Source organism: Natator depressus, chromosome 7, assembly GCF_965152275.1.
Source record: "Natator depressus isolate rNatDep1 chromosome 7, rNatDep2.hap1, whole genome shotgun sequence".
Classification (NCBI taxonomy): domain Eukaryota; kingdom Metazoa; phylum Chordata; order Testudines; family Cheloniidae; genus Natator; species Natator depressus.
The window spans coordinates 85077452-85221630 of NC_134240.1; the positions used below are offsets into that span (position 1 = coordinate 85077452).

At 40.8% G+C, this 144179-nt stretch overlaps 1 protein-coding gene across 1 annotated transcript; it reads left to right on the top strand.

Moving 5' to 3' along the window:
* The first annotated feature begins 13197 nt into the window (after positions 1-13197).
* Positions 13198-93179, top strand: IPMK (inositol polyphosphate multikinase). The gene is made up of 6 exons (XM_074958997.1): positions 13198-13364; positions 25365-25450; positions 60000-60096; positions 68511-68683; positions 85824-85905; positions 87097-93179. The coding sequence occupies exons 1-6, from the start codon at positions 13343-13345 to the stop codon at positions 87729-87731; spliced, it is 1095 nt and encodes a 364-aa protein (XP_074815098.1). The 5' UTR covers positions 13198-13342; the 3' UTR covers positions 87732-93179.
* The last annotated feature ends 51000 nt before the right edge of the window (positions 93180-144179 follow it).

The following is a 144179-nucleotide window of genomic DNA, read 5'->3' on the forward strand; positions in this document are numbered from 1 at the left end:
GATAGACAAACCATAAAATAAGTTTAGTGCATATTCATCCCCACTTACACAGATATGCGCAAAGCATTTCCGAAAACAAAAGTCCAAGATTTGGATTAGAGGAGGGGATAGGGGACAACTTCATATTAGACCCAGCTCTCATAACTCAGTGAAGCGTGTTGTGCAACTTTACATGCTATGCAACCCTGATTTACCAATGTCCAGAAAGGGGGTGACTACTGGAGATAGGGAAATCTGCCCAGCGCTGTTCAATAGGACAGAATTTTAACCAAGGTCCTGTATGTACCCTCCGTCAAGATCCACTGAAGTGGATCTTTTAGAGTGGGGGTGATGAGTGCTTATCTTCTCTGAGACACAAAGTAGCAACATGCTGCTAAGACTGGAACTTTGGGACAGGGTGTCATAGAAAAACTGCAATAGCCAGTGGGCCAAATTCTGCACTCCCTTCGACCTTGCTGACCTCCACAGAGACTGAAAGGAAAGAACTTAGCCCAGAGTGAGAGGTGATTTATGATTTCAGCAGAGGTGGAGTTGAAGCAAATTAACTAATTTGCTATCTGAGACTACTAGGTGAAGCTGTGATTAAATGTTTCCACCTTTTTTTCCTGTTTTGCCAAGTAAAGGTGTCAGACACTGTCATAAATATAAAGGGAAGGGTAACCACCTTTCTGTATACAGTGCTATAAAATCCCTCCTGGCCAGAGGAATCCTCCTGTTACCTGTAAAAGGGTTAAGAAGTTCAGCTAACTGGGCTGGCACCTGACCCAAAGGACCAATAAGGGGACAAGATACTTTCAAATCTTGGGGGGGGGAGGAAGGCTTTTGTTTGTGCTCTTTGTTTACATGGTGGCTCTCTCTTGGGACTGAGAGAGGCCAGACAGAAATCCATCTCCTCCAACCCATCCTAATCCAAGTCTCCAATATTGCAACCAGTATAGGTAAGCCAGCCAAGGCGAATTAGTTCATCTTTCGTTTTATGTGAATTTTCCCTGTGTTAAGAGGGAGGTTTATTCCTGTTTTCTGTAACTTTAAGGTTTTGCCCAAAAAGGAATCCTCTGGGTTTTGAATCTGAATACCCTGTAAAGTATTTTCCATCCTGATTTTACAGAGATGATTCTTTTACCTTTTCTTTAATTAAAATTCTTCTTTTAAGAACCTGATTGATTTTTCATTGTTAAGATCCAAGGGTTTGGGTCTGTGTTCACCTGTACAAATTGGTAAGGATTATTATCAAGCCTTCGCCAGGAAAGGGGGTGTAGGGCTTGGGGGGGGATATTTTCGGGGAAGATGTCTCCAAGTGGGCTCTTTCCCTGTTCTTTGTTTAAAACGCTTGGTGTTGGCAGCATACAGTTCAAGGACAAGGCAAAGTTTTTAATGTAAGGTGGTAAGAATAAGCTTAGGGGGTCTTTCATGCGGGTCCCCACATCTGTACCCTAGAGTTCAGAGAGGGGAAGGAACCCTGACAGAGAGACACACACAGAGTAAAAGTACCAGCAAGGTAAAAAAAAATTCCACAAAACATCCAAAAGAGGAGGAGTTAGCTTTAATGAAAGTATGTCAGTGCAGAATTAAGTTTCTTTCTTTCTCAAATACACAGTAGGACTGACAGTGATTATCTGCCTAGTTGACAATACAGGTGTTGCACTCTACTTTTTTCTAAAAGAAAGTTACTTTATAGGTACACTTGTACACAAAAGATTACTGTCACTAAAAACTTGTGTGCATGTCAGGTAGCGTGGAAAGAAATAACAGAATTAAAAGCTATATTTGACTGCCACTGAACAAATAAAATGCCACTGGATGTTTTATAGACTGTTTCAGTAATTCAAGTTCAAAAGTTTCAAGATGAGTCCCCTAGTTGTAAATTGCTTCCTGAAGTCTATCAGTAAAATATTTCCTTTTGTTTTAGGGTAAGGGGAGTTCATTTAGTGAAAAGCTTCTTGGGAAGATTGGCTAAGCCAAATTCTATGCTGCTTTACATCCTGTGCATTTCTATTGAAAATAGAGCAGTTTGAAGAAATGCCATGTTTGTTTAACTTTGCCATAAAATGATTAAATTAGTACTTCTGTAGTTTGATGCTAACTTCTTAATGTGCTTGCCACCAGATGTTCCTTCTGAGGTTCTTTTGAACTTGGTAATGAAAAGAAAACTTAATGAACTTATTTGCTGGCTATCCTGACAAACAGAAGTGAAAAACAGTGTATATATAAACTATGGTAACTTTTTTTTAATCAGGAAACTGTCTGAATGCTTCCCTCCTGTGTACTGTATTTGCTTTTGAATCTGTTTTTTGACATTCTGCTCACATAACTGAGGATTAGAAGTGAACTGTGGCTCTAAAAACTAACATGTTTAGTGGCCATAAAGAATGTAAACAGGGCTACTGTAAAGTTTTGAGAAATTATATTGTAAAAGAGTAGTTTTCATACCCAGTCAAAAGTCAGGTCTGTCATGTATAACTTTCAGACTTGTGGCATGGAGAGCACTTCTTTTGAGGTTAAATTTAGTTTAACTTCCATATTTGATAACTTTCTACATCTTCCCCTTTTTGGAAAGAAAGCACCACAAATTAAAGTACCAATCCTGTAACAATTTATATGCATGAGTACCCACTCACCAGAATAATTGTCACATATTTAAATGTTTACAGGATCAAGATATTAGGGAAATGTGACTTCACTACAATCCTCTTGCTAACACTGTCTCTAGTACTCATCAATTGAAATAGATAAAAGTTAGTTTTCTAAATTAAGCTACCTCATGATACCCTAGTTCAGAATCTTAAAACCACTGTAGATGAAACAAGCTATTGAAACTTAATTTTTCAAGGGTTTATAACTCCATTATTTAAAAGTTCATTGATTTAAAACTTAGTATATAAGATAACCACAAGAAGTAGAGCTATCAAACCTAAACTCAGTTTTAGACAGGAAATGTGGAGCGGGACCCTGGATCCCAGCATCTCCCATTGAGATATTGTGATAAGCACGATCTTCCCGTGCAAACTTCTTGAGTGGGTGAATAGTCAGTCACTGCTGTTTTGACATCTACTGTATTGCTCAAAATATGCAGTTAATGTATGATAAAGCTCAGAACAAAGATACAGAACATGTAAAGGTTTGCATAAATGGAAATTAAATGAAGAATACTCCAGGACCAGAGTGAAATAAGAGGAAACCAGAAAAAGAAGTTATGGAGTACAATTTATACATCATGATCTACAAAACGTTGTCATCTGTATCTGAGGTCTTTACCTGGGCAAATTCTAAAGGAATTCTGTCAAAACGACAGAATAAGGATTGTAGGATTTGATCCTATGTTACTTTTAATTTAATTTCAGGCAGCTAGTAGAGGAGTTTAGAGCTCTATACAAGCCTGCCATCACTACGATGTTTAAATAAAACTATACACATCAATTTTGGGTGAATGAGATGATATATTCAAAGTCATGAATAAGTTTTCAGGTGATGGAATCCTTCTGGACAGTTATTTTTTTACTTTTACAACCTATCTAGGGTTCAAAATGTTAGCTTCCTCTAAGAACTGCGTGTATATGATAGAGGCGAGCAATAAGTCACTTTTTAGAGAAGCGAATTCTCATAGTTCTAGTGTTCCATACTGGCCCTAGATGTAAGGTTTCCAGTATACGATTTAAGCATTGGTGCAGACTGAATTCACAAGAGCTATGAAAGTTTAGAGTTGAAGGAAAAACTGCAGTAATTGGTGGTACTGTAATTATTTACTAGATAAGAAAATGTTTTAAAATGAATGAACAAATCATTGTTTAGAAATAACCTAACTGGGCATGGTCTCACAGAGCTATTGCTAAAAATGGCATCATCTACTATTTGAATAGAGGGGAAAATTGAGACTTTAACCATTGGTATTTATTTACTTACACCTTGGGGAAAACCGGGGGGGGGAAGGAAGCAAGGCTCCCTCCCATCTGTAGGGCCCTGTTCTCAGGTAACTACCTAGGAACTATTCTGAGCATGGGGTCCTTAGCACTGGTAAGGGGAGTCTGATGGGGGTTCCATGGCCGGGGGTGGCACTCTTTGTCTGTTCAGGCCGATGTACCAGGTATCGGGGGGCGGGAGGGAGTTACCCACCCAGGATCTGATGTCGATCCCATGTCAGCCTCTAATAAAATGTTTCCTGAGGCAGAGAGTCTGGTTCTCCTGATTATGGGCAGGAAAGGAGAGACAGATACTGCATGTAGACGCGATGTGGGCTTCCTCCAAGCAGTACAAACAGTACTGGTGCCTGTCGCTGATGGAAAATGAGTGAGGGCAGGAAGCACAGGTTTTGAACCCGTGTCTTCAGCATAATTCATTACCCATGACTGGGTACTGGAGGTGGGGCGGGATCTGTGTGTAAAGTTTAGCCAGAAACCCCACCAAAGCAGCGCCCCAACTCCTAAATCTGGTACGAAACTACACATCGAACAGAAAACAAAAAAATAAATGCAGAACTAGGAAATCTAAACTATGAACAGTACTAAGGATTTTTTTTTGAAAAATGCATCACAAGGATGATAGGAGAATAGAAGCTCTGACTCGGATCATGCAGCGGTGAGAAGGAATTGGAGATACCTATGGCTCGCTGTGCCCTTTAGTTGCCTTGGGCAAGACCGTTACGTGGCACAGGGCGTATATGCAGCCTGCCAAACAGTACTATTTTCAAAAGCTCCAGCTCTGGCCACATGGTGCATGCGCCTAACTCTCAGTGGAATACAGATAGGGACCACACATCTTGAAGAACATTCTGTTGCAGGTAAGTAACCTCATTTTCTTCTCATGAGGAAGCACTAGTGTGGTAAAAACAGCACCATTACATGACCACTGCGATGCCTGTGTAACACTTTCCGATGGGGGCAAGAGGCTAGACACAGCACTGAGCATAAAGAAGAGAAGGAAGAGGAAAAGAGAGAGACATGATAAGAGTGGAGAGGGGGGGAAAAGCTACAGAAGATTTTACCCATACCATTTTTAGGGGGTTGCAGGAAGGATTAAGCTAAAGTGCAAGAAATTATTTCTATTCTGTATACATTCTATTTCATTCTGTCTCTATAGTATGTACCTTAATTTGTATAAAATATTAACTGTGGATGGCATGCGGCTCTTCCTTCAACTTTTGAGTCTTGGGCAACTTAAAATTATATTTAGCAGCCCAGAGTCTTATCTCAGCTGTGTCATTGTAAATTTCTATTACACCCATTAAAGTTGGTGAAATTAGTCCAGATTTATATCACTGAAGGTGAAAGCAGCATCTGACCCATCTTTCTCATTCATTGTATATGACAGACTATTGAAAAGGTTGATTCATCCAGGGTATCAAGGAAATCTGCACTTCGATATAGCAGGGAAAAATATGAAAAACACTGAGGGTTATTTCTTGAGATTAGCCCTTCTTAATACCTTGAATAATTAACTATACCCTCTTTCTGATGTGACCTTGGACTGTTCTTGGTCTGGTATTTTTCATTTTTGTCGTGCAAACTACAGCTTTCCTTCTGCAACTCCAATGAATTATAAAAAAACAATGCTGCCTCTTCAGCAATCACAGAAAAGGAATCAAAGAAAACAGAAGTTTCATGAAAGCTACAGAAGTGGTACCATAAATGTGCAAAGTTTTAAAAACTCAGCATATTGCAAGAATCAGTACAGTAGCTGAAATGTTTTTGCAGTTCCGTAAGCAGGCAAAAGAAGCTGAATAAGAATAATTTCACTTGCTACATGACTTTTCTCAAATAGTTTTCTGTATCTGGCAAATATTACCTTACATGGATAAAACTCACTATAACACACTGTCTGTTTGCTCCTGCAAAGCTTGTAAAAAGCTCCAGCCTTTGGGCCCACTCAGACTTTCACTGCAATCACTGTTAAAACTATTTTTGTTTTCAAAGGGAGCAGGATCATGCCCTGTGAGTCTTACTCTTGACTCCAACAGCTGTGTAAAGTTAGTTCCCTGAAAGTTAAATGGTATTTTAAGGATTAACATTCTATCACTTTCTATGCAAAAGCATCTCTATAAAACCCTGAGTACTTTCAGCTTTGTTTATACCAGGTATCTGCCTTTTCAGACAGCTGAACTTTCTATTTAGTTTTACTCTGAACTGACCCAACGAAACTGACGTTTGCAAACAGACAGCTAGAGAGCTTCTTTAACAACTTCTTGATATAGTAGGCCTTGATCATTTTAAGTCAATGCTGGGTTGCTAGTGATTATTACCTTAGGTAATGCTAAACCAGCAGGATATGACTTTGAACATATAGTCATACAAATGTAAACACAAAACTGTTACACCCGCCACAGTGAATGCCTTTAGCACTCATTGCAAGGCAGTGATAGAGAAATGAGGCTGTACTTCAGAGATAGATGGGTTAAGAACGTCATTTAGAAATTCAAAGGAACATTTTGTAGTAGTTTGTAGCTAGCTCTAATATTTCAACATGGAAGTCAAGATGAGGAGTGCCTTAAGGTCATTATAATGTACATGTTTGAAAAAGAAATATAGAATAGTGAAAATATCTTTCATTAGGGAATCAATGTTACAAAACTTTTATTGCCATGTTTTGGAGTTTGAGACAATTTAAAAAAAGAAATAAAAAATTAAAGCGTTTTAACATATATTTGTAGAAGGGTTTAATTTTGAGGCATTTGGATTCTACACTAGACAAATTATGGCTTAATTCCTTATAGTGGACTAATCAATCAGTGCTATTTGCTGACATTTGCCTTTTAGGCCCTGATCCTGCAAACACTTACACATATACTTAACTCTACTCCCTTGAGTTAAAGTGGACAACTCACAATAGTAAAGTTAAATGTGTATGTTTGCAGGATTGCCTGGGGCCTTACTCAAACACCAAAAGTGTCAAAAGAATTTGAAGAGCAGAATAATGTTCAGAATACTCTTCTACTTAGGTATGTGCTTCTTTGCTTCCTATCCTAAATTATCATGAAATCTTAGACTTGGTGCTTATTTATGTCACCTGAAAGTGAGACAAGCATTCACATGGCATTGTAATGTATTTATGTGCCAGATATGCTAAACATCCGTATGCCCCTTCATGCTTTGACCACCATTCCAGAGGACATGCTTCCATTCTGATGATGGGTCCTGATTGATAATGATCCAAAGCAGTGCAGACTGGCACACGTTCATTTTCATCATCTGAGTGAGATGCAACCAACAGAAGGTTGATTTTCTTTTTTGGTGGGTCGGGTTCTATAGTTTCTGCATCTGAGTGTTGCTCTTTTAAGACTTCTGAAAGCATGCTCCATACCTCATCCCTCTCAGCTTTTAGAAGGCACTTAAACCTTCTTGTCGAGTGCTGTAGCTCTCTTTAGAAATCTCACATCGGTACCTTCTTTGCATTTTGTCAAATCTGCAGTGAAAGTGTTCTTAAATTGAACAACATGTAATGGGTCATCATCAGAGACTGCCGTAACACAAAATATATGGCAGAATGCGGGTAAAACTACAGAGCAGGAAACAAATCTCCCCCCAGGAGTTCAGTCACAGATTTAATTAATGCATTATTTTTTTAACAAGCATCATCAGCATGGAAGAATGTCCTCTGGAACGGTGGCTGAAGTATTAAGGGCCATATGAATGCTTAGCCCAGTGGTTCTCAAACTTTTTTTTCATTGACCACTTAAAAATCGCTAAGGGTCTCAGCGGACCACTTAATGATCTTTCCAAATGTTGTCTGTACTGTTAGCTAACTATTGTAAAGTGCTTTGGATAAAAGCGCTGTGACGGTGTCCCCCGTAAGGCTTTATGGAAATATGCTTATGAATGTATATAGGACATAACTAGAATATGTAACATATGTGTAAATATGTAACATATCTATGTAAAGGTTATGATCTACTGAATCTATTAATCCTATTTGTATCCTATCATTTTTGTATTCGAAGTTATGAATATTGGCCATGTACTGGTTTGATTTCTAAATAACCTTAGTAGAGCATTTGGTCAGTTCCTGGAGAAAGGAATTTGCAAAGTTAAGTGTCCAATCAAGAAGCACTTAAGGAACAATGCATCTTGGAATGCTCCAATCCACATAAGAAGTCTTCCTGGAGACATTCAAGATGCCATGTCAGCAATGGCTTCTGCCTGTAAAAACTGTGAGTCATGCATGGACATGTGACTTGCCCAGGTGACTCCAAAACTCCATCTTGGAGCTGGACTTTGCATAGGAGAGAGGAGGGGGTCTCCACCCACAAGAGAAAGTCTATTTAAGCCTGTGGGAGACCCCTCCATTTTGTCTTCAGCTGGCTAAGGAGATAGCCTCTCCACGCCCAAGGATACCTGAAAGAAACTGGAACAAAGGACAATAACTACAGGGGGTGTGAGTGATTGCTGGACCCAGACTAGAAAGAGACTAGTCTGTAAAAGAGAGCTTACTGGAACTGGTGAGGATTTTATCTGTATTCAGTTTGATTAGACATAGACTTGCGTGTTTTGTTTTATTTTGCTTGGTAATTCACTTTGTTCTGACTGTTACTACTTGGAACCACTTAAATCCTACTTTCTGTATTTTATAAAATCACTTTTTACTTATTAATTAACCCAGAGTATGTATTAATAATTGGGGGCAGGGGGAAACAGCTGTGCATCTCTATCAGTGTTATAGAGGGCGAACAATTTATGAGTTTACCCTTTATAAGCTTTATGGTAAAATGGATTTATTTAGGGTTTGGACCCCATTGGGAGTTGGGCATCTGAGTATTAAAGGCAGGCACACTTCTGTAAACTGCTTTCCGTTAAGCCTACATCTGTTAGGGGATGTGGTTCAGGCCTGAGTCTGGGTCTGTAGCAGGCTAGCGGGTCTGGCTCAGACCAGGCAGGGCACTGAAGTCCTAAGCTGCCAGGGCTGGAAAGCAGGGGCAGAAATAGTCTGGACACATCAGGTGGCAGCTCCCAGGGGGTTTCTGTGATCGAACCTGTCACAAGCGCAATATAAAAAACAAACAATAATAATTAACGTTTTTTTGCTCTACAAATAAAAGCACACAACTCAAATTTTAATATCAGTAGTCTTACCTTTCTAATGTGATGGATGTGCCCTCTCTCCCAGCCGCAGCAGCCCCCTAGGCTGGGGCTGAGAAGGAGCGGGGTCTCTCCCTCTCTTCCCCCACTGCAGCAGCCCCTGAACTGAGGCTGGGAAGGAGGGGGGTCTCTCCCCGGCAGCCGCAGCCCTAGAGCTGGGGAAAGTCGCCTCTTTCTCTGGCCACCGCAGCCCTGCAGATCTCAAATTTCCCCCTCCCTCTCTTCTCACCCCACTGCCCCCTCCCACCTACCCCCTATTCCCCCCAAGCCCACCACCTCACCTTACATGTGTGTCTTCTCCAGGGTCCAGGCACCTAATTAGTGGAGCCATGCCTGCATGGCTCCACTAATTAGGTGGTTGTCCCTTCATTCTCTTGTGTGCAGCCGCCCAGGTGTGTACCTTAGAGGGAACTATCCGTGGACCACAGTTTGAGAACCTCTGGTTTAGCCTATTTGGCATGTAAATACCTTGCAATGCTGGCTATAAAAGTGCCCTGTGAACACCTGTTCTCACTTTCAGGTGACATTGTAAATAAGAAGTGGGCAGCATTATCTCTTGTAAATGTAAACAAACCTGTTTGTCTTAGCGATTGGCTGAACAAGTAGTAGGACTGATTGGACCTAAAGTTTTACATTGGCTCTAAAGTTTTACAATGTTTTGTTTTTGAGTGCAGTTATGTAACAACAACAAAAGATCTACATTTGTAAGTTGCAATTCGATGATAAGGAGATTGCACTACAGTACTTGTATGAGCTGAATTGAAAAATACTATTTATTTTGTTTGTTTTTTTACAGAGCAAATATTTGTAATCAAAATAATAACCTAAAGTGAGCACTGTACACTTTGTATTGTAACTGAAATAAATATATTTGAAAATAGAGAAGAATATCCAAAAATATTTATAATACATTTCAATTGGTATTCTATTTTTTAACAGTGCAATTAATTTTTTAAATTGAGTTAATTAGTTTTGAGTTAATTGCTTGAGTTAACTGCGATTGACAGCCTTAGTTCCTAGTCTTAAAATTCCTTATCAGCATCATTCTGGAAGAAATCTAGATGGCTTTTATTGTGCTTGGAGGAAGGGAGCAGCTAACTTTCACAACTATCCTGCTGCCCAAAATCTTGAAGTTGAGCACAGGAGATTGATTGGATGTACAGTGGGAAGGGATGGACCTTTTCAAGGGAGATGAGCAGTCTTTTCAGTCTAGGATTGGTCCTGCTGAACTTTTATTGCTATACTCTCTATACTAAGCAATTAGGGGTCTGAAAAGAAAAAAAAAAAAGACCTTAATCAAGGTTCAAATTGAGCTGCTATTTACCATTACTTTTCACTGGAATAAGGTACTTGTCACTATGCCCTAGTAGGTATTCTATCCCTTGCAATAACTCCCTGTTCTCTTGCACTGTTCGGATTCCCCTGGGTTTCCTTCCTTTTCTACTCTCTTACTGAACCAATGCCCCAGCATGATGTTACGTGACATATTTTTTCTCCAGGAGGTGCCAACTGTCATGTGAGAGACATAATACAACTGACTTGATTACTTATCTAATTACAACCAGGTAAGCTGCTGTGGCAAAGTGCAGATCTGGTGGTTGCAAATGCAGGAGGTAATAAATCTTACGAAGGAAGAGAAATGGGGACAAGAAACTGCAGTCATTACAGCATGACAGGAAGAGCTGATAATTCCCTTGGGGGAGGAGAGAAGAAAGTGAGGGTCTGCACACTGAGGTACCACAGTGATGTAGCGGCAGCCTTTCCCTTGAAGACATGGCCATAGTCAATCTACATGTAGAAACAATAGATAGCAGGCTTTGTTTACCATAAGGAATTTTAGAGAGAAGAAAAATCCCATCCGTGTGCTACCACTGAATTTAGCTGGCAGCCTGAGTCTGGTTTTTCAACGCTCAATTCAATCTGTAGAAGAGCAGATTTATTTAAATTCGTATTAGAAACAGGTCTGTCCCCTGTCCACAAGAGCTTTGTTTACCATCGGGCTCCTCTGGAAGCCAGTGGTAGCACCAGTGGTATCTTCTCCCTCACCCACCTAAAACTGCCTAGTTTGGAGGAAGCCTGAGAGCTCTTGTGACAGCTCTAATCCTGCCAACACTCTGTGGGTGCTTGAGGGGGTCAACCAGGGTGTGGGCCAAGGGGATAGTGGATAACATGTACTTAGATTTTCAGAAAGCCTTCAACAAGGTCTCTCACCACAGGCTCTTACGCAAAGTAAACTGCCATGGGATAAGAGGAAAGGTGCTCTCATGGATTGGTAACTGGTTAAAAGATATGAAACAAAGGGTAGGTATCAATGGTCAGTTTTCAGAATAGAGAGAGATAAATAGTGGTGTCCCCCAGGGATCTGTTCTGGGACCAGTCCTATTCAACATATTCATAAATAATCTGGAAAAAGGGGCAAACAGTGAGGTGGCAAAATTTGCAGATGATGCAAAATTACTAAAGATAGTTAAGACCCAGGCAGACTGCAAACAGCGACAAAAGGAGCTCTCAAAACTGGGTGACTGGGCAACAACATGGCAGATGAAATTTAATGTTGATAAATGCAAAGTAATGCACATTGGAAAGAATAATCCCAACTTTACATATAAAATGATGGGTCTAAATTAGCTGTTACCACTCAAGAAAGAGATCTTGGAGTCATTGTGAATAGTTCTCTTAAAACATCCACTCAATGTACAGCAGCAGTCAAAAAAGCTAACAGAATGTTGGGAATAATTAAGAAAGGGATAAATAATAGGACAGAAAATATCATGTTGACTCTATATAAATCCATGGTACACCCACATCTTGAATAGTGTGCAGATGTGGTTGCCCCATCTCAAAAAAGATATATTGGAATTAGAAAAGGTTTAGAAAAGGGCAACAAAAATGATTAGGGGTATGGAACAGCTTCTATATGAGGAGAGATGAATAAGACTGGGACTTTTCAGCTTGGAAAAGAGACAGCTAACGGGAGATATGATTGAGGTCTATAAAATTATGACCAGTGTAGAAAAAGTAGATAAGGAAGTGTTGTTTGCTACTTCTCATAACACAAGAACTAGGGGTCAACAAATGAAATTAATATGCAGCAGGTTTAAAACAAATAAAAGGAACTATTTCTTCACACAACACAGTCAACCTGTGGAACTCCTTGCCAGAGGATGTTGTGAAGGCCAAGACCATATCACGGTTCAAAAAAGAACAAGATAAATTCACAAAGGATAGGTCCATCAATGCCTATTAGCAGGATGGGCAGGAATGGTGTCTAGCCTCTGTTGCCAGAAGCTGGGAATGAGCAACAGGGGATGGATCACTCGATGATTACCTGTTCCGCTCATTCCCTCTGGAGCACCTGGCACTAGCCACTGTCGGAAGACAGGAGACTGGGCTAGATGGACCTTTGGTCTGACCCAATAGGACCATTCTTATGTTCAACTTGGGGCGCACAGGCCCCGTGGTCATAATGCTCAGCTCAGGCGTGTTTCGAGGATGCTACCCCTGCAGGCCTGGCCTTGGCGCCGCGGGAGGTTTTCTCTGCAATCCGAAAAGCTCGCACAGCTTTTGCAGAACCTGGGTGCTGGGTAACACCTGCCTCGGAGCGAGCAACTGCACTGCAGAGCCCGGGCCAGCCTACGAGCCGCAAGGGAGCCGGCAGAAAATGCCCCCCTTGGAGAAGGGCTGCAGCAGGCTGCGTTTCGTCCGTACGGTTCAACGCGTGGGGCCCCTGCAGCCTCGGGACAGGCAACGCAAAGCGACTGCGGACTCCGGCCGCTACGCCCGGCCCCGGAGCTTGGCTTTACGCTCGCCGCCACGGGCCCCGGCCAGTTCCTGCACGCAGGGGGCCGGGCCAGCGCCGAGCGGGGGCGCTGGCGGAGGAGGAGCCCGGCCGGAGCGGGGAAGTATCGCGGTGCTGCCGCCGCCAGTCGCTCTCCGAGCGCGGAGGGAGGGAGCTGGGCTCCCGAGCGGTGCGCGGGGCGATGGGGTCGCGGGCCCGCCCCACTCCTCCCTGGGCAGCCGGCAGCTGGTGAAGCGCGCAGGGCGCAGACCCGGAGCCCGCGCTCTCCCTCCGGGACATGGCAACCGAGCCCCCGCGCCGAGCGCCGCCTCCGCCTACGGGGCGCCCGGAGAGCGGGCAGCGCCGCGCTGGGGACGGGGAGGAGGCCGAGCCGCTGCGGGGCTCCGCGCGCGAACCGTCCAGCGCCTCAGTCGCGGTAGGCGGGGGCAGGCGGGGGCTGCTGAACGGCTGCGTCCCGCTCTCCCACCAAGTGGCCGGGCACATGTACGGCAAGGATAAAGGGGGTGAGTGCGGCCGAGGGCAGCGAGCAGGGCGTGGAGCCCGCCCCTACCTAGTCGGGGAGCTGACCCTGGGGTGAGGGGAACACACCGGGCTCTGGCTGGCTTCCTTCTTCTCACTTGGAAGGTGGGGTCTTGTTTTCTCTTCTACGCCGTCCCCGGTGTGATTTGAACTTGGGTCCCGTGTTTCGACTGGGTCGTGCCCATCCCTCCCGCGCCCCATTACGTTTAATACTCCTTTTAATTTCCTTTGGGGGTGCGGGAGTGGATTTGCTGTTCTTTGCTTTGCTATGATCTGAGCCTCCCCTGTGTGGTGTCTCTGTGCTCCCCTTTTGCCTGTTGGGGTGTGTGAACCCTATGTGGCGTATGGAGCTATTTTCTAGTCATATATATGGATTCCTACTAAGGAAGAAGTTGTGCGAAAGGGGTAAAACCTACATTACCACCCAAGGGACCAACACATGTCAGTTTCTCAGTAGAGGTTGTTCTTAACTAGAGGTTGTACAAAATTACAGGAGCCCCATTGCGTTGGGATTCTCTAGAGTGAAGGGCTTGAGTGTTGGAGATTTTTTCCCAATACAGGTTTCACTGCGATGACTGAATAAGAGTTATAAGGAAAACATCAGAGTGAGATGTAGCTGAATATAATGATGGTATTCATTATGAATGACTAAAGAGAGGTTTAGTTACCATGCAAAAAGTATCTTTGTCATTTGGAAAAATCTGGGGGGGGGGCAGGAGTACCCGTACTCTGAGTAAAAGAGGGAATAGTCAAATCTCAACAACCAAGGTTTTAATCACATTCATCATGCTACTTTAAACAAGCATCTTTAAACAAATCACCCTTTTGGTGGTATGTTGGGAATATTTCTGGGTTAGGCAATACAACTTGTCTCTGAGGTAATATTAATAGACCCAGCTCAGTAGGTACAAAAGGGTCTGTGGGAAATGTCAGTCATACATGATTACCTAAATGGAAATACAAATGACTGCAGAGCCTTCCAGATATTAATTTTTTTTTTTTAGCTGTTAACTGAGAGGAAATGCCCACTTTTTTGAATGGATGTACATTTTAATGGATCCTTAAAATTCTGATAGCCTCTTTTTAATTGTCCTTCTGGTTTCTGAGATACTTTTGGTGAATACTTTCCTCCCACAGTGTGTGTAGTACTACAGCATTGAAGTTTTAGGTTGCTGGTTAGGAAAATATATTAGTTGAACCAAAAAAAATATATGCAGTCAATTGTCTCATAAACTAGATATTAATCTATTCAGAAAAAGAAAAGGAGTACTTGTGACACCTTAGAGACTAACCAACTTATTTGAGCATAAGCTTTCATGAGCTACAGCTCACTTCATCAGGTAGTACTCCTTTTCTTTTTGAGAATACAGACTAACACGGCTGTTACTCTGAAACCAATCTATTCAGAGAAATTGGTAGTTCAACTGAAGATGTTTTGTCTGTCCACTTAAAAGTAGGTTTCATTTAAATAAAATCTGTTTCTCTGCAATGAGCCTCTCTATAATACAGTTAAATACCTTGTCCATCATAGCAAGGTTAAGTTTGTTGGTGTGTTTTCTGCAGCGTCCCTCCCCCCAAATATGCAAGCATATAAAAACAGTAGCTACTAGAGAGAAATTGGATAACTATTAAGTTTTTTTTTCCTCTCATATCTACATACAGAAGCAGCCCACAAATTTATGTTGGATAGATAAACATACATCTGGACCACAAACCTTACACATTAGACACACTAATACAGACAGTCCATGTCTAATATCTTAACCATGGTCTTTCTAAATAACATTACATAAGCAACTGCAACATTATGTGGTATGGTTCTACTCCAGTTTAAAATACTCATAACTTCTTCTTGTCCTCCGAATATCTGTCCTTCCTCTTTCAGAGGAAATGCTTCCCCAAAAAGAGACTTAGGCCCAAGTCCACAAAAGTATTGAGAAGCCTAGCTTTTATTAGTGCCAAGTATTAATAATGTCCATCCTTGTAAAGAACACAGAGAATATTTTCTAACTGTTTTCTGACGTACGTGTGTGTGTGTGTGTTTAAAGGGAAAATTGGGGGCATGGTCTTTTTTTTTTTTTTTTTTTTTTTAAACACTTGCTGTATGATAGATGGGAGTGGTTGACAAGTCTTATCTGGTAGTGAGCACAAAGTTATGAACAACTATAATGGCATTATGACTGTAAATATAAAATTTAATTTGTATATTAATTTTGCAGCCTCTCAGCATGAGTCTTTCTTTTCCATGAATGCAGTGAGCATTACATTGACCTTGTGAGTCTATCTGAAATTGTCCCTGCTAAAAATGTTTTGTGTGGTAAGAAAAGGTATGTTCCACGATCCAGCACGTATGATGATTGTTTTCAGTAGCATCTGGCAATAAAAATATCTGGCATTTCTGTTTGAGTGTAAGGGGATGAGTGATTAGTTGATATCAGAGGGAACATATTAGTGATCTATCAGTCAGGATGAAAATGGAGTCCTCAAGCTCCTTGTTGGAGTCCAGGGAGATTGTAGTTTGAAGAATGTTTGTAGACATCTGTTGGTCTCCCTTATTCATGACAGATTGATGGGACTAATCTGATGACAAGTTTCAAAGTGGGAAAAGAATTTGTCACCCTATTTTCAGAAGTGATAGTGGGCTATGTTCCTGTTCCATCTTTGTAAAGTACTTTGAGATTCTTTCAAAGGATCATGTTTCAGAGTAGCAGCCGTGTTAGTCTGTATCTGTAAAAAGAAACCGATGCAACCGATGAAGTGAGCTGTAGCTCACGAAAGCTTATGCTCTAATAAATTTGTTAGTCTCTAAGGTGCCACAACTACTCCTTTTCTTTCAAAGGATCATGTCTTTGTTTTTCTACTGAAGAAATAAGCAAAAGGAGGTGTCTTCTAAAATAAATGTTCAGACTATTTATGTGAAAAATTGGTTTATTTATAATCCCATCAAGGGTACGTATTGGATGTAATGTGAGAATATTTGTGCAATAACCAAATAAAGTAACTTTCTTGTTTTGGTCATCCGAGCATGCATAAAGGTGCACACACAGTGAGAAAGTTCCATTGTGTTTTCTGTTGGTGGAAGTCAGCTTTTTGACTGCCAACCTGCTTTACTAATTGTTTATAAATGCATTGAGTTGTAGATCTTTATTGCGCATGAAACTAAATTAAACCAAACCCACTGTGATGTTCCCCTCTGATGTTATCTGGACTGGTGATCTGCTAGGTCACGTCAATCCTTGACTCTGGGAGCCGGCCTTACCGTGCTCTGCTGTGAGTACCCCCATTCCTGGGCTAGTCACGCACAGGAATGTAAGCTGCTCCTTGGATTGTGCAACCGAATGACACTACCCAATATTTCAGGTCCCAAACACAACCCTAGGAACCTCCGTCTTGCAGTGTCCAGTTATGTCTGCTGGACACTGCAAGCTTATATGGGTTCCTCAGTTTAACAAAGAAATTGATATGTACCAGGCTTGTTATCCCAAGGGGAGTCTGGGACACACTTCAAACCAAACACACTGCTTCAGGTAGAATAAACAAACATATTTATTAACGACAAAGATAAATTTTAAGTGATTATAAGTCAAAGCATAACAAGTCAGATTGGATCAAATGAAATAAAAGCAAAAAGCACTGTAAGCTGCTCTTAACACTTTCAGTGCCCTTACAAACTTAGATGCTTCTCACCGCTGGCTGGTTGCTCTACAGCCAGGCTCTCCCCTTTGATCAGTGCTTCAGTCGCTTGGTGTGGTGTCTGTAGATGTAGGTGGAAGAGAGTGGAAGAGCAAAAGTCTCTCCCTTTTATCATGTTCTTTCTTCCCTCTTGGCTTTGCCCCCCCCCGATCCCCCCTTCAGAGTCAGGTGAGCGTTACCACATCACAGTCCCAAACTGACCAAAGGAAGGGGGGTGACTCACTCGAGAGTCCAACAGATCCTTTGTTGTTGCCTAAGCCAGTGTCCTTTGTTCCTGTGACGTTGAGCTGGGTTTGTCCCATACATGTCCTGATGAGGTGTGAACTGCCCTTCTGCTTCTGGCGAGTTTTTGCCTGGGCTTGCTTTAAGCTATGAGGACACATTTTCAAGCCTCGTAACTGTACACATGAAATTACAACCTGTAACATTACCATAAGAGTGCTTAGTACATCATGAGCCTTCTGAAGACATGACAAACTTTGCATTAGATACCCCCCCCAATCATATTATAAGGATGAACATGGGGGTGCTGGGTGTTCCCCCAAGGTACAGAACGTCCCACCCACAGACTCCCAAACTACATTAATATGATTCTCAATTGGTGGTGGTGGTGGTTTTGTTTTAGGTGGGTGGGAAGGAGAAAGAATCTTGTCCTTGTGAAAAGTGCTAGGTCTGGAAACTAACTAGACCTCCCCTTGCTATTTGTTAGTAGATTTTAACACTTGAAGTGTTCTGTATTTTTAAGAATGATTGTACTAAACTCTTCAAGTAATAAACTTTATCATAATCCAGTGTCACATATCAGAGGTAGGTAGCTGTTTAAAAGAACAAACAAACAAAACCCCAAAACAAACCAGCCAAACACTTGTATAACAGTTTGTCCTCAAAGTTCAATATTCATCACATTTCATTTTGTTAATTCAGTATTACGTGGGTTTTATTTTGAGAAGTATTTGCCTGGCTTTGTATGTTGTCTAATCTTGATGATGCAGTGGCAGAATGTAAGCTCTAGGTTAACTGAAGTTCTGTATGTGGCCTTTTAACATTGAGATTGTTAGTAATTCAAACATTTGTCAGTAGAGTACCATGTTCACCTGAGGGTGTGCTTTCCACCATGTCTACACACAAATATATGTGTAAAAGGGCTGTTTTTCAAAGATGTGTTATGTTGATCCTAGTGAGTTATGAGGCCCGTATTCACTTTGTCTGTGGCAGTTCATAATTGTGGAATGTGTTCAAAACCCAGTCTTAGCAAACAGCTTGATTTCAGTCTTAAATTTATACCGCTTAAAAAAAGCCTGTTACTAATGATGCAGCCAACTTATAGACTGTGAGCTAATTTTTGACTGAGTGTCCTTGTAGCTGTGCCTTTAGAGAGAGGGGCACATAATTCATATGCCAATATCTAAATAAAGGACAAAAATTAAGGACTCTAGAAAACTATATTCAGCTCTTAGCACACATTTTAAACTGTTGTTAAGCGACTGCCAAGACTTCTTTACCTCATTTATAGCACCTGCTACGTTGCATAGGCCACGTAAGTAACTCCATTCCCTATATAGTTGCGTGTGTAAATAGAAATTACAGAAAAATATAAAACCAGGCTTATTTTAAAAAAAAAAAGCCATAGAAGAAGCAACCATTTCCAAGACTGACCAAAGAAACCCAAACAAATGTAATTATTCCCAGAAAATCACCATTTTTAGTAGCAATAAGAATTCTACCATCCACTGATGTCAGGGGCCACCCAGCTTTTTTTGTTCGTTTACCACAGGGGTGGGCAAACTTTTTGGGCTGAGGGCTACATCTGGGTGGGGAAATTGTATGCGTGGCAAGGGGTTGGGGTGCGGGAGGGGGTGTGGTGTGCAGGAAAGGGCTCGGGGCAAGGGATTGGGGCAGAGGAGGGTGCAGGATGTATGAGGGGGCTCAGAGAAGGGGGTTGGGGTGCAGGAGGGGTGTGGAGTGCAGGAGGGGGCTCAGGGCAGGGGGTTGGGGTGTGATGGGGGCTTGGCAGGGAGTAGGGGTGCGAGGTGCAGGCAGAGGGCTTATGGCAGGGAGTTGGGGGGTGGGGTGCAGGAGGGGTTCGGGCTCTGGCCCAGTGCCGCTTACCTAAAGTGGCTCCGGGGTGGCAGCAGCGTGCACTAGGGCCAGGGCAAGCTCCATGCCTGCCTGTCCTGGCCCCATGCTGCGCCGCTCCGAGAAGTGGCCAGAACCATGTCCCTGCGCGGCCCCTGATGGGGGCACCGGCACAGGGCTCTGTGTGCTGCCCTTGCCACACCTCCAGGTACCTCCCCTGAAGCTCCCATTGGCCGTGGTTCCCCGTTCCTGGCCAATGGGAGCTGTGGGGGGCGGTGCCTGGAGGCAAGGACAATGCACGGAGCCTCCCCCTCCCCCGGGGCCCCAGGGACGTGGTGCTGGCTGCTTCTGAGAACGGCACGGGGCCTGTGGCACCGTGGGGGGCAATCCCGCAGGCCAGATCTAAAGCCCTCACAGGCCAGATCCAGCCCGCGGGCCGTAATTTGCCCACCCCTGGTTTACCATGTCTCATAAACTTTGAAAAGCTAAACTTCAGAGTCAGAACTTATTCTAGGTACTTTTTTTTTTTTTTTTTAAAACCAACAGCATATTGGTACTTCTGATAACTGTCACTCTATAGTTTCTTCTTTTTTGTATACAAGAATTTATCTGAAAAGTTAGGAATGAATAAATCATAGAAAGAAGCTTGTCATCACAAAGTGGAATTTTTCTTTTTGATCAGAATGACACTCTTCAGTTTCTGTTCTCTATTAACAAAAATTTAGTAGTGGAGGGGTAGAAATCTCCTTAAAGGCACAATGTTGTCCTGCCCTGTTTCTTGTGATGAGGACAGTTTAATGCAGGCAGTACTAGCTCTTGGTGAGCTGCAGTCACTCTGAGTCTCTCCCTTCTTTTTCCGTCTTCTGCCCAACCATATATTTTGACTATGTGCCAAAACAATTAATTTAAGTAAATGTAAGATGACTGAGCTGAGAGATTCAGTTAATTTCTTACACTGTTACTTTGCAACATTGCTATCAGCTAAGCCATAAGGCTGATTTTAGCAAAATAATGCATATGCAGGAAAAAATGACTAAGCCTTTTAAAACCTACATTGCCTATTAATTTTTGTTGTTATGGGCATTTGTTGGCTCTTGTTATAGTAGAGTTAAATAGCATGGAAACTTTTTCAGGGATAACCCCAATTCTCCATTTGTGTGTTCATAACTTGCTGAAACCTGAACATACTCTTCACTAAATGAAAATAGAATTATTTTTGTCTGGCTTAACTCTTACCAGGAATTGAATAGCTTTGAAAAATAACATAATATCAGTCACCCTATAAAAAGGAGAGTAGTTTTGTTCTTGTTGTTATATGCTGTTCGATTCCATATAGGTTTTTATACCAGGGTGTTCACCATTGTATCTGAGTGTGGTGTTTTTCTCTCATTCTCTCCTCAGAGGGAGAAGTGAGTGGATGTTATGTTTTGCTAGCTGTTTTGTTAAATATACTTCTTGCTATGTTCATGTTAGAGAAGTGAGGTCAAAGAAATGCACCTTGACCTTAGAATGGAAAGTGGTGAGGTTTGTGGTACTTCTTAGTTCCTGGGGGAATTCATGCCACAGTCTTGGTCCACCCCTTGAGAAGGTTGTCTCTAGCGGTGATGAGATTTACTCTTGTTGTTCAAGAGTTTAATTGTGCCAAAGGAGTGAATGCTGCTTGTAGAAGCAATGTTATCTAGTAAACAAGTAGGTTTCTGACCAGGCCACAGCTGAACTGACCAATCATGAGTCTTAACAAACACACACTGAGGTGAGAGTCCAGCGAAAACTCAAAGATTGGGGCAGCTTTCTTAGACTGATCTGCCTGTGCCACCATACGGGTGAACAGTCTTCTGAAAGCCAGCAAAATTATCGCATGATAATTATCCCAGGATAAATTATCCCATGATAAAATTTTTCCAAGAAGTTTTGACCAATCGCAGGCTTTGCACTTTCCTTGGTGACTAGGTCAACAGAGTATGCACTCTCAACAATTGCCTATCACAGGATTCAGTGCTAGCACCGATGTCGTTTAATATGTACACCACTGACCTTCCCCAAACATCATGGAAATCTCTTTGCTTTGACTACACAGGCACAGGATTTACCTACTGTAGAACAAGTCCTAACCAAGAACCTTAAAAGCATGGAACAATATTTCTTATATTGGCAGCTAAAACCAAACCCCATTAAGACTGTAATGTCAGCGTTTCATCTAAACAGTTGAGAGGCTAGGATGAAATTGCATGTGGACTTCTGTGGCTAGCAGATAACACATGATACCACCCTGAATGATCTTGGAGTGCCATTTGACTGAATTATCACATACCACCAGTACCTGAAAAACACCCATGACAAAGTAAAGATGCATGTAAATCTCCTCTAGAAACTGTCAGGAATGACTGGAGAAGTGGATGCAAAAAGCTCTTTGGGCCTCTTCACTAGCCCTTGTCTGCTCTACCACAGAATACTGCTCGTCTGTCCGGATTGATGGCTCTCACACATCACTTGTCAACACTCAACATCACCATGTGGATCTCTATGGACACAGCATAATCAATTCCATAACCATGGCTTCCTGTACTGGTACACATCAACCCAGCCCAAATTTGTCGCAACATGAGAATCCTTCTGGAGTCTCATCATGTTTGAGGGAACAAGGGTCTTCCAATACATGAAGACTTAAATAACATACTGAGATTTCTAATTCAATCCCAGAAAACCTTTTTGGCTTGGAGTGCAAGAGCTTGAAGACTCAGCATTTTGCTGTCCAAGATTAATGACGAGCAAGGTGGGAGGACACCAACATTCTGAACAAACATCTCATCTAGGATCCAACTGGGGAACCCAGTGGCTTTTCACTCCCATGGAAAATATGGTCCACTTTGAACTGCATATGTATATCATGTGGCAGATGTGTCTATTTCCTCTGTACATGGAGGCTGAGCCATGATCCTATTTGTGACTGTGGAAACGGACATCAGCCTATGGGACACTTGAACCAGTGTTCCAAATGATCATATCCTGGTGCTATCTCTGCCATCTACTCCACGTCACCTAAGGCAGTCAATTGAATTGCCAACCTAAACTTTAATATTTATGTTTTTAAGCCATATGAAGGAAGAAGAGGTGCAAAGTTGTTGGCGAGTCTCTTTCCTGGAGCTTTAAACAGCCTTTTTGGTATCCTGGGCCCAAAATGTTGGCTTCAGTTAGATGAGCTTGTAGTTGGCCTTTGGCTAGATTTCTCAGGAATGACAGGTTTGACAGTGGGTGATGGTTGGCTAAGACTGAAGTATCTAGGGTGGGTCTCTTTACTGTTTGAAAGAAAAAGGGAAGTTTTTCTTTTTTGAATGGGGCACTGGCTGTTCTGGTCATGAGTAGCGCTTGTTGTTCATTTCTCTCTTTCACAAGCTAAGAAGGACCTGGGTTGGATTTATATATTGGGTTGGGTCTCCTTTAAGGTGTCTGGAACTACTTGATGAGTGAATACATTGAACTCAGGGAATGCAAGTTGGCTGTTGGATCCACTATGCCTGCATCCCCCAACCAGGTTGTTTGAGAAGGCATCCTGAATGTGCATGATCTTTTCAGTAAAGTAGGATGATAGCACCTTGATGCAGTTGTAGACACTCAGGCCATGGCTACACTACCAGCTAAATTGGCACAGTTGCGATCAATGCAGCAGTGTCGATCTAGCAGGTCTGGTGAAGACCTGCTAAGTGAGTGGCAGAGTGCTCTCCCATCGACTTCTGTACTCCACCTTCCTGAGAGTAAGTCAACCTAAGTTATGTCGACTTCAGTTGCTGGCGTAACTTAGATCAACTTGGGCCATGTCTACATTACCCGCCGGATCGGCTGGTAGTGATCAATCTATTGGGGATTGATTTATCGCGTCTAGTGTAGACATGATAAATCGATCCCCGATCGCTCTGCCGTCCACTCTGGAACTCCACCACGGCGAGAGGCAGAAGTGGAGTCAACGGGGGAGCGGCCGCCATCAATCCCATGCCGCAAGGACGCGAAGTAAGTGATTCTAAGTCGATCTAAGATACGTCGACTTCAGCTACGCTATTCTCATAGCTGAAATTGCGTATCTTAGATCGATACACCCCCCAGTGTAGACCAGGCCTTAGAATGTTAGTATAGACCAGCCCACAGAATTAAATGATTTACCACTTTGGATAGCTTCTTGGGGTGGGATTTGGCAACCTCAATGGAGGCTGATAGAAAGGTTCTCTTGGCCTATAATACAGCCTCAGGATAGACTTTGAGGAATTTTTGTTTTGCTCTGTCTGAATCAGCCTTTGTTTTCTGTCCTCTGCACTTAAGTTTCTGCTCATCTCTCTCCATCCAACAGAGGGTGTCAGAAAACAAAGGAGATCTGTGTGGGGCAATGGGATGGAAGGAGCTGTTTTTTGGGGTAGCGTGCCAATGGCTGAGGCCAGTATAAGATGGTAATGATTCACCAGGTCCTCGACTTCTTGTCCTGTGGGTGGAGTACTGTTGTTCTTTAGCGGGCTGTAGAATTTGTTTGGAACACCAAATTCAAGAGAGACTCACACTGCTGATGTATTTTTTTTTTTTTTTTAACCAGTATTTTAACTAACTTGTCAAGCCACAGTCCTGTAATGTTCCTTGGCAAAAGAGAACCAAAAAAACCCCTAAGTAGGTAGAAATTATAAATCCAATATTTTCCTCTCAAAAGCCTTAAATTTTTCCATAAAGTTTTAGATGGAGCTGGGATAAACAATTATATTTGTGAATGATTCATTCCGGCATGATGCATCAGTATGTATTGCTTAAACAAATCTCTTTGATCTAAAGTGTGCTCTTGTTTTCTTGTGTTAGTGACAAAGTAAGTGTTTGGGACTTAGCTCAGAAATCATAGGGGTCAGAAATTTGAGAAGTGTTAACTTGTTAAAGACCTATTCAGAGAATGGAAAAAATGAAGTTAGATTTCTTTTTGATTAGTAAAGGTGAGAGGGTTAAAATAGAACTTGCAAAGGGGTTTGTTTATAACTCATCAGATTGTCTGTCTGTTTTCAATATTATGCTGATTGCAGGATTCATATCTTTTAGCGTCACTGCCAGTTGGATAACAATAATTAGTACAAAATGTTGATGTTTTGTCATAAAACAAAAATCCCTTTATAAATTTGAAAACTCTTTTGATTAGCAAATATATAACAGTGCATTCTAATTAGTCCTATATGGTTATCAAAATGTCCCATAATTAAATATAATTTCTGCTTTCGTTTGTAATTTTTTTTTTTAAAGCGGTTTAGCTGATATGCTTACAAGTATCAGGGTATGGTAAAATATACTGTACAAGCTAGAATGCCTTTAGTGAAAACTTTATACATAGTGGAACAAACTTGTTCTTAAAACTCTCATTACAGTGAGAAAATACTTCTTGTATGCCATAAAGGGCCCAATCTGGTCGCATTCCACATGCATAATAAACATTGTCTTCAGATTTTCCTGTGCAGAACAACTATGGGATCAGTAGGTTCCTGTAAAAGTCACAGGAACAATAAAACTATTTTGTTTCAGAAATATTTTGTCTACAAAAGGACCAGTACTCCTGGCATGCTGTTTAAAAAAAAAAAAATCGCTTTCTAAAAGAATCATTTTTTATGATTAATGCCGGAGCACTACATAGTGTATCAGTTAAAGTTGCTACACACACAATATACCTAACAAAACTTCATAAGACAGGAAATGAAAAAAATAAGGCATTACTACTCTCAGCACATCAGCACTAGTGAAGTCAAGGGAGTACAACCTCAACTTTGCCCTAGTCTTCCAGACCCTTTTTCTCAAGGTTCTTCTCACTGGACCACCTTCTTCTGACCAGACCTTTTTGCCTCTTTTTCCTTCCAGCACAGTACTATAAAATCACTTGTGGGAGTGGTGGAAGGAAAGCGGCAGAAAGGTCTTCCATCCCTACTTGTGTAGAGTTAAGATTTCAAATATTTTCGTATAAAAATAATTATAACTTAACACACTTTCTACAAGAACTCTTCTCTTCTTCTCTCCTTTTCCCTAATCCCTGCTAAGAGTTTGGTGATTGGGGCTGTGTTTGCTAGGTTCCTCTGTTCTTTGTAAAGAACAGTAGGAGTAGTTTACACTGAGCAGCTGGGCTACCTCTTGTTTAATATTTGCTAGCTTTAAAAGACCGGATGGTTGCATTCTTTAGAATTAAACTATAAATGAACTGTTTGTTTTTCTAGGCATACTGCAGCATCCAGATGGCACAGTCTTGAAGCAATTGCAGCCACCTCCTCGAGGTCCCAGAGAACAAGAGTTCTACAACAAGGTAAGAGTTGTTCAGTAAGGAAGTGGCCTGTCTTTTTGAAGGGAGAATGTTGTGTCTGATTCACTTAATGTTTCCTACCCATCACTGACTGAAAAAGTTACAGTGCAGTGTCAAGGTTTAAGTGGTAAGTAATGCACCATCCATATACAATATAGAGACTAGGATTCAAATCCTGCTTTCCCGGTGTTGCAGGTTTGAGTGTTTGTTGCATTGGCAGAGTTGTCAGGACATTTGCGTGTTGCCTAGATCTTGCTGTTAGTAGAGTTTCTGCTGTCTGAGTCATAGAATCATAGTAGCATAGAATATCAGAGTCGGAAGGGACCTCTGGAGGTCATCTAGTCCAACCCCCTGCCCAGAGCAGGACCAATCCCAACTAAATCATCCCAGCCAGGGCTTTGTCAAGCCTGACCTTAAAAACTTCTAAGGAAGGGGATTCCACCACCTCCCTAGGTAACACATTCCAGTGTTTCACCACCCTCCTAGTGAAAAAGTTTTTCCTAATACCCATCCTAAATCTCCCCCACTGCAACTTGAGACCATTACTCCTTGTCCTGTCATCTGCTATCACTGAGAATAGTCTAGATCCATCCTCTTTGGATCCACCTTTCAGGTAGTTGAAAGCAGCTATCAAATCCCCCCTCATTCTTCTCTTCTGTAGACTAAACAATCCCAGTTCCCTCAGGCTCTCCTCATAAGTCATGTGTTCCAGACCCCTAATCATTTTTGTTGTCCTTCACTGGACTCTCTCCAATTTTTCCACATCCGTCTTGTAGTATGGGGCCCAAAACTGGACACAGTACTCCAGATGAGGCCTCATCAATGTCGAATAGAGGGGAACGATCACGTCCCTCGATCTGCTGGCAATGTCCCTACTTAAACATCCCAAAATGCCATTGGCCTTCTTGGCAACAAGGGCACACTGTTGACTCATATCCAGCTTCTCATCCACTGTCACCCCTTGGTCCTTCTCTGCAGAACTGCTGCCTAGCCATTCTGCCTAGCCCTAGTCTGTAGCGGTGCATTGGATTCTTCCGTCCTAAGTGCAGGACTCTGCACTTGTCCTTGTTGAACCTCACCAGATTTCTTTTGGCCCAATCCTCCAATTTGTTTAGGTCCCTCTGTATCCTATCCCTACCCTCCAGCGTATCTACCACTCCTCCCAGTTTAGTGTCATCCGCGAACTTGCTGAGGGTGCAATCCACACCATCCTCCAGATCATTTATGAAGATATTGAACAAAACCAGCCCCAGGACCGACCCTTGGGGCACTCCTCTTGATGCCGGCTGCCAACTAGACATGGAGCCATTGTTCACTACCTGTTGAGCCTGATGATCTAGCCAGCTTTCTACCCACCTTGTAGTGCATCCATCCAGCCCATACTTCTTTAACTTGCTGACAAGAATACTGTGGGAGACCGTGTCAAAAGCTTTGCTAAAGTCAAGGAATAACACGTCCACTGCTTTCCCTTCATCCACAGAATCAGTTATCTCATCATAGAAGGCAATTAGATTAGTCAGGCATGACTTTCCCTTGGTGAATCCATGCTGACTGTTCCTGATCACTTTCCTCTTGTCTAAGTGCTTCAGAATTGGGTCCTTGAGGACCTGCTCCATGATTTTTTCGGGGACTGAGGTGAGGCTGACTGGCCTGTAGTTCCCAGGATCCTCCTTCTTCCCTTTTTTAAAGATGGGCACTACATTAGCCTTTTTCCAGTCTTCCGAGACTTCCCTGGATCGCCATGAGTTTTCAAAGATAATGGCCAATGGCTCTGCAATCACATCCGCCAATTCCTTTAGCACTCTCAGATGCAACGCATCTGGCCCCATGGACTTGTGCACGTCCAGCTTTTCTAAATAGTCCTGAACCACTTCTTTCTTCACAGAGGGCTGGCCACCTCCTCCCCATGCTGTGCTGCCCGGTGCATAGTCTGGGAGCTGACCTTGTTCATGAAGACAGAGGCAAAAAAAGCATTGAGTACATTAGCTTTTTCCACATCCTCTGTCACTAGATTGCCTCCCTCATTCAGTAAGGGGCCCACACTTTCCTTGGCTTTCTTCTTGTTGCCAACATACCTGAAGAAACCCTTCTTGTTACTCTTAACATCTCTCGCAAGCTGCAACTCCAGGTGTGATTTAGCCTTCCTGATTTCACTCCTACATGTCCGAGCAATATTTTTATACTCACCCCTGGTCATTTGTCCAATCTTCCACTTCTTGTAAGCCTCTTTTCTGTGTTTAAGATCAGCAAGGATTTCACTGTTAATGCACTGTCCAGGTAGGGCTTTGGGATCATGCACCTGTTCCATGGGCAACAATTCCGCGTATAACACTTGAAAAACAAACAAAAAAAGAAAAACCGACCACCACCACACATCTATTTTCTTTCATTGCAAAACCACTATGTGTACTTCAGCTTCTTATTCCACCCCAGTTTTCTATATGTCTCAAAATCCTATGTTTAGAAATGTAGTATATATGGCCTATCCCTCCAGTTTTGGTTCATTATTGAGAGAATAATTGCATTCTCCACTCTATTAACAAACCAGATCCATTAATTTAAAACAAACAAACAAAACTTCCCTTCTAACTGGGTGAAATTCCCAGTCTGTTCTGAATGGACCATGATGAAATTTATATACAGTCTAAATTTATTGCCTTCTTGGATTTGCTTTATTGGTACCTGAGATAATTGTAACAAACATAGGCTGATGTTTAAGTCTCCTTGCCAAGGTTTTGCTGTTTCTAGGGTTTTCCCTGGAAGACTTCTTCTTCACCTTGTTCTCTCTACCTCAGCGAGTTGCTCCAATCCTAACATGCATAGGTTGGAGCAAATTGGACAAGAGAACATGGAAATCTTCATATGGGATCAAACCGGTAGTCCATCTAGTCCAGTATCCTGTTTTTCAAAGTGGCCAATACCATAAATTTTGGAGAAGGTTCAAGAAACCCTGTAGTGGACACCTTGCTATTAACCTTTTCCATGTTGAAATAAACCATTTATTCCTAGTGTGACAGGTTGGACCCCCCCCCCCCTTTCCGGGGCGCCACCTGCTGTGCTGGGGTCCCACTGAGCCCAACTGTCCCACCATGGGTCCCCCCAATTGTGTGCTGCTGTGTCAGGCTCTCCAGCCCCTGTCCAGCACACACACAGGTAGCGACACACCCAGCTGCAGAATCACATAGAGTGCAATTAGCTCTCTGTGGGAGGACTGAGCTAGGGGAATGCCCAGCTTTCCTGTGCGCGCACACTCTGGAGCGTAAACCCAAAATTATATTGTCTTACGCTGCACAGAGAGATCTGTACAGCGTAAGCTCGTAAAAATTGCCCCCTTCCTGAATGTGGAGGGAGATATGCACAGCTTTGTGCCCCCAAGCTATGAATTGCACAAACTGGGTTTTGAAATAAACAAAAAATAAGTTTTTATTAACTACAAAAGGTAAATTTTAAGTGATTCTAAGGGATAGCAAACAGAACAAAGCAGATTACCGAGCAAATAAAACAAAATACGCAACCTAAGCTTAATTCACTAAAGAAACATGAAAGCTTATGCCCAAATAAATTTGTTAGCCTCTAAGGTGCCACAAGTACTCCTCGTTCACATTACAAATAGTAATTTCTCACCCTAAACGTTGTTTTAGGCAGGTTACAGTTTCAGCAGCTTAGAGTTTATTTCTCTTCACAGGCTAGACCCCTGTCTCAGTCTAGACTCGGTCCTTGCTTTTCCCCAGCTTAGTTCCTTTGTTTCTTCAGGTTCTTTCAGCAGTGTTCCTTCTTGGGGGGGAGGCAATGGAGAATAAGAAGCTTGATTGACTCACTTCCTAGCCTTAAATGGGATTTACGTAAGGCGGGAATCCTTTGTTTCCAGTGAAAAAATACCAGCAGTGTCCAAGGTGGTACTCTGTACCAGCTGACATCCTCACATGATGCTGCAGTGTCAAAGCAACATCCCAGGAAGCTTCTCAGGAAGGTGGGAGATTATTATCTTCAAAGTTCTATTGTCCTTCTTAAATGGCCCATTCAGGCTGATTGCCTACTGTCTGGGGGGCATTCCCCCAAGTACATGCACAGTTGTAATTGTTACATAGTCAATATTTCGAACTTCAGATACAGAAATGATACATGTATACAAATTGGATAATCACATTCAGCAAATCATAACCAATGATACCTTACATGACCCATCTTGCATAAAATGTATCTTAGTTATGCCATATTCATATAACGATATTTCTATGAAGAGTATGGGGTATAACGTCACACTTAGTACCATATTTTCAGTCTGTTGGCCAGTTTCCTGTAGTACTATAAAATATTTTTGGGGTTTGTAGGAAAATTTTTAATTTGCATCTTAATAAATATTCATTTTCTTCTATAAACATTATAAATAGAAATAAGATATTAAATATTTGAACTGCTTAGATTTTAGATTCACTTTGCAGGTGTACAGGGATTTATGTAGAGTCTTTAATTGTTAGTACAAGACATAATTTGTAGTGTGCATGCCTACAAAGCAGGCATTAATGTTATGTGACTGTATTTATGTGGCATAATCAGTCTTTTCTAGCAGAATAAGATGAATACAACCAGTTTGCCAAATGACCTGAGAATAACCATGTTCATACCACACCGATTATTTTCTTATACATGCTCTGTAGTGATCACCAACGATAATATGGGTTTTATAAAAAAAAAAGTTGTTTGGAGTGAAATGTTTGGTCTATATGTGTTTTCAAATGGCACAATCCAGAAACTGGGGTGTGTGTGTGTGTGTGTTTTTAAGAAGTCCATGGTCAAATCTGTAGATTAGTAAGAAATATTATTGAATACTTGTTGCTGAGATTTTTGTGTCCTTAACTCTTTCTATGTTTTGGACTTTAAAGTTAAAGATTTCTCTAAACGAGTGAGGTCACCAGAATATTTTCTGTTTTGGGATTGTGTGTGTTGATACCAAATTGATTGCAGTAAACAAGTGAAAACACTATTTACTTATTAATGTAACTTGATAATTGATGTTATGAGACAGTTAAACAAAATCACAACTCTTCGGTTACAAGAGGCTCAGCAGCAGCCATCTAAACCTAAAAGTAAATATTTCCCTGAAGTTTTCAGGATGGCTACAAAGGACATAATCCAGGCTAAGTGGTAGTTCCCCAGCAAGAATAGGAGGCTGAATACAGGTGTTTTTGAAGAATGATAAAATAAAGGATAAACTCTGCTGGGCAAGTTCCTAGACCCTGATAGAGATATGCCATCACCACCCAAACTGTCAATTCTTCCTTGAAAATCCAGGGAATGGAAACTTTCAGATATCTGAGGAAAAACTTTAAAGTATTAACTTCCATCATGCAGGATTTGTCTGTCTGTCTATTTTCATAAACCCATGTGAAAGAAGCTTGAGGACTAAACTAAGGAGATCACTTTGTGATGCCACCATGGATGGAGTTGCTCTTTCAGGGAATTCCATTGCTACTAGGGTGGTGGCCAGAAGTCAGTTTTAATTAAGAACTCCAGGAAGAGGATTCATCTGCTTAACAAATCCTGGTATTGACCAAGATTTGGGGGAGCAAGCTATTTGGGAGAAACCTTGGAAGAAGCACTAATTGAAAAGGAAAAGCATGTGTTACTAGTCTCCAACTACTCAAGCTAAAAGTAGAGCATGGATAGTGTTCTAGATAGAATAAATTCTTTTGTTTGTGTGGGCAGAGTCACTATAGGAGAGAGCAAGAATATAGCAAGAACAGACAATGGAGTGGGAGGAAGTAGGGGAGGGATTTTCAGATACAATGACTTGAATGCCACCTTCATCTTAATTTGTCCATTAACATACCACCAGGTGTGTTGTGCTCCCTATTCCTCCAAATGAAATCATCTGGCTCTCCTGAAATTGAAGGACTTAATTTCTGTTGGCAGTTGTCTGAAAATGACAGATAATATGGCAACTGTTGTCTCTTTCAGTAGGACAGCAGAAGCTCCCTTAATGGCTAATGTCCATTGAGCAGAGAGCCAAGTGCCACTGATACAGGGTAATCACAAAATAGGAGTCTTACAGTAAACAGCAAGGCAGACTTGCTTAGTGAGACAATATTGAATCAATTAAAGTGGAGCCTGCACCAAACAACAAATTTAATAGCAATAATGACCCAGAAGGGGAAATCACAGTTGAATGTCTTCAGAAGCAGATGATAAATCCAAAAGGCCAAGATAATTTTCAGGAATCAGTGAAAATGTAAAACCTCTTTAGTCAACTCTCTTCAACTTCTGCCTAAATATGGATAACTAGGTTGAATTTTTTTCTTTGATTGTTTTCCTGGGAGACCTAAATTTGGCCAGGGAGCGAGACATTTTCAATCCAACAATCCTCTAGTTAACAAAGTAAAACTTGGCTTGCTTGCTTATTTGTTTTTTATGAGATTATTTCATTGGGTAAATCATATTTTGCTTTACTCTACCACAGGGGTGAGCAAACTTTTTGGCCCGACGGCCACATCTGGGTGGGGGAATGGTGTGCAGGACCATGAATGTAGGGCTGGGGCAGGGGGTTGGGGTGCAGGAGGGAGTGCGAGGTGTGGAAGGGGGTGCGATATGCAGGAAGGGGCTATGGGTAAGGAGTTGGGGTGCAGGAGTGGTGCAGGGTGCAGCATGGGGCTCAGGGCAGGGGGTTGGGATGCAGGATGTGGTGCAGAGTGTGGCAGGGGGCTCAGGGCAGGGGTTTAGAGGGCTCAGCGGGCTCAGGGCAGGGGTTTAGAGGGCTCAGCGGGCTCAGGGCAGGGGTGCGGGGTGCAGGAGGGGTTGGGCTCTTGCCCGGCGCCACTTACCTCGAGTGGCTGTGTGGAGGAGGCAGCAGCGTTAAGGCATGCTCCATACCTGCCCTGGCCCTCGCCCTGGCCCTGCGCCGCTCCCAGAAGTGGCCAGCATGTCTGGCAGTGGCTTCTGGAGGTGGGGTGGGGCAGGCGGCTCCACTGTACGCTGCCTTTGCCTGTGGGTGCGACCCCCAGAGCTCCCATTGGATGCAGTTCCCCGTTCCCAGCTAATGGGAACTGCAGGGGGTGAGGGCAGTACATGGAGCCCTCTTCTCCCCACCCTGCCCCTGGGGGGGGGGGGGGGAGGCAGGGAGCTTGCCTTAGCCCCGCTGCCCCATGGGGCTGGCAATCCCACAGGCCAGATTGAAAGCCCTGACAAGCCAGATCTGGCCCTTGGATTGTAGTTTGCCTTCCCCTGCTCTACAAGAATGTGTGGCAATCTACACTGATGGGAAATGACAAATAGTGATTATCTCTGTTAGTAGGGAGGGGAAAAAATAAACTGTAACAGGAGACTGCAGGACAAATACTGAAACTGTCCCCTATAAAATGCAATTTACTAACAGATTAACGATCAGTAACTTTAGTTAATGACTTACTAGACATTGCTTAAATTGATAGCTTTAAAGAATGTATGTACCAATTTTAAGATAGTAGTGTTAACTTTGTCATGTGCTATGAATATGTGGCTAGGATCTGCTGTGAAAACTGCAGAGAACCCCTTCCTCTTTCAAATAAATTATTTTCCCTCAGGCTCTTGTCCTCATTTTCAGGCACATACTCTGGAGGCTGCATAAAGAAGTGGCCCATATCTTACTGAATAGGGGTGTAGAACTATCCAGAAAGTAGTACCACTTCATTTCTAATGGCTCTACCTAGTTAAGACTGAGGATTCTCTTGCTGTTCATTGGCTGCAATTCATTTCAGCAGACTTCCAAATCCATGAGCAGGGAGAAGAGAAAACATGTCCTTCGTGGGTTTTTCCGTTTTTGAGAATTTCTTACACTGCAACAGATTGTGATAACTCACTTGCGCATTGCAGCCTAATGGAAACGTGTAGTTGGAGCCAGTGGGAGACTACAGAGGAATTGCAAGACAAGAGGGAGATTAGTGTTTTTTGGGGGGTGTGATTGTAATATGGCAGCTCTTCTGTCTTTCCCACTTGTGATCTTTTTTTTCTCTTGTTTCTGGGGAAACTGCTTTCTCCTGCTGCCAGCTAATGTAATCTTGTAGCTCAAATAGTAGCAGTCATTACTGTAAGTTTAGGGTTCAAACCTTGTTGATTGATGATGTGGCTGTGAGGAAGCTATTTGTTTCTCATACCAGAAGTTGGCTTTTACATTTTTCTTTACTTTAAATTTAAAACTCATAAACTAAGACAGTGCATACATGAAATCCCATTTAAAAACATTAGTTAGGCTGCCAAGTCAAGCACTTGTTCACTAGGAAAAAAGATTTATGGTTTACCATGCAACCTTAATTCTGTACCTCTGTGCATATACCTTATACCGTAGTCTTAAAGACATAACTTGGTGTTTTTTTCCCCAAAGTCGGGGTGAAAGTAAGTTAGAGGATTTACCAGTATGCCGGAGTCCTGAGCAGGGGGCGTGGCCTTAACCGGAAGAGGCAGGGCCTTAAATCCCCGGGCCCTTAAAATCTTGATTTAAAGGGCCTGGGGCTCCAGCTGCAGTAGTGGTGGCTGGGAGCCTAGGGCCCTTTAAATCACCCCCGAGCTACCAGCTGCAGAGGCGGCTGGGAGCACCGGGGCTTGGGGGTGATTTAAAGGGCCCAGGGCTGCAGCTGCCACTACCGCAGCGGAGCCCTGGGCCCTTTAAATCACTGAGGAGCCCTGGGGGCTCCCAGCTGCTACTGCTACCCTGGGGTTCTGGGCTCTGGCAGAGCTTTAAAGGGCCTGGGGCTCCGCTGTGGTAGCGGCTGCCGGAGCCCTGAGCCCTGCTGCCCGAGCCCTGTGGTAGTGGTGCTCGAGTTTCGTCGGGGATTTAAAGGGCCCCGGGGCTCCAGTCGCCGCTACCACCCCGGCCCTTTAAATTCCCCCTGGAGCCCCGCCGCCACTACCCCAGGGCTTCGGCAGCAGGGCTCCAGCAGGGATTTAAAGGCCCGGGGCGGTAGCGGCGGCTGTAGCTCCAGGGCCCTTTAAATCCCTGCCAGAGCCCCGCTGCCGCTACCCCAAGGCTCGGGCAGCAGGGCTCAGGCTGGGATTTAAAGGGCCCCGGGGCAGAAGCAGCGGCTGGAGCTCTGGTGCCCCTTAAATCCCTGCTGGAGCCCCACTGCCACTACCCCAGGGCTTTAAATTGCTGTCTGGGAAAGCCGGTCCCAGTACGGCGCACTGGCTCTTACCGGTACGCTGTACCGGGGCGTACTGGCTTACTTTCACCTCTGCCCAAAGGACACTTGTTTCATTCACTATACAGGCTGGCTGTACAAGAAAGCAGAATTGACTGTTGCCCAGGCAACCCTAATATGCCATTCTTTTCTTTAGTGTGCTTGTATTTGAAATTAAATATCACTCATTTAATGTATGTATATTAGTATAGGTGCAACAGATACATTTTTCACTTGAAGCCTGATCCTGAATTCCTTGTGCTCCCCTTTGTTCTATGGAGCCACTGTGACTTTGAGTGTATGGGCAACATTGGATAGGGGTCATGGGCACTGGACCAGGGCGGCCATGGCCCCATCACTTTTTACGGGCCGTAAGGACAAGTGATGTGGGAGGGAGGAAGTGGAGAGGAGCGAGTGGGGGTGGGGCTTTGGGGGAAGGGGTGGCATGGGGGCAGAGCCTGGGGAAGGGGTGGCGTTGGAGCACGGTTCAGGTGCTGGTGGGGGGGCCCCCACACTTTTAGGGAGCTTCTGCCACTCCTGCTTGCAGTCCTAAGTGATCATCTTCCCTCTCTCTCTCTTTCCCCTTCCCCTCCATCCTAGTAAAGCAGCAGCTTGCTTCAGTCCTAGAGGATTTTTTGCTTTGCTTCTTCCAATTATAATTAGGATTCCAGTGACTTGAGGCAGCTCAAAAGAATTCTGATGGTTCACCCTCCCCGTCAATTGCAAAAAGTCGGCCCACTATTTGAGGGAGGTGTCTGGGTTGGAAGATTTCTAATAGAACTGTAACAACTAACAAGGTTCAGCCTATGTAGGGCAAAGCATGATAAGGCAGCCTGTGTTCCATAAACTATTCTTTTGCTGGTTATAGAAAATGAAGTAGATCAGGGAGGCAAGGCATCTTTTGCTGCAGGTTGAATTACAGTATTTAATAAACCCAGTTAATCATTTTTACAGTCTTAGTTCAGATAACTATGCTTCCCTAAAAAAGAAATGAACAGGAGCTCTGTCACTCCATCACTGTACTAATGTACTTTTGCCCCTCTGCAATGTTATATAGAAGAAACAGTTTCAAACAATAGAATTCAAATAATTTTCTTATCCCTTAGGATTTTATCTGGGGGATCTTGTCTTGCATAAGGTGTATATTAAGTTGAACCACACTGTATTAAACATACCTTAAAAAGACCTGTCCATTTTAAACAAATTTCTAGCTAAGTTGTTTGTTTATTATAATTAAATAGTTAAAAGTAACTAAGATTATAAACTTAATTAGAATATTTATTCTGTGTTCAGATTGATTACTTCGCATTTGTACGCTGAGAGTTTCATTGTTTCGTCTGAATATTCTGTTTTTCTTTTTGTGTGGGGCTTTCATGCAGTACAAGGGGATAGAAAAAGACTTAAAAAAAAATGTAACTTGCAACACCTTAAAATGTCCCGGGGAAACAAGGGCATGCATTTCCTTAAACTACTTTTTCTTAAATGACTAGATTTTAAGGTGGCAATATCTGTTTAAAAGTCCCTTCTCTCTTACTCTATCCCAAAAGCAGTGGCTAGAAAACTAGCAGATCTCTGGGAGAGATCTGAGTAAACTGAGGATCTTTCAGGGCACAATGCAAAGTTAGAGGTTGGGGAGAGCCAACTTCATTTGCATATTTTCAGTAAGAGGGTGTCTTGCCACCAGTTCTTCAACCTCACTGCCTTATGAGGTTTTGCACAGGTAAACCTGAAGGCAGCATTTGCACCTGCAGGTGGAAAAAGAAATGTATTTTGTACCTATCATCCACTGAGGCAGTATGTAAAGCTACTACTTAAAGCTTTTCTAGATAGGCTATCAACTGACGTTAAAAAGTCTTTTCTAAAATACTTGAAAATCTTGAAAACAAAATCTCATCCATAGTCTAAAGAGTGTCGTTTCAGCCTGTTTGTGGAATTCAGTCATGTGTCCAGGTCATCATCTTGATCTGTGTATAACCGGAGTTGCTCTTAAGGGATATGAATGTGATTGGTTAAGAAAGAAAGCTATAGTTGAATTTGGGGTATTTGATTCTTAACGTTCATGACCTTCTTTTCTTGTCTGGCTTGTTAGATGTAGCCCTTTGTAGAATTTCAATTGTCTAGTCTTCATGTTCAATGCTGTGTTTACAGAGAGACCATATTTTGCCAGTTTCAAAGGAGCCTCAAGTTGGCCTCCCCCCATTTTAAATTATTTTTATTTATTTTGCATGCTCAAACATGCGTCCCAACACCTGCATGCTACTGTGTGTGTGCAGTGGTGTTAGTGCTTGAAAAGTATGTGGAGAGGTACACACGCATGGATGCCACTTCTTGAAAATTTGGCCCCTGGTCCTTTATTCTCCATAAACAGTACAAAATTTGTTTGAAAACATGGTAAATAAATTTTAAAACAGTCCACTCATGCTGTTGGTGCCATCACATTTTGCTGATGACATGGCATATGCCACTGTGAACAATTTAACTTTCTCCACTTAGTTCAGGCAATTGTATACAGTATTTAGTTAGAACCATCAGACCAAACAGCAGTATTGACAATACAATAAGAAAACCCTATACACCACAACATAACAGAAGAAACCGATATTTCAATTAGTTTGCTAGATAACTTAAAATGGCACGAGTGAGAAAAAGTAGCAGATAAAAGTTCTCTAACGGGGAAAATAGATCAATACAAGCTGTTTTTAATTAAACTATTTACATTATTATTAATAATGTGGGCCCAACAGTGTGCAGTGCCCATATATCCATGATATAGTTATACAAACATGCTCAAATTACAATCCAGATCACTGCTAATTTATTCCCACAGTACAGTAGGGTTTGTTTAATCTTGTAAAGTCGGGAGTTTTAGTTTGGCAACAGAACACTGGAGCTCAGGCTAAAATACAGATTTTGAAGGATAATTTTCTGTGCTGTAGTAACTTGGAGTATAATATGAGTATAGCTATGGAAAGACAGTTACACTATAGTTAATTTTTCTGCATCATTTTAGAATGTAAACATAAGACTACATGAACCATAGTTAGTGTTTAGTACTAACGCCTTATTATAATAGGCCGTAGTTCAGTTAAGGCAGCACTTCATTTCCTGTTGTTGCTTTATTTATCACATGATCTCGGTAGACTGTTAATAGATTATTGAGAAAAGCGTGGGTTGACTTAACACCACCCCTCCCTCGAATCTGATCTCACTATTGAAAATATGAGGCTTCAATGGTTTTTTTGTTAAATATGTAAAACGTTAAAATATTTCTAGGTTTGATCTATGCTTGCTATAGTATAATGAACTCTTTTTTGTTTAATGTGGGAGCTCTGTTCTGTACTGAGCTTCTTATTGACAAATGTTTTGGGGATTACATATTATTATGACTTGCTTTTTAACTCCTGTAACTTCAATAAGTAGCTGAATTTTGGAAGCAATTTGCTAATAATTAGAGGTAAAATCTTTGTTTACAAACATAGGTCTGTTAGATGACATGGCAAAACAAAGAGTTTACTAACTAGATCAGCTTGAGTGTAACTAAATCCAGTTACCCCCATTTTTTTTTCTGACTTGCATCAGACTCTGACCAAAGTCTTGGTATCATTTTCTTTCTTTCTTCCTTCCAATGCTTGCCAATAGGATAGCACAGTTTTCTTCCTCGTCTGCAGAAGATGCCCCCAGCATGGCTATGTTGGTAAAAGCCCTATTGTAGTTGCAGTTAGATCGGTCAAAAGTGTTTATATTGGTATAGCTTATGCTGGTAGAGTTAAACTGGCAAAACCCTCCTAGGATAGACTAGTCCTAATGCAAAACACGCATTCTGGTCCACCTAAAATGTTTTGACATAGCTACATCTAACGCTAAAATGATTCTGGAGTAACCAGTTCTATATATATTAGAATGGTTAAACAATTGCTACCAACATATGTATAACTTCTCATACCAGTAAAATTATCTAAATTGTATGATGCACAAAAATAGAGAGGCAAGACTACTTTAAAATTAATTTCAAAATAAACACATATCTAAATATTTGAGAAGCTCTCATCTTAAGGTAATGTTATTGTATACCTTCTCTGTGTGAGTTGCCTCCTGTATTAAAAACATAATTGCTGAAACTTGTCTCCCTTTCTGTCTATTTGAAGTATAGTTTAAAATTTTGTTAAAGTATAGTGTTTTCTCCACTGCCCCCCCATCTACCCAAGCCTTTTAATTTGAGAGAGAGAGAGAGAGAGAGAGAGAGAGAGTGTGTGTGAAATATTTTATATAATTTATTTATTTATTTGAATTGCTGTGGAAGTTTACTCTGAGCAGTGTAAGTGTGGAAGGGGGGTCAATTTTTATGAATGTGAGGTACCAGCTGGCTTTAAAAGGTGAAATCTGACACATTACATTTGCCAATTAATATTATGGCTAATATTAGAATAGACTCTAATAGAATAACCCCTTTTTATTGAGTCCAGAGAGTGTTAGTTCACTAACTTAATGCAAGGTTCTTTTTAGGTCAATTTTTAATTTGAATAGTATTTCTCAAATCAGGACACTTGGTTACTCTTAACCAGTGAACAATTTTTTAATTCACCCAGAGCCATGTCAATATACAGTCTCAGTGGTGAACTGTTGGTTGTACATAAATCAAGTGTAGCGACGTGTTCTAGGTATGTACTGCGCACACCAATACAGTCTTGCAAGCAGATGTCAAAGACTAAGGTTAAAGCTCAGCATTTACACTAAGGAACAATGCAGATCACCAAGATTTCTTATTACCAAGATTTTGTGAGATAATAAATTCCTTAGTACCTAGCAATATGTCACTTTTCCAGTATTTCTCCAAGGAGTAAGGATGTACTTACTTGTCTTTAAAGCATTTTTAAGAGTGTGGTCCGTGCTGTTGGCATTGATTGGTCCAAAAGGGACAAGTTTAGGATTTCAAAAGCAATTGCTTAAAGCTATGGTTCAAATCTCTCTTAGGCCAGTTTGCTTGGACCTCTAAAGGAGGGCATACATATAGCATTAGTTAAAATTTGGTTACTCGAGGCCTCACTAGAGACTGCAGATTTAGCAAGATAACCTTCAGTTATTTGTATTTCTCCTTCTATTCTTTAATATCTTTTGAAATGAAGTCTCACCATTTCTTATCCTCATAACCCTGGGATGCGGGGAGAGTTCTTTCCACGTAGCTGGTCTGGGTACCCATCATGCTGTGGAGTCTGCAGTTTCCTTGTGGGTTTGGTCAGCCTGAGGGGTCTTATATGGCAATCTGTTTTATATATATTTCTCCTGATTTCAGGGCTCATTGGAGACAGCTACCCTATGACTTCTTTTTAACGTGTGCCAACTGAACATATGCTGCTGGTTTTGCAGCTGTTTCCATAGATATCCAGTATATGGTATTTGTGTATAACAGACTTCTTCAATCCTTTCTTATCAGTGGGGTTTTTTGGGGGGCGGGGGCGGGAGGAAAAGGTTTTAGCAATGTACAAATTATGAGAGATTCTTGCCTAGTTTATTGATCTCATTTAGTCATTTTAATTTCTATTTTGGGGGAGTAGAACTTTCAGTTTGGCTGATCTGTGGGTCTCTAAACAAGGTTTCTCATATGAGAGAAACCATTTTCTTCTTGCCTTGACTTCCTAGGTGGATCCTGTTTTGGGATGAACAGAAGTGGATGGCTATATATTTTTAGTCCAGGAGAAATTAATAATTCAAGGGTTATCTGTTCTCTGTAACCTTTACAGCAGAAAGTTCTCATAAAGGGATTCTGCCCATCCCAGGAGATAACTTACTTTTACCGTGTTTTGTTTAAATTGCTGTGGACAATGTAAAGGACTTCTGATGTTTCATGTAGGCCAGGTTATACTCCCAGTTACTATGTCACAAATGAAACTGGGAACTGGTGTGGGGAAAAGATGAGTGGCCAAGTTGTTGAGAGAGAGAGTGGTGGGGAAGAGGATTTACTGTATTTTTTTAATTGTGGGGCAGAGGGGAAGGAAAAGAATAGCTCAGGAGAAGATGTTTTTTAATCTCTATTAGATTGTATGCTCTTTGGGACAGGGACTGAATGTAGATTCCCCCCCACCCACCCTTCTCCTAGCATGTTTTGGGTACTACTGCAATCTAAATAGTAGATACTAATAATTTAACATACTAGATGAGTTAAAAGTAGCTCCAGGTATTATACTTGCCTCTAATACCTTGCTCCATGCTAATAAGTAATAGACTAACTTACAGATAGTTTGAGAGTGTTTGGCCAGAATGCAGACATGCTTGAAGGACCCTGACAAGAGATCCATCCACTTTGTAAGCTGTGTGTCAGATGATTTTTTTTTCAGATGTGTCCTAACTAAAAATCAGTTGTCTGATGATATACTTGCCCCATGCTAATGTTTATGGTTTTATGATCACATTTTCTTGTCTTTTGCTCAAATCACTTTTCTCTCCCCTTTGCGCTGTGAATTATTTTGTTTAATCTTTCTCTTACAGTGATCTTAGTTGTTACTTGTAACAATAGTAATTTTTTTTAAAGAACTCTTGTTAAAGTGGGCTGTCTCTTTCTTTTTAATGCAATTTGTCCATAACATGGACTGGCTTCTCTGAAAATTACTTGCAGTGTTGAGTCTTCTTAAAGAAATGTGAATGGGTTTAATCTGTTTGTATGTTCGGGTTGCTTTGGTCAGAGCTTGGAAAAAATCCTTTCCCTTACCCTCTCTGGGTGACTGGCACATCCATGTGGCTGAATAGGCAAAGAATCGACCTAAGTGTCTGTCTATATTTCTAATGTGACAAGGATTAAGTCTGTTGAAGTTCATAGCGGCAACACCAGGTTAGCACTATTTCTGCTCCTTCTCCCAGCCAGAGCCGGCACCTGACCACCATGGAATGCGTCATGAAGAACAACAAAAACAACCCAAAACAAAACCAGAAAAGGCCCCAGCCTACCAAACCAAAATGCTACATTGCACACTTTTCTCTCTCTCAGGGAAAGAGAACTAACCACATGTGACAGATGTCATTTAATGCGGTTCTTGCAAGTTCTTGGATGAGAGTAGTGTAAGAACCTGTATGGAATAGAGCTCTGAACTCTTATGTAGTTTCTGTTAAAATAATGTGTTGGTGACTGTGACAGGTTTCAGTCAGTCCTCCGAGCCCCTAGGGGGCGATGGAGAGCTATGGTCCCACTGGCAGGCCTTACTCACATCTTTCGGGCGCTGAGGAATTAGCGGGGAAAGTGTGCCGGCACGAGTCTGCAGCACGCCCCAAAAGGCAGGGGAGCGCCGGCACGAGTCTGCAGCACACCCCTCAGTCTGCACCCCACCCAACTCCACTGCGTTCCAGCCCAGGGCCCGGTCAGTGGCGGAAGGCGAAGGTCCTGCCACTGGGTCAGCGGCGCCATCCACGCCTGCTGACCAAACACACCCACCCCATGGTGCAGTTCTGCCCCTGGGCTTCTTCCTACCCGGTCTCTCAAGCGGGTCTCTCCGGTCCCTCCAGCTCGTCTGGGTATTCTGCTGCTGGCAGCTCCAGCTCCCCCTCTGTGTCGGACTCACGCTGGCCCGGGCTACAGCCAGGCCCCTCCAGTATTCAGCGGCTGGCAGCCCTGGTTGCCACAGGCCTTCCTCCCGGTCAGGTTCCTCCTTGCTCAGGGCCTCACCTGGGTCAGCAGCAGGATCGCAAGGGAGCAGCCTGTGTCTGTCTCCCTCCCTGGTGCTCCCTTCACTGGGCAAAGGGCCCCGCTCTTTGTACTTCCTGTCCCACCCCTCCCCTTCTGGGGATTGGCGTAAGCTTGGTCTGGCCCCGCCCACTCAGGCTAAGAGGGTGGCTCTTTACCCTCTGGTTCGGAGGGGAGCCACCCTGGCTCCCTACAGTGACTATGGGGTAAAAACTTTTTACAAAGGTTTGCCTACTTAGCATGGACAGACTTGTATCTTTTGACATGTGTTGGATGTTTTAAGGAGAACAGAAGATCAGCCTGAAATTGGTGGTATTGAGGGATCTTTAAAAGACAGTAAGTTTGAATGAAGGGTGCGGAAGGGGAAGGGACTCATTGTTCCAACATGCTGGTTGGTGGAAGGAAAAAAAAAATAATGCCAAACTGGATTGGCAAGTGATATAGTACTGCCAAATGTTAGTTTAGAACTGGACATGTAAACCAATTCTGGGTTTGTTGTTGTTTTTTTAAAAAGGGGGGAGGGGCACAGGTTATGGCTGACAAAGAACGAATTCTTGCTGCTGTTTGGAATACACACACTCTGGAGATGATGTGATCCCAGGCAGACAGTTTGAGTGTGTCTGGCCAGAATACAGACATGCTTGAAGGACCCTGACAACAGACCCACTTTTTAAGCTGTTGGTCAAATTATTTTTTTTTTTTTGGATATGTCTTAAGTAAAAATCTGTGGTTGGTTGCAAAATTTATTAATCTCCTTAGTAGTACCAATATTAGTGTGAGGTATGCTGTGTATAATATAATGGATTTCTTCAAGAAAATGTAGGTTTTTCTTTTGTTTTGTTTTAAAATAAAAAGCCTGCTTGTTTACTTGGCGGGGGAAGGTGGTTAAGCTGTACCGGATGTTCTCGAAGGAAGGAAAAATGACGGCTGCTTCCTTAGATCTTAAGATCAGCAGTTAAATAGAGAGAGAGCTTTCGTACAGAATCAGAATTGAAGATACCCTGGTGACATCTCTATAGGATGCTGTGATGATGGCTGCATAGGCTGTTGTGGGCCAGGGAAGGTATAAGGGCCTGAAGAAGTTTACTTTGGTAACAAAGGATTTGCTGTGAGAAGATGCTGCCTCTAATTCCAATGATAATGGAAAGCAGGACTCTGAAACAAGCTACTTCATTTGTGCTGAGTAGGATGGCTTGTACCAGTGAGATAGTATTTTTATTTTGTGTTAACTCATTGTCTCCTTTTTAATCTTGCACCAACCAAGAAACTCAAACCAGCCAAAGATTGGACTGGACTCTGATCTGATCTGATTGTGTTTCTACTTATAAGATAAAGACTGTTAATCTGTTATAGGAACATGAGTGTTGCGAGGCTTTTCCTCTGCAGTCTTACAACCCCATTGCGTGGGAAGCAAGAGGTGGAGAATAGTAAGGTCAACTATGTGCGCGTAGACTGTCGGTCCTTCATCAGTTGAGACTGAGCCGATCACAACACGTCTTCCAATCTTCTCTCGCTCTGGCCATCCTTCGCCATGCTTGTCCATATCTCCTTGTTAGGAAATCATCCCACTCTTTGGAGGCTGACCGCGTGGCCGTTTCTGTTCTCGCAGATACCACTTGGATATAGCTGTGGTCCATCTGTTGTCACTGAGTCGGGCCACATGTCCCACCCACCGCATTTTGCTGAGCCTGCTTTCAACAACATCTCGCACTCCAGACTGCTGCCTAATTATTTTCATTGGGGATGTGATCGCGGAGTGAAATGCCCAAAAATGTTTGTTCCATTGCCCTCTGTGTGACAGACAGTTGATGTTCTTCAATCTTTGTCACTGACAATGTTTTGCTGCCATATAACATTGCTGGAAGCACGGTCGAGTTAAAAAGATTTGCACAAGTTGTTTTGCTGATCTTTCTTTGGAGGATGTCCTTGATATCATTGAATGAGCACCATCCAGCTTTTTTTCTGCAAGACAGTTCGTCTTTCTGATCGTGGCACATGTTGACTTCCTGGCCCAAATAAACATATTTATCAACCTCTTGGATCTGCTCTCTTCCAAGAGTTATTTGCGTTCTTGGCAGAACATCTGATCTCATGTGTTTCATTTTTGACCGGTTCATTTTTAATCTGACTTGACTACTTTTCCCATTCAGTTCTTTAAGCATTCTCTCAAGCCGGGCTGTATTTTCGGCTAACAGCACTATATCATCTGCGAACCTGAGATGGTTTAGCCCCTTGCCGTTTATATTAATCCCGCCTTTCAAGTCTGCTCGTTGAAAAACCAATTCAAGACAGGCTGTGAATAATTTTGGTGAAACTGTATCTCCTTGTTTCACACCTCGATGGGGTTCGGAGGGAGTATTGAACAGCGATCTGTCTGTGCTGCAGCCAGAGTTCGCTTCCTTTAGTAATGTGATATATTTCACACTGATGCCCTGTTCTGAAAGAGCTTCAAGAATGGCGTTAGTCTCTACGCTGTCGAACGCCTTCTCATAGTCCACAAAGGCAATGCACAAAGGGAACTTGTATTCCCTTGAATGCTCTAGTAGTTGGTTTAGAGTGAAGATGTGGTCTATTGTGCTGTAATTCCTTTGAAAGCTGGCCTGCTCTCTAGGTGCTGTTCATCCAGGTTTTGCAACAGTCGATTTGTTATTATTTTAGTGAACAACTTATAGATATGCGAAAGCAGGTAGATTGGGCGATAGTTCTTTACATTTTCTCGATCGCCTTTCTTATGCAGCAAGATGGTATTGGACTCTTTCCAACTGGACGGTATCTTCTGGATTTCCAGGTAGCGGCTGAACCTTTGGGCGAGAGCTTTTCAAAGTTCCTGACTTCCCGCCTTAAACACTTCTGCTGTCAGACAGTCCTCGCCTGGATTCTTCCCCTCTTTCATTTGATGGACTGCATGATGGACTTCGCTGATGAGAACCGGGAGTATGTGGTCATCGGTTTGTTGAAGTGATGGCATTGGGACGTCTATATGGGATGCAAACAGCTGGGTATAGAAATCCCTGCTGATTGTCTCCATCTCTGTTCGATCAGTTACTGATTCTCCGTCCCTGTTCTTCAAAGCTGATAACGATGACTTGTACAACACCAGTTTCCTTTTGCATTTTTTGAGACTTTTATGATCTTCAGCAGCCTTTAGGAGCTTTTCGGTTCGAAATTTTCTCAGTCTTCCTTCAACTTCATTCATATGAGTTTGCAGAGAAGGGAGTACTCAAGCCTGTCGCTGCCATTTCTTTTCATTTTCCTCCTCTTCTCCAATAAAGTCTTCATATTCTCTGAGATTCTTCTGGTAGCTCTTCTTGGTCTTTCATGCTCAGTAGATTTCACACACCGTTTCAGTCTCTTACCGAAGTTCTCATAATCGTCATCACAGTCTTCCAGGAGGCTCCAATCTTCCCTAGAAATGTTTTCCTGCAGGATTGCCTCGTCAAAAGCTACCGGTTGGTGCCTTCTGTTCGCCATACACAGCACCTTTTTCTCCACATTCACAATGAACGTGAGTCTGGCTCTCAGTAGGCGATGATCACTACCGATATTGAATGATGGCACTACTGAAATATCCTGCACGATGCGTCATCTATCGATCAGAAAGTAATCAATTTCATTTTTTGTCTTCGCGTTTGGTGCGATCCAGGTCCATCTTCTGTTGCCCTTCTTTCGGAACCAGGTGTTACCAATGAACATTCTCCTCGTCTCTGCCAATATAGCTAGTCGTTCTCGCACATTTCGTTCTCTGATACCGTACCTTCCTATGAACTTTTCACCTTCTCTCCCTCTTCCATCCTTGGCGTTAAAATCTCCTATCACAATTGTATATGTGGAACTCTGAGTGAGGGTTTCCTCCAGTTCCTGATAGAATCTTTCCATATCATCATCTTCTCATGCACTTGTGGGAGCATAGATCTGGATGATTTTGAGGGTACTATTTTTTGGTTCAGTCGGAGGTAAAGCACCCCAATACACAATGACTTCAAATGGCATGAGACAATTTTTGAAGACCATTCCTTGTTTATGATGAATCTGACTCCTCCAACTGTCATCGTGCCTTCTCCTTTTCCTAGAATGACCATGCTTCCATCCCTCCAGTTGACCTCCATCTCCTTCTTTCATTGTGTTGCGCAAACACCCAGCACATCGCAGGCTGTTTTTGCCTTTTTTTCCTCCATGAGATGGTTTATCGGTTCCTCCCTCATCAGTGTTCTGCAATTATAAGTGCACACTGAGAGAGTTGTCCGGTTTCCTTTTGGCGACCTGGCATCTGAGATTCTTTGCAGCCTCTCGTCGTTCGAATGCCTCACTGCCTCCGGAGTCGGGATCGAGGAACATGCATAGAACTGAGACTTGGTTTTCCATGTTGTTTTAGCCATTGTTTTCAGCCACCTGCTGGCTGGGCTGTCAGTGGCACATTTACCTCCTCAACTTAGCTAGCTTACAGCCTCAGAAAGAGGGATTATACGCCCCTCCACAGAGGAAGAAACCCCCTCACTGGGCTGACAGTCCGACACCTCGATAGCATGGTTAGACCTGCCGGAGAATGCACTCCGCTACCATCGCTGTCAAACAGCCAGGGTCACCGCTGCGCCATGTTGAGGTAGGATTTGCAGCAGGTCAACTATTTGTGTATATCTTGCCGGACTGTCACCTTCACTTCTAGCTCCACAGAGAAGATCCTTTTCTCAGTATTGCCGTTCTTGGCTTCCTGGTAACTTCATGTTAATGTTTGGATATGCTGAAGAGTTTTAGTATAAGGCATCTTAAACAACCCTACATCAATGTTTGGCATGCCTCTTGGAACCTCAGGCTGTTGCTAAATGCTATTTCATTGTTCCCTGAGGCTGCAAGTCCTGTGAAGTGTTGCTTAATTTTCATTATGCATAACTTAAACAAATTTGAAATGTAACTTGGGGTATGTCTACACCGGCAGAGTTACAGCGCCGGCAGTTACAGTGCTGCTCAGAAAGTGCTGAAGGGAAACCTCTGTGTGTTCACACTGTCAGCTGCCTGCACAATAGTGTTTTCACACTTATGGCACTTGCAGCGGTATTCGGAGCGGTGTACTCTGGGCAGCTATCCCACAGAGCATCTCTTCCTCTTCTGCTGCTAAGAGTTGTGGGAAGGTGGAGGGGGTTGCGGGGCATCGTGGGTCCTGTCCCAATGCCCCGGGATGCATTGCTTTGTGTCCCAGCAATCCCTGTACTTCTGTCCACATTTGGTGCCATCTTTCAACGGTTTATGTACTGCGTGCTCTGCCTCTTTGATCTGCAGGAATGGATCCCAAACTGTGGAACAGTATGCTACTTGCTCTGATCAACACGTCACGAGTGGCAGTGGAGTTATTTCTTAAACTACAAAGGCAAGAGGAGTGCAACATTGATCTCGCCACATGTAGTAGCTACAGCACGAGGTTGTTTGTGGCATTCATGGAGGTGCTGATCACAGTGGAATGCTGCTTTTGGGCTTGGAAAACAAGCACTGAGTGGTGGGATCACATTGTCATGCCCATCTGGGATGATGAGCAGTGGCTGCAGAACTTCCGGATGAGGAAAGCCACATTCATGGGACTCTGAGCTCGCCCCAGCCCTGCGGTGCAAGGACACGAGAATGAGAGCTGCCCTGCTGTTGGAGAAGCAAGTGGTGATTGCACTGTGGAAGCTGGCTACTCCAGACTGATACCGATGGGTCGCTAAACAGTTTGGAGTGGGGAAAGTCAACCGTTGGACTCGTGTAGATGGAAGTGTGCAGGGCCATTAATCCCATCCTGCTCCGAAAGACCGTGACTCTGGGCAATGTGTGTGACGTGGATGGCTTTGCACAACTGGGCTTTCCTAACTGCGGAGGGGCGATAGATGGCACACATATTCCAGTTCTGGCACCAGACCACTTAGTCACCGAGCATATTAATCGGAAGGGGTATTTCTGAACGGTTCTCCAGGCGCTTGTGGATCACCAGACGCATTTCATGGACATTAACGCAGGCTGGTCCAGAAAGGTGCATGACGGATGCATGTTTCGGAATGCTAGCCTGTTCAGGAAGCTGCAAGCAGGGACTTTATTTCTAGACCAGAAGATCACAGTAGGGGAAGTTGAAATGCCCACTGTGATCCTGGGAGACCCCACCTATCCCATAATGCCATGGCTTATGAAGCCATACACTGGACACCTTGACAGCACCAAGGAGTGGTTCAACAACAGGCTGAGCAAGTGCAGAATGACTGTTGAGTGCGCTTTTGGCCGTTTAAAGGACGACTGGTGCTGCCTATATGGGAGGCTGGACCTGGCTGATGACGATATTCCTATGCTTATAGCCGTGTGCTGTATGCTCCATAATATTTGTGAAGGGAAGGGTGAAAGCTTCACTCAGAGGTGGAACGCTGAGGCTCAGCGCCTGGAGGCTGAGTTTGAACAGCCAGAGACCAGGGCTATTAGAGGGGCGCAGTGCGGGGCCATAAGGATCAGGGATGCCTCGAGGCAGCAATTTGAAGCTGAAAGCCACTAATATTTGTTGCTATGCTCAGGAGTGCAGTGCTTGTAATGCAAGAAGGTGATTGTGATTGGTGCAGATGATGCACTATGAAGATGTAAGAAAATTGCCTGTTCCTTTGCAGGCCTCTGTTTGCTTTCAGTTAATGGAATAAAGATTGCTTTCAAACCAAAACAATTATTTTATTAAAAAACAACAACCAGAGGGGGGAGAGAAAAAAAACACATCAGCATTGAAGGGTATGGGGGAAGGGAGGGTACCAGGAGGAGGTATGGTCCCAGGATGGATAAAGATTCCTGTATGTCTAGGTATGCTATCTAACCTTTTCCTTCGGAGTACAGTGCAGCGGGTACTGTACTTCAGCAAGGCTAAACTGCAAAGGGTTGGGTGTTGAGTTCAGTGGGTACTGGGGGTCTGCAGGGCTGGACTGTGACGGGGCAGGAGTGGAATGCAGCAGGTACAGACTGGAGCCAGGAGGTTGATAAGTGTGTTGGCAGTATCTGGGGGGCATATGGCAAAGAGTTTTGTAACAGCTGCTGCAGAGGACGACGGGCATAGAGCTGCTCGGTTTGCAGTGCTGGTAGCTCCTGGAGTGTGTCCCCTTGGCGCTCCATAATGTTTGAGTCGCTCCGTGGCTTAGTTCTGGTGCACTCTGTTCTTTTGGTCCCTCTTCTTGCTATCCCTCCACTCCTTCAATTCCTGTTTCTCGGCCGCGGAGTGCATCATGACGTTATGCAGAAAGTCCTCTTTAGTTCTTCGTGGCCACCTTCTAATTCTGTGCAGCCGTTCAGCCGCCGATAACAAAGAGGGAGGCTGGGCTTCCGAAGTCATATCTGTGAAGCCAAAATGCAACATTTTACAGAAGCAGTATTGTTTGCAACACACAGACCACTGATTGATTTAAAAAACAGCCACTCTTCACATACCTGTCACTAAGCACACATGAGCCACCAGCCCCCCAAAATGGTCAGTAACTGTAGGGGAAATCAGCGTTCCAGGACTGTACTGTACACTGGGCACGTGGCTCTTGGGGAGAGCCAGCACTGTAGCGGGGGCTTATAATCATTCCTGTCCCCATATTTTCCACGGGCTGTGTTAATTATTGAAGATATCTTGCTGCTGAGGGCGAGCAGGGAATCAAGGGGGGGTCTTCTCCAAGACTGGCTTCCGTCCTGACCCTTATGTGGCTCTCCTGTGTGCAGCAATGGTCCCCCACCCCTCCAAGGGATGGCACAGTGGCGCGGGAAAGTTACCCTTAATGGGGCAAGAAACAAAGCAGCTCTGCCAAAGAACCTGCGGCAGTGGGTTGCCTAGTATCTCCTTGAGGGTTTCCTGGAGATCTCTGAGGCAGATTCCTGTGAAGTGAGGGAGTCGATCAACACCCTGTTCTGCCGCTCAGACTAGGCAAGTGGTGGTACACGCATCATACAGACACAAGCCTGCTTTCTGCAACCCTCCTGCCCAACAACTCGCTTCAGCAATTCCCAAAGCCACTTACCAGGGGCCTCCTCTCCTGTTTGTGCTTCGTCAAGATCCGACAGGTGTGACTGGCTAGCCTCTTCCGGGGTACAGAAAAGCTCCGGGCTACATGCATCTCTGACCTCTGAGTCGTCCTCTGCCTCTGGGTCCCCCTCCCCCTCCACATCCTCGCCCAAGATTTCCTCCTCCTGGCTCGGTCTGCTCTCGACTGGCATGTGAGCCACCGAAGTATCCACAGTGGCCTTCGCAGTGGGAGTGGGATCGCCACTGAGTATCGTGTCCAGCTCTTCGCAGAACCGGCAGCTCGTGGGCACAGCACCGGAGTGGCAGTTTGCCTCCCGTGCCTTGTGGTAGGCGTTTCGCAGCTTCTTCACTTTGACCCTGCACTACAGTGTGTCCCGGTCATGGCCTCTTTCTGTCAAGCATCATGAAATCTGTCCATAGGTATCATAATTTCTACGGCTGGAGCACAGCTGGGACTGGACAGCCTCCTCTCCCCAAATGCTGATGAAGTCCAGCAGCTCGGCATTGCTCCAAGTGGGGGATCGCCTGGTGCGTGGAGCAGGCATGGCCACCTGGAAAGATGCGCTGAGACCACTGCACACATCACCGAGCAAACAGGAAGGGGACTTCCAAATCCCAAAGGAATTTATGGGGTGGGGATGATGGTTGGTCACCTGAGGGCAGGGCAGTAGAGTTCAAACCGATGACCAGAGAGGCGAGAACAGGCATTACGGGACACCTCCCAGAGGCCAATCACAACGCTGTAATTGTCCAGGGTGTCTACACAGGCACCGCAGTGCTGTACCCCCGGCGCAGAAAGCTGTATGCCTCTCATCGGGGTTGGGGTTTTGTTTTGTTTTGTTTTGTTTTTTTTGTTTGTTTTTTTTGTTTTTTTGTTTTTTTTACAGTGCTGCAACTGCTCAGTTTTTGCACACTAACCGACTTGGTAGTGTGTACACCTTGGGAGTTAAACGCAGAAAGCTGCTTTACTGTGCAGAAACTTGCCAGTGTAGACAAAGCTTTGGTATTTTGTTGGTTAGAAAATTGACTGAATTGTCTTTATATAAAGTCATGTTCTTCCTGTCTGTTATCAAACTGAAACTTCTATCTAGTTTAATAGGCACCACCAAAGCAATACATCTTTAAGAAAAATGAGAGTTTGGAAGTATTAGAGACTTTCTGAAATCCACTTCCAGAAGATGTTTTACAAAGTAAACTGTGAAAATTTCAAATAGCAGCTGTTGAATTTAGTAGAAAAACTATGGAAATGGCCCTCCTTGATGATCACTTTAGATAAGCTGTTACGAGCAGGACAGTGGGGTGGGAGGAAGTTTTGTTTCATGGTCTCTGTGTGTATATAATGTCTTCTGCAGTTTCCACAATATGCTATGCATCCGATGAAGTGAGCTGTAGCTCACGAAAGCTCATGCTCAAATAAACTGGTTAGTCTCTAAGGTGCCACAAGTACTCCTTTTCTTTTTTCTTTTTACGAATACAGACTAACACGGCTGTTACTCTGAAACCTATTGCTTTATTGCAACTTATAGTATAGCTGTCTTTGTCAGAAGAGTAATTTTTATAATGTTTACAAGGCACAGTTTTGCCCAGCAAAAAGATTTTACACAATTGTGGGAATGAGGAATATTCTGAGACATTGGGTGCAATTTCCCTATAGTCTCAGAGACGGGTATCTTTTGCTAGAGTTTGACTGTTTACATACAACTGTATTTTTGATATTTTAAAATAATTGTTTCATAATTCTTTATAAATATTTATGAACTATAAGTTTTGTAATTGTTAACCACCGCAGTAGTTGAATGACTATTCTGACATTTGTTTACTGAGGTGTGCTAAGAAATATTAGAATAGTTGGCTAAAGGGAAACCTTGTCTGACTTTTGACTTGTGACATGAATATATTTCCACATTATCTTGTGACCGTCACATGATACTACTTAAGAAGTTGTGAAGTCAAACACTTAAAAGTTAGGTAATTTTAGATTTACGGTTGCTGTTACAACCTTCATTCTCCCGCACCCCACTCATTTGTGCTTGCATCTCATGCACTACATGAGGCCATGGTCCTGTGGGAAAGATAAAGCATGATCGTATAACTAAAGGCTATATCATAATGCATTTGCACAAAGAGGCAGAATTAAAGCTGCATAGCAAGTCATAAATCTGGCATTTTCTAGCTTCCTAAATGCTTGACTTTACAACCTAATGTTCTTTAAAAAAATTTATTTACAACTGTAACAACATCCCATCGTGCATTATCAGAAGTGTCTGAACCCTGAACCTTCAGAACTGTAGGTCAGATTTCAGCCACTTAATTTATAGGACAAACTACAATAGCTGGCAGCAGAGAAGTTTGAGGGGAGTGGTCTTGGTGAGTCTGGTCTTATTCTTTCTCCTTGTCTCATTCCCTGCACATGTGTCTTTGTTCTTAGTGTTGCTAAAAAGTACTTTAAAAACTATATCAATTGCACTGCTCATGTTCATAATGCAGTTTTAAAACATTTGAGATTCTGTCAAATGGCTAGTTTCACCAGAACCATTTAAAGGCACTGTTCTATAGTAAAAACTAGTTTTCCTTCTAAAATTCAGTGTTTTCTTTGCCCCAAGTCACTTAAATGCATTAAGCGGTTTATAAAAATACTTGGAATTTTTAATAGGTACGAATATTCCCTGCCCCACCCACACCCTCTCTTTGTCAAAAACAGATGAGTTGTTTGGGCTCAAACTCCCTCCCACCCATTCTCCCCAAAAAAGGTACTTTGGGGCAGAGACCAAACATCCAATTTATAGCTTTAAATCCGGACTACTATTAGATTGGATAGCTTCCATTTGTGCTATCTGAAAAATGTAGCTCATGGTATGTGACATCCATACCTACGCCAGTATGAACTGGCATAAGTTGTTGTGCAATTCTTGATTTATTATATGAAGATTTTACAAAAATAAGTGTGTTTGACTTTGTGCTACTAATGGGCATATTTTCCACATTTGCATGCGTGTATTACACAGAGTGGTGGTAACTTGAAAAAATTAAAAATTAGTGCTTTAAAAATTGGATTTTATGAATGTGACATTACGCAGGGTACAGTCTGGACTGAACAGCTGTCCCCCCTCAATTCTCTAACCTAGGGTGCCTTTTTTACACTGCTTTACTGTGAGAGCAACCACTCCTGGTCTGCTCATACACAGTCTCTAGCATGTAAATTACTTCCAGCTGTATTGTATGAGTGCTATGGCCAGGCGCTCTTAAATTACACTGCAGAGGAACACAGCAAATTCCCAGTCCCAGGCTTTCCCCCAGAAATGTGTATCGTGTAGTGCCCAGCCCTCTCGAGGACAACACAAGCTTATATAAAGTCCATCATTTTATTAATAGAAAATGATATGCACAAATCCTGCTATCTCAAATGGAGTTTCTCAGACACTTCAATCCCAAGCACAATGGTTTAGATAAAACAATAAAACAAGTTTATTAACGACAGAGAGATTTTAAGGGACTACAAGTAATGAGGCATAGTTGGTTAGGAGTAAATAAAAAGTAAAACGCAACTAATATCTAACTTAAGAAGCTACAGTGAATTCAAAGCAAAGGTCTTTCTCATCATATGTTCTAGCAGTCTTACTGGTTGAATTTCTTTCTGCCAGGATCTCTCCCCAGTCCAATGATGCTTCTTTTGTCCATTAAGTGTTGTGAATGCTGTGAAGAGAGATATTTTTGGGGGATCTGTTTCCCTTTCTTCTTTCTTTTTCTCTTTGAAAATCCTCTCCAGCTGAGCTTCAGGAGACTGAAAGTCTGTTTCGACAGGAACCTCCAGCTGTTTCTTTGCCAAGATGTAAAATTCTCACTCACCCTTTTTTTCTGCCAAAGAGTGGCCACTTGACCAGTCATAATCCATTGATCTTGTTGACACCTGGCTGAGGGGTCTGTTTGCCTTCTGTTTCTGAGGAATTGGTTTGTGGCTGTTTTTGCAAACCTGGAACGTCTCTCTAATATTCTACAGTAGAATCTTTTATCTGTATATAGCATGTTGCCACACACATTGTACCAGGATAGTAATGATTAGCTAGTTAGAGTTTTCAAATGATACCTCACAAGGCATGCTTTGTACAACATTTATCATAGTCTTATAAAAGGAGTGAACATAAGGTGTAGACTGTGACAGTGAATGAGTGATGTACTTGCTCAAGATTGTTTGTTTGGAATAAGCAGTAACCTTTGGGTTCCAGGCAAGGCTTATTGATGGTCCATGTTTCCAACTTTTGTAGTTATCGTGCGCATAGCATGTATTGCTTAATGTAGTGTTAACTGTAATGCTGTTGTATGAGCCCAAGTTACCATTGTTGTAGGTATCGTAACTGAATTTGTTGATTCCTGTACTTGTGAAATTTAGTTGCATATCCTTGGGTGTCGTAAAACAAACTAGACAATGCAATTTCATATTAATATGCAAGATACTTTATTCAGTTCATATTCAGCATTCTGGACTGTGTGTCTGATTACAGCGTACTTACTGGAGTACATGCATTAAAAGGAGAAGATGTCCATTAGCTGCTGATTATTACTACTGAGCTCTTTCTTTGTGGACAGGCATTACTCTCTTTTATGCATGAGAATGAACAATGCTTCCTGAACAATTTTTTGCAGTTAACCAAATACAGTACATGTTCTTAGTTGATACACTTCTCCCCCACACCCTTCCAAAAAAAAAAAAAAGTAATCATGCAAACTGATACTGAGATCTGTATTTAAAGAAAAACAAGCGATCTGGATATCTAGGGAGGGATAGCTCAGTGGTTTGAGCTTTGGCCTGCTAAACCCAGGGTTGTGAGTTCAATCCTTGAGGGGGCCATTTGGGATCTGGGGCAAAAATTGGGGATTCGTCCTGCTTTGAGCAGGGGGTTGGACTAGATGACCTCCTGAGGTCCCTTCCAACCGTGGTATTCTATGATTAAGTGAAATTAGTCTAGATTTAAAAAAAAAAAATTGAATTGCTTTTGGGATCAAGACAACTTTGTAGGAGGCTGATTAACATAATGCTCTTAATTCCATTTCATTGGTGTTGAAGCAGTAACTCATCCTTTAACATGACAGTAAGATCTTTTTTCCATTTTAAAACACAGCTGTTTTACATCTGCTCTTCTTCACAGGGTAGTAGACTATTTAAGAAACCTTCCTTATTCTTGGAGTGATTAAGCCCTGTTTTTTATATGATCTTGACGTTGGGATATCCTACTGCATTAGTGTTCTAAATCTACAGAAGTGTATTTTTGGTACCTTCCCAAGTCCATGGACATTAATATTACTATCATAAAAGTAAGTCCGACTATGATTCTGATGTTAAAAATTGTAGAAATGGCATCTTTTAACTCAACATGCTGTTCCCCTGTGTCTGTTCGGAATCATATCTGTTTATTTTATTGGCTAAAATATTTATTAGTACCATAAAACCAAAGCAGGACAAGTAACTGAACTTTTTTTTTTTTTCTGGTTCATGTGTCAACAGAATTATCTACTCAGTGTGATTTGTAGAATATTTACCATCAATGTGAGCTAAGAGAACCCAGGTCCAGGTTGACAATGAGGAAAGCAGTCTCATTACATGTAAACTGAACAGATTTGTTTTGGAAGTCACTAAGGCAACAAACATAAAACTTCCCAATGCTGTTATGTAGGAGTTTTGTTTTTCAGAGTAGAACCCTGTTTAAAGACTTGTTTGCATGGTGTGGCAAAGTGCATATGTTAACATTAAAAAGTACCTAGTTCGAGTTCTGCTCTGGGCAGTTAAAGTGCAACACATTAGGGTGCTTTACAAATCATGCCCCTCTGGCACACATTGCTGCACAGTGTAGACAAGCCCTTTATCTTCATTAGAGATTTCACTCGTAAATTAGGGGTTTTCTTGTTAATGTGCTCAGTCATTAACATCCTCATCAACACCCTGAGTGACACCATACCATGGGGCAACCATCATGCCTTGAGAGGTAGAGCAAACCATGAGTGAGCTTGTCTTGCTTTTTACCAATTCAGGGTATCCGCAAGGAGACTATGCAGCTGGAGTTGCATAAGGAGTTCACCAGGTGATCAGAACAACAGTATGGAACAGCTTGGGTGCTGGCAGGAGGACCTAGGGAAGGCCGAAAAGCAAAGAAAGAAGCAATTCCAAGCTGAAAGGGAAATGCTGGTGGAGTATTTTCTTTATGATCAGGAGATAAGGGAGTGAGACGTGCCATTTCAGAGGGATGTGATTGAGATGTTCGAGGATCATGAGCCATTCAGCCCAAAGCTGTCCTGCCCAAATAATCTGCTTAGCCATGTCCAGTCCCATAATTTTGTCTCCATTGTATCATGTCCTCCAACCTATGGACAACTCTCTTGTTGTGGGCGAAGCCAGTCAGCAGTTATCTGCTGCATTTTCTTCCAGTTTTAATATGGATGAAGTGAACACATCCGGACATGCAGTTCCTTTCATATATAACATGGCACAAGATTTTCAGTTTATTTTGCTGTCAGATGTTTTGAGTGTGTGTTGCACTGTTATGCTCTTGCATGCCATTGTTGCTGTTTTGCACTTGTTTCTTTCATTTTGTACATCCTTTCCACTTTGTCGTGGGATCTGGATGCCTAAATATGCTGACATTTAATAAAGCTTTGCTTAGGCACATACTGAGTTCTGGAGTTCCAGTGGATAAATACATCAAACAGAAATAACAGGTCCACCATATTTATTTCATAAAAAAATATTGCAAGACCACATTTCACTCCCCTGGCCCACATTCTGGCATCAGCACCCGTATACTTCCCACACAGCTCAAATGGGGGTGCACAAGGCATCCCATGTGGCTATTGTTGTAATGGACCATGTGCCAGCATCAAGAGGTGCACTAGGTAGCTATTTATAAGAAGACTCCAAAAAATGGGTGTCCTTAATCCATTCTACTGCCAGATATTCCCCCTTGTATTGTGGAGCACACGTGTCTCTGTGCCATGTACGGCATTATATATACTACAGTCCAAATGAGTCTGTAAGTAGCACCATCTTCCTTTCTGTCAAAAGCACATTCTGCCACCTTCCTTTTCCCTGCTTGGTGTGTAATTGTACTCTCTCTTGCCAGGGCAGTGGAAATCATAAATCTTCATTACCCAGGGTATCGGAGGGTAGGTAGGATTGGCTGAAATGAGAATGAACGTGGACATCCCACTGATCATTTTCACTTGGTCTGAATCCAGTATTACCTACACTGAAGCAGACCAGGCCTCCAGAACACCCTCACCTTGTGTACTCTACCATGTGTATCCTATGTAGGTGCCCATGAATCTGACACAGTAGTCCTGCATAATGACGAAGTAGTAGCCCTTCCTGTTAATGTACTTGCTTGAGTTGGTGGGCATATAAGTATAGCATGTCATCAATTGCACCTGCACAGTTTGGGAGTGCCATCTGTTCAAACCCCATAGTTATTTCTGAATAACCCCCCTACGTTGCTGTAGAGCAATACTTGCTTTCAGATTTCTGCGACTACTGTGCCAAATATGGATTTGCCAATCCCAAAATGATTACAATAGAGCTGTATGGAGTTGCTGGGTTCCACGGGTCAATAGCAACATACTTCTGGGCCATTACTGCCTCTCGTCTGAGTGTTTTGGTGCTCCAGGGTCCAGGCGAATTTTTATTTTTTTCCCCACATCTCCAGGGATCTTGCTTTCCTCGTACAAAAGTTCTGGGCCTACTGCTGCTTGTATATTTCCATCACCATATAGTCCCACCACTCTGTGCTCTGGTCCTGGGAGTGGGGTGATGGTGTGTTTGCTGTGAAAGAGAACATCAGCTGGGTCCATGCCTCCATAGCTGCATGGTACTGATCTCTTCTTGGTGTGCTTTTAACAGCAAGCCCCACCGCTGCCTTCTCTGGGGAAACCGACTTTATTAAATGTCTGCTGGCGTCTCTTGGTGGCAGCTTTCACAGAGGCATGCCAAAGAAACGTTGCCTTCACAAAAACTAGTAGTTGTTGGTCCTAGTTGTTGGAATGAGCAGGCTGCATATCTGAGAGCACAACCAGGTAAAAGCACAACAGCTTGCGTCCTGCCAGGCAATGGATCTCCTGAGCCTAGAACGTTTCTGTCCACAATTCCCAGAGGGGACGGACTGTTTTCTCACAGCGCCCTGTGAACACACATGTCAAGTGGTGCATTGAGCTGTGGTGGTATGGACCATGGGATATGCACCCAGAAATCTCTCTCAACTGGATACAGTGCCAGTGCAGACATTGGGCATGATAGCAGCTGTGTGGAACTTGACCACTGTTCTGCAGTGTAATTGTGCTCTGTCAAGTTAGACTAAATCAAGATGACTAACTTGTGAGTACTCAACTCAAGGTTAGACTGAAGGTAAGACAAAGCCTAAGACAAAAATGCTTAAACCAGCTTTAACATTATCCTGCTGCTTGATGCTCCAATGTACCTGAATTGACATAAATAGTCACAATTGAGGTTTGCCTTGATGTTTGTGGAATTGTAACTAGATATTTTTGTTCACCTTCATCCTAAAGCCATTGTGGTATCATTTAGTTCAGTCTACCATGTAACATCTTCAGTTTTGAGGAGGAGATTCAATTATAAGAAGGAAATCTCCTTCCATGGCTATATGGGTTAGTTTTGCACATAAATGGGCTCTGTTTGTTTGGGAGTTGCATTTAAGAAGCTTTGTAAACAGTTTGGAAATGCAGTTAAAACATTGCAGTTTGGTCTGTTGCAGAATGAAAATGTGTTAGTATTTGTAGGTAACTACTACACTGTGTCTAGGGGTCTTCCAGCACGGTTGCTACTGCGTAGATAGGAACTGACCCACATCTGCAATGGCTTTGGGGCCTTGCTGTCTACAAGTGTATAGACTTGGTGTTTAACAGTGGTCTGTATCCTTTCTCAGTGTGGACATGCTTTTTTTGGGGGTGGGGGGTGTCTAAAACTTATGCTAGTAAAACTGCTCTAAGTTATCTGCTGTGTTGCTGGCAGCTATGTTCTCTGACAAAAAATTCTATTCCACACTGGACAGGGAAATGTTTTTTAGAACCCTGCTCGCAACAATAGCATTTAAAAGTGGTTGTAGTTATAGGACAGTCTCTAAATTCCAGTTTATGTGAATGACAAATTAATACTGCAGAAATGTAATAAAGAGCAGCTACTATTCCCAAACAATTTTTTCCAACTGTTTCTTGCCAAATGCTAGAAAAAAACAAAAGCGGAGGAAAACAAATGCATCTGAATAACGTGTTATGCCTGTGTAATTATTCAAAGGATGTACTGAGGGGTTTTGGGGGGGGGCGGCGAAGTGGGGGGGGGAATCAGAACTGAATCTGTATTCTAAGCTTGATACAATTGGCTAAAATGTATAGTAATCCTTCAAAATCCAGGATTTCGGATAGAAGAATGAACTCAGTCTGTACTATACTGGCTTTTTAATACCAACAATTACAACTTAAAGTTTGATGAGAAAAGATTAACTATTTTTTTTTTTTTGTTGTTCAAGTTAGCTAATACAGTATGCCATGGGTAGTAAAAATCAATGTATGTTCTGCATGTTGGAAGATTACACATCTTGAATTTCTCATATATACTTTACATGTAAAAACCTACAAGAGACGATAAAGTGGTTGTAAATGTTCTAGAATACAGGCTATTATAGGTAGTAGTTGGTTCTTGAAAATATAAAATGCATAATTTAAAGTTATATTTCCCCTCTTGTGTTTCAGGTTTATGCTGCTGACTGTTGTGACAGTGTTCTTCTAGAGCTGCGGAAATATTTGCCAAAATATTTTGGCAGCTGGTCACCACCTACTGCACCTAACGGTATTGTTTTTTAATTTTATGCTAGCTGTCCAAACTGGATGAGAAATTTTCTGGGAAATTAGTTTGGCAATACCAACCTTTGTAACTATTTTATAGCATAATCGTATTCCCTATAATATCACATACAGTATAACAGTCATTTAAATAGGTACCCTGTTTAAGAAGAACTTTTAATGTAGGAAAAATATTTTGTCCTACAGATATTCCTGAGTCTGAGTGAGACCAAGATCTGACACCTTAAAACTTTATTTGAATAACACTGTAAATATGTTGCACTTTTTTCTCTGATCTTTCTGGTGCGTAACTGGAAACAAAGATACAAATTTCTGCTTTATATTTAAGAAATGAACTAGTGTCCCCACTTTCTTATCTATTGTCCACGTGGGCAGATAGAACCTCTGGAACAGGACACTATAAAGCCCATCTAAATCTTTGACCACCTTTTAATTAGCAGTTGCACTCTTTTTGTATAACTTTATTAGGTGTTGCTTATGCTCCCTGTGGATAACTTGTTTTCCATTAACAATTATGAATTATTCTGTGTAAAGTAATTCTACTGTAATTCCTTTAGTGCCTGGTACCTCCTTGGTTCACATTAATGCCTTCTTGCTTTTGTTTTTGGCAGTATCTCAAAGAGCTTTGTTACAGTACCTATCCTTTTTATCCTTCATTCTTTGGTATGGAGTCAGCCCTTCTGCAGCTGTCCAGGGTCCTTCTGCTGCAGCACATGGCTTGTCTCCTCAGTCATGGAGCCCCCTGCTCCCCTTCTTCAGCATGTCCATCTCTTTTCCTCACTTCTGCTGAAATGCTCCTATGAGTCCCTCAAGTTTGTGTCTTGCTATGAACACCTGGTTCTCTTTTCCTGCTGCCAATAACTTTCCACTCTCTCTAAACATGAGCCCCTTTGTTGAGGGACTGGAGAATGCAGGTTTTCCTGGGCTTGAGCTAGCCCATTGTCCTCGGGTGTTTCTACCTGAATAGCTGACTGTAAAGGTCTAACAACTGGCTATCGTTCCTACTCTGGCAGAAATGAGAGAGAGCCCTGTCAGCCCCAGGTGGAATCCATATACACATAGAGATATTCAAAAATGAAGAAATTTTCAGAACAACAACTAGATGATATCAACCAGAATTTATAAACTGTACAGAGAGAGTGCCAAAATCATCACTACCTCTAGGAATGTTCTATTGGAAAAGGAGTGGTGGGTAGGAGAGAAGATTGATCAAGACACGCTGCTGGGAATGATAGACTTGCAGTGGGAAAGAGAAGGACTGTTAAGAATTGAGATTGTTGACAATACCTGGGAGGGACAGAAAAACGTTATTGTGAGGGCCATGAATTAAGCAGGCACAGTTGATAGCCAAGAGGGAGGATAGGGTAACTTATTTCACAGGGAAAGGGTGGAAATGAGAAGTCTAAGGCTAATCATTAATATTTGGGTGAAATGGGAGAAGATGCCAGCTAGATTAGATAAAATCTATTACTAATTAGAACAAAATAAAACTAGAAAACATTGACTGATGTTCATAAACACACTTATTAACATTCATATATTTCCATACTGGTGGAGCAGGTGTTCTACTCTATTTAAATATAATGTTCCATCAAAGATTGAAGGGAAAGTCTGTTTAGGCCTTCCCAATCATGATTTAACATGAGTCAACAAGCTGGTGTGTGTGAGCCATAGAGTTAAAGGATATGGACAAGTTGTCTTCTCTCAATCCCCACCCCCAATAAATTGCTGTAAAATTGGAGCAAGACAAATTTGATTTGAACTTAGATTTCATGGAGTGTGGGAAATTGAAGATTATTAGTAATATACAAAAACATGATTCTAAAGGCATGCATAAGCCAAAATATCCATTTTAAATTATCTGCTGAAAGTTTTAGGGATCTGGCCATTGCTGTCTGGCTGTTTCTCTTGTTTACTTTTCAGTACTTTATTACTATTCAGTGCATTTTCCATTTGGGATCTGATTTTCGTCACCTGGACTAAGAACAGGGCAGATCAATATGAATTATCTTCAAAATTTTCCTCCTTTGTTGCTGATAGCAACTTAGGTTCCCTCCTGCTTCATTCATTTATTTCAAAATATGTCTTTGTAAGTTATGAAAAACAAATCAGATGCCTCAACTAATTTTTCCACTACTTCTTCCAGCAACGACTGAATGCTTAAGCAAGTTCATACTAATGCATCTGTGGGCGAATCTTGCTAAAAGCACCAGCTGAAAACAATGTATTCAGTTTGTATACCTCTTAAAAATATCTAAAGGAATTAACTTTTATTATAGAAATGTATCCTTCATAATATCAGTGCACATGTACAAAAATTATGCAAGTCTAAACATTTAGAAATCCTCTTCTCCACATGGGTTTTTGATTTAAGGTATCAAAGTCCCTTCATGTTTTCTTTTGATATTTGTTTAGATATAGATTTGAGCTATAGATATTTTTAATATATATTCTCTTTTTGTGTACGTCTATATGTATAATTTGAAGAAACACTTGGGAGTAACTGATTTACACAACATTTTTTAGAAAATTTGTGTTTTTAAATATGCAATACATGCTATGGTTTGCTTTGTTGTTTTGAAAATTTGCTTTCTAAACTATTCAAAAATATGCATAGCTTTTTTTTTTTAAATAGGACAGGAAGGATGATCCAGTGGCTAGGGCACTAATGTGGGACTTGAGACCTAGGTTTAGTTCTCTGCTCTGGTACAGACTTGCTATATGACCTTGGGGAAGTCACTTTGTCTCTGTGCCTCGCTTCCTCTTTTCCCCAAGGAGAAAGAGATGCTGTGAGATATGATGATATTCATGTACATTGAAGGTTGTGAGGTGCTCAGATGCTATGGTTATGGGGACCATATGAGTAGATATATTGTAAAGGTCTGACATATTAAGGTGTTGAAGAGGATACAGATAAAAATTAAACATTTCAGAAAGAAAACACATAAACAGATGAGCATCAAATTTTGTGAGAGTATAACATGGAGAGAGGATTTAAGCTTGGATTGCAGTACCAGTAAAAGCATAAAAAGCCTGATTTTTGGCAATAGGAGAGTTCTGCTGGACAAGAGCAACATGAGCTAAATCTGGGAAGTCTGAGCTACCAAGTAGTAAGGATACAGGCTTCAAGAACAATTCAGCATCCAAGGGGGAGTATAGAAATGACCAGGGCCAAATTAGCTCTGTGCCTCTAATCTCATTAATGTCTTTCAGAGGCCCCCCTTTTGTGAACGTGGTATTAATAAAAGAAAAAAAGTACTTGGTTTGTGGCAATCAACAAGTCATGTATATTACTGAATAAACACGGAAAGAAATCAAGGACAATAAACAGGTTATAGAGTGCCTGGATAAACATAAAAACATAAAACACTAAGTCAGATGAACTGCTGTGTTTAAACTGGCATCTTGTGAGCTTAATCCTAATGACACGGTTGCTTGAGTCTGTTCTGGAAGTCAGTAAGAGCTTTGTCCAAAGCTGACTGAAGTTAATGGAAAGACTCTGCACAGCTTTCTAAGACAGTTTCTGGGTTTTTTTCCTCCTCATTGGACAAACAACTATTAAATGCATTTTTTCCTGAATGTTTGTGTCACTTTCAAAGTTTTAAGCCACTTTTTATTTTCTTTCATGTTCTGGTGCTGTGCCCCATTGTCTTTAGATTATTTGAGAAATAATGCAGCTTGTCTACATTTTAGTTAGCAGCAACTTTCGCTAGTAGTAAAAGTTCAGCAGTTGGAATGTAGTTAACAATTCCTCTTAATGAATAAGCTAGAATTTAACCAGCTTGCTCTCCTCTAGCAGGGCTGATTCTGTAGTGCTAATAGAAATTAAAAGTAATAAAAGCTGTCAGTGAATCAGGTTTATGAAAGTCTATGCACAAAGAGATCAGATCTCTTGAGTGAGAATGCACTTTTGATACATTTTCTTGAGCACAACTGCACTTCAAAAAGCGTTCATTATTATCCTGACAATATTTTAAGTCCCCTTTATAGGTCTCAAGGTTAAGTAAGTTTCAAATTGATACACATGTACTTTGGAGATAAAGTGTTCTACTCACAGTTATTTTATGGTATGAAAATATAGAATACTAAATAAGACCTATTCCCCAGCATTTATAAGTACTGTTCATGTAACTGAAAGATCTGGAGGAAAGAGACTTCTGATCAGGAAGTTAAGAATTGGGTATTATTACTGGTTCCCATTTTCCTGACAATAGCTCTGTTTTCATTGTGTCTATAACTTATCAAATCAAGACTTTCTTCTTCTCTTTACTCTTAACTGATTTCAACTGTGGAAGTTATCTGTAGCTTTTCTATAGCTTACTTTATGCTTTGGGGTTTTTATATATTTTCATATTTCTCTAGGCCCAATTAAACACCCAACACAAAGTAATGCAATTGTCAAATAGGTTATATTTGAAAAAAGCAAAATTTTTAGGAGGGAGAAGTGTTGTGTGAGATTTGTGAATTGTTTACAGAAGGCTATGGTTGTTAGAAATGGATGTGTGAAGAACATTGGAATTATCTGTTAATTTTGTGAATGTGAGGTAAATACAGAAGTTGTGTGTGTGTGTGTGTGTGTGTGTGTGTGTTTGTGGGCTTGCTGGTTGTTGAGTGGTTAGCTCTCTGGAACACTAAGGGTTAATTCCAGCTGGAGCTCTCCCCAGGTATTCAGGACCCTGGCAATGACTGTAATGCAGTTGCCTGCTTCTCATATGGAGGTGGTTGGAGGATTTCTCCTCTGGAGAAATGCATAAACCAGTTTGTCCTTGTTCAGGAGCCCTGCTCAAAACCTCAGGAGCACTTTGTGTGGGAACTTCTTAATAAAGGAACTTTGAAATGGGTAAAAGAGAGCCTGTGACTGGAGAGAGATTCCTACTGTCATAGAGGCAGAAGTTGCATGGGTGCCGCCTGTCTTGTTCAGCCCTAGTTGCTGTGTGTATCTGCGTCAAGTGGGACTTACTTAAGCTGGCAAGGAAAGACTTGGTTTAGAGAAGACAATATGCATTTGGGGTATTGTTATTTTAACCCTCTTATCTCTGCTTGTGATGTTCCTATGGATAAATAAATCATACTTGGTTTTGAACAAGCTGTTCCCTGTCACTGTGCTTACCAGCTGGTTCACAGTTCCTGGAGAGAAGCCTAAAGCAGGCTTCTCATTTGTACCTGTTGAGGTAATAAGATTGGTACATGGGAGGATGCTGTAACTTGCTGATCCAGTCAAAAGTGGGGTGAATTTCAGGATTCCACCCCGAGAGAAGTGCTGGTATAGGCCTGTCACTTGATGGAAGTGCCCCACAGAGGAAGTGAAAGAGAGGCCAAAGGTAAAGTTCATCCTGGAACTGTAACAGGACGTTTCTCCTTTAATTCATTGAGTGCAGATAGTGGGGCTCAAACCTGTCCCTACACAGAACATGTAGTCCCTGCTTCAGTTCAGACAGTTGCTACCGTAGAGGTCTCTGCTGTGATACACAGATGAAAGCATATGCTCAAAGTAGTGGAGATGTCTAGAAGATGATATTATTGAAAGACTTTGCTGTATAAGTGTGTTTCAAGATGAGAGTTGAAGGAAGACGAGAAGGTTGTTTGGACTGGTGTGGAAAAGAGGAGAAAGATCAAGAAAAAGGGAGGAATGAGAGTAAAATGGCAAGAGGCTAAATGAGAGCAGAAATGTAGATGGCACAAAGTTGTGTAGGATCTTGAAGGAGATGGTGAGAAATTTGAACTTGATGCAGAAGAATTATTAGGACTTACAAAATTCTTCTTTTTGAAAAGGAAATCTTTAATCAAACGCTGGTATTTTTGAAACTCTTGTGCATTTTGGCATGGCTGCTTGGAGAGGGGTCATGTAAAATGAATGAAATGATGGTCTCTAAAGGTGGGAAATTTTTTTCCCCTCATGGTCAGGTATGGCTTATAAGTTCAAAATTGGCTAAATAGGGGATCAGTGTCCAGCATATGAGAGAGCATACAAATCTGATGACCTCTGGGAGAAAAGAATATGCATGCATTTATCCATAGGGGGCTAAATGTGACCCTAAAGTGTTTTAGTTTCAGCAGTAGATATGCTGAAAACCTGTGTAATGGGGGTTATGTTGTCTGAAAGTTAATTTGTGACTAGTGCTAACGTTTCTGCACCAGTATGTTTCTGCACTCTTTTCCTCCATCCCTTTTCTGTATAGCCTGGTCATCTCCCCATCTTGCATGGAGTACTGCCACCGTATTAAGGCTAAGCAAGTATGTGGAATGGGGAGCATAGCTGTTTGGTAGCCAAGGGGTGGGAAATAAGCTGATAAAATGCACCCTTATCTCTTGCAGGCTCTTTCTGCTTCAGGGAAGGAATTGTAATAGAATCCGAGAATATCAGGGTTGGAAGGGACCTCAGAAGGTCATCTAGTCCAACCCCCTGCTCAAAGCAGGACCAATCCCCAACTAAATCATCCCAGCCAGGGCTTTGTGAAGCCTGACCCTAAAAACCTCAAAGGAATGAGATTCCACCACCTCCCTAGGTAACCCATTCCAGTGCTTCACCACCCTCCTAGTGAAAAAGTTTTTCCAAATATCCAACCTAAACCTCCCCCACTGCAACTTGAGACCATTACTCCTCCTTCTGTCATCTGCTACCATTGAGAATAGTCTAGATCCATCCTCTTTGGAACCCCCTTTCAGGTAGTTGAAAGCAGCTATCAAATATCCCCTCATTCTTCTCTTCTGCAGACTAAATAATCCCAGTTCCTTGAGCCTCTCCTCATAAGTCATGTGCCCCCTAATCATTTTTATTGCCTTCCACCGGACTCTTTCCGATTTTTCCACATCCTTCTTGTAGTGTGGGGCCAAAACTGGACACAGTACTCCAGATGAGGCCTCACCAATACCCAATAGAGGGGAATGATCACGTCCCTTGATCTGCTGGCAATGCTCCTACTTATACAGCCCAAAATGCCTTCAGCCTTCTTGGCAACAAGAACACACTGTTGACTCTTATCCAGCTTCTCATCCACTATAACCCGTAGGTCCTTTTCTACAGAACTGCTGCCTAGCCACTCGGTCCCTAGTCTGTAGCAGTGCATGGGATTCTGCCGTCCTAAGTGCAGGACTCTTATGATGATTTCTTATGGTCCAATCCTGTAATTTGTCTAGGTCCCTCTGTATCCTATCCCTACCCTCCAGTGTATCTACCACTCCTCCCAGTATAGTGTCATCTGCAAACTTGCTGAGGGTGCAATCCGCTCCATTCTCCAGACCATTAATGAAGATATTGGACAAAACCAGCCCCAGGACCGACCCTTGGGGCACTCCTCTTGATGCCGGCTGCCAACTAGACATGGAGCCATTGTTCACTACCTATTGAGCCCGATGATCTAGCCAGCTTTCTATCCACCTTACAGTCCATTCATCCAGCCCATACTTCTTTAACTTGCTAGCAAGAATACTGTGGGAGACGGTATCAAAAGCTTTGCTAAAGTCAAGGAATAACACGTCCACTGCTTTCCCCTCATCCACAGAGCCAGTTATCTCGTCATAGAAGGCAATTAGGTTTGAGTTGCATTTCCTTCTCCTCACTCCTGGGGTGACATAGCAAATACAATGCTCCATACTCAAGCTGACCCTAAAGGCTTTCTAACCTACAATATTGTATCTGATCCATGTGAAAAGTGGAGATAGGATCACACATAAGCATGTCTGAAAATGCCAACAGAGAGCATTTCTGGTTGGATAGACGTACAGACTTGATATAACATCTTGAATGTGTTTCTATCCAAAAGACTTATGCGGTTGTAAACAGTTTGGAAGTTTCTGTTCTGTTTCAGTTAAAGATTTTATTGCACACACTGGGCCAAAATGCTTTGTTGCTAAGTACAGATGGAAACGTCTGTCTTGAACTAGGATGGTCAAACTGATGAGAGAAGTGGGCGGAGAATTTTTACCGTGCTATGGTAAGGATATGAGATATGCCCTTTCCTTGTAAAACCACAGTTTCCATTGATTTTAATTCCACTTGTCTCATGTTTAAAAATAATACTTAATTTGATCATTGGTACTTACTTTAAATTTTTATTAAAGACTTACGGTGAATCAAACTCCTGAATTCTTTTTCAGCAATGAATTGGAATCTGATTCAGTACCGGATAGGCTGTTGTAATTAGTATGTGGAGGCAGGAAGCTTTGTGGCTATCTTTTGCGACTTAATTGCAACAGAATTTGTAGTGTATCATGCTAGTGGTTTTTGTTTTTTTTTGTTTTGTTTTTATATTCACTGGTACAGATTTGTCCTTCCTATTCTAACACCTAAACTTAACATCTAAAGTATGCTTTGTTTTTTTCCCACACTGATTCAGGCATAACTTGTATAATAAAGTGCTTTGTGTTATCCTAATGTTAACCGAGTTGTCTTTTTAACAGATCTATACCTAAAACTGGAAGATGTGACCCGTAAGTTTGATAAGCCGTGTATAATGGATGTGAAAATAGGCCAGAAAAGTTATGATCCATATGCTTCAGCTGAGAAGATTCAACAACAGGTCAGCAAGTACCCACTAATGGAAGAAATTGGGTTCTTGGTGCTAGGCATGAGGGTAAGACCTAATCTTTTGTTGTATTCAAATTAAGTTTATGCCCTGGTCTATTGCCAAGAGTTAACAAGATTTAATCAATAGTTTTCTAGTAAATAACACACTTCTGTCCCTCCTATGTCATTAAAATGTTATCTGAGTAAATTCACAAATATTGATATGTCACGTAAAATATATTTAAAAACACAGCTCATGTTTTAAAAAAAAGTGTTTAACTGTGCAACGTCCCTTCCAAGATTCTAACCCTAAACTGAACATATAAATACATATGGTACAGAAATGTCAAGTTTAGAAATTGGGTCTTTTTAAAATTGAATTTAGTTTTGCCCCAAAGATTTATTTTCACTTGTCATCATATAAATGTAGGGGATTATCAAAGCAAATTTTCCTTTTTTTAGAAAAAATTATAAAGAATATATTAGTTACTTTGTATAATAATAAGCCCACATTTTAATGTGTTTGTATTATTTGGTATATTAAAAATATTTACAAATAGAATGATGTTATGGGACATCTTGTCAGCAGTATACATATTAAAGCAGCTTTTGGCTTTGCTTTCAAGACAAGGGCTCCAGTTCTGCAAATACCTACATTTGCTTAACTCTCTCCTTATGTGAGTAGCCCAATTAATGTTGGGATAGGGTCTACTCGTGTACAGTTAAGCACATACCTAAATGTTTGCAAGGATCAGAGCCTAAGGTATTAAATAGAAATAGATGTTATATATTTTTTTTGAGATTAAAAGAAATTTGATGTTGAAGTTTCAAAGAAATTTGTGGTATGTGGAGACAGAGGCACACATACATTTACAGTCCTATTTTTTTTTAAAGTTTTTTGTTTATAATTATGGTACTTCAGTGTTTACAACTAACAGTGCACAAAGTTAAGGTTTTTTGGCATCATTGGACTTCAGTTCATGAAGATATTGACCAACATAATGCGAAGAGACACATGTTCATTTCTACAGTAAAGGCAGTGCTCAACAACATCATGATTGACCTTTTCTTGCATTCAGCCTGTCCAGCATAATCTTCATGATTGTTTCAAATACAAAATTTCTTTTCCCCATCTCTTCCATGATGTCTTTTTTTTCTGTTTCTATAAATAATATTTCTTTATATTGCTAACGCACTTTCCAACCACTTTTGCACTAATTATTGAGCGGTGACAGAGTTTCATAAAGTAAAATAATTGACAGGGATTTTGCTTATGAATATGTTTGCTTGTTTTTGCCAGTATGGGGTCATTTTGAACAGCTAGATGCTTCAGTCTTTCCGCATGGTCATCTTTTGGTGTTGATCTAGATTTCGCTTGAGTCGGACAGGATTTTACGTTTCAGTGAACTGACACTTGGTGTAAAATCAAAGAATTACTCCCGGGGGGGGGAGGAATATAGACCATGCTGCAGCTTCCTCATTAATTATGTTGGGGACCGAGAAGCACTTTGAGACTTGTTCTTCGATAACCTAGTCATGAGCTATACAGTCTCCTAATCTGAAATCTTGATTTACTTAGTTTCTTGTGTGTGCATATGCTTATGCTTTAATAGGTTGAGGGAAACAACATGTCTAAAGGAGAACAGGTAAAATGCAAATACAAAAAATTTGACTAGTTTCTTGAGCACTGCACTGAGTGTGTTCTCCCTCAGAAGCAGACTTTTCAAACATCACCTTCTCAAGCATTTGTACGCTTGTATCTAAATAGACATTCCAGGTAATGCACATATGAGACCTGAGAGGGGCAGGCAGAGAAGATTACGGACCTTTAGAACATCTGAGCTGAACTATTGCATCTTTTTTCTTGTCCTTGTCCGTCTTACTCCAGGTCTAAAACAAGACTTTTTTTACTTGTATTATTACTAACCCTGGAAAACGTACTTGTAACAATCTTGCATAACTTCCCTTTATACTGAAGTGTTAAGCTGCTTATGCCGGATCATTAAGCACATAAAGATTTTGCTCTCAAATCTATAAACCAGATCGTGATGTTTGAGTGCATTAAAAACTAAGCTTTATAGCCTAGAGGGCAATAGGGAGCTCCTTTTCATTTGAAGAACTATCTCATGGACTACTTAGATCATCTCTAATCTTCTGTAAACAGTAATTTTGTACATGGATTAACATGTTTTGTAGAAGCCTGTTAACAAGATTATCCTTTTCAGAAAGACTTTATTTTGTTATGAATTTACTACACACTTCAATTTGGTAGGCATTTTCTGTCTGTATTTATAGTAGATAAAGAGTTACTCATGTGTCCTTCATTTTGTTTTCTCATTGTTTTTCTTTACACTCTGGTACTTGCTAATTAGTGAGGTTCTACTTTATCTTGTTGAGTGATGTCCCATTACTGTTTTAAGAGAGAGATCTTTGGAATAGTTTTTCTGAGGTCTGTTGGGGAAAAATAATATTTGATCTGAGATTTCTGCTGCCTCAGCTAATTCTGAGCTGGTATAGAATGTAAAAATGAAAATTAAGATAAATGTTTTTTCTGGAGTCTTAATAAAGGCACAGTATGTAAATAGACAATGGGGTTTTATTTATTTTTATATATATATAAAATAATGTATTTAATTGAATGGGGGCAGCAAATGTAGATTTTTTTTCTTTCTTTTTTTGGCTTAATGTTTAGTTGAATTTAATCACAAGTTCAGAAGTGAATGCATTTAATTTGTGCACAAAGTGTCCTCCCAGGAGCCATGGTTAGAACAAAGACCATCTGCATTCCTAGCATTGTGCCTCAGAATTCTGAGACAATGTGCTGGGGTTAATTTGAAAAGGGCTGATTTTCTTACCCATATGAAACACCAGAAGCTTACATAGTTAGTCCATGAAGATGTAGACCTGACCTGGCAACAGGTAAAAGTGACTTTTGATATTGGTGAGATGGTGGCAAGAGCTGCTTCATCTGGGATGGAGGCCTACACTGCTTCTTGGCTACAGGGTTCCACCAAGAAGTCTAGACAGAGAGAGAGAGAGAGAGAGCTTGAGGACCTGCCTTAAACTTGAGACCTCTTGTATGGGGAGCTTGTGCAGGGCTCACTGCGGAAGGCAATGGAGATAGTGGCTGCTTTGTTCTCTTGAGCCTGTGTATCTCTCTTCAGGTCCCTCTGTCAAGGGAGAGCAAGGAGAGGCTGTGCTTTGCAAGGTGGGTTTCATGTTGAGGACTGGACTCAAAGCAGCCTTGTACCATCTGCCCAGAGCTGTCTGCTTAAGCAGCATCAAAAGCCAAAGGGTCCAAAGCCCTTCACCAGCAAGCATCAAAAACTGAAGGGCTTTTGAAGGCTTTCAAGTTGCTTAAGTATCGTAACTGAATCTTTTCATACCTTTAACTTGTTCGTGCTTCATTAAAGTTTAACCTTAATGCTAAAATTCCTGGGTGTATAACAATTGTTTTGAAGATAATTCCTACATCTCTAATGCTTTTTACCCTAAACTACAAAATGGCAAACAGTATTTCAGTCTGACATGGATTTACTAATTTTTTAAAATGAGAAGAGTGCACTGTTGGAGAAGATAACGAAAGTCCTGGACCATCTACAGCTGCATGAAATGAGCCAGCTGAATGAATGAATGAAGTGGTAAGAAAAGGAGTACAAATACTTGAAGTTTGGATTCTCCTTTAGTGGATCGGATGAGCCTCACTGTGTTGTGTTAACTTACTTTGTATTTTTAGTTACAATATTTGATTCTTTTTTATTAGTAGAGAGTAAGTTGGGTCTTTACTTCCACAGCACAGAAATTCAGATTTTACACTAAAAAAAATTGAAACACAATATAGTGTTCAAAGTTGGACAACTATTTTGTTTTAAAATCAAAAAATAACACCATGTATTTTAAACAATTTTGTTAACGTTGTGTTGCTTATTCAGTTTTATACATTTATACAGTGTTTTTTCCCTGTGTGAACATGACATTTTGCTATCAAAATTTTTTTTTCCCAACTGTAGTTTTACTAAAACTGTTCGGTTTCAAAGATCTTGAAGCTTTTCTTTTAGTGCATACAGTACAGACCCGTTTACGCGTGGATCCACTTAATGCGCGGTAGCGCCATGCCTCCCAGTGCTACTTATTTAACACACGAGACTCATTAACACGCAGTACAGGAACTTGCTATGCTACAGATTTGCTCACTAACTCACTGACATAGAAATCGACAGGAAGTGTGGATGTAGAGTTTTGTTGTTGTTGTATGTCTTTACCGATATTGGTAAAGCCATATCACACACGCTTAGTCATTGTCACGCTAGAGAGATATATAATATATAGCAGTTATATACACTACATTAGAAAATTTTAACTGTAGGCCGAATATAATGGCAGAGGGCAAGCGTCAGTGTTCCTACACTGTAGAAGAAAAGATAGCTGCAATAGATTGAGTAAATAGCGGAGAAACCCAGGCCAAAGTTTCAAAAGATATTGGGATTGCTGAATCTACTTTCCGAGGACGGCTAAAAACTGAATCTAAACTGAATGGCTTTGTACAAAATATCGATTCCACTGTGGGGCTTAAGCGAAAACGTGTGCGGTATTCAGCAAAACCCATAATAGACAAAGCCATGTGCACTTGGTTTGCTCAGGAAAGGCTGAAAGGAATGCCGCCAAGTGGGCCAATTCTTCAAGCCCAAGCAACAAAATTTGGATATGTAAGGGGGGATGAATCATTGCAAGCCAGCAAGGGATTTAATCACCTCAGTAGAGCCAAACTGCCAGTAATATACGCTAACCGCAAAAATGCTTGGATGACGAGACGCATTTTCGATGACTGGTTCCACAACAGATTTATTCCAGCTGTTCGTAAGCATCTGCTGTCGAAGAAACTCGAAGCCAAAGCACTTTTGCTACTTGACAATTGTTCAGCCCATCCTCCAGCCGAACCACTGGTATCAAGCAATCGAAAAATTCGAGTGCTATACCTACCATTCAACACAACATCAAAAATTCAACCTTTAGACCAGGACATTATTCAGAATTTTAAAAACAATTATCGATGGGAGCTGATTTCGGCAATTGTGTCATGCACGTCTTCAGGCATTTCCAAATTCCTGAAACAGTTAAACATGAAAGAAATTATTTATTTAGTTAAAAAAGCTTGGGACGGAGTAAAACAAAAGTCCATTGAAAACTGCTGGCTCTCGGTGATGCCTTCTCTGCCAAAGACTGCTCAGATTCAGAAAACTCCAGCAGTGGCCAGACTTTGAAGGATTTTCGAAAGAAGACATCCTACAAACGCACAATAAAGGTAAACTTCTCTTTCAAATGATAAAAGATTTTAGTTTGGATATATCGCCAGAAATCATTACCGAGTGGCTGGAGATGGATGAAGATTGCCCAACTTCAGAATTTCTGTCCGAGGAAGAAATATTAACGGTCTGCAAGGCTATGTCGGACTGCAAAAGTGATGGCGAGGATGTCGTTGAAAAAGTCAAAATTTCGCTTACAGAAGGCCTTAGTGCTGGAGAAACTACTGTAAGATTTATGGAGGAGCAAAATGCGGAAAATATCAATCATTCATCTGCGGCGAGTGACAAACTTCATAAGAAAGAAAGAGAAAAAAATGCGAGCCAGAAAGAGCAGAAAATAACGGCGTTTTTTTCCTAAGTGAATCATAGACACTTTTTTCAGCATGGCTCTCTTAACCCGGGGTCTGTTAACACGTGGTCGCGATGGCTTGACTTCTGACATGCGCGCGTAAACGGGTCTGTACTGTATTGCTAGGGATTTCTGTCATTACAATTGTTTACATTAAAATGAAAAGGAAACATATACATTTATTTACAGTTTATATGTATGTAATTAATAATTTTCGTCAAGAAGTGTTAATAGTGGGCTGCAGTGCCTATTGCAACTGCACAGCTGGGCCTCAGGGGAAAAAGGTTTGGGAACCCCTGTCTTAGAGCATGTTATATAGCACAGGTTCCCAAAGTGTAATCTGCAGTTCACTTGCTGGTAGCCTATGAGAGATCAGACTGCCCTCAAGGTACTAGGTTTCCTTGTTTCCAGCAGAGAGAACAGATCGGTGAACAAGTAAAATAAAAAGTAAAAGTAGAAATTGTGATTAACCGTTCAAAAAGCACAAACCACTTACAATAGCACTAACGACAGCTAAAAATACATAAAATATTTTACCTATTATTATCTTCCCATCTAAGATATTGCTTGAGTTGATACAGGGTTGTTATGAATTGGAGGATGGGTGGAGAGAGTCCATGAGACAATCGCTCTGTTTTAATAAGGTTTGTCCTAAAACACGCTTATGAAAGGAAGCAAGTGCTTTGTAAAGTAAACCTATTGTTCTATCAGAATATTTCTGGCGGTGTTTTCAATATACTAAACACGGGTGCATTTTATTTCAATGAACAGGCATTCCACTAAATGTGCACACATGTTAATGTCTGAGGTATGTGAACAATAGATTTTGAATGTATATTCACTTCAGTGAACCTAAAGATTATACTCCAGATAGTCATAGTCTCATGTTGAACATGGATAAAATTGTATGTAGTTCAGCGTGGGATTAGGGGTTTTTGTTTTTAAAAAAGGAAATTGATTGAAAAACAACCAACTTTAAAGCAAAGAGAATTTAACACAAGTTTAGAAATGTAAAATATGGTGTAGGAAACAAAACTTGGCACCCACCTATGCGGTATAAGAAATAGGTTTTAACAGCATATACAACAGTACAAAATACTGCATAAATGCAGGTAGAGTGGAGGTGTAACAAAGCAGGCCACATACAGCTTGCAAAGACATATTAACACAACAACAGTCTCTTTTAGGCAGTTTAGTTGCCCCAAACTTAAGCAAAACAAACAAATAGTTCTTCAGCTCATCCTGGGCTATAACTCTCAAGGGATTTTCACCTTTACTTCTCAGGCTGTCACTGACTCCCCTCCCAGGGGACTCTGGCAGTCCTGCTTCCTAGCTCCGAGTCACTGGGTCTCCCTCACTCTAAGCGCAGGTTCCTCCTTGTAAGTTCAGCTGGTGTTAGCGGACCTGTCCCAGGTACACTGGCTTTGCTCCCTCTTAAAGAGCCAGTGTCACCCTGTGACAGGGGAAGTGTTTGATTTTAGGATCCATAACTTTGAATTTCTTGACTTCAGTGGAATTAAATTTTCATCCATAATATTGCACTCAAAACATGTAGTCCTTAGTGCTAATGAAATTGTCTTTAAAGCATAGGGCAGTAAATTAATCTTCACAAGTATAATCTCTCCTCTGTTAATAGAAGTTAATACAGTTAGCACACAGAGTAAAGCAGGCACATATCATTAGAGCTATTTTCATGGCTTTTCTTTCCAGCATATGGAAAGTTTCCATGACCCAGATATCCTTGTTAATTATCTTGACTGAGTTGAACTGAAACCATTTCTTTCATTGTTGAAAGCTATCTCCAGAGGTGATTGTAGACCTCATTGTATCTAATACGCTGTAGCAAAATCTGTGAGACAATAAAGGGAGACTAGTAATGTAGCTGTTGAAAAATCTTGCACTCACTTTTCATACTCTTTTGACACTAAATGTGGTGAAAACCGTAACAGGTCACATTATCCTACATACTCATGAGTCTAAATTTCTGAGACTAAAACTCAGAGAAACTTACTGGAAGTCAAATCCAAGATGATTGATTATGGCAAGCGACAAGCTAAGATTTTGATTTTCTGCAAAACTGTTCAGTTAGTTCCCTTGTCCTCCCATCTTCTCCCTATTTGTTTGTGTTGCTCACCTGTAATTTCCTATCTAACATCTAGATTGTAAATCATAGATTTTAAGGTCTGAAGGACCACTATGATCATTTGTCTAGTCTGATGTCTGGCAGAATGTAGGCCACAGAATTTGATACAGTAATTCCAAAAAGTCAGCCCAATAAATTGTGGTTGAACTAAAAGAGATTTTTTTAGAAAGACATCTCTTCTTGATTAAAGGTTCTGAGTGTTGGGTAATCCACTACATTGCCTGTTAAAAGTTCCAAAGGTTAATTGTCCTGGCTGTTAAAAATATGTACTTCTAGTTTCTCTAGGTCAGGGACTGTTGTCATTATTGTCTGTCCAACAGGGCTTTGATCATTGAGTGGGATTCCTATGTGCTACAATAATATAAAAAATAATGCATGAGGCAAAGAGACTGCACTCCCCCCCATTTATTGAAAGGTTATGGTACAGCATGAATGTCTTAACTGCTCTTGAAAGCTTAGCTACTCTGTGGAATAATGTTTTGGACTGCAGATCATACAGAAAACATTTTGAGATATTTCATAGGAATCCTCAATTAATTCTGCTTTTTCACAGAACTAGTTCACAGAACTCTGTTCTGAGTCCATAACTTGGTACTGAAGCGTTCTTTGTTACTTACTCAAGGAATGAGTTAAAACTGTATATTCAAACTGTCTCTTCACTTAATTAATTGTATGCTTACTCAGAGCTGTTCTCTTAAACCAGTGTGCACATAAACCAGAACTACTGTTTATAAACCAGAGAACAAACTGTACACTTTGTGTCTTTGTGACTTTCTCACTCAGCAGCAGTGAGATTTTGTACCTTAATCGTGTCAGTGCAAAAAAAAATAAAACATATGTCAACATTTCAAAGTGAATTTACAGTCCTTGTCAATAACTATACAATACCAGCCATTACTAGAGATTAAGGGTATTAGAATGAGAGAATAAAAAAGAGTTCCTAGAGGTTTTTCAAATACTTAATCCCCCGGCTTCCCCCCCGCCCAAATAAAAAAAAATAAGAAGTGCTTGTCAAACCTTAGGGGCCCAGGTCCTCTGCTGGTATAATGGAACTATATTGATTTGCATCAAAAGAAGATATGTCTCAATATTCGTTTGCTTGCTGTGTTTCATCATGTCACACGCTCCTTTCTGCTCGGCTTTTCCAATCTTGTGAGCAGGCAGGCTATTAATATTTAAGATTCTTGCTGTAAGAGCAGAGAGACCTTTATGTAAGCAAAAGCTGTATGTATAATTGTAATAAAATATATATTTATATTTTATAAAATATATTTATATGTAAAAGCACTCCTGAATAATAAGTGATCATCCTTTAAATGTTTTCAGAATCAGTAATGAAGCTTAATTTACACATTTATAAAACTAATTTTTGACAGATGTTCAAGAAGTCTGAAAAATATTTAATCTAGATATTTATGAAACCAAAATAGTACTCTATTTGATAAATATTTAGATGAAGGTCTGTAGAGGATGGGGGGAGAGGTCAACCATAGATTATGATTTTCAACAGTTTGTACATTTCACTGTCTTGCCCTGAAAATCAATACTGGATTACTATAACTAATATAATGTAATATTTGCCTTGAGTTCTGTAAATCAGTTTTACAACTTAATATCTGAAGTTGGAGTTGCAAATTTTCAACCCAGTCATTTTATTAATATATTAAACATTTTAAAAGGAGAATATTGGATCCACCTTTTCTTTTGAATTTGAGATTTACATTAAATCAAATATGTAATGTTAACTAAAACTACTTAAAAAGATCTCTCACACATAAGGATCTGTTTGAACTAAACAGAAATAAGATAACACATTGACACGCCTGGAAACAAGAACAAAGTCCTGGTTAAGTTCATATGGGGAGGGTTTTCTTTGGAAGTTAATCATTATCTGAATTTCTTTGTCTCCTTCTCTTGTAGAATCCACATTACTAACATCTGTTTAAAAAGAGACTGGTGTACTGGGCCCCAGTTGTGCATCTGGGTCTGCCCATGTGGAAACCCATTAACTTGGGGCTTCTCATTGGTTCACAGATCTGTCCACAAAGAACCAGATGCATGGTCTTTGTTTGGGGTCTAGTGGGATCAGATACTTGCAGTGATTCTTGGTCACATGCATAGCGCAAAAATGGCAGCTAACTTTGAAGAAACGAATTTTCTTTTAGGGGATTTTGGCAGGGACCTTTTAGATTTTTACCTTCCCCTGGGATGTTGAATGGAAATCAGGTGGGCATACTCCTTGCAGTCAGTGAAGTATAGTTGAAAAGAGGAGGGTGGATAGAGATCTTTCCTATGCAATCTCTTTTTGCATTATGAAGAAGGTCACAGTTTGGCTTGTCAAATGCTTGGCTAATATATTTGTCAGAAATGAACTAGTGCTGTTGGTTGCAACACCTGGGTTGAAACAGTTTGGTCCAGAGGCAAATACATTTGGGGAAGGGAGTCTTGTTAACAACATCTGAGTGGGAAGAAAACATGGTTGAACAAGAAGTCAGGTTGTTTTAATTAATTGTGCTGGGTATGGAGAAGGAGTTGGTTACAGAGAGGAATGCAGCTGTAACAATGCAACTATTACTGTTGTTTGGCACAAGGTAATGATTGAGTAAGGGTAGGAAGGGGGTATAATGGCGTATTCCTATCAGATCCTGGGTTTCAACTCCACTGATTATCAGAAAAGGAATTGTTGTATTTGAGATGTCAGACTTTTTTAGACCGCTCCAGTAAGTCATTTATATTGAATCCAGAAAAGTTGTTTTTGAATAGAATTGAGTACCATCTTTATGGTTAACTGTCCTTAGATATTGGAAACAAAATTCCTAACTATAATTTTATATATATTTCTTTCTACTAGACATTCTTTAAATGTAGTTTTTTAAAAAAGATATAGTGGAGGAATTACAGCTAAATCCATTTGTAACTTGGGTAGCCTCACCGTATTTGTATTAGTGTACAGGAAGGTTGAGAAATATATTAGTAACTGTAACACTCTGGTACATTAAAATGCTAAAATATCCATTCACCGGACCTGACTGTTCTTTTCTTTTGAACTGTAGGAATACTGTGTAAATCAATACCCTAAATAGTTACCAGGTAACTCTTTCTGACTAGTGTTGGACAGTAACTGTGTGGTGACTCCCTTGTCCTTTAAAACCCATGGAAATGGTTGTATCAAAAACAGGCTGTCATGGGCATCGTGGAATAAAAAGTTTGCACCCAACTCCAGTGAGTGATAGACCATCTACATAACTGTTATCCAAAGCACCCTTGTATTCACACCCTACATGCTGTTGTAATGATATTTGTACAACATATGCATTGTGAGGTATCACTTGAAAACTATTAACTTGTTGTTCAATAATATCATGGTGAAATATGTTACAACATATGTAAAATTATGAACTCCTCCCCCGCCTTTGTATGATGTCCTTAGCACATGTTCTAAACCAGACAGCCCTGCCTACGCAAAAGTTGTTAAACTCATCTATCCTAAACAAAGGAATGTGTGTTTACCCCCAGTGTGTATATATAAGTGGTAAACAGGATCATCAAGACAGCCGGGGGAGGAGATGACAGGGAACAGAACAATTCACATTCCAGAAAACACAGCCGCGATGGGGAAAAGAGACCATGGCATCTTCTTCACCATTAGACTCCATGTTGTCTTCCTCACTGCTTGAATAAATGTTGCTTTGAGGGGTAACCTTCAGAAGAATCTATTTCAAAGGTTTGCTGAACTATAAAAGAAAGGAGCAGAGAACCCAAAGTTCTCTTTCCCCTAAGAAGACAAAGGGACCAGTGCCTCTGGAAGAGATCCTGACTGAGGAGAGTGCCAGTTACCATCCTGCTGGAAGACTGGGTGAGAGAGGCCAGCTTGAACAAAGTCGTGAATCAAAACTTGATAGATTAAATTTTAGACTTAGATACGTGTTTTCACTATTATTTGCTGGTAATAATTTCTGACTTTCTCTTTTACTTGAACTCACTTAAATCCTATCTTCTTTTTTTAATAAACCTGTTTTACTGTTAATCTAAACCAACAGTACTGTATTTGTACAAGAGTGAATGTCAACTCCAGTTAATGTGGCAAACTGGTGGGTGTTGTCTCCTTAAAAGAGCAAATGGATCTTATTATTCCTCTGTACGTTGCAGGAGAGGGCTGGACATATCAGAGCACGCAGGCCTGGGGAAGTTCAGGACTGGGGTGTGTTGGGGTCCTCTTGCTGACTATAACCAAGGACGGTGGAATCCAGCGTGAGGCTGGTGTGGTGGTGGCAGGTTGCTGGACTAGGGCTGCAGTTCTGCGCAGATATTCAGGGTAGGCTGGTTGTGAGCAGCCCAGAGTGGGAGCTACAATAACAAAGCATTGTGAGGCACCAGGGTTACAGGACAAATGGTGACACAACCCATCATTGGTCCGAATTGCACCCCAGAATGTGACAATAACTAGGTGCTTTTTCTTTCAAAGAACACATCTTACCATGGTTGTGAAACAGCAGCAGCTCTCCTTAATTTTTCAGCTGTCCATTTTGGAGTCTTGTCATTAAAATGGTAAAATAAACAAAATTATTAGCAAGTACACATCCTGGGATGAATAATTTCTGAGTTAGAGATGGAATGACTCTCAGAATGTCAGTGGATATATGTATGTATTGGAGATGATGTATAGGATGCACTGGGAGGTAATCTGTTTCATGGACCATGTTGTGGATGGGTGTACAATTAACGTGCTGTAGAATATTTAACTGTTAAAAACCAAAAAACGATAAAGGGCCCTCATTTGGAAGGGACACTGTGTAAAGAAGAGACATTGGGTGCCCAAAGAAAAATATAATGGGTCTCATTAAAGCAAAATGCTGAGGTCATTTGGCATTTTGCTTGAGTAAGAGCTGAAAGAGGCATAATAGCTTTAAAACAAAATTTCTTCAAAATATTTTAATGCTTTGCCATTAGGGGTCATTGCACTCAGACTAATTAAGGAGACAGAGTTTAATGCACTAACCTTTTGTCAGGTAGGGTGTTCATGTTACTGGTGCGATGTTACATGCTGAAGGTACGGGTTCTACTCTCCATAATTACCAGAACCAAGGCTTTTTATGGAAGCAGTGTTTGGTTTTTGTGCCTCTTCACAGGCAGCTGCCAGGCACTTTGGCAGGGGTTTCAGAATCTGTCTTGGAATGGAGAAGACATTTCTAATTTGCTGTTAGAAGTAGCACAATAGCCGCCACTGAATGGAACAATGTGAACTGAGCTAATGCAATTTTTAATGGTAGAGTACCCCTATGCAGATTGCCACGTCTGGGCCAAGAACAGAAGCACACACTGAAGGGACTGCATTGTGATGGGAACATAGGATGACCAGCAGTGGGCCTAGCACTTTCACAGGAGGACACATTCATGGGGCTTTGTGGGAACCCTGCCCTGGCATTTGCCTTGCCAAGCAATCACATGAGAGAACAAGTAAAGGTTCAAAAGTGTGTTGCCACCACTCTAGGGAAATTGGCAACCACAGACTGCTATATAGATCTGTTGATCAGTTTTGGGTTGGGAAATCTACAGTTGGTGCAGCAGTTATAGAGGTTTGCAAGGCAACTTATGCTTTGCTGGCCCCACATTCAAATAATGGTGGGGTTTGAATAGAAGGGCTTCCCAAACTGGGTAGGTGCAATTGGTGGGATACATGTACCATTTCAAGCAAGCCAATATATTAACAGGAAAGGGTATCACTTCATCGTTCTGCAGGCCCTTGTGGACCACATGGCATGTTGATGGACACCTACACTGCATGCACTGACAGGGTGTGCATGATGCCAGGATGTTCCATAAGTCTGGCCTGTTTCAACACAGTTAAGCTGCCATGTCATCTTGCTACCAGCACAGTCATCAAGGGTTGTCTGTGCCAACTGTGACTTTAGGCTACACAGCATATCTGTTGCTGCCCTGGTGCTTCCAGCTTTATCCTGATGTGTGCCAGCAGTACAAGAGGCACTTCAGCGACATGCTGAGCCAGTGCAGAATAGTGGTTGAATGTGTCCTTGGCTGTCTAGAGGCGAGAACTCTCTAGAACGCGTCCACACTAGTATCAACTTCCTGGACACCACTGTCATCTGTAGGGTTCCATTGCTGAAGCTAAGCATATACCAGTAAGCATGCCAAACACACCAAGGAATCTGTTAACTACAGCCGGGCACTCAGATACCACAGAATATACTCAGAGAAGAAGTCTGGGATACACATCTTAACATGCTTAAAGTCGCATACACCAAAGAAGGACATTTCACCAGAGAAATAGGTCATCATGGAATGGACTGCTCAAATACCCCGAGAGAATCTACTTCAATATGGAGTGAGGGGGTCTTCAAACTACATGTCCCTAGTTGTCACCTACCACGCCACACTGGAACCCATGCAGGAGATCATTAAATGGTTACAGACATTGGTTCAGTAAAAGATACTACCAGCCCACCATGTCTCTCTAAAGGCATGATGGTGCTGCTGACTGACTTGTTTGGACTGTAGCATATTTAATGCTATATGTGTGATTAGAGCATGTTGTATGCCTCACAATATACATGAGCATGAGGGGAAATACTTTTGAATGGACAGGGTTGCTGAGAATTGTGAATTGGGGTGTATTTAGAGACAACCAACAAATGAGTGCTACAGGATCTGCTATACCAAAGGCCATAAGGGATGTCATTTGTGATTGCATATATTCAAGCTGCATGGGGAGAACACACGGGCTGAATAATGAGGTTGCATGGCACATTTGAATTGTTGTATGGTGCATGGAGGTTGTTGCCTTGTTTTCGGATTTAATGTTTATGCGTACATTAAAGAATACAAATCAATGAATAAATCATTGGTGTTTATCTGGTTTCTTTCTGGTGCACTGGAGCAGACAGAGAGTGACAAGGGGTGTGTGTGTGTATGTGAGTAAAATGGACCAAAATCAGAACAGTAATAAACCAGCTTCTGCAGTACTGGTTTGGTATCTTACCATGCAGGTGTTTGGGATGTTAGGTTATGACAATTTACATTTTAGTTGAGATGTGGCCACAAACTTCCTAACTTTTATATTAAAGCATTTTCATTAAATAAGCTACTGCATTCCTCAGCTGTAAGTGCTGGTTAGATTTTTTTTTTTTCTGCTTGTACACCATATTGAACAGCGTGACTTGGGAATTGAGAATGCGGTGGGGGAGAGAGGGAATTGGGAGGCGAGTATAATTGTGTTACATCCTCCCTCAAGTGAAGCCAAAGCTAGAATTATAGGCTAAGAAACCACTCTATTATTTCATAGAATTATTTATAATAAAAAAGATAGCAGCCTCTATCTTACTGACCTGAGATGCTGAGTCCTCCCCTGCTTTTTAAGTTTGGGAAACCTCCACCACTTTGCGCTCTTCTTGGGATACGTGAAGGAATATGTCCTGTTATTCAGAGATTCTAGTCTCTGAGCCTTCACCCATCCCAGCTCTACAGATGATTCTGTGGTGAAATGGGCCTTCCTGCTCACATGGGTGCTTGGAATATGGTCCAGTTCTTTGTAAAGCAGATGGCTCTAGGGATACCACTGATTTCTTTTTCTTATACCTGGACTTCCAGTTGCTCACCTTGAGTCAGCCCCTTTTTCTTGTTGCCCTGCTGTCTGCTCTGCTTGATCCCGTGTTCTTCTCACAGCTTCTTAGATATATCTTTGTTTGATTTTCCTCTTTGTACTGTTCAAGTGATGAGTTTTACTCACGTCAGCTCAAAGCTGCATCAAGATTCTGGTGTGCTCATATGGCCAGGTTGCTGCATGCTGATGTGCAGGCTTATCAGGGTCCATTGTACTGCTGTTTCAAACATGGGTTGGGGAAGCCAGGAGCAACAGCAATCAGTTGGATCATGGACACTGAGCAGAGGGATATGAACGTGGATAGGAATGGATGCCCAGTGGGATTATAGGAAGGGGTTGGAGGACTATGACACCTCAATTTATTGTGGATGCCCATGGCTGCACCTATTAACTGCATTAACCTTGTACCAACACATGATAACAGCTACCTCGTCGGCCTTGTAGTTCAGAACATGGTGGCTGCCTTGCCATGTGGCACTGATAGCAATGTGGATGTGCAAATCTATGCAGCATTCGGGGGAAAATGCGGGGCCGGGGGGGGAGTGAGCATGAGGTTAGCATGCAGTGAAGACAAGGCCAGTGTATTAAGTAGGCAGTTTTAGCTATGAGTTTGTTTAGATCTCTGAGTTCTGTTTGGAGAGAATGTGAGAGCATTGTTTGTTGGGACAGGGCATAGGTGCCAGGCATGAGGTTTCTGCCAGAGGCAACTCCCTATTTGCCATGTTGTTAAACATCCCTGCTTCAGAAAGCAAGGCTTTGTGTAAATGTTGTAAATAAAATAATTGTATGAAGATCTGGTTGACCAGCAAGTTTTGTTCTGGTATAATTGTCTGTTAGGGTTGCAATTTAAAAAAAAAACCCTGAAATAGTTACACCAGAGCAAACTCTATTGTGACTGTTACGTGGTACGGCATATTCCTGTTCCCGTATATACAGCTTATTCTCCTTCCGGTATGGGAATAACTATACAGCATTAGCAAAAAGAAAAGGAGTACTTGTGGCACCTTAGAGACTAACCATTTTTTTTCTCAAATAAATTGGTTAGTCTCTAAGGTGCCACAAGTACTCCTTTTCTTTTTGCGGATACAGACTAACACGGCTGCTACTCTGAAAACTATACAGTATTAGGCACCATTATACTGATATAACTGCATCCATGCTAGAAGGCTTGTACTGCTTTTGCTAAAACATACAGCTTTGCAGTGCAGACAATGCGTAAAAAAAATCTGATAGATGACACCAATTTCAGTTCCAAATGGAAAACTCACCTGTCAGGGTTTGAAAATCTGCTACCGTTTGGCAGAGGGAACCACATTACTCCTTATCTTAGTAAACTTGTTGAAATAGTTTGAAAATTATGAAACTGTAAAATTAGGCTTGATTTTTAGAAGCTTGTTGAGTTTTATTGTTTTACACCAGAGTATTTTACTGTGGGAATAACGTACTGCAAGTAGTTAAACCTGTAGTGGAATGTTGTTTTCTGGTTTGCCAAATAAATCCACATTAGACCACACTATAAAGTGCTTGCTTCCAAGATAGTAATAACTTGTTGATAATGATAGTCGAGGGTATTTCATCACTACAAGTCTGTGTTCTTAAAAAGTACAATTGGATCAGATTGATAATTGGCATAGTAGAGCACTAGAGGGCAGTGTTGACCTCTTAAAATCTGGTATTATGACTCACTGGGACAAGTTTATCAAAGTTTTCCTAGTATGTCTGTTACATGACTCATAGCTATACAGGAATATCAGCTGCTCTGGGTGAATTCAGAATTCCCTTTGTTTTTTGCAGGTTTACCATATTCATTCTGACAATTATGAGACACAAAACCAGCACTATGGAAGAAGCTTAACAAAAGAAACAATAAAAGATGGTAAGTGAATTAAAGTATATGTGGATGGATGTGCACAAGCACATAGTACTGAGTGAATAGGCAATTTCAGACTCTAAATATTTTCTGTTTTCTTGTGGACCGCTGTGCACTGGATAACTTGCTGGATCTGCAGCAGGCTCGGGTGGCATTTGAATTAGTCAGTGATAGTCCAAGTAAACTTGAGCTGTTGCATTTGGCCTAAATAGCTCTGCAGATTATAGTAAATATCCTGGAACATTTGTTTCTTGTGAATAAGGAGGTAACTTGTGGTAGAATACAAGTAAATTATTCTGTGCCAATATGATTTAGTAGAATAAATTCACAAGAGTGTTAAATACACAACATCAGATGATAAAAATTTACCTCTGAAAGATCATATAACCGAGCATGCATTATGTCCTTTTATGATAAGGCTGCTGTAAATGTATGTATGTTTACTTCAGTTTTCCTCAGTTTAAGCCCACCCTTACCTTCTGAACATGCATCTTAAAATGAACCTGTATCAACTTCCTAAATAACTGCAACAGAATGGGTGGTGCAGTGGCCTTTGTATGTTTCAGAATAAAATATTTCTCTCTAAAACCAGCCTGTTCAAAGCTGGACCAGGTCAGTACACAACAAAGGTTGCCACCATATGACTGTTTGGTGATCTTTGTGATGTCTATTTCAAACCAATTCCTAATTGACACATGTCCATTTAACAAAAATTCTTCCACATCTGCACTAATTTGTCACCTTGTTGACTGTCTTAGTAAAGAAACCAAGGACTACTTGAGCATGGAGACCAAACTGCTTGTTCTTCCTGGGAGCGTTGGTCTCCCCACAAAAAGATTGATGCACATTTATAGTATGACATGGTTGACAATTTATTTGGCTGGTCTCTTTGCTGCACTTGTTCTGTGAATAAATTTGTCAATTTTCAATACTTTCAGTTTTATACTTAAAACGAGTGCTAGATATGCTACTATTAGATATACAATATAATTCTAATTTGTTTGAATGTTACAATATGTTCCTTTCTGTACATACTTATGTATCTTGATTTTTGAACCACTGAAATCAATGAGAACAGATTTGGGCCCAAAAACTTATCACCCTAACAGAAGGAAAAAAATTCCCTTTAATGTTGATTTTAAAAGCGATACATATACTGTAAACTTACTTATCCTGAAAGTTTGTTTCATTTTTCAGGAATGTCCAGGTTTTTTCATAATGGGTACTGCTTGAGAAAAGATGCTGTTGCTGCCAGTATTCAGAAGATTGAAAAAATCTTGCAGTGGTTTGAAAGCCAGGAGCAGCTTACCTTCTATGCAAGTTCATTACTGTTTGTTTATGAAGGTTCATGTCAGCTGATGGCCACAAGGTTGAGTGATGGCACTTTAGCAGAGAAGAGAGTAGTGCCTAAAGGAGTGTTACAAGATGGAGACTTACTGGAGTATAATAATAATATTCATGTAATAAATTCTACAGAGAATGGAAAAATAGAGGCCTCTGTAGGTAAAAACTTGCCTCAAATTTATGCATTTCACAAAAAGGCATATTCAAAGAGGCACCACAGTCAGATCTCACTAAAAGCTGAAAACCTGGAGCAAGACAATGTATGGAAAAGCAGCACTTGCATTTCCCAAGAACATCTAAATGGAAATGTTATACCCCAACTGGAAAAGGTTTTCTGCCATATGCCCAAAGAGATAAAGGAAAATGCAGATGTAGAAGTTAGAATGATAGATTTTGCTCATGTGTTTCCTAGTAACACAAAGGACCAGGGCTACATTTATGGTCTGAAGAATTTAATTACTGTACTTCAAAATATTTTGGATAACTAAATTCTTTGTTATGGATTTTAGTGGGGGCCAATGATAATGAAAAGCAACAACATAAAGAATTTCTGCACTTGTAATGTTGTATAACTGGGTTTGTATGGTTCTACTACATTTTATTTGTCTTTGTACTTTTGGTAGAAGGGTTTAACTTTTTATACTCTTACTCAGGAAAATTAATTAGTAGTTGATTAGTAAAGTATGAAAGTATACAATTTTTAGGAAGTTCAAGCAATGGTGATAGTGGATATATGAATAAATATAATGAAACATGCTTTGCCCAAATCAAAGGAAAAGTGCTATCTCATAACTAATGGTTGAGGTAGCTCCCCATAACTGCTTTAGGTTAGATGATGTCTGTCCACCTATCCTTGACACTGAGCCATATCTAAATTAACAGGTTGTTGGAAGATAGGCAGAAAACTAGAAAGCCTAGGCTGATGTCCTCAATATTGCCCTCCGTGATTACAACATTGTTAAAACTGGAGTAACCCTACTTTGAGAGAAATCCTATTTACACGCTGAATTCTAATTTAGTAACCAGCATATCAAGTGGTGCTTTGTAATGAAATGGTATGATATTGCTGCGTTCTTAAAACTGGTAGGAGCTTCCCCTTTCTCATGGGTAGCCCTTAATGTAAGTTCATCGTCCACAGGGTACAATGTAATTAATGTGTTAGTGCTGTTGAAATGCTGGACTAAAGAATCATAAACGAAAATGACTTTAATTGTATATTTGCCTGAGAAATCTTTATTTATGTTTTAAAAGGAAAAAGAAAAATCTAGAAATCCCATCTTGTTTTTGATGTAAAATTCATAAGCCTGTTTGGGTTGTCTTCTGAAACATACTTTTAATTACATTTTATTTGTGGAATATCTGCCATTGTGATTAAATGGAGGACTGGAGAACTTCCATCAGACTCCTTTATTCTAAAAATGACATTATTTCAAAAAAAGCAAAACAAAACATGGCATTTTTAAAAGGAACATTTATTACAGATTATGATTTCCTCTGCCTATTGGTTTTATTTATTTATTTTATTAAATGTTCAGAGTTCCACTATAGGGTAATGCCTAATAGAAGCCATGAGTGGGACATGCAGAGGAGCCCTTGTAACTGTAAAACCAAATTTAACCCCAGTGTAATCTGGCACGGTTTCATTTACTCACTGGAGTTGTACCTTACTTACACCAGGGCTAAATTTGGTCCTTATTACTGACACACAAGCAAGCTATGTAATTTGAAAGCAAATCTGTTTCTGTGTACAGGCAAAATAAAGATTCATATGCATTAGTTTTGTGATGGAACATCCCAAGTATATTTTGTGTGCCCCCTTACGTGCTGTTTATGCTGCTGTCCTAATTTGCATACACAGTCAGCAGTATGCGATATGAGGAAGAGGTGCTTAGAATGTTGTGATCCATGCTGTGAAAGGTGCTTTATGCTGAAGTTAAACCCCCAAAATAAAATGGCTAGAATGAACTCTGCTCTTGGAATTACATATTTATTAATTCTGAATATGGATTTAATGTGGCCTTGCTTCTCAATATAGTGTTATGCACTGTGCACTCATTTGTACAAATCCCTTTGCAAATTTTGTTAGAAACAGTTTTGTATATTGGAAAGAGATAATGGCCTTTTCAGTCTAACTAGTTTTTATATCAGGCTGTCTCAACATTTAGATGCTGAGATACTTATTTAATTAGAAGCAAAATAAAAGTACAACACAATAGGTTGTAAACTAAATTGTTGGATTTTTTTTAGTTAATATTTGATAATACCTTAGCGTTAAAACAAGCAATTTGCAAGGCAAGGTGTCTTCAAAGCATGGAAAAATAATTGCTCAAAAGTAGGAACATAGTCTTTTTTAATGGAAATTTTATGCAAAGTGTAGTGAAGGCTAAAGGAAAATAATAAAGGATATTTTATATTTTGGTGGCATTTCCTTTACAAGCTCAAATTTAGACTCTCTGATGCTCACCAGAAGTTAGGAGTATTGATTTAAGTCATATTCCTGGGAAAGTTTCATTTTGTTGCAGTTGTGCTCTTGTTTCTGTGTGTTACTGTTTTGTTCTATCCTTCAAGTAGTTAACATTATTCAAGCCTGTTTACGGCAATTAGAGTATTTTAGCTTGTTAATGGCAGTTTTCCCAATTATATTCAAAATGCTTTATAGAAAAAGCAGTAGAAAACCCACTTTATAGCTGCATTTGAGTTCTCACCTGTAATTCATCTCTGTTGCACATTACTACATATGTGCGAGGGAAATCAGACTTTTGATTCCAAGGAGCCTGTTATTGGAAAATGATCTGTCTTCTCCCAGTCAGAAATGCTTGTGCACTCCTGTCTGTACTGTAATATATATGTCTGAAGTGTTTGAATGCCCTTTTAGTGTTGATTATGGCTGTGTTGATTGTGGCAGGCATGCACTTGGAATAGTGTAAAATTGTCAGACTATTTTGAATAAAATAATCTAAATAATTATTTCCTTTTTTAACAGAAATTACAGATATATTTTCTATTAATTAAAACTGCAACAAAGAATATAAGTAGTATTTTTAATCGGGAAATTAGGTATAGCTGAATGCTTGTTGTGGAAGTGCTTCAACATAGAATCTCCTGTGAGTTTAAGCCTGCAAAATTACTACATTCAGACTATTTTTGCACATTTTAGGTTAATATAGTAGTGTCTTGTGCAGTTCAAATCAACATTTTCAGTTTTAGGTGGAAATGTAGTTAGATCACTGAAACCAGTACCTTGTGACTTTCATTAGTAAACTGATTACAAAAATCAACAGTAAACAAAAGGAAGACACGCTGACCAGTATGCTTGTGTTTTAGCATTGATTCTTTTGGGCCTAATTTTTCAAATGGTCTGTGTCTCCTCTTTACGATCCCCATATTATACATGTATGAAATGTACAATATAGAGAACAGTTACTCAGTAGTCTTCACTTAAATATTAGTGAAACTTATGGGTATTTCTGCTAAATAGAAATAAGTAATCACTGACTGGAGTAATACGTGATCACTATTATCTGTTGATTAAATCTGACTAAATGAGTGTTTTGATTTAAGCAATAAGCATGAAAGACATTTGATCTTACAAAATAATCAGTTGTCAAAAGGGAAAATTCATGAAAATGTTGCTTTAAATGTATTTTTTGTGAATATCGTCTAAAGACTTTCTAGCTATGTAATTGTGGGAATTGTCTACAGGTTTACCTAATAGCAATTTAAATTGTATACATTTTTATAACAAAGCATTTACATTCTTGATATTTTTGGATATTGGTGGAATTTGTTGCGTAGATTCAAATGAAGTTGGAAATTATTATGCCATTATGAATTGTTGAATAATTTATTCAACTAATTTTACAAGTTAAAACTATAAAATCTTCTGTATGAACAGTGTTTAACATGGAGCTTGTAATATTCTCAAACTATTAATTTTTTCCCTCGTGTGCAGTTGGACTGTATTTTTGCTTCTAAATAACACTACATTTCCATGTGGGGTTTATAGACTGTTGAGTAGGAAAGATTACTTGATTTGGATTAACAGAGTAATCAGGTTATTGGCATAAATCAATACACTTGTTTCCAAAGTAATGTCATCATATATTGTATGCCTAGGGTGCCAATCAGGTATTTATTGTGTACAGAGAACTCTTATAGACTTCAGCGGGAGTTCTGGATAAGAAAGTACGCAAGATCAGGCCCTTAGTCCATGACAACAAAAAAGAATGAACTACATAAGGATGTGAACATTTGTTACTTGCAACCTAAAAAATTTTGAATACCATTGAAACTATTTTATGTTCTGTTTAAACTGGAAATAATATGAAGTCTAGGAAGAGGAAGAAAGGGTAGAACCACTAACATGTCTGGTATGGGCTAACAATTTTAGGTTTTTTATCAGTTTTTTTAAGACTTGGACTAGTTTAATAGCCTTCTATGTAAACAGGTCCATATCTGCTATTTAAAAACTATTATTTGCTTATTTAATTGTTTATACTTTTTCCAATAATCTTCCCTGCTGAGTGCCTTCAGCTCCTGCTTTGATACCTTTGGTGACTTCACATATGTAGCATCTAAAACATCGTAATGGAATGGTTTAAAGAGGATTTTGATGTTGTCATTAAATTTTTTTTTTAAAAAGTCCCATATCCATATAAGGTACACATACATACTGGAGAACATTGCCCAAATGCTTTAAATAATATGGAATATGCAATTGTACGTTAACATTTGTCACCATCAAAAAAATAATGTAATCTGAAATGTAATCTGGTTGGAAACTAGTTATCTTAGGTTTTATGAAACTAGCTGTGTCTGTGTTTAAAAGAGAACCTTTCAAAGCATGGTGCATGAAAACAAGACTGTTGTTTTAATGTAATCAATATTCAGTGCTGGGCTTGGGGTGGCTAAAGTAGTACAGCTGAAAGCAGTAAAGGATTGTATACAATGAGCGGGACATCTCCTCAATCTTGCAATGCAAGTAACTATTACAGATAATGTCCAAAGACTTTAAGCTTTCATGTATCTCATTCCTGTGGTCCTTGCTCATGCGGTCCATTGAATTACAAACATATTGTAGTAAAAGTCTTATGTGAAGTTCATTCAATTACATATCCACAGGCTAAATACTGCACATTTGCCATTGTACATAAATTGTTAATTAAAGCACCAGTGAACATTACAACTTCCAAATTGCAAATGTTTGTAATAATTGACACAGTAAAATAAAAAAATAATCAATTATAGGAAAAGTGAATTACAGGAAATATTTTGCCATAATTTTATTTCATAAAGATGGACCCCACATATTTGGAGTTAATTCTTGTTGGAAATCATTTTGATGGTATGAAATCCTATAGAAATAAGGAGATTATGCAGAAGAGTGGTAACCAGGAACAAACGTACTTTTAAAACACCTTGTTTTAAATTGTATAAACATTAGGACTTCATACTAATCTGTTCAATGAGATATTAATAAATCTGCTATGAAGTAATGCTTTCCAAGTGTGATGTATATTGCACCTGCATATAAGTGAAACTAGAGTGAACAAAGGCACTTTATTACTCTGGGATCTGTACTGGAAGATATTTGAAAGCATGTGAAAGTGCACCTAAAGCTGTGTTATTAACTGGTAACTTTAAAAACTACAATGCTAAATTTATTGTACTTGATGAATGTACCTAGTCTGGTTTCAGTTTCTTTGGTTCAAATGTTTAAACTATGTCACTCTATCTCCTTTAATTTGTATATGTTTGACTGTGGTTCATACTTTGTTTTTTGCCATTACTGGACTGCAGAGGGTATTGTGGATGTATAACGTGTCCATTATTTTATAGACCAATAGAATATGCTATATACCAACTTTTTGTAATTTAATTATGAGTGATATTTAGGTAATTCTAATAGCTGTATATTTCGCAAACTATTAAAATGTTCAGCAAGTGATTTTTGTATGTGTAATTGCTTCCTTTATTAATATGGACTATTGCCAACAAACAAACAATCCATGTATCTATATTCTTTTCCCCACTGTATGCACTGTTTTATCTCCCAGTTCATTCTCATTCTGTTCACCATTACATAACAGATAATATCAACAAGCAGGAGGTCAGATACTCTCTTGGATTTAGCACCATTGGTGGGAAAGTGTTTCTCTCTCAATGGGGCATCCACGCCTGGTAAAGCCTGCCTGTCAGCACAACACAGGCAGCTCTGCTGAAACTGGGCTTTTTCTGCAGAAGTCTGTTTCTCTACTGGATAGAATGCTGTACTACAGCTGAGCTACAGTTCTCTGCTTCCATCAATTAGTGTTGCACTCAGTTACTGCTACTATCCCTTGAGAGCCTCTGCCTTGCAGAAGAGCTTCTTTCTGCTTCCCTGCTAAGAAGCAGCTTTCTGAGGGACAAGAGAAAGGAACCCTCAAGACTGGGGGAGAGCAGAAAGCTAGGCTTCTGACAAGTTCTTGACATTTCAGTCCTAAATCTAATGATATTTGCAAAGTATCAATTGCCTTACTAGTCTTGTGTTTCAGAAGACTTGCCCCTGAAGATCTATGTATTCAGTTGACCTCAAGAACTCTTGTCTCTGTGTCCTAGTTATCCCCTGCCACCACCAGTTCCCAATATTTGCCATTGCAGGCAAATATTTAAAATAGCCTTGCTTTTAACCTTTCCTGGACTTGGAGGTCATTTATCAAGCTAATGAACAGTTATTAATAAAATTGAGAGGGGTATCCTGGTTTACAATTATCTGCCTGAGTGGCTAATCTTTGTTGAAAGAAACAGCCTTCTACCTGCTACAGATGGCTGAGGCTTCCAGACATCATAAGTTCATTGTAAATAAAATGGAAAAGCTATTCTGCCTTAGGAAATAGTTTGAGAAGTCACTTCTCAGCCATTTTGGGAACAGTTTGCCTTTTGAAATTACAAAGATATGATGCCCTGTTCTTTCTCACTTCCTACTTTATAACAGTCATCTATAACATATTGAGTCCTACTTCTAATAAGCACTAATCATACAGTGAAGTTTTGGAAGCTCATCCTGGAACATGAGTACAGGGCAGCAGTTTATCCAGTAGATGGAGACAGGACTTCCTGTTATAAGGAAAAATGTGAACAAAATGGCTTTGGCAGAAGTGCCTTCTGATGGTAAGACATGAAACTAATTACAGGTAAGATTAAATTTTAAGTACTATAGAGACTTAGGAAACTTACTTCGAAGATTAGCTGCAAAATTGCAACCTTTTATATGCAAAGGATATAGGAATCCGAAGGCGCACACACTCTGTCTCTATGGCAGGCAATTCTAGAGACCCTGTCACAGTAGATTAGAAATCAAAAGCATCCTGCATCCAATGGAGTCCAAAACTATATAATTTGTTTTTATGTGCATCTGTTCATTTGGGTTTTCAAATTTGGTGCGAGTATGATGATAAAAGGTGGTTTTTATGGTGGGGATAAGAGTCTGTGGCAGTCAAGATAATCAAATACATTAACATTTAATTAATATTATTTGGGTTCTATTAAATTTCTGTGCCACACATTTTCCCCGCATCCCTGCATTCAGCTTTGATACTTAACATTTTAAAATGCCTGTTCTCCTTTACCCTATGTTTCAAAAATCATTTTGTATACTTTTTGATCACTTAGGCAGAATGCATCTAAGCTTGATAAATGCCCTTCAAGTCTAAGAAAGGTTAAAAGGTAAACGGCTGAGTTTTCATAGTACTATCCTCTTATGTGTATTTCACAGTCAAATCTTCACTACAGCCATGGCCATGTTTTAATTTTGTTGGAATCTCAGAGGTGAGGAAAATTGACATCAATTAACCACCACCTTTCAATGCATCAAATACCTATTTAAGGATAATGGAAAGAGCCATCCATCTTCCAAGGCACATGAGGTATTGGGGCAAAGTAAATACTCCAATACTAAAGTTACAGTAATTTGTGCATGCAGTGGTGGTGTAGCCATGTGGGTCCCAGGATAGCAGAGAGACAAGGTGAGTGAGATAATATCTTTTTGTTGCACCAACTTCTATTGGTGAGAGAGACAAGCGTCATCTCAGAGCTCTGTTTAGCGTGAAAACTTCTCTCTCTCTCTCACCAACAGAAGTTGGTCCAATAAAAGATATTACCTTGCCAGCTTCTCTCTCTAGTAATTCTTGCAGGCTGCTGGGACCTAGTCCGAGGAGAAAGGCAGAGCTGTGCTAAGGAGCAAGGAAAGTGCTTTACACAAGCTTTCCTTTCACAGGGAATTCCTTGCCACCATAAATTCTTATTACTGATATTTTGTTTGACTCTTTTTGTTTGTTCCATGCATGAAGCTTGTAGGACGCAAAGCTGCTGATGCATTCTGCTGGATTAGATATTTATATCTCTGTTGACTCGAGTTTCTGAAAGACTTTCTTCAAAACCCACAGACTGGATAGAATTATGCTCTGACAAAGTATAGTGAGAACTTTAGAAACTAGGAATTCCCAGCTGTGAAAATCACAGTTTAAGTGAGGTGGTCTTTTCCTGCATTTGTTCTTTCGGAAGACACTGCATGAGCAGCAGCAAAATGAAAATAAAGACAAAGTTGTAAATGATAAAACATTACTATCCAAGAAGGAGAAACAGAAGGCTCCAAACACGCTTATATGGCAACCCAAGAAGAGACTAACACTGATAACTTACCGTCTAAACTATAAATATAATTTAAATGAGGCAACAATTCTAAGATGAATGTGCAGATCAGAAAGATGAGGACAGGAAAGTGATGCACTCTATGGTCTGAAATTCCTCAAATTATCTGAAAGGGACAATACAATTGTTAGCTTTTCCTTTGACTTTTGTGATCAAGGAAGGAATTTATGATCTACCTGGAAAATTGTTAGTTTGCAGATGCAAGGACTAAATGAAATGAATCTGCTGACAGGAGTTATGGTTATTATATTGGAACAGTTGGTGCCATTTAAAGGCATTTTCAGGGTAAGATATATTTACAGAAAGCATATGCCAATTATTTTGGAATATAGTACACAGCAGTTGTAAGTGTTGGATCATAGCTCATTCAAAATGTGGTGGTGATTATTCTCAGGCTAAGTTGGCAATGCAGTGGGCTTTGCATAAAATAGTGGGGTGTGGTTTACATAGTCATCAGGCTTGGGGCAGGAGATTATATTACAGTCTTTGCTAAAGGTTGTAACCCTTTGAGATATATTAAAGGGATAGAAACAGTTCTACAGAGAATGGTAAAACGGTTTTCTGTAGGTAAGTCACAGAAGAGGGGCCCTACTGGGTCAGACTAATGATCTATCTAGCCCAGTATCACGTCTCTAAAAACAGCTGGAGGTTTAGGGACACCTGGAGCATGGGGTTGCATCCCTGACCATCTTGGCTAATAGTCATTGATGGACCTATTTTCCAGGAACTAGATTCTTTTTTGAACACAGTTATTCTTGGCCTTCACAACGTCCCAGGGCAACAAGTTCCACAGGATAACTGCATTGTGTGAAGAAGTACTTCCCTTTGTTTGTTTTAAATCTGCTTCCTATTAATTTAATGGGGTGACCCCTAGTTCTTGTGTTATGCAAAAGTAAACATCTCCCAATTCACTTTCTCCATACCATTTATTATTTTATAGAGCTCTATCATATCCCCCCTTAGTAGTCTCTTTTCTAAGCTGAACAGTCCTAGTTTTTTAAAATGTCTCCTTATAAGGAAGATACCCTTAATCATTTTGTTGTTGTTCTTTGTACGTTTTCCATTTCTAATATAATTTTTTTGAGATGTGGCAACCAGAACCACATGCAGTATTCATGGTGTTGACATATCATGGATTTATGTAGTGACATTGATAGTTACTGTCATATTATATATCCCTTTCCTAAGGGTTCCTATCATTGCTAGCTTTTTTGACTGCCACTGCACATTGACTGAATGTTTTCAGAGAACTATCCACGATGACTTCAAGAGCTCTTTCTTGAGTGGTAACAGCTAATTTAGACCCCATCATTTTGTATGTATAGTTGGAATGATGTTTTCCAATGTGCATTACTTTACACTTATTAACATTGAATTTCGTCTGCCATTTTCTTGCCCAGTCACCCAGTTTAGTGAGATCCTTCTGTAGCTCTTCGCAGTCAGCTTTGGACTTAACTGTCTTGAATAATTTTTTATTGCCTGCAAACGTTGCCACCTCACTGTTTACCACTTTTTCCAGATAATTTTTTAATATGTTGAACAGCATAGGCTCCAGTACAGATCCTTGGGGGAACCCGGCTATTCACCTCTCTCCATTGTGAAAACTGACTATTTGTTCGTACCCTTTGTTTCCTATTTTTTAACCAGCTACTGATCAATGAGAGTACCTTCCCTCTTATCCCATGACTGCTTCCTTTGCTTAAGAGCCTTTGGTGAGGGATCTTTTCAAAAGTTTCCTGAAAGTCCAAGTACACTATATGCACTGGATCACCCTTCTCCACATGTTTGTTGATTCCCTCAAAGCCACGATTTCGCTTTACAAAAGCCACGTTGACTCTTTTCTTTAACATACCATGTTTAGCTTTGTATCTGATATTTTTGTTCTATACTATAGTTTCAACCAATTTACCTGGTACTGAAGTTAGGCCTGTAATTGCCAGGATTGCCTCTGGAGCTTTTTTTTTTTTTTTAAATCGGTGTTACATTTGCTGTCCTCCAGTTATCTGGTACAGAGGCTAATTTAAGTGATAGGTTACATACCACAGTTAGTAGTTCTGCAATTTCACATCTGAATTCCTTCAGACCTTTTGGGTGAATACTATCTGGTCTTGGTGACTTATTGCTATTTAATTTATCAATTTGTTCCAAAACCTTCTCTATTGACACCCCAGTCTGAGACAGTTCCTCAGATTTGTCATCTAAAAAAGAATGGCTAGGATCTGAGTGTGACAGATTTATGTTACCAATTTGCCTGAGGGTTCAGGTGATTAGGCTGAGGCCGCAGGATTTTTAGGGGAGGAGATGAAGGAGCATACTAAGTGACTAAGTTTAAAGCTTTATTAACCAAATAACAGAGGTGAGTGCTGGGTGCGCCCCACATCACTCAGAGGGAGAAAGAAAGCATTCGTGCCTGAGGCCTAATCCACTTTCATACTTACACACGCACAACCCAAGGCTGGCCAAGCCTGTGTGTAACTTAAGAAGAACAGGGGGGAGGGTAGACGAGAGTTCTGCCCTTTGCACATGTTTTCTAGGATCCGCTGTAAATCTCCGTGCTTTAGCTCTTGAGAGGGTTTTAAACCCTGGGTTCTTCTGGGGGCGTTTCATCCAGGGACCCCCGTGCTCTCTGTACCAGTCTGAACCAGCCTTTTGCGGCTCCCTTAGCTTCCCCAAAACACACTGGTTTCAGGGTTGTGAGACTGTTGTGTTTCAGTTTCCTGATCTTCGCAATCTTATTAGTTTTGCAACCCTTCAGTTCTGTCTGGCTCAGTTCTCTTTTTTCACAGCTGGCTGGGGTTGAGATACTGGCTTCTGGCTGTTTGGCAGCAGAGAGCCTGTTTGTGTGCGCTGGCCTTGGGCTGCAGTTAGTGTATTATTTTTGGACCTAGCTGGATTGTCGAGTTAACAATTGGATTGTCCTTTTTCCCTTCCTTCCCCTTCAGCCTCTTGCAACCTGCAAAGGAATCTTTCACTCCACACACACACACCTTTAACGCTTCCCAAGATCCTTTCCAATGTATATAAAAATGTTAGCCATATACAACACTGGTGCTTACCCAGGGGACCCCATGGGGGAGGGCAATTTTTATTGTGACATGAGGATCTCCCCCACATCCTCTGAAGTGAAGACCAATGCAAAGAATTTATAGCATCTCGATAGTCCAATGGCCATACTGACTATTTGGCAGGCTTCCTGCTTCTGATGTACTTAAATTATTTTTTTTTACTGTTAGTTTTTTGTCCTTAGCTAGTAGTTCTTCAGATTCTTTTTGGGCTACCTTATTATACTTTTACACTTGCCTTGCCAGATTTTATGCTCTTTTATATTTTCCTCTCTAGTATTTGACTTCCAATTTCCCTTTTTACCTCTAACTGCTCCTTTTCCTTTGCTGTAGTGGAATTTTTTCGGCCTTCCTACTGTGTTTTTTTTTCTTTTAATTTGGGTGTATACATTTAGTTTGCTCCTCTGTTATGGTGTTTTTAAATAGTCTCCATACAAGTTGCAGGCATTTCATACTTCTGACTAGTCTAAATTTATGCATTTCATGTAAAGAAATACTTCGAGAGGCACACCGGTTCTAGTGACAGATTCTTGTGCTATGGATTACAAAGCATCCTGCATTCCACAGTTAGTTCCATCTCTTACACTAAAAGAAAAGGAGTACTAGTGGCACCTTAGAGACTAACCAATTTATTTGAGCATAAGCTTTCGTGAGCTACAAATAAATTGGTTAGTCTCTAAGGTGCCACTAGTACTTGTTTTCTTTTTGCGAATACAGACTAACACAGCTGCTACTCTGAAACATCTCTTACACTCTGTAACAATCACACAGAAACTGACACTGGTTTTAAGTTGTATTCTATATTTAAGTTCGTTCTCTTCTGCATTCTGGATGCATGCATGGAAAAAAATGGTGTCCTTTTAAAAATGTTTTCTAAACAATAACTCTGTTTAATAATCTGGATTTTTGTGTGTGTGGATTTGCCCTGACCTTCCCCTCCCTTGCAGAAGAAAGGTGTAAATATGGGACAGGTATGGAACATCTGTAAGGTGGTGTCTTTATAAATACATTTTGTAGTTACTTATGCTAATTTTTTGTATTGGAAAAGGGCTATGTGTTAAGCTTATTTTTGTATTTTTTCTCTGAATATTTCTAATAAAAATAATCTACAGACAACAGATTCCACAACTTTCCTCCTTCCATTGTGACATATAGAAATGAAGGGTAAATCACACTATATGCAGAAACAAGACCAATTAAAACTATCAACATTTTACTCACTTGCTACTTTTTGTTTCCCATTTTGTACATTTTTTTCCCCATTACCACCACTTTCTAGTGACACTTAGCTCAGTTTGGGCTTGCAGCTGATCTGAATTTTAATGCTATATAATATTAATGACGTCTCAGTTGATTTCATTAGCAGTTTTGTCAGTTCCTTACAAACAAAAAATAACCATATTCTCCCCTCTCTGCCCAAAAGTAGTTTCCACTTGACAGAAAAATCTAGTAGTACCATCTAGTAGTATTTGATCATATCAGCCAATGCTCTTGTGCAAGGAAGAGTGTAGTTATGATTCCTAAAGAACTCTGAGAATGTATCCAAGTAACAAATGTTCTTCTATTGTAAGCAACCAGAAATGGAAGTAGCATGTGAGAGCAGTGAGCTTTGTTTTGAAATGATCACAAAGCAAATTGGATATGTCCCTTCAGAATGTATTTTCTACAAACTTGAAAAAAATCAGCCTGATTTCCTCTGAATTCCTTCACGGAGACACTGTTTAATTATTGCTTTAAGCACAACACCCTGAGGCTCCCTGTGTGTGCAACACATTTTAAAAATGATTTTTCATTAAAATCCTCTTTTTTTTTCTCCTGAAAATTCTGCATTTCTCTTTAAATGCTTAGTTTTTTATTTCATTCGTTTATTTTTTCACCACTTCTTTTCTGTCGCCTTGCAGCTTTTCTTCTCTTTTTTTTTATGCAGTATATTTCCTCTTTCTTCCCCCTTACTATTATTTATCGAGTACTGACAATATGCTCACAGATGGACAGGCCACAAAGGAATATAGACCCCCGGTCCTCAGGAACTTACTAAAGCCCTGATCCTGCAAAGGGGTCCATAGGTGGCCCCTTCCATCCATGCTGCATCCCACTGATTCCCTGTGTTGGTATCAGGTATGGTGCAACCTGCTAAAGTAAATTGAACTGTTTATAAGCCTGGGTCACTTTACTGTTGAGGACCTAAATCTCTTCTTCCTCTCTTTGCTTCCCAATCCCCTTTCTACCTATCTCTCTCTCCTTCCATTTTCCATTCCTCTTGTCTCCCATTCCCAAATTCATGTTTCTGCTTATCCTACAAAATACTTTTTAGCTCAAACGCTTTCTTTGAATCAAGTTTTGAATGCAGTTATAGTCAGTGTTTTTATTATGTATTTATTTTCCTTCTGTGGTTTCTATCTAATCTGCCATTTAAGTCAAAAATAAAATATTTCTAACTGCCATTTCCTCATGGCATCTGACACTCAAGCAATGTTCTTTCACAGAACTTCACCACCACCAGCAGCAATAAGGATTCTGGAATCGAAATCAGCTGACAATTTTGTTGATGATACATAAGGAGGAATTGGGTGTAGTCCATTTTCCCACAGCTGTATTAGCTTTGAAATGTGGATAGTAGTAAAAACTTGATTTTGTTAGCAAATTCAGCAGATATAATTGGGCAGACAAATGGGAAGTGATCAAATATATGCTGTGAAAAAGTACCAGTTTTATAGAGTCACTTTTTTTTCTAAAACCATCCTTCAAAGTTATGACTTGACCTAGAATTTCCTGGATTTAGGGTAACTTGACTTCTTGGATTACATAGTTCTCAAAACAGAGTAGTGTATATTCTCCACAATCCTGTGTTCACTACCTTTTCTCACGTATGAAAAAACCACCTCCACATCCCTACCACCCTTAAACATCTCCACTAGACCCTCTTTCATTTTTGGATCCAATTCAAAATTGCCCTTATGTAGAAAACCTTTAAATTACTCAGCTCCAGCCTACCTCATAGATTTTGTCACTCTCTGCACCCTTGTCCATTCACATTGCCAAGTACTTTTCTTCCTTTGTTTAGCTTCACCAATGCTTATTGAAAAACCTTCTCTGCAGTTTCTGCCACCAGGAACATCCATCCGGTGTATCTATACCTCATGGACTCTCCATCCCACTTCAAATCTCATCTGAAAATCTCTTGCCTGTACCTCTTAATTTCTCTTTCCTTCTGTTATTGACTTTGATTGGACATTTTAATTTATTACCATACCGTGTCTTTACACGATTACTTCTTATGGTGTTGTATCATTTCAATCTAAAGCATTTTGGGACAGTATTATGAAAACTTATGCAAAATGTCTCTGGTAAACAATTCAGCTTCATTTCCTGGAAATTGGCTGCTTTTCTTTATCCATTAACACATTCTGAAACCACATAATCCATACAAGTACATTGTTGTATGTCATATTTTTTCATACCATGTTGTGCTTTGGTTTGATAGAAACCTTGTACATAAAGACCATATGTTATGATGACATTCCTGTAATAGGAACAGAAAGCTGGAAGTCATTTCATCTTGACCTATGGACACTCTAGCGTCTGTTAGTTATAAAACTGATTAAACTTCACTTTTAACTATATTACAGTTTAAATTTTTTTTTAAATTGTAGCTGGAAATCATATCACATCACAATTTTTGCTGTCAGTGAAATGGTTTAATTTTTGTGCACTGTATAAGTCAACGACAAAGAACAATATGGACATCAAAGCAACAATTATGGCCTGTTTCTGTCAGTAGATGTATTTTTCTGGGGATATATTCTTTGTAAATCTTTGTATATCATCTTTGTAAATTGAAAAACCATATCACATTATGGATAAATCTGCATAGTTTGCATAAGTGCTTCTGTTGCCCTTTGTGTTACTAGACCAATTGCATCCAAACAGTGGCCCAAACATCTGTTCCATGAATGTACAGACATGCTTAAAGCTAATTAAGGTTTATTTAACATGATTTTTGATATTGTTCCCATAGATTCACAGAAGTTGTTTTTTAATGTCTGAAGGCTCTCATTGGACTCGATTAAGATATCCCTGAAAATTTCTAGATTTGGTGAAAACAAATGAGGTCAGTTGCAATAATAGAGTTCCTAAATTTGGCCAAAACACCAAAAGTTTGATTTCTTTATAACCCATTCAGAGAGCATAAAAAAAATATAATCCTGACCCCCTTGACACCATTTTGCCCTGTATGGACAGCCATATGGAGAATTAACATCTGATGTTGCTTAGCTTTGTTGTTCATAGGCCTAAGGCAAGAACAATGAAAAATCTGATTTGAAATGTAGATTGCTTTTCAAAGAAAGATGATCTTGGCCAAATGTCCTGTGACGTGTCCAACACAGCCATAATATTTCAGCCAGTTCTCAGTTATCATTCATCTCGGTACATTCCCCAAAATGATAGGGTAAGACAGAGAGCATCTGTAAGTAAGTTTTTTTACTTAGTACATGTATTTAGAACCTGCTTAGTGGTACCATGTAACCCAGTACAACCTGCTGCTGGTCAGCTGCTTGGCAACTAAACTGGGAACCTTGCCACTCACTGAATGGTGGTGGTGGGAATGCTAGATACTCCTTTGTGGATATTGTTTTTCATTCCAAGGGGTAACTCCACCTGGCACTGCTGCCGTGCAGCTAGTTTCCTGAACAAAGACTAGGGGAGAAAATCCTGAAACAAATCCTCTGTGAAGTAAATGTCAAGCAGTGGTACTGCAACTCAGCTGTGCTCTCCAACATCTTATTCAGCAATACTGGTTTCCAAAAGATTTGGTCTCCAACTCTTTGGGCCCGGTTAGTACTGCTGAAAGGGGGGGCTTTAGTCCTAAGGCAAGGCTCTGCCTCTTTATTGTTTTTATGGCTAGTGGTACATACCAAAGGTTCGGTTACAATGGTCGCCTCTTCAAACGTTGTCGGAATGTGAGGACAATATGCACTGGTTTGTCAAACAATCTAGAGGAAGTCAATTACTCTAAAAAGACTGCCATCACTGAGCTGGACATCAGTGTAGACAATGTCTCTGAGCCCAGGATAGCTGACACAGGCTCTCTATGCAGCACACGTTACACTTTCTTCTGACAAGGAAAAAGCAAAGAAGACCGTTGTGAACGGGGTGGGTTTTGCAGTCAATAACTCATTAGCACCCATGGTTGAATGTCCTGTTGCAACATCAAAATGTATCATATCACTAAGAATATTGACTACAGGTGGCTTGCTTGCTGGATGGAAGGAGTACCACCACAAAACATAAAGGATGCCAACATCATGTTTTATAAAAATAGAGGTGATCATAGTGATTGCAACAATGATGGAAGGATTTCTCTCCTTAGTATTGAGGGTGTGACATTCACGTAGGTCAGTCTCAAAAGACTTCAAGTTCTTGCTGAACCTGTATATCCAGAGTCAGTGCAGCTTCCATGCTGGTAGATCAACTACCAACATGGTCTATGCACTAACACAACTACACGAAAAGTGTCAAGAACAAGGAAAACCTGTCTACGTAGCCATCATAGATCTTACAAAGGCTTTTGGCCTGGTGAGCAGGAAGGGCCTTTTCCAATTGCTAGAGAATTGGTTGCCCCCACAATCTCCCTCAATCTGATTCTGTCCTTCCACCATGGCATGAAGGCTACAGTCCAATATAATGGTGATCTATATGTCCGCTTTGACATCTGCAATGATGTGAAAGAGGGATGTGTTTTGGCATCAACACTCTTTTTGGTATATTCTTCTGTCTGCTCCTTCATCATTCTTTTTATTTAGCACCCACGGCATACATCTCTATACAAGATTAGATGGAAAATGTTTCAACATTGCACATCTAAAAGCAAACTCAATCACCTGCTGATAAAAGAATTTCTTTTCTCTGACAATGCATTGCTTGTTGCACACAGTGAAGAGGAGCTTCAGCAACTTTGTAATAACTTTGAGCTTCCTTGTGATGAATTTGGACTAATCAGTCTAAAGAAGACAATGTTTATGGCACAAGGTTTGTTTACTTTACAAGTTTTAATAGGTAGCAATGCACTAGAAGTTGTGCATAAGTTCTGCTATCTAGAATTAGCTGAATTGGGTAACTTATGTCCAGATGGCGAACTTAATTCTCACATTGGAAAGGCAGCCACCATGTTCAGACACCTGGCAAAGCTCATGTGGGATAACAGGAAATTAACAGTGAACACCAAGAGATGGATTTACCAGATGAGCATTCTGAGCATGCTGCTGTATGGTGGCAAGACCTGCACTACCAACAGCAGGCATGAGACTGCTAAACACCTTCCACACTCAGTCTTCACCATATTCTAAATATCAAGTCGGAAACCAAAGTTCCTTACGCTGAAGTACTTGAGAAAGCAAATTTGCCAAGTCTTATCACAACTGTCAAACACAGACATATCTCTGTTGGTGTGGCCATCTGGATCAGATGGGTGCATTCCAAAGGATCTTTTGAATGGAAACCATGTGGATGCACCAAGGCCACAGGGCTGACCTAGGTTCATTCAAGGATGTTTGCAAGAGGAACTTGAAAACTTTCAACATCGGCCCCACAAGCTGGAACAAACCACAACAGAGAGCTGTGCTGCACCAGGAAGTCAAAAAGGCTAACGAGAGGTGGTCGAGAGAGAGGAAAGTGAAGAGAGCAAAGAGGAAAGTGCAGTAGGCCCCAAGTGGTGGTAGTGCACTGGCTTGATCCTCTGGCTTTGCTCATCTGTATTATCTGTGGCAAGAACTGTTGCTTGAGAATTCAACTTTTTAGACACCCATGATTCTGCAGCATGATACACAGTAACTGAGTTGCATTGGCGCTTATCCTATCATCTTTTGAGATTGGTGGCTGCCATATATAAAGACCAAAACAATCAATTACACTTTTGATAGGAAACCTACCTGGGGGAATGTGGAAGATCAGGAGTGTGTCTGGATTTAAGCTGTCTGGATCACCTTCTCAGTATATGGTTCGTCAGCCCAACCTTGGAGAGATTGTTTTAGGCATCCTTGACTCTCACAGCCAATAGTAGTCTTCCCTCTTTATTTTAGTTATTATGGTGCCCAACTTGATTTTAAAGTTATAATCTTACTCTGACTTGTATATGTAGATCTTGGCTGCATTAATCCTATGAAGAACGAACATGTAGTCCCTACCTTGGTGGAATCATGAATTCCCCATGTAGCTATTGTGATAAGAGAAACGCTGATATTACATCAACAGGTATAGTACCAATATTCTTAATGTGCACTGTATGTTCATAGGGCACAAAAACATCACATGTTTTTATAGTTAGTGTCTACCTTTCTACCAGTAGAGAAGGTAAGACTAGAACTCATGGTGGGGGGGACAGTGGTAGGGTGACGATGTGCTTTGCCTGTGTTTCAGCTGGATCTCTTGCTGTGTGTATGTATTTGGTATGTATACATGTCATGAACAAGGCTCAGCATGGCCTTGGAGCATACACAAAAAAGGGCTAAGTGTTGATCAAGTTCTACTGAGCATGGTGATTTTTTTTGCAGCTTCTAAAATATACAAGATAGTTTCAGAAGGGATTTGAAAAGCACAAATGATGTATGGACTATCATTGGAATAGAGCTTCAGGGATGAGGAATGCATGCTTGAGATCTGTAACATTCTCTCTCTCTCTCTCTCTCTCTCTCTCACTGAAGGAAAGGCAGTCTTGGCAAAATAAAGTAAGAGTTGCGATTGCCGAACATATCAATTTGCCTCTGAAATTGTTGCAAAGTTATCATCCTCTGGCATTTTGAAAACTTCCTGGGGAAGGACATAAAAGTAGGTACTTAAGTGAAATGAAGTGACCTTTGAAGCTGTCTAACACCAATGAAGAAGTAATGAGGGATGTGAAACCTACTTCTTTTTAGGGCCTATAGCCTCATATTTAATGGGCTTTTTAAAATTAACTGTTTCATAACCTCTTTGTTGTTGTAACCATTTTAACCTCCATTGCCTCCTATTCTTGTCAGCACCTGCCACGCTTTGTCTAATAAGCATCCAGGGGCCGGTTGCTGTCTTCTAATTTTTTTTTTCAAATTCTGTGCCTCCCTCTCTAGTTTTGTAGATTAATGGGGTCAATCCTAGTGCTCTGTAGAAATATTCATAAAAGGGCGAGGGCACTCTGCAATGTTTCTCTGTCAGTTTCCATTCTGTTCTTTTACTGGAAAGGAGGGGGGAGGACTGTTTGCTTCTCCTCCCTGTGAAATAAATTAGATATCTGGCTCAGACCCTGCACATCCTCTGAGATCCAGCAGGACACGTGGAAGCCCTGTGTCTCTGCATTGGCTCTGGGTCTCCTGCAGCTTTGTCCCTGCTCCCTGGCAAAGACTTCCCATCTGTTGTGTGACTAGACCCTTCTTTCTCTTATGTGAATTTCCCAGCACAGAAGACGCTTTGCTGGAAAGTGAGCATAGTCATAGGCTCTTGTCTTTGTGCTTGGTAAAGGGGTGAGTGACGTGCCTACCCCAGAGCCTGGCCCTCTCCCATTATATGGATCCTCAGACTCTTTTTGAGATCCAAGGAGAGGGGGATGCAGTCATGCAACCTGTTGGTCTCCTTTTCTGCTTGGGAAGGGAGAGATACATGGCCTGAGGGTCTGTTCTGCACAGGGATCCAATATGCTGAGTCTGGCCCAATTACTGGGTATTCTCTTGTTGTTGCTGTTGACCCCTGTTGTAGGTAAAATTAGAGGATGCAGTGTTGTGACATAGCAGCCCTGTGTTTGAGACTAAAGTTTTGGAAGGGAACAGTGACAAGAAATGATGAATAATAGTTTAATGTACCTGCCCAAAGGTTTGTATGGCAAGAGGAAAACAGAAGAGAAACAAGAACTACTGGAAATTCCCTTGATATTATGATTTTTACTGACCTTCATAACTTTGAAGCTTCCCAAAATCTTTTGAAGTTGCCTGATACTTTATGGCATGAAAGTAGCTGCAGTATATTTCAGAAAGAGTGGTCAGCGCGACAACCCAGTGAAAAACGTTCCAGACAAATGAATCACGGTGTCTGTTTAAATTTTAAACTTTTTGCCAGCAGGAAATTAAGGTGCTTTGCAGTGCTACTTACAGACGTCAATTATGTTAGCTTTGGTCTAAATGAAAAGAGTTGCTCTGAGGCTATAAAAATCAATGTGCTTGATGAAAAGAGAGAATAAAAGTCAGAGGAGAACTTCTCAGAAGAGAGGGAGCCAAGTGGTAGGGAAGCATGAATTTTTTCTTAAAGAAATGTACTGTGAAAAATAGAAGAGGTTTAATGAAAGATAAATGAGTTTAGTACTCAGGAAAGATACCAGGTTGGTGGCCCATTAATTGATGTCCTTTATTTATGTGCCAACAATTACATTATAGGAGTTTCAGAGTAACAGCCATGTTAGTCTGTATTCGCAAAAAGAAAAGGAGTACTTGTGGCACCTTAGAGACTAACCAATTTATTTGAGCATGAGCTTTTGTGAGCTACAGCTCACTTCATTGGATGCATACTGTGGAAATTGCAGAAGACATTATATACACAGACACCATGAAACAATACCTCCTCCCACCCCACTCTCCTGCAGTACAAACTCTCTTTATACCACCAATATCTTTAAACTCTAACCTCAGGTCTTTTCATAGGAAGAGATTGTGGATATACTCCATAATTGTGTACAAGTAGGCTGAGATTTTCTTCTTGAGTGTGCACATCACCCTCACTGCTTACTGAATCATTGTATCTAAGTGTTTCTGCCATGTGATCCAAAATCCGGACACACACAACATGTTTTTGGTTAATATCAGGGACGTAATCTCTTCTTTTTCTAGAGGTGCATCTGCATGACAATCGGAACGATCTCCACGGGGCCTGTCTACACAGGACCTCATCTCTCTATTGCTTCTCTAATCTATTTCAATATCACATTCATAGTTGCAACACTGTCAGCAATCCCCACGGCTGTCAAAGAATCACAAGCCACCCTTAGATCTCATAAGCTGTTTTGAGAACTTGAGAAATCCTCACAAAGCTTATATCTTTTGGTGGGGTTTATAATTCCCACCTCACAGAATTAAAATCCTCCTCTCTGTCTAAAGAAACCCTGCAATTAACTCACCCTGTCTGTTTACAGCATAAGAAATTAATCTGTTCCCTCTAATACAAATGTTGCCAGGTTTAACCACAGTTATTGAGATGATATTGAATGGGGTTAGTCCCTGTCTACACTTGCAGGTGAGCCATGTTCAGCATTTGTTCTGCTGCCCTAATTGCTAACACCAGTTAGCAGCAGGTTATTTTTCTTGTGCAGACAACACTTGTATTTGTATATGGGCACAGTTAATTACAAAACCACATTCTTTAATGTAACCAGTCATAAACAATCCTACAAGAGAATGACCACCTACTTATGTAAGTACACTTCTGTCAAGGTTCCTCCCCCACTCTGAACTCTAGGGTACAGATGTGGGGACCTGCATGAAAAACCTCCTAAGCTTATCTTTACCAGCTTAGGTCAAAACTTCCCCAAGGTACAAAATATTCCACCCTTTGTCCTTGGATTGGCCGCTACCAAACTAATACTGGTTACTGGGGAAGAGCTGTTTGGACACGTCTTTCCCCCCAAAATATTTCCCAAAACCTTGCACCCCACTTCCTGGACAAGGTTTGGTAAAAAGCCTCACCAATTTGCCTAGGTGACTACAGACCCAGACCCTTGGATCTTAAGAACAATGAACAATCCTCCCAACACTTGTACCCCCCCTTTCCTGGGAAATGTTGGATAAAAAGCCTCACCAATTTGCCTAGGTGACCACAGACCCAAACCCTTGGATCTGAGAACAATGAAAAAGCATTCAGTTGTCTTACAAGAAGATTTTTAATAAAAATAGAAGTAAATAGAAATAAAGAAATCCCCCCTGTAAAATCAGGATGGTAGATACCTTACAGGGTAATTAGATTCAAAACATAGAGAACCCCTCTAGGCAAAACCTTAAGTTACAAAAAAGATACACAGACAGAAATAGTTATTCTATTCAGCACAGTTCTTTTCTCAGCCATTTAAAGAAATCATAATCTAACACGTACCTAGCTAGATTACTTACTAAAAGTTCTAAGACTCCATTCCTGGTCTATCCCCGGCAAAGACAGAATATAGACAGACATACAGACCCTTTGTTTCTCTCCCTCCTCCCAGCTTTTGAAAGTATCTTGTCTCCTCATTGGTCATTTTGGTCAGGTGCCAGCGAGGTTACCTTTAGCTTCTTAACCCTTTACAGGTGAGAGGAGCTTTCCCCTGGCCAGGAGGGATTTCAAAAGGGTTTACCCTTCCCTTTATATTTATGACAACTTCTTAAAAGGCTATGGGGAAAAGAAGTAGTCAGTCTTAGACGGGTCCACAACACTGCCTTTGTCTCCTGGAGCACAGTGAATACTTCAATAAACATCTGGGGACATAACTGATCTTCAGATAAATTAGGGTTTTGGTTAAATGAGGCTTTATATTGCATATTAAAATATGACATCTGGTTTGTCTGTGGTGCTGGATTTTATAAACATTGTAATAGATTACAATATTTGAAGTCCAGGAAAAATAAATTACAAAAAATGATAAAGTTCACAAAAAGGAGTACTTGTGGCACCTTAGAGACTAACAAATTTATTTGAGCATAAGCTTTCGTGAGCTATGGCTCACTTCATCAGATGCATTCAGTGGAAAATACAGTGGGGAGATTTACTGCATTTTCCACTGAATGCATCCGATGAAGTGAGCCGTAGCTCACGAAAGCTTATGCTCAAATAAATTTGTTAGTCTCTAAGGTGCCACAAGTCCTCCTTTTCTTTTTGCGGATACAGACTAACCTGGCTGCTACTCTGAAACCTGCTAAAGTTCAGTAATTAGTAACCTTTAATTGTAAAGAGTAACAGCTTTGTGTGAAAGTCTTGAGCTCTTCAGATTCGTTCCCCATCACTGTAGTTAAAGAAAGCAGATGGCTCTAAGTATCGTTATTAGGATTTGTATAAAAGAGTATATATTTTTAAAAGGTGCTTGAGCATCTGAACCTTTCTGTCCCTGATTTATTTGAAAGGTGCTTGAAGATCTGAACCTTTCTGTCCTTATACTTTTTAAAAGGTGCTTGAACTTCTGAACCTTTCTGAATCTGAAAAAGGCTGCTGATTGTCTTTGTAACAATGGCTTGCAAGAGCTCAGAGGGCCTTATTCAAAGGTCCTTGGATCAATGTTTGTGTGCACCATTAAAACTGGCTGAAAGTGCTGTTGGAGTGATTTTGCTGCAGCATGGACACTGCAGCCTTAAAAATATAGTGGAACATTAACACAATACCACTAGATGGTGCTATTACAGAGGTTATTCAGAGTTCTGCTCCTAAGAGCCTCTGTGGTTAGAGCTAGAGAATTCTTTCTTGTTATGAGTATGTTCCTGCTAGGAAGCTTGTTGCCTGCACTAGTAAATTTAACTGTCCAAGTTTCGCTCGTAGAATTGTTTTCTAAGGTAGCAGCTGAGCAATTGCCTACAGTAAAAGAGTTATACCACATCCTCCTAAAACATTGCAGATAGTGCATTAAACCTGGCCAAGATTGGCTTATTACTGTTCATCCCTTGGGATTATAACTGTGTATCAGAAGTACCATAATAATATAAATTTATAGGGTTACTTCAAAGGCACAGAGAAGTAATAGAGCTCCTGCATCATTGGGACTGTTGTAATGAGTGTTAGGATTAATTATTCAGTGTTAATAAGCAGTAGTATTCCCCAATGGAAGTTATTGAACATGCTTATTGGTGTCCATTACAGAGAAATATTGACCTATTTTTAAGAGGTTTTTAAAAATTGGTTTTTAAGGATATTAGTTAATTTTCCCCTTAGTTGTAAAGCTGTACTAGCTGAATAGTTGAAAATTAATAAATGTATAATGTTCAGGGTAAACATCTTTTCTTTGACAGAATTCCTGTTTATGGCCATACCCTCTTAATTTGGAAGTGTATTTATCCTTGTACAGATAAGTCATTTATTGTTCAGAGTAGGAAAATAAAGTTGGTCTGGCATTAAAATTCCCATGAAAATTCATCCCAAAGCAAACCAACATCTCTTCAGGAAATACCACTCCAGGACAACAGCACTGTCCCAGCCAATCAACATTTCAGCACTGTATTGTCATTCATTGAAGTTACTGCCTTCAGGTAGGAGGTTCCAATAGGAGAAGGCAGGTGCACAGGCACTGTATTAAAATAGCCACAAAATATCCACCAGCAATTTTGTTTCTTTTCTGCACACCTCATAACCCGTGTTAACATATGTGAAAACTATCAGGTTGCAGAACAACAATTAGGCAAGACAGCCCAAATGAATGTCATTTCAGTCACAACGGCCTGACCCTATCCAAGCACATCTCAGACAAGAGCTTGGGAACACAGATGAGCCTTACAGCAGGCCCTGCAGTCAATAAACCTAGGCTAACTGGGAAAGTGAATTCCAGAGTTGGGAGCATTTCAGCTGTCATGATGGTGCATACGGAGAGAAAAGGTCTATAGAATAGCCACAGTCAAACCACATATCTTGAACTGGTCTCAGAGGCAAATCTATAGCCAGTGCAGACCAGAGAGCATAGGGATAATGTGCTCAGTGTGAGAAGGACCTATATATAACTTGGCAGTTGTATCTGCATTAGCTAAAGCTTCCAAGTGGTCTATAGGGGAAGCCCCATAGATGTAGGTAACTGTGACTAGATTTGCCTCCAGAAGGAATGGTCACAATCTCCCAGCTAGACACAGATATAAAAAAGCTCCTCTAGCTACTGCTGCTACTTGGGACTCCAGCAACATTAGAGGCTCCCCAGACTGCAAATCTCACTATCAAATAGCGGACACACACTGTTCACCTCTTCTTTGTTCTGCCCCTTATTGTCCAGTATTCGCTCCATCTTCTTGGGGTTGAGAGTCTTTCCCATGACCCTCTCTCGATCAGGTACTGGACAAATAAAGTAATTGCAGCGTCTGGGGCTTACGAAGAAGACATGTAGAAGGGAGTGTCATCAGAACATTGATGGTACTGCTATCCAGCTGGATGAAAGTGTGCAACTGATCAGTGAAACTAACTGTGTCGCCGTGTCATAACCAGGCCGAACACCTGACTTCACAACACATTTCAGTGTAGGGACTCCAGGGGATGCTAGAGCTGCTTAGTTACAACTTGCTCAATAACGTGGCCCAAAGAACAAGATTAGACATAGGCTGGTAATTGGCAAGATCATCAGGAGTAAAGAGATGCTTTTTAAAGCAAGGGTGAACAACTGTTTATTTGAGTGACGTCTCTTCTTCTGTAGGAAGGTGGTGGTAATCTTTGCCAACAATGGTCATAACATCCCAGCCCTGTTTAAGGAAGTCACATTGGAATATCTAGCTTGATCAGCCAACCAGAAATCTAACTGGAATAATAGAGAGCGTTATGTTAAGATTCTTACTTGCAGAAAAAGCAAAAAATGCTTGTTTATCAAAATCTCCATATTTTTAATACATTTGGGCCTAATCCTGTTTGTAGTAAATCAGTGGAAGTTTAAATGCAGGGCTGGCCTTACCAGGAGGCAAACTGAGGCGGCCGCCTCAGATGCCAGACTGTGGGGGGGGGGGGGGGGAGGGTGAGTGCACTAGGACCCAGAGTGTAGAAATTTGTGTCTGCTGCTGGTGCATATGTATTCTCTCTGCTCTAGATGCACAGAGATGGTGGAGTGCTGTGCTGGAGGAAGGAAGGAAGGCACAAGATACATAACAGGCAGGCAGGAGAAAAGGTGAGAGGGAATAACAGAAAGCAGCAGGAGCTGCAGGGAGAGAGAGGAGGAGGAGTCTCTTATGTACCTCTTTAGCACCCCCAGGAGCCTGGACTGATTAACACCAGCTTCTCAGGGAGCTTCCTGTTTCCTGCTGCTTCCCTGAACCCACTTGAGGAGAACAGGCAGTCACCTGAAGTAGTAGGTGCCAGTTAGGCTCTTAAGACGCAGATATCCTCCCTCACTCAGGCCCTGCTACCAGCCTGCTTATTTGTCCCCTTCAACTGAGTGTTGAGAGCCACTATAGCTGGCACAGAACAGCAGTCATAAGTGAAAGAAGAAAATGCCCCTCTGGGGCAGCATTCAGAAAAAGAAAGAACGCAAAGGAAGCTTTTCTATCTAAGCAGGAAGGAGCTCTCCTGAGATACATAGACACAATGTTCACGGTGAGCCTTCTGGCCCCAGTGAGGATGTGAGTGGTGAGGAGATGCCTGATCTTTCACTTAGTCAGAGTGCAGGTGACCTGGCAGCTACTGAAGCATCCATATCCTCATCTCAAATGGATGGAATCATGCACATTCCTGAAGAAAAGTGTAGATCAGAGAAGAGTGTGGTGGAGGTGCAAGAAACAGCTGCTGCTGAGTTTAGTTCCTTAAATCTAGATGATCCAGGACTGTGGACCAACTTGAGCAGTAGCCTGAGGGACTTTCTTGTTCTGCATGGGCCACAGCAAGTGAAAAACTTCATGTTCCCCAAAGACAATGAAAATAGAAGTTTCCATCCAACACATTACTGGCGTGAAATCCCCAATGGTGACAAAGTAGAGGGGCCATGGCTTATGTACTCAAAAACACAGAATGCTGCATACTGGTTTTGTTGCAAACTCTTCCAGTCTAATGTTCCAGCCACATTGGGTTCTACAGAAAAAAAAGGGCTGGAAAAATCTGGCTAGAAATCTGGCATGCCATGAGAAGGCAGCAAATCACCAGAGAGCATTCCATAGGTGGAAAGAACTTGAGATGAGACTAAGGTTAAAGGCCACCACAGATGATCAGCATCAAGAGAAGATTGCATCAGAGTCTCTTTACTGGCAAAATGTTCTGAAAAGGCTCATTGCCATTGTGAGAATGCTTGCTACCCAAAACCTAGCACTGCGTGGCACTTCAGATCAGCTGTATGTGCCAAACAATGGAAACTTCCTTAAAATTGTGGAGCTGATGGCTGAGTTTGATGCTGTACTCCAGGAGCATCTAAGAAGAGTCACCACACAAGAAATGTACACACACCACTACCTTGGAAAAACAATTCAAAATGAGATCATACAGTTACTGGCAACAAAAGTCAAACAGAAGATTGTGGTTGATCTGAAGTCAGCAAGATATTACTCTGTTACTCTGGATTGCACACCTGACATCAGCCATATGGAACAAATGACTTTAATGGTGCGTTTTGTAACAACAACAGAACCTAGTGAAAATGTCCCTGCAATAGTGAATGTCAGAGAGCATTTTCTAGAATTTATTGACATTGATGATAATACAGGAGCTGGTATGACAAATGTGCTTCTTAAAAAGCTGAAAGATACGGGAATTGCGATAGCTGACATGAGAGGTCAGAGCCACAATAATGGTGCCAACATGAGAGGAAAGAACAGAGGAGTGCAGACACGGATCTGAGAGTTAAACCCTCAAGCTTTTTTTGTCCCACGCAGTTCTCATTCATTGAACTTGGTAGTCAGTGATGCAGCTGTCAGCTTCTAGAGAGACTGCTGAATTTTTTAATGTAATTCAAAGCATCTATGTATTTTTCTCTGCATCAACTCATCGATGGCAAATTTTGAAGCAACATCTGGGAACATCCTCTCTGACACTGAAACCACTCAGTGCCACACGATGGGAAAGTTGAGTGGAGGCGATAAAGCCTATCAAACACCAGATTGGGAAGATAGATGATGCCATAGTTGCCATTATGGAGGATAATGCTATGACAGGAACTGTTCATGGGAGAACAGTGGCAGAGGGAAATGGAATCACCAGACACATACATAACTTCAAATTTCTGTGTGGCTTAGTGTTGTGGCATGGCATACTGTTTGAAATAAATGTTGTAAGCATCTAAGGTGTTGACCTTGATATATCTGGAGCAATGGAACAACTGGACAAAGCAAAGTCATACTTACAGTCTTACCAGTCAGATGCGGGATCTTCAAAACGAAGAGTGTACAGAAGTTGGAGGAGGAACTTCACACTGAAGCTATTTTCCCACCCATTCAAGAATAGAAGAGTCACCGAAGAAGACGACATTTTGATTACGGGGCACGGGATAATCCCATAAGAGACCCCAAACAACAATTCAAAGTTGAATTCTTTAACCAGGAGCTAGATTGTGCAATACGGGCAGTTGAAGAACGTTTCATGCAGCTCCAGGAACACAACAGTATATTTGGTATGTTGTATGATATTTCCAAACTCCTCACTATACCTGAAGAAGACCTACACCAGCAATGCAGGGCACTAGAGACAGTGTTGACACATGATGACATGAGTGATTTAGGTGATGAACTGAAAGCCCTTTCAAGATACATTTAAGCAGGATCAACTCCAAAGGCTGTTCTGGAATATATGTACACAAATAAGATGATCACCCTCTTTCCAAATGCTTTTGTTGCTCTGCACATACCTCTAACACTTCCTGTAACAGTTGCCAGTGGAGAATGCAGCTTCTCCAAGCTGAAGTTAATAAAAACACATCTACGCTCCACAATGACACAGGAGAGGCTGGTCGGCCTTGCAACCATCTCAACAGAGCATGAGCTGGCCTAGACTGTGGACCTTCAGGAAGCAGTTCAAATCTTTGCAACCAAGAAAGCACGGAAAGCACCACTTTGATTATTCAAACAGATAAAAATGCCAGTGTTTACTATGCAGACAAGAAAAGTTACATTTGTTGTTCAGGCATTTGAAAGTTAAGTGTTACTTAATTTTTGAACAAGGCATTTTAAGTTGTTAGTTCTCCTTTATTGGGGTAGGTGGAAAAGCAGTACCATGAGAGGAGTAGAACAGGAAGAAGGCAGAATTGAGACCTTTCAAAGTTTTGGCCCAAGCGCAGGGCATGGGGGTGTCGTTTCCTGCTCCCCTTGCTTGTAAGAAGTCATTTGTGTCGTTGAGCTGTAGGTTTAATGGCGGACTCTGTTACTTGAAAGCCTGAGATAGTGGTTTAGTAACAGCACACAAGGATTTGATTTTACAGAGAGTATCTGATCTGAAATTGTTGCTAAGCCAGACCCTCTGGGGCCATGCCATTTATACTTTCAGTGAACTGATAACACAGCGCTTTGACAGCTACTTAAACTGTTGGTCATATTTTGGCTTACAGCAATCAGCACACATTTGCCTAGTTCATTAATGCTCTGAACATTAATATTGCTGCACATAAGGATTTGTTCCCTTTCAAAATGTGATCCTCATTTTCTAAATCAATTGTGTAGAGCAGGGGTTCTCAAACCTTTTCACTGTATGGATTGCATCTTAATCAACAGATTGTCCTATGGCCACTGCACCTCCCATTCACATGGTATCACACACGGTTCTCCCACACTGATGATCGAAGAACAGCCCTGCGTTAGCTACAGGAGATGCTTACATGGAAAAGAAACACCGAGTGAGTATTTAATGTGTGTTTTAGCTTCCTTTAATATGGTTTAGCGGCTGGAAACAGAAGAATCAGCATCATGTGACCAACCACCTTTCCATGGGAGACCAGCAATGGTAATAAATGAAGCAGTTATTGGTACTGTTGGTTTAGAATTTGATTTTAGATGTTACTGTAGGTATATCAAGAATATTCTTAGAATGAAACAGCGGGTAAATTAGAACTTTGGGTTACAAAGGTGAACAGAGAGTTACCTTTTTATCAGAGACACACAGTTATTTATTTTTTGTTCTTTTAAAATAGCTCTAAGTGTGCAAAATACATGGTCCAAGTGATGACAGCAGGTGTAGGTGCCTTTATTATATTTACTGCTTTGCGTTACATTCTGCTTTGGATCACATTTAGCAGTAATACAAGAAACCTACAGGCCTGTATCCTGGAAAACATTAGCTTCAGCAAGTTAGCGTAAGGCTTGCGGCCTATGAACTTTGAACAGCTAAACTTTGCACAGATAAACAGCCCAGCGAAAACCCCCAAGTGTTTGGGGAGCTGAAAATAGAGTTTAAGGGGAAGTTCTGACCACAGGTACATGATTCAACCACAGAAGTGTCCTGGAAATGAACTGACATAGATAACAGATACATGAGATACATCTAAGGCTAGCCTGCTTGCTTACCTATATATCTTTTCTTATAAGTTTCTTATTTCCTTATGGGTTTGATTATTTGTTTTATTATAGTAGGTTTATAGATTTATATTAGAGTATATTTTGGCTGTAACACAAGGGACCTTCAGGCCACATCCTGTGTGTTGAGCTAGGGTAAAGTTAGCATAGATGTGTTTGGGACCTTTCACCAGATGGTGATGAGCTGAAGCATAAGGTCCATATATGGTTGCAACCTTTAACATGGAGGATATATTAAAGCAGGTTGGCACAGGGGCTCTCCTAAGTTCATGCCCCTTTAATCTTAATAGGTACACCACAACCTGGAACTTGGAAAGAACCGAAATAACCAGTTAGGACAGAAATAACAAATGTGATACTTAACCACAAAAAGGCCATGGTAACAAATGGACATATATGATAATAAGTTGAGATCACCGATATACTAATCTATAGGAAAAAGACACTCCAACGTTAATAAGGTGAGGAAATGCAAATAAGGGAAAGGGGAAAAATCGCCTACTAAAATCCCCTACTAAAAGTGACATCCCAGCCTGGGAGCGATAGGAGAGAGAGATGTAGTCCTTGGGAGGTGCCAGAATGATGGCCTGGTGATGATGGGGAAGGTGGTTGTGATGAGGAATATGATGGCAAATATTTCAGGTGGTTCTACGGCAGATGGTGTGAGTATATGGGTGTGCAGATGTACGTTCTGTAGTACATTCTGATGTACATCTCCTGTCTTACTAAGTTGGGGTTTTTGTGACTGTGCTAAATGTATTAATAAACTATATTTATAAACAAGAGAGTTCCTATAGTGTGAGTGTTGCAACTGTGTACATCGGGATTCCCAACTATATAATAATTTGAATAATACTGGGCCTGATCTTGGGGCAAGAACCTGTCAACCCTCTAAGTGATAACTGGGGATTCGTAAGTAATCCATATAATTAATACATAATGTAAAGATTGGGCAACATCTGAAATAAATGTATTGATTTCTGGCTTTGTTTTTGAAGTGGCTGCACACATTATGGAATACTGGGTTGAGAATCTTAGCTCTATTCTGCTTTGTTTGAAAGAGTCTGGCAGAAACAGTAGTCATGTGGCAGAGCTCTCAGTACCTGTCACTCTGCAGGCATTGATAGAAATTCAGTACACTTGGATTGAAGTGGATTGCATTAGCACAACTCAGTTAATTCTGGCTGAATTTTGGTTTTAGCTGCTCTGGGTTCAGATGAAAGTGGTCCTGTAAAGAACTGTTAGCATTTATTGCCCCTTTTTTGCTCTGAAGAGGTGCACAGGAGAGGAGCTCCTTTGTTATGGAGCTTAGGAGATGTTTGTTCCTTGGAGCTTGTGATTTCTGAGGGAACCGGGGCCATGTTGTTACAGAGTTTGGGTCTCTGCTAAGTCGTCTTGTGCGATCTTCTGCTGCATCATCAAGGTTTTTCTAAAGATTGTTTTTGTTTGGAACTAGCTCACACATAAGCATTCTCATGACAGATTCTGAAGTGAAATATTTCATCCATCGCTGGTTCACATTATTATTTATTTTTTGTCTTTCAACAAATACACTTTTCTGTTGGCTTTTGTGTTTAGAGATGGAAGAAACACTGGGGGGATAATGCTGATAGTTTTGTTGGTTTTGATTTAAACATTTTGCCGAACATGAGGTTTCTTTTTAAAATCTACATAAAGATTTTGTAAGTTAATGGGGGTTTGGAAAATATTAGGCACTAGGCCTACAATTAAAAAACAAAGGCTTTAACTCCTTCAGTCACCTAAACTATTGACTGCATTTGTGTGAACATTTCCAGAGAATTTAATCTTTTGGTGCATGTGAGTAATTTGTTTTCATCCTTAGTGAAGAGATTTAAACCTCACTTTAAATTAAAAACAAAACAAAACAGAACAGCAGCAAAAGAAAACGCCTCAGTGTAACTTTAACTACAGAGCTATGTCATACTCCCTCATCCCAGGTGGTCTGGGTTTGTGGGGAAGGGAGTGACCTGGAGATCTGGGTTCTGTTCCTTGCTCTGTCACGTATGACCTGAAGCACCTTTTGTATATCACGTAGGGCCACAATTTAAAGTGCTCTGGAGCTCACAATTGTGGCCAGATTTTTTCAAAAGAGTACTGAGCTCAACACCCAAAGAACGGAGCTCTTTAGAAAATCTCTGTGCCTTATTTCCCCACCTGGCTAGTGGGGTTAATAATACTTGTAAAGACAAGTACCATACGAAAACCTGTAAAAAATAAACAAAAGCTTACTCCTGAGCTCGCGTACATGCTCTTGCCGTTACTCCCCTTCATACACTACCCTCATCATGGATGGAACGCAGCAAAGGGGAATGAGGCGGGAACACTGTCAAGCTGCTACTGTCCCTGCTGTACAGATGGGTGGGGAGTGGATGAAGCCTTGGCTCCACACGCAGTGTGCTGGCTGGTGGTGCAGTTGGAGAAGCAAGAATCTGCTCTAGGAGAAGGGCTTGCAGAATTTACTTCCCCCAGGCAGCAAGGGGGAAAAAAAGATCAAAATGCGCCTCTGACTCAAGTTCGTCCCTTGCTCTGCTTTAGAGGCAGTGTAGCTATATGCTGCCCCTTACGCAGGGTAGACTGCAAGGTGCCAATTCAGCCCTGAATGAATGAATAAATAACTTTAAAGGAGACAAGTAGCACTAAAGGTGGAAATTGTGGTGAAGAAAGATCAGGTCTACAGTGCTGCTGAGCATGTGTTCCTATGAACTATTCTTCATTGAGAAAACTTAATGGACGTGTTTACTCTTCTGTTATTGCTTGTAGTAAGCCTTCCAATCTAGCCCCAGGAATAGAGATTCTGTTCAAAGGGAAGTCTATTAAGGTTTTTAAGTAAGCTCTGGTAGTGTAGCACTGCTTTACTACCCTGGCCTGAAGTCTAAATTGAGCTTTTAAAGGGGTAATGTGTTGGACGGAAAGGGATATGAAATAGGTTATTTGATTATTTCCCCCAAAATAGAAGTAATTTTATAGTCACTTTGGTTGATTTCCTGTGCAGCATTCACATACATATCACTTGCTTCTTGTAACAGGTATGCTGCTTCCTGAGTAGTCCCTCAAGGCCAGAGTTCCCTTTGCAGCAGCTTCCCATGGTCCTAAGGTATTGTAAATATTACTACAGCAAATACAAACTTCTCTTCTCCAATACTGCACAGCTGTATTTTTTGAGCCAAAAACCCTGGGCTCCATCCTGAAGTCTCACATGTGATACTAGAGATGATCACAGTCATTGCATGCACGGCACACTGATTCTGTACAATCTGTAGTGGGTCAGAGCTACACTTGGCCCATGCTGTACTGAAGAAATCTTTTCCCATGCCTGTAATTGTTTGGACTTTGTGAGTATTGCATGATTTATAGTAACGCACCAAATAAAGAAAAAACCATGTAAAAATGTACAAGATAGCTGAGCTGCTAAGCTGCAGTCAAAGTAGATTATATCATCAGAATGTGTCTTTGATATGATAGATATGATAGATTCAAAGTTCACTTATATCAAGGGCTGTATATGCCATTAATGCTGTAGTCTTCAAAATGCTGTACAGTTTTAGAGCTGATACACAAGGTGTTAGCACGACATAGCCACTATGTTTCAGATGGTGAATTTTTGTTAATGTGTCAGTAGTCATGCTATACTTAGATATATACTCTTTAAAAAAAAAAACAACAAAAAACCGAAAACTAGCCACTAGTATGTATGCACCACTTCCACCTGGTGGATGGAATGTCAGACATTCTGAAGTGTGTGTGTGTGTGTGTGTGTGTGTGTGTGAGAGAGAGAGAGATTATGTTATGAAATTCAATGTGGATAAATGCAATGTAATGCACATTGGAAAATATAATCCCAACAATACATGTAAAATGATGGGGTCTAGATTAGCTGTTACCACTCAAAAAAGAGATCTTGGAGTCACTGTGGATAGTTCTCTGAAAACATCCACTCAATGTGCAGTGGCAGTCAAAAAAGCAAACAAAATGTTGGGAATCATTAAGAAAGGAATAGATCATAAGACAGAAAATATCACATTGCCTCTATATAAATCCATGGTATGCCCACATCTTGAATACTGCGTGCAGATGTGGTTGCCCCATCTCAGAAAAGATATATTGGAATTGGAAAAACTTCAAAAACAGGCAACAAAAATAATTAGGGTTATAGAATGGCTTCCGTATGAGGAGAGATTAATAAGACTGGGACTTTTCAGCTTGGAAAAGAGACAGCTAAGGCGGGATATGATTGAGGTCTATAAAATCAAGACTGGTGTCGAGAAAGTAAATAAGGAAGTGTTATTTACTCCTCACAAGAACTAGGGGTCACCAAATGAAATTAATAGGCAGCAGGTTTAAAACAAACAAACAAAAGGAAGTATTTCTTCACACAATGCACAGGCAGTCTATGGAACTCTTTGCCAGAGGATGTTGTGAAGTCAAGACTATAACAGGGTTCAAAAAAGAACTAGATAAGTTCATGGAGGATAGGTCCATCAATGGCTATTAGCCAGGATGGGCAGGGATGATGTCCCTAGCCTTTGTTTCCCAGAAACTGTGAATGAGCGACAGGGGATAGATCACTTGATGATTACCTGTTCTGTTCATTCCCTCTGGGACACTTGGCATTGGCCACTGTTGGGCAGGGTTATAGAGGTAGAGTTAAGAATGCCACACCAAATCTCACTCTGGATTTTGTAAGTTTTATTCAGCATCTGAATATTCCATTAGTGTCACTTTTGTTTCTGCATGCAGTTCCATTAGATAACTTCTACTGATACTATGAGCAATGGCAGTACTCATCAAACTAAGTAATCATCTTGGACTTGGCCATGAAGTCTCCTCCAAGTAATCTATCAATTGGGGAAAAATGTTTCATCTGTCTCAGATTGTAGATGAAGACAGAGGGGAGGAAATGTGTGACCCTCCTTCAGTTTTCTTGGGCCTTAGTTAATAAGAACTCAGCAAAACACTTTTCCTTGGTTGCCCAGATGTTGTCCTCAGGTTGCCCAAAGCTTAAGATGGATCACAGACGCAACACAAAATAAATGGATACCTCTGAGTGGTGTGAGAGGGAATACCCATTGCTGTTGAGGGGCAGCTGAGTTTGAAGCACCACTCAGTTAAATGTGGAGTGTATTATTGATGATTGTTCTCCAGGCCCACTACAGACAGGACAAGAAGTAAATGGCTTAATCTGCAGTAAGGGAGATTTAGGTTGATATTAGGAATAACTTTCTAACTATAAGGACAGTTAAACATTGGAACAGGTGACCAACGGAGGTTATGGAATCCCTGTCATGGGATGTTTTTAAGAACACGATAGACAAACACCTGTCAGGGATGGTCTAGGTAGACTTGGTCCTGCCTCAGCGCATGGGGATGGACTAAATGATCTTTGGAGATCCCATGGGTGGCGGGTTGCCCCACTCTGGGGAGGCTAGCCCCCAGCTCCTCCCCTCCCACCCACACCCCTCCCAATGGCTGGAGCCACGAGACCCCCTACATACCCCCAACCCTGCGGCCAGAGCCACAAGCCCCCCCTGCCTGGAGGAGCCCTTGGCTGGCTGAAGCTCTGAGACCGCCCCCCCCCCAAACCTGCCCAGAGGAGCCTTGGCCGGGCTGGCTGAAGTCTCCAGCTGAGCCTCCCCGGCTTGGAGGAGCCCCAGCCAGACTGGCCGAAACCCCGAGCCAAGCCTCCCTGCTCTTGGAGGATCCCAGGGCTGGCCACAACCATGCCTCCCCTCTCCAGACCCAACCCGCCCACTGCCCAGGGGAAAAGCGTCTGTAGAAGATGCTTTTTGATATGCACCATGCAGATTCCGGGGTGGCTGAGGAGGCGCTTTGTGCCTCCTCAGCTGCCCCGGAACCTGCATGGGGCATAATAAAGCAAAAACTTCACTGTCAAACCCTGCAACCGGGGGTCCAGCGGCCTTGGCAGCACCTGAGGGAGGCAGAGCCTCCCCAAGCCTATTATATCCGTCACCCATGGGAGATCCCTTCCCCCCCATAGTCCTATGAATCTGATGTATCTCCTCATGGTACTTTTTTGTACATGTCCTGCAGTTTTCAGATATATTTCCAGTGGAACCATTCTTTGGGAGTGGGGAACCTCTGATGTTTTAGGCCAGATACGATCAACATGATGATATTTTGTACAGTGTATGTATAGTGACAGTGTTGGGAAAAACCTTTCCAATTTAACCTCTGAAACATAGCTATCATTACTTCAGAATCTGCACTATTCCCTTGCACTTCCCTAGAGGAAGTGTCTTGAATATTATAAATGATCACGTTAACTAACTGCAAACTTTACCTAAGACAAATGACTAGTTCACACCACTGTGGCTATGTAATTCAAAGAAGACATCATTCTGCCTTCTGTGTCTTGAACATTTAAATATAGAGCAGTCTCCTGCAGGGCAGTTGAGGCAGCTGCTATTTCGTGGTTCATTTTGCATGCAGAATGTTAGTGAGCCACTGTGCTCTTCTCTCTCATGGGGATTTTATATTTGTTTTGTTGTTTTCCTCAAGCTAAAAAAAAATGTAGACTGCAAAATACATGTGCTGCTCCCGGTGTCTGAGAAACCAGAACACACCTCATCTCTCTTTCACTGCATGCAGGACTGTATACTTTAAAATAATTTTCTGCTCTGTTGTCCCTTTATGGGCCAACATGTCTTTGTTTTTCAAAATAGGATCCAAGTATTAACAGCCTCTTGCTCTACTTTGCTTCCCCTGCCATTGTTTTTTATTCTATATCTGTTTGACCTGTACTGCCCTGGTATTCTGGAGCTATGTCTGCTAAATCTGTAGTAGTATTCCATCTAATCTTTCCAATTTGTTCCTGCTCTTTAGTACATTCCAGTTTTTCCCTAATCATGGGATGATTCATTAAGGGTCTCTCATGAGCTGGAAGAGTTTGATCAAAGTTTACTGAGGTATAGTATAGGAACAGCTTTGTAGGGCTGCATCAGAGTCTATTAGGGAACAGGAAATTGTTAGAAACACTTTAGTGACAGGATTCGAGCAAGAAACTTAGAAGGGGAAGGCTATAATTTGGCAATCTGCTGCTTTTTATAAACCACTAATTGTTTGACCTCCAGACAGAAAGCAAGAGAGGGACTATAGCAAGACAAACAAGGGAGAAGGAGATGAAAAACTATTTTGCTTTCCATTCTTGGAAAAATAATTACCATTGCGTTTTTTTGTGGGCAAAGATTTCATTTATTTTTTGATTTTATGAAAATGTAAGCATCATGCCAGAACAGCAAGAGCACATCACACCAGTATCCCATTATGTGTGCTGTCTTCCTTCCAATTCCAGATCTACTTCAAAGTCCTTGGGTAAAATTCTGGCTCCAGTGAATGGGAGTTTTGCCATTGACTACAATGGATCTAAGGGTTTCATTTCTAGTATTAATGGGCTGTGCTATTTCAATGAGAAGACATCACTTATGATTGAACAGAAACCAAAATCTTCAAATTTCAACCTGGGACAATAAACAGCCTAGAACTACTGGTCTATGACTGTGGATGCAGTTTAGAATCCTTAGCTGAGACAGAAAAAGAGAAGTCTGCTAGGGTTGGTTTTTTTAATGTGTTCTGGGCCTAATATTTTATACAAAGCTTGGTTGGAAGAAATTGTTTTCCTGTGTTACCTTGTATTTAATTTTGACTTCAGTGATCTAAAACTGAAATGTAATTAATACTGATATTGAGTACCATTGTTGTATGCAGTGTTAGTCCCAAGATATGAGAGAGACAAGGTGGGTGAGACAGTATCTTTTGTTGGATCAGCGTCTGTTGGTGAGAGGGACAAGCTTTTGAGCTTACACAGAGCTCTTCTTCAAGCCTATATAGCAATGAAACAGCACCGCAATCCGAGCTCTGCGTTGGCTGGAGACTCTTTGCCTTCAGTGGTTCTCTGGTGTCCCATCTCTCTAGCCAGGTTACTTCTTACTTCAGTCCCCTTCTTGGGTAACACAGTTACCCTGGGGACTGTTTGGCCCATCCCTGGGCCTGTTTAAACTCCCAGCCCCTTTCTTGGGCTTTTAATGAAGAGTCTTAGCCCCGCCTTGGGGCTTAGACCACTTCTCCAGTGGCTGGTGGGGGGGAGCTGGGCCCACCCACTATTCCAGGTCCCAACCCATGTACTGCTTTCTTTTACTTGGTTGCTGCTACTATTCCCTGGGACACTTCACACTTGTTACCTTACCTGTTACCTTACATTATGGTCCTTGGGTTCCGTATGTCTTGTTCCCTGTTTGCACAGTGCTTCCCCCAAGCCCCATTGCCTGGAAAGTTTCTCCATCTTCTCCATCACCCTTTTGGTTTCAGTCAGGAACTCATCCACCAGGCCCTGCAGCTCCTTTTAACTGAGCCTGCTGCACTGTAATTGTCTGCTTCCCTAAAGCCTTTCTAGACAGATTTGGAGGACCCACCTTCACTGCTCCTTTTCTGGGGTGTGGTAGGACCATGAGGTCTCCAACAGGTGGTCACAAAGGGTCCAGTACATCCTGTCACACTCTGGTATATCACTGGTTTCATGATGCATTTGTTCAGAAATTCTTCTTCAAGGTGGCCCCGTGAAGAGGTTGGCATATTGGGAGCCATCCTGGTTAGATCATTATCTGGTGATTGGATTCCGAGACTGCATAGCTGTCCTTTCAACAGTGGAGAGATTGTGGTGGATGTGATATTTATTAAGGATTTCACAGTCAATTTTGTTCCTGAAGCAATCAATGTAATGATCAAGAATGTGGCTTCATCCGCTCTGTGGTGTCCCGTCAAATGATTGTTTTCTTATGATTTTCAGTGGGGACATGGTAATTGTGAGGGGAGTCATAATTGTGCAAGGGTTCTTTGAGATGAAGTTGGTGGAAGAATTCTTCTAGTTCTCCACATGTTAGCATGGTATCAGGTTCTGTGGTGGGACAGAACTGTGACAGGTTGGATCACAGAAACCTCCCTGGGGCTGCCAACTGATGTGCCAAGACTACTTCTGCCCCTGCTTTCCCTGCCAGCTTGAGACTCCAGAGCCCGGCCTCGCTGTGCCAGACACGCTTGCTGGCCACAAACACAGACCCAGGTCTGAACCATGTCCCACAAACTGCAGGCTTAACTGAAAGCAGCTTAAGAAGTGCTCCTGTCTTTAACACTCAGATGCTCAACTCCCAATGGGGTCCAAACCCCAAATAAATCCGTTTTACCCTGTATAAAGCGTATATAGGGTAAACTCATAAATTGTTCGCCCTTTATAACACTGATAGAGATATGCACAGCTGTTTGCCCCCCGCAGGTATTAATACATATGCTGGGTTAATTAATAAGTAAAAAGTAGGATTTAAGTGGTTCCAAGTAGTAACAGATAGAACAAAGTGAATTACCAAGCAAAATAAAATAGAACACACAAGTCTATGTCTAATACAGTAAGAAAAAAACTGAATACAGATAACACCTCACCCTCAGAGGTGTTCCAGTAAGCTTCCTTTTACAGACTTGTCTCCTTCTACTCTGGGTCCAGCAATCACTCACACCCCTGGTAGTTACCTTCCTTTGTTCCAGTTTCTTTCAGGAATCCTTGGGGGGTGGAGAGGCTCTCTCTTGAGCCAGCTGAAGACAAAAATGGAGGGGTCTCCCAGGGGTTTAAATAGACTTTCTCTTGTGGGTGGAGACCCCCTCCTCTCTCCTATGCAAAGTCCAGCTCCAAGATGGAGTTTTGGAGTCACATGGGCAAGTCATGCATGACTCAGTTTTTACAAGCAGCAGCCATTGTCCACATGCTACCTTGAATGTTCTCATGTAGACTTCTTATGTGGATTGGAGCTTTCCAAGATCCATTGTGTGTTAAGTGCTTCTTGATTGGGCACTTAACTTGCAAATTCCTTTCTAAAGAAGCTGACCAAATGCTTTACTAAGGCTACTTAAAAATCAAGCAAGTACACAGCCAATATTCATAACTTTGAATACAAAAATGATACATGCATACAAATAGGATTAATCGATTCAGTAGATCATAACCTTTATAGAGATATGTTACATGTCATATGTAGCATAAAACATATTCCAGTTATGTCATATATACATACATAAGCATATTTCCATAAAGCCTTATGGGGTGCACTGTCACAAGAAGTTCAGTCCTTTAGAAAATACAGATAATTCAGCTCCAGTTAGGGACAGTCTTGATCAATTGATGATGTTTGGGTGTTGTGTAGTGTCATATGGTGGGTACTAGTGCCAGGGTTTCTCCTGGAGGTGGTGGTGTAGTTGGTTCCACTTTTTGTTTTTTTGTTGGATGGCCCTTGTCAGGTTTGTTTATTTATTTGTTGATAGTTATTTTGGATTTCTTGCATGATTTCCAAGTAACTTTCCTGATTATTTGCTTCCAATGTGTGGGAGCACGTAAGATACAGTAAATGGTTCCTTAGTTTTTCTGAAGTCCATCTGCAGAGCTGGTCAGCATATATGGAATTGTATGCAGTGGTCAGAGGATTATAGATGGTGTTACCTCTGGGGACGGTAGTTTGTTTCTTGCATTTGCTCAGGGAGTAGACGTCGCTGTTAAATTTCGCTTCCTTTTTCTTCATGTTGTGAAGTTTCCATTTCAGATAGCAAAATTCAATATCTTCCATTATTGTATGCAGTGTTGCTGTAGCCATGTTGATCCGAAGATATTAGAGACACAAGGTGGATGAGGTAATATCTTTTATTGCACCCACTTCTGTTGGAGAGAGAGACAAGCTTTGGAGCTTAGACAGAGCTCTTCTTCAGGTCTGGGAAACTAAATCTGGGCAGGTCTATGGTACAAACTTGCATCAGCGCAGCGGCACTGATGCATCTGCACCGCTGTAGCACTTCTGGTGAAGATGCTATAAGCCAATGGGAGAGAGCTGTCCTGTTGGCTTAATAACTCCATGTCCATGAAAGGCATTAGCTATGTCAGCAAGAGAAGCTCTCCTGCTGATATACTGCTGTATAAATAGGGGGTTAAGGTCAGTGTAACTGCATTGCTTAGGGGTGTGGATTTTTTCACATTCCTGAGCAACGTAGTTACACTGAAGTCAGGCTTTGTCTACACTAGCATTTTTGTCAGCAAAGTTTTGTTGGTCAGCGGTGTGAAAAAAACACAGCCCGACCGACATAAGTTTCACTGACAAAAGCGCCTGTGTGACAGTGCTATGTTGGCGGGAGAGTGTCTTCTGCCAACATAGCTACCGCCACTTGCTGGCAGTGGTTTAATTATGCCAGTGGGAACGCTCTCTCTCACTGGCATAGAGCGACTACACAGGAGACCTTATAGTGACGCAGCTGCAGCGGTACACCTGTGCCGTTGTAAGGTCCATAGTGTAGACATAGCCAAAGGGTGTAGTGTAGACCTGGGGTCATATTTTCACCGCTAAGCATAAAGTGGAACAGATCGTTTATGATAAGTAGTTAATCGTATTTCCAGGGATCATTCAAGGTGAAGCGGCCCATTAACACATCTCCAGTCATAGGGCAGAGAGGGGTGGGGAGGAGAGAAATGCAGGTGCTTCAATACAGAAATAGCGCCTGCTCCAACAGCGCACCCCTAGTGGGAACCCAAATAGAGTATCATCAAGCAACTACAACCCATACTCGATGCGGGCCCCATCCTGAAAGATATCTTTCCTGAACCCCCTCTTCTGGACTTCAAATAACCCCCAACCTCTCTAAGTAAATCATCAGAAGCAAGCTCCCCACAGACCAGAACACACCAACTCAAAGTGGCACCAGACCCTGCCAGAACAACAGATGCAAAACCTGCAGATATATCTCCTCTGCTACAATGCACAACACTCCCCCCCCCCCCACCTTTCAAGATCCCTGGGTCCTACACATGCCTATCGCAACATGTGGTGTACCTCATCCAGTGCACTAAATACCACAACTATGTGGGTGAAACTAGACAATCACTATGTACTCAAATGAGCTCACACAGGAAAAGGATAAAAGATAAAAACACCACATCACCTGTGGATGAGCACTTTTGACAAAGTGATCACTCTGTATCTGACCTCTCAGTCCTCATCCTCAAAGGAAACTTGCACAACATCTTCAAAAGACAAGCCTGGGAGCTTAAATACATAACTTTACAAGACACTAAAAAGCCTGGCCTGAATAGAAACACTGGATATATGGCTTATTATAATAATCTGTAACCCACTAACAAGCCCATCTCTCCCACCCTCCCACAGCTTTCCCCACCTCCCTTCCTTTCTACCCTATGATTGGAGGGATGTTAATGGGCCACTTCACCTTGAATGGTCCCTTGAAATATGTGTTAACTATTTAACAATCTATTGCATCTTGTATTTAGCTATGACACTCTGAGTGTGGCCTGGTCTACACTACAGAATTAGCAAAAACAACGAGGAGTCCTTGTGGCACCTTAGAGACTAACAAATTTATTTTGGGCATAAGCTTTTGTGAGCTAAAACCCACCTCATCAGATGCATGGAGTGAAAAATACGGTTAGCAGTATATATATTACAGCACATGAAAAGATGGGAAAGTTGCCTTGCCAAGTGGGGGGTCAGTGCTAATGAGGTCAATTCAATCACGGTGGAAACGGCCTGTTCTCAACAGTTGACAAGAAGGGGGGAATATCAACAGAGGGAAAATTACTTACAACGAGCCCCTGATGGTGTGGCTGATGTGGTTATGTTCTATGATGGTGTCCCTTGAACAGATATGTGGACAGAGTTGGCAATGGGATTTGTTGCAGGGATTGGTTCCTGGGTTAGTGTTTTTGTTGTGTGGTGTGTAGTTGCTGGTGAGTATTTGCTTCAGGTTGGGAGGCTGTCTGTAAGCAAGGACTGGCCTGTCTCCCAAGGCCTGTGAGAGTGAGGGATCGTCCTTCAGGATACGTTGTAGATCCTTGATGATGTGCTGGAGAGGTTTTAGTTGGCAGCTTACGTCAGCCTAACTCTGTAAACATCTACCGTAAAATGTAGCTCCCACTGATGGAACTCGCTCACTACACCAGCTTAGTAACTCCACATCTGTGAGAGGCATAGCACTGAAGTTGATGTAGTTAGGTCAACAAAGTGTCAATGTAGACACTATGTTGCTTACATTGATTGTTGCTGCCTTTCAGAAGCCGTCCCACAATGCCCCACACTGACAGTTAATTGGTACAAGTGCTCCTTGCAAGGATGTGCACCACCAACTCAAGGAGCATAGTGTGGACATGGAAAAGTGATTTAATTACTGTGGTGGCTGTATGTAGATGTAACTTAGTTTTGTAGTATAGACTTGCCCTTAGAGTCCCAGACCTGAAGAAAAGTTCTGTGTAAGCCCAAAAGCTAGTCTCTCTCACCAACAGAAGTAGGTCTAATAAAAGTATTACCTCATCCTCCTTGTCTCTCTAATTGATTTCCATTATTAGTTTAATACCTTGGACAACAAATAACATAATATTTTAACACTAGATGTCAGTAGTGCTTCAGCTATTTCCTATACCACACACAGTGGAGCGTCTCTGCAGCTAACCTTCTGGCACACTGATGTACTCTCCTTATTGTATGTCCTCTAACATAAATAAGTAGAAATGTGTTTTCTTCAAACAGATATTTTCCTTCTACTTTGCAGTCCTTGGTGAATATGTGATTTAGGTCAGTTATGACTTGCAAAATTACTGAGGACTTACTTTGTGACATTTCAATAGATTCTTGAAAGATTCCCCTCCCCACCCCCCCTTTTTTAAAATGGATAAATCTTTATGACTATTAGTGATAAATTAAAACTGGATTTGCAGCACTGAAAATATTTAAAGAAGATCAACTCATTCAGTAGTTGCTTGTAAAACTTTCGGTTTAGAATTCTCTAAGTAGCTTATCATTTCTAAACAAGAGGTATTTTTAGAAAAATGTAATATCTGTAAACTCTGATTTATCCAGAGTCTTTCCCCCACTTTATTAAATATCAACTAGAGCCACTGTCAGTCAAATGCTTTCATAAACTGTCCTGTATTATACTGAAGGAAACCAAATATTGAAAGGAACTAGTATAATGGACTGGAATACTACTGACATTTAGAGTTCTCTTGGTTCTCAGCTGACCTTAAAAGCATATGATTTTGAAACACCCAGAATAGAAGCCACATCTTTAGCACCATCTCGATCCAACCGTTGGTTTGTTAACTGCTTCATAATAATAAGAGAATAAAATTCTATTGCCAGTGATGCTGAATAAAGCCAGTCAGTTCTCCTTACTACTACATATATTGTACAAAACCCCAGACAAATATTAAATATATTAGCATTGTATTTCTGATATCAAACCTTTGTTGTTAAAGGAGTTTATGAAACTTGTAATTATTTCTTAAAGGAAAACTGTCATAAATATTCAATTTGCAGTTGATAAAATATTTATTCTGTTCTAGTTTTGGCTTGGAGATGCAGTTTTTAGGAACATAAAAATATTTCGGACATTGGTTCTTGAATTGCCTCCTTCAAAATGGCAAGACCTCTGTAATAGCCCTTGGGACAGGGATTTGTTTCCCTGTGTTTGTACAGTGCCCAACACAAATGAGTGCTATCATAATATAAATATTTACTATTATTTTCTGTTTAAAGATGAGACACGGGAAATATATTGGTAAAATGTTATAAAAATGGTTAAGTCCTCATACATACAGAAAACCCAAGATAATGGGAACATTACAAAAAAGTTACTATAAGCAGGTGGAATTCTTAACCCGTTCCTAACACAGCTCACCTGCTTACTGCATTCGCACATGCTGGGTTTGACCCAAACGTAGGGATAGACCTGTGTGGGCAATTTTACAGCAACTAGTCCCTTGCCACTGTGTGGGGTTTGTCTTTATCATTAACTTAAACGACAAAACAGAGAACACACATTCTGTCTTGAGTACGGCTGCCACTAGTTCTCTCTGTCTCAGAGGCTCAAACTTTTAAAAAATGTTTCTTAATTGGAGTAAATAGGAGCCACCTGGCTGCCAGGGTGAATCAGCATCCTAGAATCTGATACCTTGTTAGTTACTTGAAGTGGTAAGACACAGTGATGATGCTGATTCACAGTGAGAATCTAATGATTCTCTTTTAATTTTCAGTGACATTAGTAAATGTTCATGGTAAAAGAAAAAACAGGAAAATCAAAGTCATTCTTGTATGTCCTCATCTAATTCAATTTCCTATAGATCTTACCTAAGTTGCAAATAATGAAACTTAGTGTCTTATAATGACAATATACTGAAATATATTGCATACTATATGATGTATGTACCTATCTACTGATTTTTATTACACTAACTTGGAGGATTGCTTCAAAAACGAAACACCGGTTGTGTGTTCCATCTACTTACAGATAAGGATGTTGTGGGACAAAGACTGCAGTGTTAGCTAGAATGCATTCCCCCCCACCCGCCCCCAGTCATCTATTCTCCAGGAGTTTGCAGTGTTCAAAAGCACTCTTATTTCACTACAAACATTATCCTAGCCAGCTCTCAGCATATTCTGGGTTCCTGACTTGCTGGGACGGAGAGTAGTTTTCCTTCCAGTGGCAAATCAGCTACAATATTTCCTCAAGGGGCGATTTATCCTTTAGAAATATATATAAACCAGCAAAATGTGAATGAATACTCATCCCTTTATGACTAATTACAGGGAATCTTTTTATGGTCTCAGAGTAGCAGCTGTGTTAGTCTGTATCCGCAAAAAGAAAAGGAGTACTTGTGGCACCTTAGAGACTAACAAATTTATTTGAGCATAAGCTTTCGTGAGCTACAGCTCACTTCATCGGATGCATGCATGAGCTGTAGCTCATGAAAGCTTACGCTCAAATAAATTTGTTAGACTCTAAGGTGCCACAAGTACTCCTTTTCTTTTTATGGTCTGAGATTATCATTTTATTTGCATTGTAATTGACAGAGACGCTTGGATTTGCTTTGCTCTTTTACCATCTAAGTTATTTTCTGTACATTTATCCTGGATTGGCATTTATTATAGTTTGTACAAAATAAAGTTTTTTAAAAAAAATCTAAACTCTATTTGTGGGGTCACAGGCCAATGTGCTAGCATCTGCAGCCCTAGGCTAAAAAGAGATTAATTAACTCAATGCAGGTATTTCTCATTCCAGCAAGCAATTTATGGCTTCCTCAAAAAGAAAACATTTCACATTTCCTTAAAGTGCAGAAATAATTCATGTTAAGATGATGCAGAGTGTCTGTAGAATGTCCTTAACCGCTTTACTTACCACACTTTAGCTATTTTAGCACATAAAATGTGTTCTTTCAGTAGGTTTAACAACATGATCACCAGAGAATGAGACAGCTTCTGGGGACAAAATTCAGTCATTCTAGCTCATCCAAATCAAAACAGGCAAAACCAGCTGTTGAGCTGACATAGGTGAATTTTAATGTGTTTTTAATTTAGTTTAAGACCATGGCTATGGCTCACAAGTGTAAGTACATCAAGTAATATAAAAATGTGATTGACTGATGTTGTTTTGAAAGAGACATTAAATTATGCAAGCACACTGCAGAGTAGCTTACTGAGAAACCTGATGAAAGAAGTAAAGAAAGGATTATCAATGTAAACGCTTTTTCAAAACATAAATCTGGCACCTATTTCCTTGGAAATGGAATCAATGCAACAGCAGAAGAAAATTCTCTTTTTCTGTGGAATTCTCTAGCTTTTTTGTGATCTTTTTCCTTTTGTTCAAGAAGTTGATTTTTTTTTTTTTTGAGATTTGGAAGAGTATATTAAACTCAATTTAGGAAAAGCATAGTGTCATTTTAGTAATTTGCTCTTGTTTTAGCTAGTTTTTGAGTAGATTGTCCTAGAAGGAGATTTTAAAGAATATGATAGAACATTCTTCTAACAGGGTAAAATCTACCTCCGTGAGGAGGCCGGGCAAAAGAAACATGCACCAGCTAAATCCCACTTAAGCCTTGTTTTGCAGGATTGAGTGGGGCATCATTGAGCTTTTGCTTGACCTCTGTACATGGGAAAGACTTTCAAAGTCTAGTGACACAGGTATGATGAATTGGGAGCTGCTCTGTACTGAAATATGAATAGTTTATGTTGACCTGGTTATTGGGATGTTTACTATATAAATATATTGATAAGAACTGTTGACACAGGGTGCTATAGCACAAGGCCCAGACTATGGGTGGGGAATTCCACCTCAGGAGAGGTAACATGTGAGGCCTGGCACTTGAGGGGTACACTCAGAGGGACCAGGAAGGGACAGCTAGCCCTGTAGTGATGACAACTGGTATATGAAGAGATGAAAGAACTGCAGGATCTTGTCCTTGCCCGAGGTAGCTGCAAGGGATGGGGAGTACACTTTCTCCACAGAATCATAGAAATGCTGGGATGGAAGGGACCTAGGTGTGTCATCCCCTCACACTGTGGCAGGATCTAGTATACCTAGATCATCCCTGACAGGTGTTTGTCTAACCTATTCTTCAAAACTCCAGTGACGGTGAATCCACAAACTCCCTTGGAAGTTATCTTCACAGTTAGAAAGTTTTCCTAAAATATCTAATCTACATCTCTCTTAATGCAGATTAAGCCTCTTATTTCTTGTCCTACCTTCACTGGTTATGCAGTACAATTGATCACCGTTCTCTTTATAACACCCCTTAACATATTTGAAGCCTGTTATCAGTTTTCTTTTCTGGAGATTAAATGGTTTTTTAACCTTTCCTCGTGGGTCAGGTTTTCTAAACCCTTTATCATTATTGTTGCTCTCCTGGACTCTCTTCACTTGGTCCACATCTTTCTTAAAGTGTAGCACTCAAAACTGGAAACAATACTTCAGCTGAGTCCTTACCAGTGACAAATAGAGTGGAATAGTTATGGCTAATGTCTCATGTTAATACACCCCAGAATATTTACCTTTTTTTCATCTGCATCACATTGTTGGTTCATATTCAATTTGTTATCCACAAGAACCACCAGATCCTTTTCTACAGTACTACTGCTTACCCAGTTATCCATTTTGTAGTAGTGCATTTGAATTTTCCTTCATAAGTTTGTATTTTGCACTTGTCTTTATTGAATCTCATCTTGGTGATTACAGACCAATTCAATTTGTCAAGGTCATTTTGAATTCTAATCCTGTCCTCCAAAGTGCTAGCAACCCCTCCCAGCTTGGTGTCAACTGCAGATTTTATAAACATTCTCTTCACTCCATTATCAAAGTCATTAATGAAAATACTGAACAGTACTGGATCCGGGACAGACCCTTTGGGTGTCCCTCCAGATAGTTCTCCCAATCTGACAGTGAACCATTGATAACTACTCCTTGAGTATGGCTTTTCAACCAGTGAGAATATCATGGGGGAAAGTGTCATAAGCATTACTAAAATCAAGATATATTATATCACGTCTACTGCTTCCCCCTATCCACTACTAACCTTGTCAGAGAAGAAATTAGGTTGGACTGGCAACATTTATTCTTGACAAATCCATATTTGCTATTATTTATCACCTTATTATCCTCTAAGTGGTTACAAATTGATTATTTAATAATTTGTTCCAGTATCATTCCAGGGACTGAAGTTAGGCTGACTGGTCTATAATTCTCTGGGTCCTCTTTGTTCCCTTTTTAAAGACTGGTACTATGTTTGCCCTTCTCCAGTCCTCTGGGACCTCATCCGACTTCCATGAGTTGTGAAGGGTAATTGTTAGTGGTTGTAAGATTGCTTCAGCTTGTTTCTTAAGTACGCTAAGGTGAATTTTGTCCTTGAATACATCTAACTTATCTAAATATTCTTTAACCATGTTCAGCACAATATCCAAATGCTCAGACACCACTGATGGGAATGTAATATAAACACCCTGAATGCAAGACAACTCAGGATAAGCTGCTGTCATGTGCTGCTGTGTGCCATTTGTCCTTCACAGCTGAGGTGGAGTCTGCCCATTCTCGCTGATTATGGATGTGCAACAGCTGACTGGGGGCTTAGACACCCTCTAATCTGCCCCTTGAGGGTGGATGTTCTTACAGTATTAGATATCTCTTCAAGACTGCAAGCTCCTTAGGGCAGGAGCTATGTCATTTCATATTCCTGTGAAGAGCCATACACATCAGTGGTGCTACATGAATAATTTTTTGAAGCTTGTGAAACTTGCCAAGCCTCAAACACCACTGTGTTTTCCCATCCCTAAAGAAACACTCTTTTCCCCAAGGAGAAATTAAATAAATACTCTGTATTATCATTTTGGTTATTTGTATTGTGGTGGCACTCAGAGACCAGGGTTCCATACGAAGCACTTTATAGACATATAACAGAAAGATGGTCTCTTTCCCAACAGAGCTTACAATCTAAGTTTAAGACAAGGTTTTGTATCTGTTCAAAATGTCAGCTGCGTGAGTCTCTTTCAAGCCTTAGATTGTTTTGAAGCCACAAATTCTGTTATCAAAGCCAGAAGAAGAGAAATTACTGGGTCAGTATTAGAGTTGAACCCCATTATGAAAGAGAATCTATTGTGGTAGTCTATGTACATTTTGTATATCTTCCTAGGGAGAGAGAACTTATGAGCAGGTAACTGGCAGACAGCTTTTGTTATTATTTGTATACTCTCATGGGGCCTAATCCTGCAAACATTGCTATGATATCTTTACTGTGCATGTGAGGGTCAGTGAATGTTTTTTGCATGGATTGTTTGGAAGCCGCTAATTTTTATGTGGAAGACAGTTAAGAAACTTAAATAGAAATCCTATATATGGTAACTGGAATAAAATGTCCCCCAATAAATTTAAATACAGTACTGGCGCCGTAGTAAACCTTGCATTAAATGTAAGTACGCAGTTGTTAAAATCAATTAGGCATGTACCTGCAGGAGACAGCTATTACTTAGTGTCATTTGTGTGTCCTGTCCCATGAAAGATTTTGCATCTGTCTGTAAAAGATAGAGATTTATACTGTGAGTCAGACAATAGCTGGAAAAATCAACACGCTCATAATTACTATTCACCAGTGCAGGCTACTCCCTTTAAGATGACTGCATGAGAAGAAATGTTGAGTTTGCTCTTTGAAAAGCAACTTCATCTCTCATTGGGAATGAATTTATAAAATTATTTTGCTTTAAGTAAACATTATGTAGCAAACCTCATCAATGGACCAGATCATATTCAAGTTTGCATAATGTTATGAATAATACCTGCTGATTTTTTTCTAAACTGTTATCAGCGATGAGCCAAAATCTAAAGGAGCAAGCTCAGAAATTCCTTAACGCATGTTGTGACAAACTAGCAGTGACCATAACGTTCACATACGATGAAAATTGTTTACTTTATTTTTCACGTTCTCTACTTTGTTTCCTACCTTATACTTTATTTGGACCAGATGTGAAAATAGGATTTCCCCCTCTGATGCCACCAACTTCCTTTTGTCATAAAGTAATGTAATTTTAATATAGCCTATGAATCAAAGTATTTAATGACCTTCACATCAAAAAAATACCTTCCGCTGAGCTATTCAGTGTCATTCTGTAGAACTGCATAAACCAGACAATTGTGAACTTTCTAACTAAAGTCAAGAGAATCAAATATGTAGAAATTTCAAATAACCATCACTGTATACTCTATGAGTAGAGTCTGTACTGTGACTTTGTTTTTCCCACAAGAACTATGTGTAAAACTTGCTTTGTCCTTGAGATTATTTCCAGTACATTGAACTGGACCAATTGTTCCAGTTAAAGTAATGCTTCCTAGATCTGCTTTCCTCTTAAGGCTTTTGCTTCTGAAATGTATCACCAATGAAGACAGCTAATGGTGAGTGGGTCTATCCCAGAAGAAAGAGTAGCAGCACTTTCAATTAATAATACTAGCAGACTAAATGGTGCTAAATGAGAAAGTGGATGATATTAGTGTTTAAGGCTTATGCAGCAAAGCAAATATTTCAAGTATAAAGCAGATGCTTAGAGAAGGAGATGTCCTGTATTAGAGTTAATCTGTACAAACAGCTTTATAATTGTATGAACCCCATGATATTATATTTTACAGCAAGTCAAACTGCCAGTTATATGGGTTGCTAATACGAATATCTGATTACTTGATACAATCAGAACTAGATTTCAGAATGTGGTTATGTAAATGAAGGATTTAGTGTACTTGGAGGAAAGACTGTAATGCAATTATACGTCTCTTTTCAAATGTTCACATCATGTGTTAGCTATCCAGACTTGGCTATATTGAAGTGGCCATCCGTGTGGGTTTTTAAAAGGACAATGGGAATTGAAAATAGAAAAATCCTATAAGTTTTAAAATAGCTCACTGAAATCTGTGCTTTATCCTGTTTTCCAAAAATAAGATTATAAATCTTAAAGGATTAAAATCTCTCCTTTCAAATCTCCTAGTGAATGACAATTGGCAGTTCTATTTTATTTTTTTCTTAACTTATATTCACTGAAAAATAAAATTTAAAAAATCAGCAGAGGCAAGAACCTTTTCAAATCCCTAATGGTAAAATTCAGCTGTGTTAGGAGAACAATTGTTTATTCACGTGGAACTTCTTGAAAAGACTTTCAAAGTAAATGTAACCTCTGTTTACCCAACATTTCCATTTCTATAATAATTTTTTGGTTTTAAGTGTCAAATAGAATGAGCTCAGCTACTTCACTGACAAGTGCTGTAAAATGTTGGGGCCTGACTCTGCTGAATGCCTCAATACTCACAGGTTCAGAAATTTGGTAAATTTTAGTTACTGCATACTTCATTATAAAGCTATTAGAATGACTGGGGGAAAAACCACCATCTGATCCGCCCTGACACTGCACTCCTTTCACTTTGCAAAAAAAACTTTGATGTGGGTCTCTAGAGAAAAATTAGGTTACAAGACATGTCATGAACTTTGATGGATAGTGCTATAGCTAATAACATTAGAAAGAATGAAGTACAGTGGTGCCTCTTGGAAGGCCTTTTGCTGGTAGTGATGTTTGAGTTAGGGGGAACTGAGACTGGTCAGGCTCCAGTTTTCAGTTGAAATGTGATTTATAAACAAGATGGAATTGCAGGAATCAACTAAGCACATGGATGCTGCTTGAACTTGCATTAACGCTACATACAATTATTTCTGGGGGGTGGTCCTAGGTTCCCAAGGCCTGAGAAGAATCATTTGAGAACTATTCCCATTCCACGCTCACTTGCTTCCTGTATCACTGGATCTGAGCTTGTCCAAAACTTTCAAGCTTTCTCATGAACCTTTTCATGATCCCTCCCAGCTTATCTTGGTCTGCACCTAAAGCCCAATTAAAGAGACAGTAGCAGATCCCCAAAAGGCAAACATAACTTCACACAAAATACTCAAACTAGACTTGAGACCTAAGTCACACTAAGCACAGCATCAATGTTAATTGTAGAGCACACTTTCCTACAGCTGCAGGTGATAAGGTAAGTCAGGTTTTGGTAAGTCAGGATTTGGTAAGTGATGCAGAGTGAATGACTGACTCACTGTTCCAGCGATTTTTCATTATGAACTATCCCTGGGGCTGAGAGCCAGAATTTAGTAGCCTTAACTCCACTGAAGTTCATAATTTAAAAAAATCTCCCCTTGCAAATTTCCACTTTGCTATAAGCCATATGGTCCAACTTAATGTTTCATGAAAACCATCCCCAAAAGTTTTATGGAGTTAAATAATAATTAGTGTTAAAATAAAATAATAATAATAAAAAGAAATCTGGTGAAAATGGAAACAGAGCACGAGAGAAGAGTTATGTCTTCAAAAGTGCGATTTATAAATAGTGATCTGAAGCAGTGTAGAGATAACTGAGACAGTCCCACGTAACTGGAGCTGCAGGAAAAAATGGTCCCCGAGTCAACACTTTTGAGATTGTTTGAAATGCAGGATAGAAAAGAGGCTGGTGCTAGAGAGATAAGTGGATTAGGAGGGGAATAGAAAGAAACAAATTTCAGAAGGCAGGCTGCAGATATGCCACAGTTTTCAAAATGAAGCAACAGCATGTTCATGCGAAGCATGCAAAGAGGGCACTGAACTGGGTTTTAGGAGACCTGCATTCTATTCTTGGCTCTGCCATTGATTTGTTGCGTGACTTCGTGCAAGTCACTTCACCTCTCACCCTTTTTTCTGTCTTGTCTATTCAGACTGTCAGCTTTTCATATAGAGACTGTCTCTTATGATGTTTGTACAATGTCTTGCACAATGGGGCCCTGATCTCAGTTGCTGCCTTGAGTTAATAATCCTGAACTTAATGGGAAACTAACAGAGTTGTTTGGGGATAGGATGAGGTCACATTTCTTTGTACTGTAGGTAAAAGGTTGGCAGCAGCATTCTGCATAAAACAAATGGTTTCCAAGATCAGCCTAACAGGGCGGGAAGGAATGATGTACAGTGGCAAAATGTATGAAAAAATTTGTAACCATCACAATTAGCTGGGACTGAGACTGGCAAAAGTGCCTTCAGTAAATGAGGCAGGTTTATTTTTGCAGTCACCAATGACAGGTTTACTGCAATGGGTTTGGTCACAGAGACCCCCTTGGACAGTCACCTGATGTGCTGAAACTACCTCTGAGCCCGTTTTCTTTGCCAGCTTGGGACTCCAGAACCCTGCCTTGTTGAGCCAGACATGCTAGCCTGCTGCAACAGACACAGGGTCTGAACTACGCCCCCAAAGCTGCAGACTTAACTGAAAACAGCTCAGCAAGTACTCCTGTTTCCAGCACCCAGATACCCAGCTCCAATGGGATCCAAACCCCAAATAAATCTGTTTTACGCTGTATAAGGCTTATATAGGGTAAACTCATAAATTGTCCACCCTCTATAACACTGATAGAAAGATATACACAGCTGTTTGCTCCCCCAGATATTAATCACGTACTCTGGGTTAATTAATAAACAAAAGTGATTTTATTAAGTATAGAAAGTAGGATTTAAGTGGTTTCAAGTAATAACAGACAGAACAAAGTAAGTTACCAAGCAAAATAAAACAAAACACGCGAGTCTAAGCCTAATACATCCAGAAACTGAATACAGGTAAATCTCACCCTCAGAGGTGTTCCAATAAGCTTCTTTCACAGACTAGACTCCTTCCTAGTCTGGGCCTAATCCTTTCCCCTGGTACAGCCCTTGTTAGTTCCAGCTCAGGTGGTAACTAGGGGATTTCTCATGACTGGCAGCCCCCTTTGTTTTGTTCCACCCCCTTTTATAGCTTTGGCACAAGGTGGGAATCTATTGTCTCTCTAGATCCCCACCCCTCCTTCTATATGGAAAAGCACCAGGTTTAAGATGGATTCCAATTCAGCTGACATGATCACATGTCACTGTAAGACATGTCACTTCCTCATTACCTAGTAGCTGGAAGACATGCACACAGGAAGGCTCGCAGGTAAACAAACTCACTGTTCATTGATTCTGAAGCACCCTTAATGGCTTCCACTTAACATGTTTACATCAGTAATACAAGTTTATATCTGATTCTCCTAAACGTATAAACATATTTCCATAAAACATATGGAGTGCAACGTCACAGTACAGTGGCACAAATGTATGAAAAAATTTGTAACCATCACAAGTAGCTGGGACTGAGACTGGCAAAAGTGCCTTCAGTGAATGAGGCAGGTTTATTTTTGCAGTCACCAATGAGAGGTTTTCAACCAAAGGGGCAAGCTGAGAATTGTTATAGCTAATAATGACATTTTTATTCCATGATGATATCACTAATACTGTAAATACAACCCTGGTGTAACATCCTGCATGTGATATTGCAGGCAAGAAACAATTCCGTTGCAAACATTGCTATTTTTAACAGTTCCAGAAAAGCTAATTGCTAGTTACACTAAGTCAGAAGACAGAAGTCATGGTTAGACTCATGCCAACACCTCAGTAATGATGTATTCAAATAGTCTGAAACTGCAAAACCTAGAGATTTTTGCACTGTAGGCAAAAGAAAGAAGCCACTAGGTCAGTTTCAAAAGGAAGAAGAGGAGAGAGAGAGAAGAAACTTACAAAAGTTCAAAAGGTTTAACAAACTGACTTTTACTGTAAAACAGAGAAGCCGAAATCATCTGCAGGTAAGGAACAGAGAGCTCATGTATAATGTAAAAGGGGAAAATAATTCAAAAACACAGAGATCTTTGAAGTAGAACATTTTAATTTTAAAGGAATGCTTATCTTGGAATGGAACAGAACCAGCATGTCAGTGTGAGATTGTACTACAGATACTTAGCTTAGCGACAGATGCTTTTGTGTGCCATCAGTATCCTAAGCCGTGAGGGTGGCTGTTGCTTACTGGCCAAGCACCATACAGGTCAGTCCGGATAGAGGGTTTAGCTTCTAAAAGTGCCTAAGACCTTGTCTACACTAAACTTATGTTGGTATAACATATGTCAATAAAGGGTGTGCATAACCCACAGCCCTGAGTGACGTAAGTTACACCGTGTGGGCAGCGCTATGTCAGCAGGAGAGCTGCTCTTGCCGATGTAGCTACTGCCTCTTGTGGGAGGTGGAGTAATTAAGCTGACAGGCGAGCTCTCTCCCATTGGCTTACAGCATCTTCACCAGAAGTGCTACAGAAGCTGCGCAACTGCAGCACTTCTAGTGTGGATGTAGGCTCAGGGTATGTCTTTAATGTGGCTGTGTAGTCGTGGCACCAGTGCTGGGAGAGAGCTCTTGACATGACAGAAGAGTCTACTGATTCAAAGACAAGAAATGGTAGGTATTTCTCTGGACTCTAGGTAAAATGTTCAATAGCACCTAAGTTACTAAGGGTATGTCTACACTACAGCTTATTTTGGCATAACTTATGTTGCTCAGGAGTGTGAATAAACCACCCCCCGACCAACCGTAAAAAAACCCACCCCCTCGAGGGGCATAGCTCCCAGCACTGGGAAACTTGCAGTGCTCGGGGTGGTGGTGTTTTTTTCACACCCCTGAGCAAGAAAGTTTCAGCCCTGTAGAGTGGCAGTGTAGACAACTAACTTTCCCTCCCTTCCTTTTCCCCCTGTGACTAGAGGGATGCTAGCAGGCCACTTCACCTGGAATGGTCTCTTGAAATATGTGTTAACTACTATGCTAACGTTTGTTGCATTTTG

Bases quoted from the DNA above. Each gene is read 5' to 3' on its own strand.
- IPMK (XM_074958997.1), top strand. From the start codon at position 13,343: ATGTACGGCAAGGATAAAGGGG. The intron at 13,365-25,364 runs GTGAGTGCGGCC...TTGTTTTTCTAG, and splicing joins GTACGGCAAGGATAAAGGGG to GCATACTGCAGCATCCAGAT. The intron at 60,097-68,510 runs GTATTGTTTTTT...TCTTTTTAACAG, and splicing joins ACCACCTACTGCACCTAACG to ATCTATACCTAAAACTGGAA.